Source organism: Rosa chinensis, chromosome 4, assembly GCF_002994745.2.
Source record: "Rosa chinensis cultivar Old Blush chromosome 4, RchiOBHm-V2, whole genome shotgun sequence".
NCBI lineage: Eukaryota > Viridiplantae > Streptophyta > Magnoliopsida > Rosales > Rosaceae > Rosa > Rosa chinensis.
Window position 1 is genome coordinate 39,966,168 of NC_037091.1, and position 131,502 is coordinate 40,097,669.

The following is a 131,502-nucleotide window of genomic DNA, read 5'->3' on the forward strand; positions in this document are numbered from 1 at the left end:
AAAATAAATCGGCATGCATTTGCATGCCGATTTTTTTTTTTTTTAATGAATGAAAACTATACAAAAAGGAATGAAGCTTATATAAAAGGAAATGTTACACTTTAATTTTCCTCATAAATGTTACAAAATGAATGAAGCTTCTACCAAAATTTACAAGATCGATAATTAAGCTTTACAAGTTAGTTATTTTCCTCTAGCTACTTCAAGATGAACTTTGCAGGGATCTTCCTCGATCTACTTCATGTACCAATTACTCTAATGTTGTTGCAAGCCTCCTATAACAGAAAGTCAGAAATCTTCAAGCATTCATTAAAGAAACAAAAAGCTGGAAAATTAATGGGAGATGTACACGACATAGATATTGTTCATGCCAGTACATACAATTAATATTTCACTTGAACTCTTAATTACTTTTTGGCATTTTGAGTCAGCAAGTGTGCTAAATCCAGATCTTTCTACGGTTAAAGCTAGAGTAGTTGATTTAAAGAATGTAAAATCCATAGTTCCATACTTACCACGAAATATGTCTGAATTTCCATTCATTATATATCATGAAGATCCCTTCCAATTAGTTCCTGAATAGGGGGTTACTGCGAGTAATCCTGAAGGAACACGAAAAATTATTCAATTCATATGCATAAGTCTAAGTTACAAGCATTGATAAGTGTAGAACTTCCTCCATAAACAAGATTTACTTATTACTTTGAAAACTAGAACCACCGTACACAAAAACATGCGATTAACTCAACTATAAACAACAAGACTTTAATGAACCCAAAAACATGTAATTGCAAGCTAATGAAGCCACTGATACAAATACACAATCAGCAAGAGCATCAATCCCAACAATTTGAATTCAGTACTAACTAAGAATAAACCACTAGCAGAACATGAAACTCAAGTAGGGAGAAAGACAAACAAGTCATTTGCTCATTCTTGACTAGTACGTCAGATTAATCAGAAAACTAAGGGGGGTGTATTGTATATGGAATTAGTGGAACTTTTAGAGAAATCTATGGAATTTAAAAGTCTGGGTGTATTCAATATAGACTTTTAACAGTCCATGAAAGTCTTGAGGTATTCAATTAGGATTTTTAAAGACTTCATGAATTCCACCAAAATCTAGGGGTATTCAATTAGGACTTTTAAAAATGAATAAAAATACAGAGGTATTCAAAATATCATTCATACTTATGGAATTAGAAAATCATGGATAATCATGGATTATGTAGTGTTAACTATACATACCAAACTCCAATAATTTTCCAGCCTCCAGACCAAAGATTTCAAAAAGTCTATCAAAATTTCCTCTTCAAAAAAAAAAAAGTCTATCAAAGTTCTTCTCTCTACTCACGAAGAAATTTGTCCTTCATCATCTCTCTGTCTTAATTTTTTGTCTTTTCTCTAATCTTTTATAATATCAACCTTTTTTGATACCCAACATGTTCATTGTAGTTGTTGAATGCGATTTTTGTTTTTTGTTTTTTCAATTGTGATACTTCGAACCCTAATAGCAATAAAAATGATTTATGAAACCCTAAAACTCAAATATTGTGGTCTAACCCTAAGACCTTGAACCATACTAAATTTTATCTTATTAATTAATTATTCTCATTAATTTGAATTTATATTATGGTTCAAAAAAAGGTTAAACAATTGAATTTCAATTGATTGATTATAGATCAAAACATTGACCAATATTACTATAATATATGTTAATCGGCGAAAACAAATATGATGAGAATAATTAACCATAAACATCAAGTGATCTATATTGTATATTTATGTTGTTGGGAGATTAGGAATGAGAACAAACTCACTAGACAGACTAACAATCATTTATTTGAGTCAATTTCTATTAGAAGATACTGGAGCATTGAAGAGACAACAAGTTATTATTTTGTTTTGTGTTTGGGCTGCATTTGTTTTATTTTTTTTTGTTTTTTGTTTTTGTTTTTTTTTTAATATGTTGTACATCTTAGGAAATCTGTAGAAGTCATTCATAATAAAATATATAAATTTTCATGAATCACTAAAAGTCTGTTGCTAAAATCAATGGTTTTAAGAAATCCATAACAGTCTATCAACTTTTTAAAGAGTCTGTAGACTTTTCAAAAAGTCTGTCATTTAAAAAAAGTCTGCACAAATCCAAATACAATACACCTCCCTAAAAGACACAATACTATTCCTAAAAAAATAAAATCAACATATTACCGAAATACATTTACGAGATTGTGCAAGCTAACAAATCAACAACTAATCATCTTCAGTTATAACTAGAAATAATAAATAGTAGGAGATCAACTTTTTCTCCACTGTCAAATGGAACAAAGATATCATACTAAAATATAAAGAATCCCAATATAATCCTTCAGCAATACCGCACTGTCCAATCCCAAAGTGATACCGAAAAGAATATGTCAAAGCATAGAACTCATCACTACCAGTCCTTAGCAGAACCAAAAGCAGGAACAACCAAGTCCAAGAGACTTGAAAATTTCAGAAACTTTATCATGCACCAAACCCCCAAATCTTCCTTCCAAACACAGTTTGCCTTCTAGAATATCACAGCATACCAAAACAACTAGCCCTGACCAATTTTTTGATATTTAAAAGAACACAAAATAAGGTAGCAAATAGGGAATGAAACAACTTTCTGCAAGGTAGCAAACCGGGAATGAAACAGTAAGAGAAATATAAGTGAACATCACAAGATAGCTTATCTGCAATGATATAGAAAACTGCAACAAATCAGAAACAGTCCACGATATTACATCAAGAACAGTATTCATGAATTACAAAATTTCAGATCTTTTGGTCTAAAAGGAAAAAGCAACCCAACATGAAACAGAGAAACCACTCACCAATATTGTAATAGCATCTGCAATGCTTTCACTCTTAAGTTCTTCTTCAATGGAACTCTCCGATGAGAAAGATAGTGTTAAGTTTTTAGATTGCACCATTTGCAACAGCTCATCCTATCACAAATGCAATACAAATCTTAGACTTAAAAACAATAAATTATCTATTTTCATACTGAACAACCAGGAAAAAACAATTGCACAAAGCTAAACTATAACTGAATTACAGAGGTAAACCTTTGCCAGCTCAATAAAGGCCTTCTCTCATGTTGCATCAAGAACAGTATTCATGAATTACAGAATTTCAGATCTTTTGGTCTAAAAGGAAAAAGCAACCCAACATGAAACAGAGAAACCACTCACCAATATTGTAATAGCATCTGCAGTGCTTTCACTCTTAAGTTCTTCTTCAATGGAACTCTCCGATGAGAAAGATAGTGTTAAGTTTTTAGATTGCACCATTTGCAACAGCTCATCCTATCACAAATGCAATACAAATCTTAGACTTAAAAACAATAAATTATCTATTTTCATACTAAACAACCAGGAAAAAACAATTACACAAAGCTAAACTATAACTGAATTACAGAGGTAAACCTTTGCCAGCTCAATAAAGGCCTTCTCTCATGCCACTACTCTTTCAATTTCATTCCCCTCTTTATTAATAGCATTGTTTACAGGATAAGTTATTATAAATGCTGATGCCTGTTTTGGAAATATCAAAACGTTTATCAAAGACTCCAAGACTCAATCTTGCTTTCAACTTGAAATGATTTAAAATACACTCAAGTTCAGGGAAAAAAATAGGAAAAAAGAAAGGATAAAATCATTACCTCGGAATAGTTTTTCCCAGAGAAACCACCTAACGCAGTGTTGGGATCAAGAGGAGCTTTATCTGTGCTTTCTTATTTTATGAAAATTTATGAGAAACTAGACAGTACAGGTCAAGCATACAACTGATAGCAAAAAACATATTCTAGATCAAACAGTAAGAGCAGTAACAGATGTGCAGATGAACAAAATATTTGAAATTAGACAAGCCAAGTGAAAATTAAATGAATCATGCCAAACCAGATTCATAAAGCCTTTAAATCAAATTTGAAATCCGAACAGCTGAACTCATCAAACAATTATCATACAACCCTAAATCAGAAAAAATACAAACAAAAAGAAAAAAGAAACCAAATCTGGAATATGGATTAGAAACCCTAGATTAGATAGATACCATAGATCGGCGAGATAGATTCGCAGGTAGCTGAGAGGCTAGTCAAATGCCCACTAAATTGAGTATGAGATTTTGCCCTTCAGGAGGTTCCGGTCGAAATGTTAGATATGGAATTTCAGCTGCAGGAACATGATAATGACGGCATGGCGGTGGTCGATCGTCCCGGCGATGACGCGTTGAAGTGAAGTGGACGGCGAAGACGCTAATGGTGGATTCCACGGTCATGGTGATATGGATGATGCTTCGGGTTATGGCGATGGAGGGAGAGGAAAGAAAAGAAGAGAGAGAGAGAGAGAGAGAGAGAGAGAGAGAGAGAGGAACTGAGAGGGAGTGAAGTTTTTCTCTCTTTCGTTGGTTAGAGTTTCATAGGGATAAGATAAAATTTTGCTACTCTCTAGTCTCTACTATCTCATGCCTTCACATGACGGCAGTCGGTTGCAGTAGCCGTATATTATTGTTTTGCTACCTTTATTGCCACGGCACCTCAATTATGTCGCATAGTTCTCATATTCTTGCGACGGCAGAAGTTTGCCGAAGTTAAAGCATCAGCAATGGCGACGGCAAATGCTTGCCGATGCAAACTGCCGTGGCGGTTGCAATTCTTTTTTGTAGTGAGGAAAGCACATCTTCAGCAGATACTTGTTTCTTGGTCTTAGGAGGATTCTTGTTTCGGGACCCTAATGGCCTTCCCTGTTTATTCTTGATAGTGGATTCATGGGAGACATCTCCCCTAGGCATCATGAATTTTGCAGGAACAAGCATTCCACCCAATATTTCTACTAGTTCCAATGATTTGGCAGAAAGCTTGATTGAGGCAGCATGCATCTTCATTCTCTTTGTTGGTGCAGGTGAACCACTGCTGCCAACTATGAGCTCCCTAAGTGTGAGCTTTAGTTTCTTAGGAGAGGCAAAGGGAGAGCTAGGCCTTCCTCACTTCAAGGGAGACTGTTCTGCACTAGGTACCAATGCAAGCTGCTTGTTGGCTTCCTCTGGGGCTTGCAGATTTGCATGATGGAGAACCATAGGTCTGCACAGTTTGGAGGAAGAACCATAGCTAAATAGGCTCTTTGCCACATGAGGCAAAATAAGCGTTTAGATTCCCTGAAAAAGAAATGAACCTCCACTGAAATTGCAGTGCACAAACCCTACAAAAGAACTAGGGAACTCCACCTTGTTTTCGACCCGCTTTGGATCCGAGCTCGGTTGAGCGTTCTTACCTGCATACGGGCATTCCCCGTTTTCATGAAAGATAAGAGTACAATCCCGACAACGACAAGCAGATTTTCAAAGAAAAAGGAGATTTCCTCAATACCCCCGTGCGCAAGCTTTAGGGTTTTGGTCATGAAGAAGGGTTTGGCAATATGGTGTGCCACATGAACCCTAATGTCACATGTTGCCTTGAACTGTTTCTCATCCCACTCCAGGATCCTGCTGCAATCGAAGCAACATTAACAATTGTATTCTTTACATCTAAGGCTGGTGGTAAGTTACGCAGTTCCACCGAAAAGAACAATTCATTCATCTGAATTATTGCAATGGGGGATTTCAAGCCATCATATTCATGGATGATGATTGATGCATGCTAAAAATACCAAGGCCCACCTCATAGTACCATGTTCTTGTCCTTGCGCAAATCAAAAGATATCACAAAGCGCTTCTGCTCTCTTTTCTGGACCTTGACTGTAGCGTTGAGGACACAAATACGCTTGAAATGGCACTACAAATCCAGTGCTGTAAAAGGCTTTGGCATGAGAGGTCGTGCAAGGAGGTATGCCTGAGAGCCTCACCTGGTATCTGCTTTTGGCATCTTGGAGATATCCACCACATCGTTGCCTAGGGGAGCCAGTGACAATGCAAAATTTGTTGCAACATCATCGATCGTTGCCATGGAGAGAGTGCTCGAGAAGCAAACTCATAATCCTAGAGCGTCAAAGCGGCGCCTAGGGCATTTTTGTATACTTCCTAGTTTGTGAGCCAAAACTTCTCCCCATCTAATAAGACTTCCCTTCAGCTTACTTTAGGGGAAATAATCGAATAAGACTTCCCCAATTCCATTTGATCGGCTTACTTTATGGAGATAAAATAACGTAATATAAGACTCCCCTGTCCTGTAATGTTGTTTGTTTTTTTTTATCATTTTAAGAACTACATTTTACTGCCAAAAATGACATCTTTCTTTTGTACAAGCAAGAGTTTTGACTTTGATTAACAAAAATTTGCTTATGTACTAATTAGAAATGCTCCGAGGAGCAAAACTAATCATTAGATATAGCTACATTGCATTATTTACAAGATTCTTATACAGAGTGATAAACATATATTCAATGATATGTACTTAATTAATCATACGTTGTGATCCAACACATTTTCATCATGATCATACGCAAAGTACGTACGTACAATGCCACTGTGATTTTCCAATTTTGACGACCAAGATTAATTAACCATCGATCCCTTAGCTCTATTTCGATTTTGACGTAGTCGGAAAGTAACTCTAGGTTTACAATCAATAATCCTAAAAAAAAAATTCTGGAGTCCACCAGAGATAAAAGAGAAAACTCTCAATTTTGATTGATAATATAATAAAAGATAGGTTCTACATCCATTTAAGGTTGCTTATACATGAGAAAACAAACTCTAGGGCGACTAACAATGAAACCTTAAAGCCCACAGGTAAAACCAAAACAAATCCAAAACAAACTAGAAAACTGAAAATTCTGAAAAATAGTAAATTATAGTTTTGAGGCCCTAAAAGACCCCGAAAGCCCGAAAAAGCCCACATGTCAAGCATTGAGTTTTGTTCCTGACGTGGTTCCCTTTCCGGAAAGCTATAGCAATCGTGATTCGGACACCGAATGCCAAAGTTGTAGCAAACCGAGTTTTCCTCCTTTTCCACGATCGAGTTGTTCTTCAATTCGGACCGCCATTCGTTCTACATCACATTTGATAATTGATGGATCCAGCGCATTTGTCTAGGTTAGAGCTCACCCACACGCTTGCACTTGCAAAGCCATGTCTGAAGAGCATGGTTATGGACCATTTTTCTACGCTTCATACATTCATTTTTCTGCCTACCTCAATTAGCCTTTTCACATCTAGAACGTTAAGGATAGAATAATCCAAATCTGGGTCCAAGTCTGAATCAGATTTGGTCTTGTTTAAATTCAAATATGGAGCATCTCTTTATTTGGCATGACCGCATGAGGCTTGGCCAAAACCGACATGTAGTTTGAGTGTCTTCTTCCACATAATTACACCACTTTATTTCAAATTGCCTGAGTGCATTGTATTTGGCTTAGTTTGTTTTTTACTTTCTCTATCTAACTTTATGGTAGATTAGATAATAGATAATAATGTTTGTGTCCACTAAAACAAAAAACCTCATTTGCGAGAAACAAATTCCTCGCTAAAAACAGACATTACTTCCGCGAGGAAATTCTTTTCGTCTTCAATTCGTCGGAGAATGCTCGTCAAGAAAAGGTTTAGCGACGAAAAAACAATGTCCTCGTCAAACCCTTTTCGTGATGAAATCTATTTGTCTCGCTGTTATTCTATAGCGACAATTTCTTTCCTCACTCAAACCCATACTTTTTTCTCGTTAAAAAAGTTCAACGATTAGAAAATAGTCGTTAAATATATTTCCCGACATACTAGATTTCGTCGCGAAATTAATTATTTCCTTGCCAATGATAACTAAAATTAAAAAATGTAAATAAATAAAATATTTAAACTACTTTTTCTGCGACGAATTTTCGTTGTTATAAGTTTTGGGTGAGGAAGCTTTTTCTCGCTGTAAACCTTTTTTAGCGAGGATATTTTGTTTCATTGTACCATGTATTCTTTCAACGAGAAAAAGTTTTTCGTTAAAGATACTTAACAACGAGGAATATGTTTTCCATCGGCGTTGGAACTACGGTTTTTGGAACGAAAATATTTTCGTCATTATAAATAGCTTTGGACGACCAAGTTTTTCTTCACTATAAACTGTTTTCAGCGAGGAAATTTTGTTTCTTCGTAAAATGTATCTTTTCAATGAGAAAAGGTTTTCTCGATAAAGATACTCAATAGTGAGGAATGTGTTTTTCGTCGGTGTATAGACTACAGTTTTTGGGACAAAAATATTTTCGTCGTTATAAATAACTTTGGGCGAGGAAGTTTTTCCTCTCTATAAACTGATTTCAGCGAGGAAATTTTGTTTCATCGTAATATGTATCTTTTTCAAGAAGAAAAAGTTTTCTCGATAAAGATACTCAACGAGGAATGTGTTTTCCGTCAGTGTAGGATCTACAGTCTACAGTGAGAAAATTTATTTTTGTCGTTATTGATTTTAATCTATAGCGAGGAAATTTTTTTTTGTTGCAGTTGTCTTCTTATTACGATACGACCTGTCAGCGATACATATTATTTTATTCTAAAAAGAGGATTCTTATTCAAAACTAGTTAAACAGTAAACAAAATAATAATTCATAATGTTGTCTACCATAACTACTAATTGGAATAGTCTAAAGTCAATATTGAACTAAAAATGATCCAAAAGTCAATTAACTTGTTTAACTGATACTAAATCCTAGATAAGCATAACTACCTTGATGCTTGTTGGTTCATAAAGATTGCCATGAACTGCTCAAACTTTTTGCCTTGCTCCTGCAATTCTTGGATCAGCACGTTTTGTGCATCAATCTTTTCTTGTTGAGCCTTTATAGTATCTTGGGTCTCTTCAAGTTTATCTTCTAACTCTTTATTCTTCTCAGACATTTCATCTAGTGACGATCGAGAAGTGCTAGATGGTGGAGGCCTAGGGCCAAAACCACAACCCTTGATGTAGCCTGATTTTACTGCAAGAACCTTTGCACATATTTCATCATCATTCATAGTTTGAGTCCCATCAGGAAGGGTTGTCTCAGTTCGCATCTTAACCATTTGATCCTGCAAATAAAAGAAAATACATTTAAGTGTGTATGCTTAGTTCCTAGTAAATCAAAATAATCTCTTATAATCTATAGGTATATTCATCATCTTAATCTATGTAATTGTTTTTTATATAAATACATATCTACGTATGAATATGCATATATAGTTATACATCTATAATTCAAGTTATATTATATACATCAATAGGTCACTTACCCATAATTCTTTCGCTCCCAAGTCCCAACCTTTTTTAATGCTTTTGTACTCCATTTCAAAGCGTTCAATTGCACCTAGCATCTCCCCTGATTGTGCAGCCTATTGCATTAAACAAAAAAAAATGTTGTTAAGACATGTATAATAGTTACAATATATTAATTAATAAAACTATATAGATAACTTACAATCTGTTCTTGATGCGACATAAAAGACTTCGACCCTGCTTTATGGTGATATTTCAAATGTGACCTATTAATAGAATTTTTCTCTGAAACAATCTGGAAAGTATAACATATCAAATGATTATTTTGGAATTATAATTTTATGTTCTTATCATTAAAAAGCAAACTGAAATGTAGAAATTATTAACAAAATTAGTGTAGTATTTGAAAAGCAACTATAGCAAAAATAAAAAGAATAAACAAACAATCTTGTACGTACCTGAAAATCTTCACTAGAAAAATAAGTGCACAGAAAAGCCCATTCTTCTTCAGTTTTAACATCTTTGTGTTTATTTTCTAATGCTTCCTCTTTTGTTGAGAATTGCTCAAAATGCTTCTTCAGCTTATAACGGAAGTTAGCAAACACTGTTCCAAAAGATTTATTCACATATCTCTTAACCCAAGGTAGAGACATGTCAATGTTGTACTTAGTCTGCATATAAATAATTTAATGTTAGACAAAATACTTTACTATAGTTATATAATAAAATAAGAAAATTATTTAGGAAAAAAAAAATCACTCACAGTTATTCTTTTGATCAAACTTGTCCTATCTTCTGGTTTTACTTCCTTCCATTTTTTCACATTTAGAGCTGCATGATTCCGAATGGTGAATCCAATTTCATTAGCAAACATTTCTGCATATGGACCTGTGGGTCTGCCATTTTCTTTCTTGAAAGTCACAGGTATTTTAGTACCAAGCTGCTCATGCACCTTATCAGCATTTAAACCTCTTGTCTTTCCACGCACTTTTTTTTTTCTGGACCTTCTGTTAAAAATTTAATTAGTGAAGTACATGTATAATTAATAAATTTTAAATACAACAAAGCAACACAATGAGTACCTGTAGTAGATCCTTGGATATCGACTGATGTCCTAGCATCATTCAACCCTTCAGTTGTAGCATTTATTGATGGCTGGTTAGTAGTTTGGCACTGAACATGTGCATTCATTGAGTCACCTGTTATAATCAATGTAATTTTAACTTATGATTTCTATTTTTTTTTTTTTTTTTGGAATCAAGTCATGGGTTGAAATAACTTAATATTGCAGTAGTTGTTTTAGACCCATAAAGAATATATATATAACCTAATTCAAAATGGTCAGAGTCTAACTTACCAACAGTAGGCCTTTGGATAATGGTACTAGCAATAGCCCTTTGGGTAGTTCTATTAGAGGTAGGGATATCAGGAACATCAAGTTCATCTTGCAAAGAATTTGGAAGTGAAGGTTCGTTTGCTTGTACACGTCGCCGTTTTGTCAAAGTGACACCTGTTCATTTAACATGATTTTGAGTAATCATGAGTGAAATAAATAAAATAATTCTATATTTACATACTATGTTTGTAGCAAAGAAATTGTATTGTACATACCAACATTAGCCTTTTGGGCACCGGAAACATTCGAACGAAGACGTTTCGACATTTTGTCACTGTTACTATAAGAGAAATAAAATAAGTTTAACTTGCAAGACTTACAAGAAGAGCCAAAACTACAACTACATTGGATATCCAAATCAAATTTTGAGCTAATTAAAAATTTGAACATACATGTGACTAATAATAATTATAAACTTCATACATAAATGAAAAGTCATAATATTATAGAGAATAGAAAAACAATGAAAAATTATTAAAAGAAGTTGAACATACACGTGACTAATAATAATCATAAACTTCATACATAAATGAAAAGCCATAATATTAAAGAGAATAGAAAAACAATGAAAGGTTATTAAAAGAAGTTGCAGTTACTTAGCCACCGCTTAATTCAAAACAAAAAAAAAGGTATATAGTAATGCATATGCTAATACAACCAAAAAAAAAAAAATTACATCGCAAACTAATCACTATTGTCATCACTTGAAATGATTTCTTCATTGTCATCATAATCAGTATCGTTTTCTTCAACATCATCACAGATGAAATCATTAAGCCTACCATCATCTATCCATTCGTCACTCTCGACATTTGAAGCAATGACTTCGGGCTCAATATCCTCTTGATGTAATTGAGGATTTTCAAGACCCTCTTCTTGAACTGACCATTGAATTTCATTGAATTCATCTTGCTGATAGACATCATTATTAGCCACTGGATCAAAATTTTCCTCATCTACCTCTTCATCCTCGTCATCTACCTCTGGGACATCCCATACATGTCTCATTTGCACTTTTTGGACAACTTTCCATTCAGGGCCCAACTTATAATCATCTAAATAAAACACTTGATGCGCTTCAGTAGCAAGTATAAAAGGTTCATCCTCATACTAGACAAAGCTTGAATTAATGCTCATAAGATTATAATCACGTTGTACTCTTTTTCTCGCGTCTCTCTTTGTTTCGTCTGTGTTGAACCACTTGCATTTGAATAGAAAAACGTGATGCATATCTACGTACCTTAATCTCACAATATTTAGCAAAACACCATAATAATCATGTGTTCCACCAACAAAAACTCCAGGGAGATATATACCACTATTTTGTGTGGTGCGACGATCATCTAGATCTTTTGTGTGGAACCTAACCCCATCAACAATACAACCAGTATATGTATGGGCACGCACGTCAGGTTTACAAGCCAAACAATAAAGTTGATCAGTTGCATCCACCAATCCACTTTGGACTAAATGACTCATCTAGAGATAATATAAAACGAATTAGCATACTTTAACAAAAAAATTACACAAAACATTAATCAAAATTGGGATACGGGTAACATACTCGTTTTTCAAACCAAGTAGGAAACTCTTCTTCTTGTCTTTTATATAAATTGGCATTACTTGTTTGCTTTAGTTCAGCCTCGTGTTCTCTACATGTGTTAATAGACAATTAAATAAAGTAAGCTAATGAAATCAAAAGGGTATTCTATACTACCTTCTGGAATCTAGAGTAATCAATGAACTCTCACCTGCCATAGAATTGTATTGTGAAATTTTGCCTTCTACTTCCAAATATAATCTATCCTGATAGTATTAGATAACAAATTCTACATAGCGTTCTTGCATACTAAATGTCAGTGAATTACTAGCATCATCTATATCTTGAAACGAGAAATCATAAGTAGGAGATTTGACAGTAACAAATCAAAACCATGAAGCAATTTAATTAGTTTCAATCCATAAACAAATTGCTTTTTACCAGAATAGCAATAGGCATGTGTCTTATTAAGACATTCTTCCCATAATGGATACAATAGAACAATAAAAGTGAAGATATCAATCCCCCATATTCTCTCTGCTGAAATCGGGTTGCCTATCAGACATCTAAAAGTCATTGCTTCCCTAATCGGGTCGAAAACATATAAACATTGCTTCCCTAATCGGGTCGAAAACATATAAACATTGCTTCCCTAATCAAGATCATATCATCCAGATGCCCAAACATCTGGATGATAGGCAAAGAGCCCAACAAGGAACAGAAAGCCATACGAAAAAAAAAGGGAAAAAAAAAAAACTACCAACAGATCGACCCAAACAAAACACATTAAGGCGTTGGGTGGGGGGAGCTGCAGCATCAGATAAACAGTATACGCGTTGGGTGGGGGAGCTGCAACAAATCAATCCAAGGCTCATACCAAACCAAGAATCTATATTTAGCATATGAATACAACAAATTGAGGTATGAAGCCACGGAAAAAATATAAAGGATCAATCCTCAATCTTCAAGCTATGACAAATTCCTACATAAGAAGAATTAGGCTACAAGAAAACAACAAAATCGATTAACCAAAAGGAGAACTTCAAAAACAAATACATTGACATTGAAGTTAATTAATCCAATTCTAAATAATATCAAGATTAGATTCAACAAAACAAACCATGATTAATCAAACAAAACAAAACAACAATAAGATTTTAGATACATACCCACGAGGAGAGTTTCAGAGAGAGCTGATAAGGAGAAACTAACAAGTAGGGTTTTGTCATCATAGTTCTCTTTTATATGTTTTTTTTTTTTTTTATCACGATCTTAATTACTACTACTTTTTATTGCCCCACCAAAGAAAAAATCTACCTGCTCTTTTTCTTTTTTAATCCCGCCAATTTTTTTCCCTTATTTTTTTTCCCACTAAAACCTACAGCGACGAAAACAATTAGATCCTCGCTAAATGCATCAAAGGCAAAGAGATCAATCATCGATGAAATAAGACTTTTAGCGAGGAATACTTTCATTCGTCCCTATTAAATTTGGCGGGTCTCTTATATAATTTTGCGCCAAACCAATAATGAGGAAAATATTATTTTCCTTGATAATGGCTTCTTTTGACGACAAAACAATTCCTCGTAGAACATGGACTTTCAGCTAGAAAACCATAGTTTTGTCGCCATTGAATTTGGCGGGTCTTACACAATTTTCCCCCAAACTAATAGTAAGGAAAGTGTTATTTCCTCACTAATTGCTTCTTTTCGCGAGGAAATAGTTCATCGTCAAACATGGGCTTTTAGCGAGGAATTCATAATTTTGTCGCCATTGAATTTGGCGGGTTTTACATAATTTTCCGCCAAACTAATAACGACGAAATAGTTATTTCCTCGCTAATTGCTTCTTTTCACGAGGAAATAGTTCATCGTAAAACACGGGTTTTTAGCGAGGAATCCATAATTTTGTCGCCATTGAATTGGCGGGTTTTACATAATTTTCCTCCAAACTAATAACGACGAAATCGTTATTTCCTCACTAAATGCTTCTTTTCACGAGGAAATAGTTCATCGTAAAACACGGACTTTTAGGGAGGAATTCATAATTTTGTCGTCATTGAATTTAGCGGGTTTTACATAATTTTCCGCCAAACTAATAACGACGAAATAGTTATTTCCTCGCTAATTGCTTCTTTTTACGAGGAAATAGTTCATCGTAAAACACATGATTTTAGCGAGGAATCCATAATTTTGTCGCCATTGAATTTGGCGGATTTCACATAATTTTCCGCCAAACTAATAACGACGAAATCATTATTTCCTCGATAATTGCTTCTTTTCACAAGGAAATAGTTCATTGTAAAACACAGGATTTTAGCGAGGAATCCATAATTTTGTCGCCATTGAATTTGGCGGGTTTCAGATAATTTTCTCCCAAACTAATAACGACGAAATCATTATTTCCTCGCTAATTGCTTCTTTTCACGAGGAAATAGTTCATCGTAAAACACGGGATTTTAGCGAGGAATCCATAATTTTGTCACCATTGAATTTGGCGGGTTTTACATAATTTTCTGCCAAACTAATAACGACGAAATCGTTAATTCCTCGTTGAATGTCGTTTTCGCGATGAAAAAATTCCTCACCCTAGTCTCATATTTCCTCGCTAATAACATGATGATTTAGGAGACCAAACTATGGTCACTTTTAGTGATGAACAAAAATATTCGTCGTAGAAAGTGGTGTATAGTGAGGAAAATATGTTTCTCGCAGAAAACCTAATGACATTTAGTGAGGAATCAAAATATTCCTCGTAAAAAGTGACATTTACTGAGGAAAATAAATTCCTCGCAAAAAACTTGGTCGCTAAAAAGACTTTCTGTTGTAGTGGTCCATTGCTTTTGGTTCAGGTTTTGTTTTTTTCCAAAGTTTGTTTCTAAATGTGGGAGTGTATTCCATGCACCGTTAGTGCATGGGTACTTGCAATATGAATTAATGTAATTTTTTTTATATTAAAATATATAAATGAGTGGATTAGATGAGTGACTGTTATTTTTTTAGATATTAAAATAACCTACAGTGCACTTGCACTGTCGGTGCATACAATCATCTCCACACGTGTTATTATAAATTAATTTTGATTATATTTCATTCAAATTCTTTAAGACCTCGTTTCATTAACGGAATTGAGGGCTTGTGAAAGGAAATGTATTCATTTCCTATGTTTGGTGTGCACAAGGAAATGAAGAACTTTCCTTTGAGAAGGGAAAATATGGGGGAAAGTGAATCCTCTCATCCTCCAAATGATTCATTTTCCCACTTTCCCAGCATTAAATGTGCATTAATTACACGATCAAAATACATTTATATCCTTTTTTAAAATTATTATTGACAATTTTATTTGAAAAGTTTATGATTTATGTTTTAATATATGGGAATATAAATAGAATTTTAGTATAATTTAGTTCCCTTTCCTTACACAAACCAAACATTAAAACGGAAACAAACATATTTTAACCCGTTACTTTCCCAATGTCTCCAAACAGCGAAAAGGAAAGCTAGTGGGAAATCTGTTTTCCTTTCCCATGAGATTTCCTTTCTGTAAACCAAACGAGACCTAAGGAAAAAAAAAATGAGTGCATTGATTTTGGCTCAATTTTGGTAGTTTCATAATTAGTTTGTTTCTATATCTGATATTGTAGAAATTGTTCCCACAGCAGAAACGTATCCGTAATTTTCTTCTTTTCATTTGCTTCATCATTACAGTTTTTGGAAATTGTGTGAGTAGTAGGACTTCTATTTAAATCCAAATGTGTAATCACAGTGGAAACGTATCCATAATTTGAGTGTTTTCTGCTGTTTCATAATTACAATTCTTAAAAATTGTGAGTGCACTACTTTTGTTGCTTCCTTCATCCCACCTGTGTTTGTATTCTTAACGGTTATGAAAGAACAAAACAACATTCAATGTTTGCAATTAATTTTGGGGAAAAATTCACCAACGGTGTCTGGACATTTGGGGGACTTTCAAAATGATACCTGAACTTACAAAGTTATCAATGTGATACCTGGACTCATTTTTTCATATCAACGTCGTACCTACGACTAATTTCCGTCACGGAGCCGTCAAATTTTGCACGTGCAATGCACGTGAGTCACTTAATGAAGACAAAAAGACCGATTTACCCTCGAGAAAAATTCACCAACGGTGTCTAGACACTTAGGGACATTCAGAATGATACCTGAACTTACAAAGTTATCAATGTGATACCTGGACTCATTTTTTCATATCAACGTCGTACCTACGACCAATTTCCGTCACGGAGCAGTTAAATTTTGCACGTGCGATGCACGTGAGTCACTTAATAAAGACAAAAAGACTGATTTACCCTCAAAAGTTTTTTTTTTCCTTTTCTTTTCTTTTCTTTCTTTCTTTATTCTTCTTCTTCTTCTTCTTTTTTGGTTTCTTTATTCTCTCCTTCTCTCCTTGCCAACACCACCGCTTTCGGAGAACCCACCATGGAATATGCAGGAAGGAAAATGGGGGAGAGCCACAACAACCTCCACCATCGCGCAATGACGTCGTCCTCCGCTGCTTCTCGATTGGGTTTGGGTATAAGGACTGCTTCTTCCTCCACCGCCAGCGAAATCGTGGAGGCTCGAGGCCACATTCTAAGGGCCACCGACGGGAAGGACCATCACAGCAAGGTCTACAACGCCAAAGGCCCCAGGGACCACCGCGTCAGGCTCGGATATGACCGGCCCAGCAAGGCCGTCGATTGGGTCATCAAGAAAGCCAAGGCCACAATCGATGAGCTCGACGAGCTGCCGCCGTGGAACCTGAACTCAATTTCTGTTCAGACAACATCTTCTCCGACGGTGCTGATATCCGTCGTGCAGGACACGCAGAACGCGAGCCTCCATTTCTCAATGGTGGAGGCTCCGAGTTCTTTGTCTGCTAATCGACGAGGCGCAATGGTGGGTAGCAGCGGAGTGGCCAAGCTAGTGAATTAGAACAGCTCGAAGTTGTCTGCTAGACTGATGAAGTTGCAGGTGAGGATGGTGTGGAGGTGGTGTTGCATGTCGGGAACGACAGAGAGGATGGCAGGGTGGGATTGGAGCTCTGATTTGAGAGTGGAGGGCTGGCAAGGTCTGATTTTCTGATCAATGGTGTATAAAAGGGGGTGGGAGGAGAGAACAAGAGTGGTGGTAGCTAAGTCGTCGGCGGCGGCGGCGGCGGGGATGAACTCGGAGTAAGCGGCGAAGGTTTAGTGCAATTTCAATTTGCTGTAGGATTTGAAGTGGGGGGGAACCATAAACATCTGCATGAAGGTGGATTGAGACACAGCGGCAGTGTTTGATCAGCAATCGGGGGTGGGAATCAGACGAGTAAGATGATTTGAATCTTGATGATTCAAATCAGGGGAAGAAGAAACCAAAAAAGAAGAAGAAGAAAGAAAGAAAGAAGAATAAAGAAACAAAGAAATAAAAGAAAAAAGAAAAAAAAAAACTTTTGAGGGTAAATCGGTCTTTTTGTCTTCATTAAGTTACTCACGTGCAAAATTTAACGGCTCCGTGAAGGAAATTGGTCCTAGGTACGACGTTGATACTAAAAAATGAGTCCAGGTATCACATTGATAGCTTTATAAGTTCAGGTATCATTCTGAAAGTCCCCTAAGTGTCCAGACACCGTTGGTGAATTTTTTCCTAAAACAAATTGAGGGCAGAATTGTAGACCCTGTGAAATTCCGAACGTCACTTTTTGACGGGAAAATTTTTCGCGACCTTTGTTTGGCCAAAGACTTTTGGAAATAGTTTGGGCTTGGGCCTTGGGCCCGAGAATAGCGTAAGGTTAGAGTCCAAAATTTACTCTGGACACCCAACAGACGGGTATGCTAGTGAACGTAGCCCAATAAGTTAGTCGACCTTTGACCCAAACCTCTTCCTTGATCCAATATGGTTATAGCTCATAATGACATCTTTGCATAGTTTTGAAATATACTTGTGCGTGCGTTTACGATTTTCTTATCTTACCTTTTTTAATAATTGGCGAAATTTTTGCTCGCCTTACTCGAAGCTTACTCTTTAAGCATCTCACCGACTTTCAAAAGCACAATTTATTTACTCCTTATGTTTTTCAAACTCGAGCAAAACTCCGACAAAACTTGCTTGCCATTTTTCTATCTAAAAATATGTTTTGTGAGACCCGATACTTATTTGGCATTGTCAACACTTTAATTTGAGTTTTCTTGTATTTACTTATTTTACTTTTATTTTCCCCATCATTTTGGTTTTTTCCACCTTATTTTTTTTTACTCCAAATTTATCTGTCCAAGCTGCTTCTCCTTCACACGCAAAGCTCAGCTTTTCCTCTTTAGTTGTTCACGTCAGAGTTAGGCAGAGAGAGGGAGCCTCGTTCAGCTCCTCCCCTCCACATTTCCATCATGCAAAGGGCAACTCCCCCAAGAACATCATCTCAGACCTTCAAAAGAGAGAACCCAGGCCATAAATCGTCATTCACCCTTCTCTTCTCACCTTTCCTCTCGTTCCTGGACACATCAGTCTGTTTACGAGCCCCAAAACACCTAGTTAGAGACCTCCGATCAAAAAATTTTCTTCACCAAAGTTGTTCGTCTATGTCTCCTATATCTAGCCTCAAAATTTCAGCTCCATTGGAGTCGATTTGAGTCCTGTACACCCCTCGAAGCGGAAGCCGTTCTGAAACGAGCCTGTTCCGGATTTCTGCTTGAATTTCCTCTCTTGCTCTACCCGAATCCCTCACATCTTACTTGAGACTGATACAAACACTTGGTAAGATTCTGGAACCATCAAGTTCCCCTTTCTTTCTTCAATTTTTAGGCTCAATACGTTCAAAACAACTATCCCACATATTGAGAAGTTTCTGTTGCACTTTACATGTTTGAGATTGAGCGAACTTCTTGGCCTGCGGCTGGACTCGATCCAACCAGCTCCCTCAGCTCTCTTTCCTGTTGAAATCCTCAAGAGAAACTCACCTTTTTGATTAGTCTTTGGTGAGTATCATCTTTTCCATAAAACTCTATGTATTTTTGGTTGTTATTACGAATCCTTGAAGATTATGAACTTGTCACTGCTGTTGTTGGTATCTTGCTGCCTTAATTTTGATTTGTCATCCATTCTAATGTCTAGGGATTCTGCTAGGTCATGGCTACACATTGAGTATTAGAATCGTATTTGGTTCAAAGGTTATTTGTTGTTTGTAGCTGTCCAAATATCATGTTTCAATGCATGATGTCATCGAGCTACAACACCTGCCCATGTGGTATTAGAAAGTAACCTGAGCTATAGATCATTAGAAGCATTAGACATGCCTCTTAAGTGTATTGGATTTGTGCTAGAACATGGTTATTTAGAACTTTGAAATCATGCTTGATCATAGAGTTTATTTGTGTTATTGTTGTCCAAACACCATGTCTTCAAAACATCATGTTAGTGAGCTACAAGACCTTCCCCTTATAGTATTGAAGGGTGACTGAGACTTTAAGCTTTTAGAAGCTTTAGATACTTTCTATAGGTGTCTTAGAGTCTACTTAACCAGCCATTTTGGGTACCAAAAGAGCTTTACACAAAAGAACCAGTTTCTGCAGATTTTCAGTTTTCGGTAAAATCTGACCCAGTTTCATTCATTTCAAAACTGGAGCTAAACCGTTGAGAATTTGGGGTCATTTTCTTCTAGAGAAATATATTAGATACATATATGAACATTTTAGAATTTGAATCACCCCAAAATAATTTTTCTAGAATTAGTTATGCAATTTTGAAATAGAGGGACAGAAGCTTGTATTTCTGGAAAGAATCTGCACATTGTTTTACTGCAGCCTTTAAAACCTTTACTCTTTGTTTGGTTTCACTTGAAATTCAATAACCATTTCAATCTTACTGAGTTGGTTGTCAAGCCATCCTTCTTTCAAAATTTCTCAAGAATTTACCTCAAGTATTTTGAACAATTCCGTGACCCTTGACAGCTCCTTTAAAACTCTGTTTTCGGTTTTCAGCAAGTTGTCTTTTAAAAAGTGTTCTTACCCCCTCTACCTAACAACAAACCCCTTATTGAATGGTCTGGTTATTAGTTAGTAATTAGGTTAAAGGAAATGTTTTCTTCGGAGAGTTATGTAAGTGAATAGCTAACCTAGTTTATCGTGATTAATGTCACTTATTTGGTCTAGGCTTGATATCTTGGTAGGATCTTGTGAAGTGGTGGTTGCTACAAGGTTGCATTGAGGCCAAGTGCTGCAAGAGAAAGCTCGAGTTCCAGGTAGGGGATGCCTTTAACTCTATCTATGCTTTTCTTGCATATACTATGTTTTATATGAGGCCTCTTGCATGTTTTGGAAATTATCTGTTTTTACAACTTGAAATGGTTTGTGTGGATTGGATTGATGTGTTGGCAATTGATGGGGATGTAAGGAGAGGTCAGTTCCTCCTTGAGCCACCGGTGGTGGGCAGTGTGCACCATGCCCTTGTTTTCTCCCCTTTGTCTCTAGCCTTGTGATTATTGAATTCCGAAAAGTGATTGGCTAGATGGACTGTTGTGATGGAAGTGTGAAAGATGATCAATTGCCGTGGGATTGTAGTTACGTGGTAACGATCACGTGGAAGCGCAAACCGGTTTTTATCTACTTCTTTTATTCAAAACGATAACTCATATTTTTAAACTTAGATATGGGGGCGGGCATGGGCAATGACTAGATGTAGGAGCCTAACCCCTACTTTAGTTTGTTTTGCAGGCTGTTGTTGTCGAAGCTTGGGTACGGAGGATAATCCTTGGAGGCCAAATTTTGTTCTATTTAAAGTTTATTTCTTTTCGGCTTGCTTGATTTCACTAAATTTTTTGTAACATTATGTATGGTTGATGATGTGTGTGATTGCTTACCACCAAAGTGGAACCCTAGGGTTAGAACCTCCATTTGAGTTTAGGTCCTAGTGGGGTAGACCTAGAAGACTCACGTAACTTACCATTCAATAAACTTAATGCAAAGTTGGGCTAAGAACTAAAAATTGACATAGGTTCTAAAACTCAACACAACACCACCTTCCTTTCCTCTTCCTCGCCTAGTTCGTAATCTTGTGATTATGAGCCAACCCCACTATACAAGCCCAAAAAATTTCGGGCTTATAGATTTCTTGTTCTCCAACCCAAAGGCCTTGTCTCTTTGAGGAATTCTAGGCCCAAAACACTTGCTCTCTAAGTGTCGCGGGCGTAGGGTTCCTTGGGGAGGCGACGCTGTGGTAATCGGGCCTCCGGGTCGCCACAAGAATGTCTTTTTTGCCCTCATTTTTAGGCTCACGTGAGTCACACGTGCTCACAGTTGACGGAGACGTGACGGAAGTTCACCAGAGGTACGACGATAATACGAAAAGTAAAGTCTAGGTATCACATTGATAACATTCAGAGTTCAGGTATCATTCTGAAAGTCACCAAAGTGTCCAGACACCGTTGGTGAATTTTTCCCTTAATTTTGCAGCTGTGCTTACTACTGATATACAACTCATAGTTAGGCCTCATCATTTGACCCGCAGATTAAGTGGGCAGATGGAGGCTCGCAAGTCTGATGGGTAAAAGTCTGGCCCGACCTGCATAAATGTCCGCAAAAGCCCGTCTCGATGGGTAGAGAGAGGGCCAAGCTTGGTTTAGGGGTTTAAAACTCAGCTCAACCTCCGCCAACGGCCCTTAAATACCGGGTCCGTAAGCCCACAAATTAAATATTATATTATGTGTAGTCAATTATATATATTATATATTCTTAAAACTTGTGTTGGAACCGGGCGTGAGGCTGAGGGGTTCCAACTTCCAAGCCCCTTTTAAAAAAAAAAAACTGTGTGAGCTAGCTAGTGCACTACTTTTGTTGCTTCCTGAGTTTGTATTCTTAACGGTTATGAAAGACCAAAACAACATTCAAGCTTTGCAATTAATTTTGCATCTGTGCTTACTACTGATATACAGCTCATATATAGTAGTTCAAGAGCACTAATAAATGAATATATTTTTTTGGTCTGAGGACCTCTGATGTACCACCAAAGACATAAAAAATCTGGTTAATGAACTTACGATAATTGCCTTTCATTCTCTACATGAAAACTCTTGTATAAGAATTTTATGTCAGGCCCAGAGACATTCATCACTATGCCAGAAAAGAAAAGAAAAATAATGAATATTAGTCAAGACTACCGTATATCTGCAAATGGTTCCAGTTCAGTCTAAAAGTAAATGCGCTAATGTATATGTGTACCCTAGTTCATACAATATTGTGGTGCGAACAAGGAATAATTAAGAAATCGACAAGATTGTTATACAACATGCATATGTCACAACTGAGTAGATTAATCTGAATTCCGACAAATTCTTACCTTAAAATTTGATTTATGACCAATGAACCATCAGGGAGGTTTTCAGGCTGTTTTGACGAAGGTGGTGCATAATGCAGTTTCTGCTTTTCAAGTCGAGCTCTTGGCCTTACAAGCTGCAGTCCAGTTTGCCATATCGCTGCACCATGAACAGGTACAGTTCGAAACTGACTGCCTACAGCTCGTCCAAATTATCACAGGTGATGATGAAGATGCTTCGATCAGTTTGTGGTCATATTGTGGATGAAGTGAGGGTGATGTTTAGAAATTATTCTATATATTCTTTAACTCATGTTAATCGTCGAGCAAACAATGTGGCTCATACTCTTGCTCATACGGCTCTTCAGTCAGAGCTTTCTCATTCTTGGTTGTTGTATGCTCCCAAATTTATAAGGGATGCCATCTTAAGCGATACTCATCGCTAACTCAATGAAAGTTCCTTTAATTAAAAATAATAATAAAAATGAAGTTCATAATTGGTGTGTTATTTTAGTGCTAATTAAGAAAATAAGGAAATAGAAGGATGGGACCGATGGCTCCTGCAGCTGTTCTCTCCTTTCGATCAAGTTTATTACAGAATGTGTGGCATCGTTTTCTATTTTCATGTTTAATAGAGAACATGGATATGGATTACATTTAACAGCAAAAGGCATCATTTGAACAATCACAAACTTTGCTTATATGTATTCATGTTACATATTACAGGAATATTTGAAACTGATCACAAACTTTCATTACTCTTATTGAACCTCCAAGTCACAAAATATCACTACATAATTTACATTTAGGGGAACATATCGATTATTCTCAAAAACAAAAGGGGGGGGGGGGAACATATCGATTGAGTTGAAATATCGTAATTGCTTGCTTCTTTATTCCTCAGATAATCACTGAAATTTCATATTGCACTTGCATAATAGTAAATAGCTCTCAACTTTATTCCACTCACGAGTCTCACAGATTACATTTGCCTACCAGAGAAGAAACCAATAACCACTGATGAAGCAGCGTAGCCGTCTCCTATTCATTACAAGAAGACAATGGTATCATCATACATATCCACCAAGCGCAACCTCTTATTCCGCTGCCTTCCAATCTCTAACTTTGCATATCGTAAAAAAACACCCTCTCCACTCATCTGAAGAACACAAACTTTTCTCCTGTGAGGATCCTATACAAAGCACGTCGACGGAGTCCCATCACCGGGAAAGGAACAAAAATCGTCTGCTTCATCCACCGGAGATCAGATAGTCCTTCAAAATCCGTACTCGATCTTCTGGTGTTCCTGCATGACAGATCGATCAACAACAGAGATAAAATATTAGTTCATGAAAAACATTATAAATTTTTGAAATGAAATGCTTATTTACACCATCTAACCTCAGATTAATACAATCAGGAAGTACTTTGGGAGAAGGTGAATGATGAGGAGCCTCCATTGGGACAATGGACGCCCCAGGAAGACAGAAATTTTTTCCATTTGGCCAATGGACTCCCCAGGAATCTTCTTAGGCATATAAGAAGAAGAACGATTGATCTCCTCCGAATTCGATTCAGTTGCCACGGAGATAGAACGCTCCATTATATTCAACACCTCCCAGAAACAACAAATATATGTTAGCGAAGAACAACAAATCAAGAATGAGCTGAAAGCTAGCAAGAGAGGGGAAATTACACACCGAAAGAGAAAGAGGTCTTCGATCTCAATCTCTAATATTCTCAAATTCTCTCTCGCAATCGCTACATATAAGTAGATGGAATACTGATGGAGTTTGCATGAACTCGTTGAGCTGATCCTGCTCGTATTTATAGCGTTAGTCGGCCGGTGGTAGGCTCAGGCTCGGAGAGACCGGAGAGGAATCCGAGGCTGATTTGGCTTGGAGAAACGCTCAATTTGGTATATGGCAGCGCGCTATGCGTGGTTTCTGCTGCAGTTCATATGCGTTTCTGGTGCTATTCATATGTAACGGGCATTCGTAAGGGTGATTTATGCGGGATTTGAGTTTTCCGTTTTTGTTTTCATATGCGGTAATGTGGCTGTCAATCGGATCCAATAAAGTAATTTTCTTCCCTTTTGTTTTGCAGATATCCTTCTTCTGCTCCTTGATCTGAACCTGATGAAAGAAGAAATGGGAAGATGGATGAAAACTTATACGGTTGTATTACCATAAAAGCGTCCAAATTGATACTAATAGCTAAGGAAATACTTGGTATGATTGAATCCTCAATTTGACATATCCGGCACTCGGAACTTAAGTACAAGGAGGGTCGACGCTCATCCTCTAATATGTGTCCCATTTTTGGGGTCTACTTCATTAGTTATCTCATCTGTCGTTTCCTCCAAATTTGATTCGGTAAAGACGGAGGTAGAGACCTCCATGTTCTCAATGATAGCAAACATCAACAGAATCAGCAGTGAACTGCTCGAAAAAGGTTGTAAGAGAAACAAAGCTAAGAAGTGTAGAGAAAAAAAATTCACACCGACAAACAAAAATAATCTACAATCTAGATCTCTAGCTTCCCAGATCCTCTCTCAATATCACTGAATCCATAACTAAGCAAGAGCTTCTATGGTTTGCAGGTACTGGTTTAGCAGCTCCTGCTCACATTTATAGTGGTACGTAGTTGGCCAGTGGTAGGCTTAGGCCCTAAGAGCTCAGAGTTGAACCTGAGCTTGATGAAGCTTCGAAAAATGTGCAATTTGATGAAGGGTAATGCGGTTAGCGTGATTTTGAGCCCAGTTTCATATGAAAACAAAAACAGAAGTAAGTGAGACGGTGAATTACAGCATACTTACTATTTCACATGTTTCCGTTTTGTTTCATATGAAGGGTAATGTGCAATTTGATGAAGGTGTTTGGCTCCAAAACCAGCTGGTGTGCAAACAGTCTCTTTTGGGCGAGTGGTTGCGCAGGCGTGCCAGCACCGCGGGGTGCAGTCGTTGGGGTAGTCCCGTGACCTGACTTCTTCTTCAAGCGCTGTGGACGAGGAGAGCACCAACCTCGTCACAGGGTTCTTTTCTTGCCTTCCGGAAAAGCACTTCTTGCCTTACACGGGTAAGGGCTTTGGTTGTGGTCTCTTTGCGTTCACTGAATCGATACTCAACTTGAAAGCTGGGCAGAGCAATCACTGGGAAGTTGGAGAGGAACACGGATTCGCTAAAGCGTGACTCTAGCTTCGCTGGGTTGCGAGGGCGTTACCCTTTCTTCGCTGGAAGTAACAGTGGCGGTTGTGCTCGCAGTCGGCTCCTGGGGAGACTGGGACTGGAAGTACGGTCGCCGGGTTGATCTGGTAAGGCTGACAGTCGGCTCGCGAGGAGACTAGGACTGGCGGGCGGTCACCGGGTTTCAACGAGGTTGAGGGTTCGCTCCGGGGAGGCTTTGTAATCGCTGGGATTGATTGATTCGAGAGAGAGGTCCTTTTCTGTATCGTTTTTAGCCTCTATATATAGGCTACTGCAGATTCACTTTCCAAATATGAATGAAATACTATATTTTAGGCCACAGTTATTGGCCTTGAATCAAATCAAAACTCTTAATAGTTTTGATATTATCGTAAGCGATAATTAATAATTATCCTCCTCTGTCGCCGCTAGAATATAGGCAAGGGTTACTTGCCTCTGAGAACAGCTTCTGGGCATGCACATCTCCTTGTGAAATACAATTAAGGATAATTGCCATCTGTTCACGTCCAACGTGCCTTACCTCAGTAATCATTGATTACTTGTTTGTATGCATATGTATATATAGCCCACGTGCATGAGCTCGCATAATTGACTTATATATATATATATAAATATATATATCCTTTGTTGACCTTCGCGAGCAAGCCTTAATTGCAATATATGTGTAGGCTTGATTCTTGTGCCATGCATGCATCACGTCCTCCTCTTTCCTTAATTGATTAAAGCCATGATCTTGTTGATCCTTCCTAACCAACTACAACCACGATGCCACCTTTAATGCAAAGATCTTCCCATATGACCCGTCTTCGCAATCAAGTAAACCACTATTAATTATCAAATATCTTGATTATTAATAGTAAACCGATAAGATTACGATTTGCCTTAATATTACTTGGTCTTCAAGTAGGCTTTATTTAGCCTCTAAATAATATATTCCGAGCTTATCGCAAATATATGGCTTGGGCCACAGATATTGGCCCGGTTCTCTTCGAGTTCCCTTCGTCGGGAAAAAAATGTTATTTTGGGCTCAAACATTGCCCCCCAGACCTTGAAGTCAAAGTTCCCCGTCTTGACTGAAGAGGTCTTGAGTCAGCATTCGTCTTGCGATAACGTCGCTTTAAAGCCACTTGCATTGGCTTAACTGATGAGTACAGAATGAAAATCACTTGATTGATTAAGTATAGGCCTCTTAAATAGGCCATGCAGTACGAATGTCATCTTATGTTAAGATAACAGAGATGCTTTCACCAATAAAAGGCCACAGTTATTGGCCTTGTTGGGATTAAGACACTTAAACAAGTCTTAATTGTAAAGTTTGGCATTAAACTCATGCCACAAACATGCGCTATGTGCCCCCCAACTCTAATGAAGCGAGGTGAGCTAAGGGTTGGCAAACTCTGTAAAGTATGGGATCTCAGGACATCAACGTGCCCCCCAAGTGAATAAGGCTAGCTGTTTTTGACTGCGAACTGTTCGCTGAAGAGCATGGTGGTGATTATGAAGCAAAAAGTGAATATATATACCAAATATATGGCCTGATGATCATGCCTGAATCATGGCTATCAACTTCTTGATACGTGGCCAAGTTAGTCAGGCCCTCTAACATCTTCTTATCACCAGGAGATTGATATACATCAATTGTACTTTCTGACGAAATGAATCGTGGCCACATATTTAGGAATCACAATACATGCACACCATTACTGCTGATATGCATATTGCATCGCCTCCTCTCTTCTTGGTAACATATGTAAATGTGCATGTATTAATCACCAATCTTCCTTCGTAAACCATTCATTCACAAGGCCACACCACTTCTCTGCAACTTTTTCACCACAAGTATTGGCAAAAATGTTAACTTGGCCTCATCCATGATAGCTTGACCACAGATGCTATGAACTACCTCTGATGAATTTCCTTTGGCGAAATATGTTATGTCGAAAAAATAGAGGCCACAGATATTGGCCTTGTTGGATAGCTACATATCTTCTATGCTTATGTTCTGACCACCATATTAGTCTTAGAAGGACATGATCGAGCATTGGTGTAGGCCAAATAGTCGCATGAGACGAGTTACGTGTAGGAGCTTCCCTTAGTTTATTCTCAAGGCTCTGAAGAAAATAATAAATGCTTGCTCAGGCAACCGTCATGGGCATGAACCATTTGCATCATTGAAAACAGAGGGCCACATGTACTGGCCTTGAATATTGGAGACCACTTTCATGTCATGTGGATAAATCACAATCTCATACAGATGGAGGCAACCAGCTACATATATTTTAATCACGCAATGCTAAGGCCATCAACCATGAATAGTCAAAACCAGCATCTGCAGAGACTAAATCAAGCTAATATCCGGTCTGGCCATACTTGTTCTTAGATTCACCAACAGTGCTTCACTGAAGTAGAGTTTCAACCCCCTGTAATTTATTTTTGACGAACTATGCGTCTGAATTGACCATTGTCGCTTCCTGCCGCTAAACTTTTCTTGTTGTAAAATAACCTTCTGTTAGGCTACTGGTATGTATATCTTTCCAAAACAGGCTTTATCTTGGATTTAGATATACTGAGCCATATAACTCCGGCCTCTTCCCGAAGAAAATGGAGAGATCACTTTCCTATGCATCCGATAACGGTAGAACGCTGAACAAGAATCCCTCAATGAGCAAATAAATTTCGAAAGCCACATGGGTTGGCCTATGGCAACTAACTATTGCTCCATGCCAATCACCGCTGCAATTCAGAATTCTGCCTATGTGAGAAGAAACAATTACCTGCTGCCCTGTGTAACTGCATTGAAAACAAGTGCTGCATCCAAGATTTTCATCAATCAGACCTCTCCACTACGTTTCCAGCCAAGCATAGCCCGCAATCATAAAGCCCATGAAACTGAATTTCTTTCAGGCATTCCATCAAACACCTTGTGTGCATATCTCAAATTCCCAAATTTATGATGAAAATCCAACAGAAACAGCCCACAGAGGAATAATCTATCGACAAAAAGCACAAACAATCACTGGGTCATGGGGATTGAACTTGATTCTTCGTAGAAACAGTGGGAGATTACTCCGGATTGGACATGTAGCTCCCCGCGGTTCTGCTCGCTGCCAGAAGAAACTCTCTCTGAAGGTGCTTTAGCGTCGAAAGTCCTCCACTTTGTTCCGCCTTGACATCTGCCACAGTGGCTGGCATGTTGTCCATTAAAGCTCACTCGCTGGCCTAAGATCGACTTCGCCCCTGCGCGCGCACATCTTGTTGGAGGAAGTTCTGCAAAGCGCTTTGCCGGATCAAACCTCGCTGGCGAAGCTCAGGCCACCTGTATTCAGCGAGCTCTGCCTCTTGTTCCTTGCTAGCGTTCGCCTCACTTGATCAGTGCTCGCTAGAAAAGCGTTCGCGAAGTGTTCCTCGCTAGAACTCGCTTCGCGGCCACTCGCTGATGTCCTCGCGACCATCTCGCTTAGCGGCCATATCTTCGCGATCGTCTGCTTTCGCTCGCGGCCACGCGCTCTTCGGGGTCGCTTGCTTCTGTGATCGCTCGCTTTTACTCGCGGGGAATTGGCTTCGCGACCGCTCGCTGCCTGGTCGCTTGCTTATGCGGTCAATCGCTCGCGGCCAGTCACTGATGCGCCGCATAACTTTGTTTTTTGTATTTTCTTTTTTTATTAATTTAACTAAAAGAAAGATGCAAACTAAAAATTAGAAGCAAATAAAGAAGCTAGCATCAGTGCGTTTGGCTAACCTCTAGAAGGCCACGGAGGAGGCCATCTATGCTTCACTCCAAGCTCCGATGCATCAAAATTTATGGCATGAAAATCCCTCTCGCGGGAGCTTGGAAGAAAATAACAAAGATACTTCACGTCGAAAACTTGGAAGAAATTTGGCTCGTAGAAGGAGTAGTATTGCCCCCCATGCATCTTTGTTGGTTGACGAAGCATGATCTTCAATTGCAATTTTGGAGATGACGTTGTCCCAAGATCGGTTTTGTCGCCAACTACCATGTCATAGAACATGGTGTCTTCAGTATAGGCCACTGCAGGTTGGCTTTTGTAATTGACCACTTGTTGGTCTAAATTCTCCAGACCAAGAGCTTCAAAGGACTTGAACTCCTGCATATGGCTTTTGGAACCAATAATTAAATTATAATTATCATCATATTCATCATAGATTGGCTCTGTGTCAAGACTGGACTTGGGGTCACCGAATCCTTCTTTACAAATTTCAAAGCCACTGACTGGCCTTGAAACATATATGAAGATCTTCAAATTGAATTGATTAATAAAGCCACATATTGGCTTCTCAAGACCAAAACATAATTGATAATCAAGTGGCCCATGCCTTAATTGGTAATTAAGTGGACCACACTCTTGACCTTCTGCATGATGAGGACGTCCAACAACCATATAACAACTTGATTCATAATTAAGTTGATTGTGGCTTTGATTACCTTGGTCATGATGACGTCCAGTAGCATATCCATAATTAAATTGATCATACAGCTGCTCCTGGTTATTAGGGGGGTGAACCTGGACAATATCATGCCCCCCATGCATCTGATTAATAGCCACATATTTGGCTTGATCAGTGGAGAAATCATATATTTGTTCTGAAACAATTATATTGTCAGAGGAACAATCTTGTTGACCATCTTCTCCATGCAAAGCCTCTATGTAAGGCCGTGACTCATCAATGAGGCATTTAGGTTTATTGCCATATGTAGGCAATTCAACCTCAGAAACAACCTCTTCGCGCGAAGATTTTTGGCTTTCCAATTCACCTTGCTGTGAACCGACTTGAGTAGTCAAGCTGGGACCTTCCTTGCGCAAGGTCGCGAACTCCGATGAGGTATGGTTGTTTTGGTTCGCGATGGCCTCCATGACTTGCTTTTGTCGCTTATTCTGTTCGGCAGCGATGGTTATAGCTTGCGCCTTCAAGGCACTCTCTGTTTGTGTAACCTGCTGCCTGGTACTCTCCGCGTATAGAGTCATACGCTGCTCAAACTCGCGGCGGAGCCTTTCTGATTTTGCAGTTTCTCTGGCAAGATCCGCGTCCATCTTCTTGCGATGGTTCTCGACATTCTCCATAAGGATCGCGAGTGTCTCCTCGAAGGTCGCTCCTTCCGGAATAGGCTTTGAAACGAAAGCCTCTTCTGTCGTAGTGTCGTCATTGGTGGCAACATTGGCCATCTTTTCACTTTAGGAATCTCCTTTGGTAAAGATTTTCCTCTGGCATCCCAATGATGGTGAACACAAAAGACTCTAGCTTGGTCCCACTGGGCGTGCCAAAATGTTTGGCTCCAAAACCAGCTGGTGTGCAAACAGTCTCTTTTGGGCGAGTGGTTGCGCAGGCGTGCCAGCACCGCGGGGTGCAGTCGTTGGGGTAGTCCCGTGACCTGACTTCTTCTTCAAGCGCTGTGGACGAGGAGAGCACCAACCTCGTCACAGGGTTCTTTTCTTGCCTTCCGGAAAAGCACTTCTTGCCTTACACGGGTAAGGGCTTTGGTTGTGGTCTCTTTGCGTTCACTGAATCGATACTCAACTTGAAAGCTGGGCAGAGCAATCACTGGGAAGTTGGAGAGGAACACGGATTCGCTAAAGCGTGACTCTAGCTTCGCTGGGTTGCGAGGGCGTTACCCTTTCTTCGCTGGAAGTAACAGTGGCGGTTGTGCTCGCAGTCGGCTCCTGGGGAGACTGGGACTGGAAGTACGGTCGCCGGGTTGATCTGGTGAGGCTGACAGTCGGCTCGCGAGGAGACTAGGACTGGCGGGCGGTCACCGGGTTTCAACGAGGTTGAGGGTTCGCTCCGGGGAGGCTTTGTAATCGCTGGGATTGATTGATTCGAGAGAGAGGTCCTTTTCTGTATCGTTTTTAGCCTCTATATATAGGCTACTGCAGATTCACTTTCCAAATATGAATGAAATACTATATTTTAGGCCACAGTTATTGGCCTTGAATCAAATCAAAACTCTTAATAGTTTTGATATTATTGTAAGCGATAATTAATAATTATCCTCCTCTGTCGCCGCTAGAATATAGGCAAGGGTTACTTGCCTCTGAGAACAGCTTCTGGGCATGCACATCTCCTTGTGAAATACAATTAAGGATAATTGCCATCTGTTCACGTCCAACGTGCCTTACCTCAGTAATCATTGATTACTTGTTTGTATGCATATGTATATATAGCCCACGTGCATGAGCTCGCATAATTGACTTATATATATATATATATATATATATATATATATATATATATATATATATATCCTTTGTTGACCTTTGCGAGCAAGCCTTAATTGCAATATATGTGTAGGCTTGATTCTTGTGCCATGCATGCATCACGTCCTCCTCTTTCCTTAATTGATTAAAGCCATGATCTTGTTGATCCTTCCTAACCAACTACAACCACGATGCCACCTTTAATGCAAAGATCTTCCCATATGACCCGTCTTCGCAATCAAGTAAACCACTATTAATTATCAAATATCTTGATTATTAATAGTAAACCGATAAGATTACGATTTGCCTTAATATTACTTGGTCTTCAAGTAGGCTTTATTTAGCCTCTAAATAATATATTCCGAGCTTATCGCAAATATATGGCTTGGGCCACAGATATTGGCCCGGTTCTCTTCGAGTTCCCTTCGTCGGGAAAAAAATGTTATTTTGGGCTCAAACAGAAGGGCACTGTGCTTAGTGTGGTTTTGAGTGCAGTTTCATATGAAAACAAAAACGGGAGAAAGTGAAATGGTGAATTACAGCATACTTACTATTTCACATTTTTCCATTTTGTTTCATATGAAAGGTAATGCGCAATTCGATGAAAGGTAATGCGCAATTCGATGAAGGGTAATGCGCTTAATTAGCGTGGTTTTGAGTGCAGTTTCATATGAAAACAAAAACGGAAGAAAGTGAAATGGAGAATTCTAGCATTTTTACTATTTTGCATTTTTCCGTTTTGTTTCATATGCAACATTTAATTAAGGAGAGTTTAACTATATATCTTGGAAAACTTAGGGCATGTTCGGTATCATTTTGCGATACTGTTTTTTATTTTACAAATTCAAAAACTTATGTAATTTGCGTTCGGTGCATTAAATTTGAAAAACAGAGAAAACAAATTTTAAGAAACAATTCAGAAACTATGAATAAATATGGGAAATGACTTTTTGACATTTTCATTGTTTCCTGAAAACAACCCGCCTTGCAATTAGAGAAAGTGATTTATTTATTTATTTTACTTTTAAGCACATAGATCCACAAACTCTTCTCCTCTCTTTCGATCTTTCTCTCCCACAATTTTCATTGAGACTTATCCTCTATTCTCATGATCTCATCTACTTTATCTGCCATTTTAACTTTCTCCTTCCCCGTGTTTTTCAATCAATTGAAACTTGCAGAATCATGCAATAGAGAAGAATGAAGGATTTAGACTTTTCATGTGTTAGATCTAATTCATATGGATGATTTAGGGTGAAAGCTTCGGCATTTTATGTTTTGATATAATTGGATTATCTCATGGGCTAGAGGAATTAACAACTAAGGTTGAGACATTTGATTGAATTATCTTTTTGAACTAAAGATTCAAGAGCTTGCAATTTCATATGATATATTTTATAAACAAAATTGAGGGATTTGGTTATTCTTGTTCAATCTCTTTCACAATACTCTGTTTCTTTGCTCATAACAACCAATAAAGGATTCATGATCAATACAAACAAAATAGTCAATCTTTCATGATTATTGAGGAAAAACTAAAAATGATTTTTTTCTCTTTGAAGAAAAAAAAGAGTTTCAGATTGTATAAACCGAGTGCTACAGATTTTTTTTTGAAATGATAGATATGTTTTTAATATTTCAAATTTTGAAATACTTGTGCTGAGCATGTATTTACATCTTAAAAACTTGTAGTTTAATTCTCTGTTTTCATTCTACAATCCAGTATTACAAAAATGGTTTCATAAAACATTATAGGACACACCCTAACTTTCTTGCCGTTCTCTTTTGCGGAAATGCTTCTTCTATTTAAGAACTTCCTCCACCTAATTAGAACTTTCTTTCATCACATCTTCCCATGTTTGAAGACTTATAAGGTTGAATTACCATGAACAAGTGTCCGAATTTTTTTAATTTTGATAGTAGATATACAATCTGAAAAACAATTAAACAAAGTTATGGTTGACATTGCTCACATAGCTAGGGAAGTCTTTCGTTTTTGAAAAAATGATAATTTCATTGATAATAGCGCATGCCAAGAAAATCATTACATACCCACCCGCTAATACATAATAATGGCCAGAACAAGGATTCGTGGAGGAGCCACAGTGGTACATAGGATAGACCAACTATATTTGAACTTATCGCTCACTTAAAAACAAGCCTATAAGCTATGAAAAAAAACATAGTGAATAGACAAGTCAAACCACACTCGTTAGGTTCCTAATACAAGAAACTTATTGTAATTAGACAAAAAGCTAAAAATATAGGGTTGGGCCAAGAGCCTAAAACCTAGCCCAAATTAGAAGCTATTAGACTAGGGTAGAACCCCAGCCCAGAAACTCAAAGCCCACCAAAGCAGAGGTTAACCCAAGGCCCATCAGTCTGGTCCGATCCAATCCACCTATGCCCACTTCTCCATCATACGTAACAGCCAAGCCGCTCCATTCACCCTGCGGCGCCACGACCTGCGCCCTCCTCAATCGTGCCGCCATGACCTGCGCCGCCACTAGCACTCACCACCTACGACCCAAACTGCACGAGCCACGCCCCCCAACCCATGCCACCACGGAGAAGACCAACCCCAAAACAAGCCCTCTCACCTCACACCGCTATCAAGTCAGACCGGTGGCGCTGTCATCAGGTTTCGATCGCTGGACTTGTTAGCACGACCGCTGCTTCTCACCATCCCAGCCAGAACCACCGACAAGCCCCGAGCAAACCACATTCGATGGAACAAGAGCAATAGTCATCAATACTTGTCTGGCAGCAAACCCCATGACGACTACTAGGCCAGAGGCCAGCCCATGCATCCGAGCGCCGTCGGACGAGGATAATTTCTCAGATCTGAACATCGACCTTTAGGGTTTTCTCACAGAGAAAGAAATACAGCTGATCCTAAGGAAATCTTTCATTATTCTAAAGGAATATTAAGAAATAAAGGGTTTTATTTTCTTTTTATCAAGATTTGAGCAGACGCGTTACACACACTCTAAATACAGAGGTTTTTGTTTTCTGTTCGATCGTGCTCGTCCTGTAGCGCAAAGTGGCTGGAATGGCCTCTGGCCTTCCCACCGTCTATGGTCTGCTACCGGACCAGTGATGAAGGTTAAGGCTCAAGGCAGCTTTCTAGGGATTATGGCTACTCGAAACTTTGGCAGATGTTTCGAAGGTTTTTCTGTGCCATTCTCTTTCAAACATAGTGCCCAGTGTTCGATTTCAGTGATGTGGGAGATGGATTGGGATGTGAGGCGGTTGGATCCCTATCTGCTTTCCTTCCAAGCGGTGTCGCCGACTTCTCTTGGTGGCTTCGATCTGGTTTTTTAAGTGAACCTGCAGGGTTTTGCTTGGTTTCCAATTTGCAACTCTTGCTAGTTGGAGACGCTCTGTTGACAGCTTTTGAGATCGACAGCGACGTGGTTCTGGCGGTGCTGGTTCGGCGACAGCGGTGCTGGTTCTGCACATATGGCTGCTGTATGAAGGAATTGGGCCAAGCCTGCTGAGCCGGTCTGCTAGGATTTGAGTCCACTGTTTCTTTGGGCTGCTTCTTGGACTTGGGGATTTGGGATGGGGTTTTGTGCCCTAGGCCCATAATAATTTTCATTTTTTTGGGATCCTATGTTAGTAGCTTAGTTTAGTTTCAATAATTCCCTAAGTTTTTAGGGATCTAAGCACTTTGATGTGTCTCTAGCACCTTTGGAGTAGTACCAAAGGAGGAATCCCGATATGTCTACATATTTAACTGTCTAAGGAGTGGGTCTATTGATATGTATCACTGTGGGTACTACCACTATCTTCTTGTCTACTGCGGAAGGGAATGTAACGGTCTATTCTGGCTTGTGATGTAATATATTGGCACCTACTTAGGGTGTGATTCAAATAAAAAAAGAATAAATGAATAAAGGGGTTTTGTCCATTTACACTAATTCTAGTGATTTTTGCCCCCTTACACTACTTACTTATTTTTTTTCCCACTATCCTATAATATCTCTTATAAGTTGTTCTCTAATACCCAATTAGTTTTTTTTTAAGACTATTTTTCTCTCACTCCTTTATCAAATAGAGAGAGAGAGAGAGAGAGAGAGAGAGAGAGAGAGAAGCCATGGAAGCCATGGGAGTCTTAGCCTTATTCAAGTTTTGCCTCGGATACAAAATTTGGCGATGTAGGTTTAAGTTCAAATATGGAGCATCCCCTTAATTAGCATGAGGATTGTTTGAAACAGTCCCGTAATTTGAGTATTTCTTTTCTTATGGCTAGTTTGGGATTGCTGTGATTTTTTTTTAAAAAAATTACTGCTGCTGTGTTGTAAGAATCATCAGCTATGAATTAAAACAATTTCGTGTTTAGTAAATAATATTTTTAAAAGTGCTGTCAGTACATAAAATAACTGCAGAGTGTGTTTTGATCCACAGCAGCTTCTAAAAGCAACCAAGAGGTTGGTTCTAAAATCTGCTGCCAGTGACCTATAACTTTCAATTAAAACTGCTTTTTATTTATTTACCAAACACAATAAAATCTAAAATTTTGAACAAAAACTGATTTTTTTTTAAAGCAAAGCAATCCCAAACGGGGCCTTATTTAGGTTTGGCCTCGGATTCAAGTTTGGTCATATTTGTTTTAATTTGAGCGTCCCCTTATTGGTGTGGGCCGGGGAATCTTGGAAACAAACCCTTGATTAATTGAGTGTTTCTTTCTGATTTATTGGCCTTGGGTTTAAGTTTTGGTCATGTATGTTTAAATTCAAATGTTGAGTATCCCCTTAATTGGCATTAGGACTATTGGAAATGAACCCATAAATTGAGTGTTTCTTTTCTGCTTCATAATTACCATTTCATGCATACGCTGTGAATGCATAGCATTTGCCTCTATTTTTTTGCTTTTTGAATTTGTTTGTATGTGTGGCCGTTATGGAAGATTGTATTTAGCTAGCTAGCTTCTCATTTTGTAAAGATCCTTCTCCTGTTTTACTGTTTTAGAAGAAAAAAAAAATAGAAAACCAAATAAAATTTTGCCTGTTGGATTTTCTAGAAAGGGAGAATTCCACAAATGGTCACTTAACTATGACTTACTCGACACTTAGGTCACTGAAGTTTCAAATATATCACTTTGGTCACTCAACTATTACAATGTCAATCACTGAAGTCACCTAAAGAGTATTTTTTATAATTTTTTTAAATGAAAAAAAATTAACAAAGTGACTTAAGTGATTGACAGTGTAATAGTTGAGTGACCAAAGTGATATATTTGAAACTTCAGTGACCAAAGTGTCGAATGACTCATAGTTGAGTAACCATTTGTGAAATTTTCCCTTTCTAGAAATCAGTGAATTGGTTTTGTTGCTGATGCAATTGGTCATAGAGTTTCTGAAGCTTGGCCTCTGCTTGTACCAATTAACTATATATTTGCTTTTTTATTTTTAGGAGAAGTAAGAAAATAAGGATATAAAATGTGGGGAGTACTGTGTTGTTCTTTCTTTTCAGTCAAGTTTAGTATAGAATGTGGGAAATAAGGCAAACAAGTTAAATTGTATCATAAATTATTTGTCATCAAATTAAACGACTTAGTGGCAACCTAGCTCTCTGCTAGGGTAGAGAGCGGCTGCCTTCGCTATGGTGGTATTTGAAACTTTCCTCCATTTTCATGGAGGATATGGGATTCCAATGAGGCGAGGAGGTGTTGGGCAGATCGGGTCCGCCAGCAGGCCAATTTGCATTCTCATGGTGGGGTCAATGTTGTGAGTTTCAGCGCTAGAAATGTTTCGAGTGGTGGAAGCTATTCAGATCCAACGACAAAAGGAGGAGGAATAGTGGATGTGTCCGTGCGGTGTAGGAGTCGGAACTGATCTGATCTGGTGGTCCATTATGAGGTTGCGGAGAACGACTGGTGGTTTCGATCCATGGTATTCGTCAAGTGCGACAACGGTGGGTGGTGGAGAAAGTATTCAGGATGAGTGTCTTGGTTCCTAGTCGCTGTCTTCTACAGCAATGGTGGATGGTGGCGATAGTTAAGAGTGGGGCTCTTGGGCTAGGTTTCAAGTCCGCTGCGTGGCCTAGATTCTAGGCTAGGTTGGAGAATGGCAGCCCAGATTTGGAAGCTGGGTCCAAATTCGGATCTGGGACTTGGGTGGGAACCGGATCTAAATCCGAGTTCAAGTTGGGATCCGGGTCAGATCTAGAATTAGGCTAGGGTTCCCATTTTGGTTGTTTGAGATGGGCTTGTGAGTTGTGATATAGGTATTTAGGTGGAAAATTGCCCACTATTTGGCTCATTTTTACATTGGAAATGCTTGGATGGTAACATCACCCCAGTTACATTGTTAAAAGATTGTCCTTTCATGGGCAATCATACTATCAGTAATATTATAGGTGAAAGATTGTTCCCTCTTCGGCTTATAATCTACGAGGAGCATGTTTAGTCAGTCTTATCACCAGTTAATTTGATGGAAGATTGCCCTATTATGGTCGGTCATACCATTAGTAATTATCTAATTAAATTGCTCTATTTACATCCGATGCATCTTCAGATGCGTTATTGCATCTAGTCATAGTTCTGCTAGGATTTATTTCCGATGTTTTATTTTCTTTTGCTTTCTTATTATAATAATGGAGTTGTCATTTTACCTCAAAAAAAAAAAAAGTATCTAGGGTGGCATGAATAGTTTCTCCTTTTTTTATATATTCTTTTCGTTAGGTTTTTCTTTAAAGTTTTTAATTTCTAGAGTTCTTATTTTACTATTTTTTTTAGTAATGCCACGGGGACAAAATTTTATATTCTTCACAAGTTAGAATAGGCCGTTACATATATACCCTTCCACTGCCATTTATAAACAGACAAGAAGATAGTGATAGTACACACAGTGGTACATAGAAATAGACCTACTCATTATACATTCAAATATATAGAGGTAGCAGGGACGCTCCTTTGGTACTATGCCTGAGGCGCTAGAAAACTAGATTCTTAATACAAGGAAATTTATTATAGTTAGACAAAAGCTAAAAACATAGAGTTCGACTAAGGCCCGAAGCCCTAGTCTAAGTTAAAGGCCCAGTAGCTCAAAAAGAGAAGCCCAAAACTCTAGGCCATGCAAGACAGCTGGGCAAGCCCATACTCCAACCCACCGTACGTGATTCGAGTAGCACCCTCCTCCATTGTATCCAGCCACGCCAGCCAATCCTGTCGATCTACGCCCCAAACCTCGCCGGCTGGAACCCAGCAGACACCGCCACCGCGCGAACACTCTTGCCAACAAGCCTTCGCCGCCACATAGCCCCTCAAAACCATACCCACTCGGACCATCAGACCATCGCCGCCTCCAAATCAGTGGAATCCAGCCGACACCGGCCATCCCTGCACAACGCACACCGCTACGCATAGGGTCATCGTACGAAGCTTAAAACCCAGCCATCCAACCGCACCTTGAGCGAAGAACCACTCTCTAGAACTACCCAAGCAACATGGCATTCAAACCCCGTCCGGTAGCGAACCATAGCGGCAAGACAAACCCAGACTGATCATCAAGCCGTCGTCGTACGAGCAAAAGTTTTTCAAACCCTAGACCAAGAGGTTCCAGCTGATTTTTTGAAGCTTCCTTTTTGCCCCTTGTATAGATTGTCCCTTCACTATTTAATCATTTTAAGAACTACATTTTATTAAACATAAATGGAGTCCTTGGTTTTTTTTTTGGAAGGAGGCTGGTGCAGCTACCTTTTAAGTCTTTATTAATGAAAATGTAGAATACGGGGGGGGGGGGATAACATCTCGGAATAAAACCTTGAGTCACTAAAACTATAACCTTGAGTCACTAAAACTATGTATTCTAACAAGCATCAATTAGCAATTAGCAAATAGTGCACACTGGCGCCTTTATTTAATAAAACTAAGACTTTTAACCTTGATTAACAAAATTTGCTTATGTACTGATAAGAAATGTTCCGAGGATAGAATTACAAATTGCAAGAGCAAAATTGATCACTAGCCATAGCTATATTGCACTTTTTACATGGTTCTTTTAACCATCTTTACTCATGATCATCCAAGAAACAAACTATCAATGCAACACATGTTCATCATAATCGTAAACAGAGTGATAAACACAGAGATTTAACTATATATAATCGACTGCAATGCCACCGTGATTTTGTCATTCTAACGGCCAATATCATCCATCGATGCAATTAATGCCTTAGCCCTGTTTCCTTTTGATGATTGATGGAGGCGTGGAGCCTATCTGTCTAGGGTAGAGCTAACCCACGCATGCGCGCACTTGCAAACCCATGCCAGAAGAGCATGGTTATGGACCATTTTTCACCGCAGCAGAATTGCCAAGCACTATACAAATCAATAGACATATGAAGAAAGATGAGAAATTAAGTTCATGAAACACATGCATTAGGAAAATGAGATTAATTTTGAAATCAATTTCTTAATTCCACCATTATCAGCAGCACCAGGGGCTTGGGTGAGGGAGACGGTGAAGGTGAAGGTGATCCAATTCGAAAGTGATGAGAAATCAATTTCTTAATTCCACCATTATCAGCAGCACCAGGGGCTTGGGTGAGGGAGACGGTGAAGGTGAAGGTGATCCAATTCGAAAGTGATGAGAAATCAATTTCTTAATTCCACCATTATCAGCAGCACCAGGGGCTTGGGTGAGGGAGACGGTGAAGGTGAAGGTGATCCAATTCGAAAGTGATGGGCGCCGCCTATGTTACCCGCTGCCTATGTTACTCATTATGACGATGATGTATAAACAGATAACCTATAAGAACACAAAAGAAAATAGCTAGCTATCATGTGTACAGATATATCATTTTGCTTTGTGCATATAACTGAGTGTATAATTATTAAACAATTAAGATGACTCACAATGACAGGAGCAATGCGGCACACAAAACTTCGACCTAAAATGGCACTATTTGCCGCATTAAGTCGAGCGCGATATACCTCTGCGTCTACTGCCACATGCGCTCTTCTAGCCCTTATAGTGTCCAGGGCCTCCCTCCTGGTAGGCTGCCGTGGCGGTGGCGCTGGGGGCGGTACCGGTAGTGTATAACCACCCTCATACGGCTGAAATTAATTCAGACAAAACCTCAATTAATGGCGTGTACTATCTCAGATGACAAATATTACTGTCTACATATCTTTTCTATGTAGGTTACCTGGTTACAAATTTCGCAAGTGGTCTTGTAACTCAAGTTGATCCATTGCTGGATACAATCTCGGTGAGCAAACTGCAGCAGTAAAGAAAGTAAAAACGCAATGAATTCGTAATCAAGTGATTAAGTAAATACGTCGTGTGATATATATCAAGTTATTCAAGTACCTTGAGGGTGCCGCTGCACCGGCAAGGAGACTCCATTTCATCAATGGAGTCCTCGACCTGGCATATCCGGCATTCAATGCACGAGTTGGAGAAGGATGGTTCATGCTCCAACATGTGCTTGGTTTCCATGTCCTCTGTCATTTCTTCTGAATCTACTTCGGCAGCGTCGACGCAGATCTCCGATTTATCAGTGCCGGAATCTTCCATTTTAATTCAACAGTACTATACACCTGTACCACAAATAACACAGATATATTAACAAAGAAGGAACTCAAAAATGAACCGAAAGCTAGTAAGAGAAAGCAGAGATAGAGAAAGCACACACCTTCATACGGCTTCTGATCAGAATCTCTCTGGCTCACAAGAGACGGTATTTTTAGCGTGAAGTGGTTGAGCTAGCAGCTCCTCTGTCACATTTATAAGGCTCTTCGTGACAGTGGTAGGCAGGCATAGGCTTAGCCTCGGAGAGACCGGAGCTGGGTCCGAGCCTGATTGGCTTCGAGCAATATGCAAACTGATGATCTGGAGGCCATTCGGCAAAGGGCAGAGGGGAAGAACGACGCGTAGTAATGGAGGTTTGTGCAACATACGTCACCATTGCTTGCCAATTGCGTGGGCTTTTGCCTCCGTTTTGTTGTTTTACGATTTTCGTTTTAGCCGAGGCGGTTATGCAACGTTGGATTATCTAGGTCGAGTGCCCTTATGGCAGAAATCCTCCTTTTACTTCTGCCTTTGGAAGAAAAAAGAAAACATTTCTGCAAAAGGAGAAGGGTATGGGCAAAGAATTTCTTTCTTTCATGAAAAATAATAATAATAATAAATAAATAAATAAAATCCGAGTTTTTAAACCAAGAAAAAGCGTCTAATCATAAAATTATGCCACAAAGTGATGATATTAGGCTTTTAGCTGTTGTGAGCTGTGGGATGTGGTTACCTCGAATAATCAAAACTGTGGGAGGTCCATGACTCATGAGTTTAAATCTCACTAACACTATGGGATGAATGCAATGGATGAGAATAAAAAGAAGAAGAAAAAAGTCTTTGAATTTCCCAAAATCTGATATTGAATAAAAATTCAAAATCAAGATAAATTCTCCTAAAAAACAAAATCAAGATAAATAAATTGTACTACACGAATAGTTAAGGAAACCCAACACATATTTCTCTAACGAAAATGTTGCTAAATTAAGCAGTTGGTGTTAACAGTATAACCGTCCACTGATCAAATTTTGGCTTTGGGCTTCGGCCAGTGCTCAGATTGAAATCGACAGTTAGCTAATTAAGGACGCGAAGTATCATTGAAAAACCAAGATCGATCTAAGAAGAAGGTTAAAATTACTAATGGACCGTGAAGATGCAACTAGATAGCATCGCCTGATAGATCTAACTAGATCACAAGCTCTAAAAAAGGGAAAAAAAGAAAAGAAGGCAAGGGTAAAAGAGAGAGAACGTACTTTGATAAGTGATGAAGATCGAAGTTTGGGATTTCTGGGCTCCTTTTAGCAGCTTCTCAAATTTATAGTGGTGTGCAAACCGGTTATAAGTTTAGGGTTGAACCGACTGAAGCTGAGTCCGAACCTGATTTTGGTATGGAAAGCTAAGTGTGAAATGTCTGACATGTAACCGACTGCTGATGCAAAATACTATTTCATTAGTTATGTGTATTGCCGGTGATGAAAAATTCTGATTGGAGTTTGACTCACCAATATGTATCCATTGTATTCACCAATAAATGACTAGTTTCAAGAGAAACATCAAACACATCACACATGAATAAATTGTATTATAGTTTGGAATAACATATCTAAAATAGTGGTCAGATATAACACTTACAACAAAAATAAGAACGAAAGGCATCTAGGTTTCTTCTTTTTTTCTTTTCTTTTTAGTTTAATAATATGTTAACTCTTTTATAGATTAGCAGAATCACACATAATTGCTCACTCTAGTTGGATTGTCAGAAAGAGTCATTACCTAAGCAATTCAACATTTATAAAAAGCAATGAACCTCAACCAAAATTATTGTACACTATCCATGTAAAAGAAACAGACATCGGTACTGTGGATAATCTTGACGACATTTCTCAAACCTGAGGACCTACAAACTTCTCCTCCTAAAAATGAGATATTCTGACAAAATGAATAAAAATTTGTGCCCAAACCCAATCGAATGGATCCAAGCCCAAATACACTGCCGCACCAAACTGGCATCCTTGGCCACCAGTGAAACAAACCACCCATCACAGCGTTGTCGGCTACCAACACACTCCTACCCAATGACAAAACAGACTTCATCCACAACCGAGCCAAGCAACAAGCGCCTTCAGTAAGCCGACGCTACCAGTCCTCAAACTAAGTAGCCTGACAACCTGACGCACCACCTACCAAAGAACTTGGGCAAGCCACCACCCACCTACCACTGACTTTGTCATCACCTATCCACGCACAACTCCACCCAATGCTAGGGGCCAAAGTCCAACCTCCGACCCCGAGCATTATCAGATCTGGATCTCCTGACCCACAACTCAAATGGCCCAAACACCATTCATCTCAACTGCAAACGTGACGCAGAGCGCCGCCACCAAAACCACGCCTCTGAACCAAACCCAATATCCAGAACCCAAAAGATCTCTCTCGCATAGATCCACCACCTCGTTAAAAACCAAGGCTAGAATGCCTCTGCCACTAAGTCTGGCAAGGCCAATAAACAGTATGATGAAGCCTAAGAATACCTCCCTTAACATGAAGAAGGTACGGGAGGCGACCCCGAGAGGGACATTGCTCCCAAACCCTAGCAAAGTGATAGGTTTTCCCTTTTATTTTATGACAAATGACACACATGTTCTAACATGATCAATTTCACTCTCCCCAACCAAAAGGAATCTAGTTAAACATGTAAAAATAAGAAAGGGAGAGCTTCTAATGAGGACCATTAAAATGAGGAGTAGTTAAGGACTTTTTTGTCAGACTCACTTTTCGATCACATTTCCGCAAATCAACTGTCAGATATTTAGATATTCATATGTAGATCATTTTTGCAATTTTTTAACTAATTTAAAAATCATTAAGACATTCATAACCGTGATTTATCAATTATGAACATGAACGGTGCATGTTTGACATATTTGGTTCACCCATTGATTTGATCTAGTTCGGTACCTTAATGATTAGCAATTTGGAAGAAAATTTTGAGAAGTGATCTACTCATGCATACATAAATATCTAAAGGTTGATTTGCCGCAATGTAATCAAAAAGTGGATCTCTGAAACCTTTGATTAGAAAGTCTTCAACTAGTTCTCATTAAAGTGATCTTCATTAGAAGGCCTTCCAAGAAAGCAAATCATATTTAGAAATTTTTCGTTCTTTTTAAAGCATTCACCACATATAGTTTGTGCCTACTATTATTAATTAAAACTCAATTTTGTTATTAGGTCTTATTAGGATATAAAATGCGTACACATTGCCAATCCATGATTGTCTTTGAGACAATAATAAATGATCTGAATATTTGTTTAGCTTAATAGGCCCAACTGTTTAAAGAATAAAAAGAAGGGGTCGTGACCACTTACCCATTTTCAGATAAAAATTATCCACTTACTCCACTAAGAGTTTTTTAACCCCATTTACCCAATCTAACATCCATTCACAGTTTTGCCCCTATTTTAATTAATAAATTACATCTCTTCTCAGACTCTCTTCGATCTGGTTTCTCTCTCCTCCCCCTCACCGATTTCTCTCTCTCTCTCTCTCAACTCATCTCAGACTCTCTCTCTCTCTCTCTCTCTCTCTCTCTCTCTCTCTCTCTCTCTCTCTCTCTCTCTCTCTCTCTCTCTCTCTCTCTCTCTCCATGTCTACGGATCTGGACTTCTGGATCGGATTCACACCTCTCTCTCTCCCCCCACCCCCGAGACGGATTTCAAACCCGACGTCTCCGACCCCAGCCCACTCCACGACGAAGGCTCCGGTGAGTTCTCGACGGCGCTGCAGGTCGTCATTCTTCTAGGTGAGCGAGGCGGAGCTTCGAAGCACCGGCGATCTGATCTCGAAAGACGAACCAACGTTCAAACCCGACGTCTCCGACCGCAGCTCACTCTACAAAGGAGGTTCCGGTGAGCTCCACCTAGGCGATCTGATATCTTTCAATGAACCAATGTTGACAGGAGGTTTGAAGGAGGAGATGGATCTTCTCCGACCGGTGCCCAGGACTTCTTCTTTTTTGGGTAAACTATGGGCAGAAGAAGGAAAGAAAAAAAAGAAAAAAATGGAAAGTCGTGACTGGGCTTGGAGTCGAGTCGCCGAAAGAATGGGTGCATGTTTATTGCCCTAATAATATGTTTATTGGGGGCAGTTATATTATTATTAAGGAACAGTAATATGATTATTGGGGTCAAAAATATGTTTACTGGGGGGCAATAATATGATTGTTAGGTATTATTGGGGGGGGGGGGGGAATTAATTGATTATTGGGGGGCAATAATATGATTATTGGGTATTATTGAGGGGCAATAATATGATTACAAGGTGTTATTAGAGGGCAATAAAATCAGACGCTGGAATCCAGTCACCAGTCCGGTAGCCGAATTCTGGATTCCATTGACCGGTTGCCAGATTCCGATGATCGGTAGCCGGATTCCAGCAAGATCTCCGATGACTTCTCTCACTAAGTGACAAAGAAGGAGAGGGCAAAATTGTCCCAAAAATAAATAAAAAAGAATTAAAAAAAAATAGGAAAATTTTCAGTTTAGTATCCTGAGGTTTGGGGGTAACATCATGTCAGTCCCTGCCCTTTCAATTTGATCAGCAACACCCCTGTACTTTCAATTTTAATCAGCCGTGTCCAATTTCATTTGTTCCATCCAATTTTAAAGTTAACTTTGACTGAGGAGCCCACTTTGGGGGCTAAAAATGTCATTTCAAAAACATTTTCTTCTTTTCTCCTCCTCTCTCTCATCTCCGATGGTCTCTCTCTCTCTCTCTCTCTCTCTCTCTCTCTCTCTCTCTCTCTCTCTCTCTCTCTCTCTCTCTCTCTCTCTCTCTCTCTCTCTCACCCATGCACTACCACTACCGGAAATCATGGCGTCCAACCACCGATTCTTAACACCTCCACCACTACTCAAACCACAACACAAACCCGACCTAAACCCAAAGAGAATCGATGATTGGCAAGAGCTCAGCCACCGTACACAGCCACCAATCCTTGCCATCTTTCTTCCTCCAATTCTGGCAATTCCTTCAGCACACCGCCATAACAGTTCGACTCAAACTTCGCCGAAGATGAAAACAGAGAAGCCTCGCTGCCAACCTGAAGTCGGACTATGTCAATTGCACCTTCGCTGGACTGATTCGTCGTCTCCGGCCACATCGAAGTTGCACGACCACCATGGATGCAACTAGAGCTTCGTTCTCCACCAAAACCCTCCGATCTCAACCTCCGATTTTGACCTGAGACGCCGCACGTGCAGCCACTAGCAAGTGGACCACAACAACTACGCCGTGAATAGCTGTCGGATTTCCAGATTATCTTAGGTAAATTATCATCCCATGTTCTCTGTTGGAGCTGCTGCTTGATGTAGAGTGAAAATGATAATTTGATATTTTATTTTGGATTGTGTGAGGTTTGTTAAATTTGGCATTTTGGAGATTTGGAGTAGTTGTTGGTCAGTCAATGTCGGAGTTTGAATTGTTGAGTTCTGTAAAAATTGGAGTTTAGAGGAGAGGGAGTTATATGATCATTTTCGATATGTAATCGGCTAAGGTATGAATGATGTACAAATTTGGTATTGGATACAAACTTGTTGAGGATTGATGGTCAGTTGTGTTATGATTCTAGAGTTACAAATGGTGGTTGGTAGCAGAATACAATTAGGATAGATTGGTTGCTTGCATTATATGCTGATTGTAAAGTGCAGTAGAAAGTGGTAATTTGAGTTTGTTTCAGATTTGGGGTTTTTGGTTAATTTGTAGGCGAATTGGGTTTCTTGTATGGAAACTCGAAGCCAGAAGCTGGCGAAGGCCACCTCAACATTCCCTTCATCTTCATCTGGATTTGCTGGGGGCCAGAGATAGTTGCGCGGAGAGGAGGATCAGAGGAAGAGAAGAACAAGAGTGAGTTTTTTTTTTTTAATGTGGAAATTAAGTGAAATGTCAAATTTATCCCTTTCTCTGCACCCACTAGCTGAGCTTGTCGCTGCCAGGTCAGCATTTAACGTTCAATTTGGATGTCTCAGAAAAAATTGGGCACGGCTGATTGAAATTGAAAGCACAGGGGTATTGCTGATCAAATTAAAAGGGCAGGGACTGACATGATGTTACCCCCAAACCTCAGGGTACTAAACTGAAATTTTTCCAAAAAATACTTAATTGGGTATTAGGGAAATAATCTCTTAGAGTGTTTGGGTAAGTGGGCAATATGTTAGAGTGTTTGGGTAAATGGGCAATTTTTAAGCTAAAATTGGGTAAATGATCATTTCCCCTAAAAAGAAAAACTATTTTGGTCTTCAGGCCAGGCCTGAACAATACCATCATTATTTGTCTTTTTTTTTTTTCTAATCAAGCCCCTGTGGCGATATAATATATTCATCACAAGTCAAAATACATACCCTTCCGCTGCCATTTATAGATAGACAAAAAGATAGTAATAGTACCCATAATGGTACTCATTATACATTTAAATATGTATAGGTAGCTGGAATCCTACATTGGTATTACGTCGGAGCCGCTAGAAAACTAGGTTAATACAAGGAAACTTATTGTAGACAACAAAACTAGAAACATAGGGTTGGACACCTTAGTCCAAGTTCAAGGCCTAGCAGCTCAAAGAAAAGAAGCCCAAACTCAAGGCCCAGCAAGATAGCTGAAGCAAGCCCACACTCTAACTCCACCATACACGATCCATATAGCACCCACCTCCACTGCATCCAGCCGCGCCAACCAAGCCTGTCGACCTACGCCCCACCAAAAACCTCACCGGCCAGAACCCAACTGTTACGAAAATAGCTTAAATGGATTTCTTAGGTCATCTGGGAGAAGCCAGCAACGTGCTCATGCTTGGCATGTGATCAATTAGCTGATTTAGTTAATTATCCACAGGATGCTACTCACCCCACACACGGGCCTGATCCCTTTATGATGACCTATTCTGGTCCTTATTCCACTTTCATGATCAACTTCACACCTCCCACAATCCAAGCCACAGAACCATCAATTATACATCACTATCCACTTCCAAAGAGCCACTCATCCAATTTCAATGTCACATCTACCATGGCCACCACTACCACTACCCATGCTTCACCTCCTCATTATCAACAAGCTGTTCCAATACCTACATTCACACACATTGTACCTCCACCTTATCATCAGAACCCAGTTAACTATTTCCAACCTGGACCACATATGCAGCCAAACTATTTGGGCTGTTCCGCCATCGATCCCAACTTACCTATAATGAAACAAATGAGGCTGGAATTCAATGTGTTGAGTGGAGGTGACCCTGTGGAATGGCTTAAAAAGGCGGATCAATACTTTGAGTTTTACCAAATACAAGAGGATAGGAAGTTATCAATTGCCACTATGCATTTGTCTGATAAAGCCTCCGACAGATGGTATATGTTTCGACATGAATTTTCGCATACTTGGCAAGGGTTAGCTGATTTACTAATGAGGGAATTTAGTGGTTATAATAGGTCTGAATACCAGGCTGCTTTAGCAAGAATGAACCAAACTGGCACTGTGGAGAGCTATAAGGAACAGTTCACAAAACTCTCCAGGAGGGCCCCTGGCTTCCCCCCTGAGGTATTGTTATCTTGTTTCATTGGAGGTTTGAAAGAGGAGATAAGGGTGGATGTGCAAGCTCAGAAACCTCGAACCTTATATGAAGCATGTGAGCTTGCAAGAGTCTATGAAACAAGAAGTGAAGGCCATCGAAACTTCTCAAGAACTGCTTACAATACCAAAACAGCCTCAGGGATCAGTCACAAAGTTGCAGCTGATGGCAGGGCTAATGCTAAGCCAAGTGGAATTTCTTTCACTCCTCGGATCACTCATAGCAATTCAGGATCCTCACATGGAAACAATAGTGTCAGAGTTAAACTTTCTGATCCTGAGTTTAAAGTAAGAAGAGCTAGGAATCAGTGCTACTTCTGCAATGAGCCTTACAAACCGGGGCACAACTGTAGAAAAAAAAGGCCAATTAATGAGTGTGGAAATTATTCCCAATGAAGGTGAAATGGCAGAAGAATCTGATGAGACACAGCTAATGGAGGTACCTCCAATTATTGATATTGACGAACCATTGATAAGATTACAGGTTATGGGATGAGGCAATGCACAACCAGCCACCACGCAGTTGAAGGGAATTTTTAACAAGAAAGTAGTACACATCCTCATTGATTCGGGTGCTAGACATAATTTCATTCATCCCCAACTACTCAAGGGTTCCAAGGCTCAAATACACCAGTTCTCTCCTTTAAATGTGCATTTGGCCAGTGGAGCAACAATGCAAACTAGAGGAGAAGTACGCGCACAACTTAAGCTACAACAATTTGAATTCATGGATGATTTTTATATACTGCCAGTGATTGGATGTGAGGTGGTATTAGGAGCTTGTTGGCTTAAGTCATTAGGAGACATTGTGTGGAACTTTGAAACCATGAAAATGAAGTTTACAGTTGAGGGCAGCACTTATCAACTACAAGGAGAGACTTCTGCTGAGGCTTCAGTCATTAGCTGCAAGGCAATGGCTAGACTACTCAAGAAAGAAAAAGAGGCTATGTTGATTCAGGTTCAGGCCGCCTTGCCTAATATGGCAAACAAGAATGTGGATTCACCTCATCCATGGATACAAGCTCTCATCACCAAATATGCAGAGATTTTTACCACTCCAACATCACTACCTCCAACCAGGACACATGATCGTAAGATTGAACTACTGCCAAATACACCTCCTATGAGTGTTAGGCCATACAGATATCCATATTTTCAGAAGACTGAGATATAAAAGATTGTGTAGGAACTACTTGACAATGGAGTCATCAAGCCAAGTGTGAGTCCCTTCTCCTCACCAGTATTGCTAGTCAAAAAGAAAGATGGAACATGGAGAATGTGTGTGGATTACAGATCATTAAATGCATCCATAGTCAAAGATAAGTATCCGATCCCTGTGGTGGTTGAGTTGCTAGATGAAATCCATGGCTCTTCCATCTTCACTAAATTAGACTTGCGGTCTGGTTATCATCAAATAAGAATGAGTCATGCAGATGTGAGTAAAACTGCATTCAGAACACATAATGGCCACTATGAGTTCCTAGTTATGCCATTTGGCTTAACAAATGCACCTTCTACATTCCAATTTGTCATGAATGATGTGTTGCGAGATCATTTAAGGAAGTTTGCTTTAGTCTTCTTTGATAATATTTTGGTCTACAGTTCATCCTTGGAAGCACATGTGGAACATTTAGAAAAAATCTCCATAACTCTGTAACAACACTCACTCAAGGTCAAACAAAGTAAATGTAGCTTTGGAGTGGCGACAGTTGAGTATTTGGGGCATGTCATCACTGCTCAAGGAGTTGCAGTGGATCCTGCAAAGATTGAGTGCATAAAAAATTGGGGTCGACCACACACACTCAAAGGGTTGAGAGGTTTTTTAGGACTGGCAGGTTACTATAGGAAGTATGTAAAATTTTTTAGTACTATAGCTAGGCCTCTCACTGATATGCTCAAAATTGGAGGATTTCAGTGGACACCAGAATCTATTGCAGCATTTGATAATTTGAAACAGGCCCTCATGACCACCCCAGTTTTGGCATTACCTGACTTTTCTAAAGAGTTTGTGATTGAGTGTGATGCTTCAGGAGTTGGCATTGGAGCAATACTCTCTCAGGAAGGGCACCCCATTGCATTCTTAAGCAAGGCTTTAGCCCCAAGGCACATTGCTTTGTCAGTTTATGACAAGGAAATGTTAGCTGTAGTCTTTGCAGTTCAGCATTGGAGGCCTTATTTGTTGGGAAACCACTTTAAGATATATACTAATCATAGAACGATTCAGTACTTCTTGGAACAGAAGATCTACTCCAACTCAACAGAAATGGCTGTTGAAGCTCGTTGGATATGATTACTCGATTCACTATAAGTCTGGTAAGAATAATGCTGCTCCAGATGCTTTGTCAAGAAGGGAGGAATTAAGCAACATCAATACTGAGGTCATCACCAAATATGGGACACTAAATGCAATAACTGGGATCTCTTCACCTGTGCATAATTACTTGCAAGACATTCAAGCAGCCACTGCACTTGACCCTGAAGCAAAGGATATTATCCAACAGCTAGAGCAAGGATCATTCCCTACTCCACAATATTCTTTAGTCAACTCTCAACTGCTATACAGAAGAAAAATATATGTACCCTTGATAGGAGATTGGAGGAAGAAGATCATTCAGGAGTTTCATAATGGTTATAATTGGGGGCATGCTGGAGTCCACAGAACACAAAAAAGAATTACTAGATCTTTTTCTTGGCCTAGATTGCATAAAGATGTGAAGACTTATGTAGCTGCTTGCCACAACTGCCAACAGAACCACTATTAGACTATTCATCCACCAGGTCTCTTGCAACCTAATGTGATCCCAGAGAGGGCTTGGACTATGATCTCCATGGATTTCATTGAGGGTCTTCCAACTTCTTTAGGTAAAACTGTTATAATGGTAGTTGTGGATAGACTGACCAAATATGGTCACTTCATACCCCTAGCTCACCCATATACTGCTGCAACCATTGACCAACATTTCATCAACCATATTTTTAAACTTCATGGTATGCCTGAGTCCATCATATCGGATAGAGATCCTGTGTTTTTAAGCAACTTTTGGGAAGCTTTCTTCAAGGCTCAAGGGACATCTCTGAACAAGAGCTCGGCCTACCATCCTCAAACAGATGGTCAAACTGAGAATCTCAACAGGACCCTTGGGCAGTATCTTAGATGTGTTGTGGGAGAGAAGCCCCATTCATGGGTCGAAGCCTTACCTTGGGCTGAGTATTGGTATAACTCGGCTTACCATTCTGCAATTGGCATGACACCATTTCAAGCTTTATATGGATATGAGCCACCCACTATTCAAGTCTACACACTAGGTTCAACTTCTGTGGAAGCTGTTGACCATCAGCTGCAAACTAGAGATGCACTCTTGGCAATTATCAAAAGAAACTTGCAGATAGATCAAGCAAGAATGAAGCAGTTCTATGACAGAAATCATTCTGAGAGGACTTTTGTTGAAGGGGATTGGGTGTACTTGAAACTTCAGCCTTACAGACAACAGTCAGTAAAGAAAAGACTCATCCACAAGCTTGCTCCGTGATTTTATGGTCCATACCAGATTGAGAAACAAATCGGTAAGGTTGCCTACAAACTGAAGCTTCCCAGTTCAGCAAGAGTACATCCAATCTTCCATGTGCCTTTATTAAAGAAGAAAATTGGGGATGCAGCTGTAGTCTCTGCTCACTTACCTCCAAACATTGATCCTTACAATCCCAGATGGTACCCTGCTAAGATTTTGAGCAGGCAGCTTGTTAAAAAGGGAAATGAACCAGTAACCTAATGGTTGGCTTGGAACAGTTGATGAGGAGGCTACCTGGGAGGAAGCTGAAGAAATAATGCAGCGTTTTCCTGACTTCCAACTTGAGGACAAGCTTATCTTAAGGGGGTTGGATTGTTACGAAAATAGCTTAAATGGATTTCTTAGGTCATCTAGGAGAAGCCAGCAGCGTGCTCATGCTTGGCACGTGATCAATTAGCTGATTTAGTTAATTATTGCATTAGTCTAATTAAGTCCAATTAAGCATGTTAGGGTTTAGTTCAGGGTGCTCACTCCATGTGCGACACGTGTCCACATGATAAGGGCTATATAAGCCTCACTCTATAAACTCGGCAGCTATGAATGAAAACCTATTAATTTCCTTCTATCTTTTCTATTTTCTCTTCTACATTTTCTCCAGTTAGGGTTCTTACCCTAACACCAACAGACATCGCCGCCGTGCAACTCTCCTACCAACAAGCCGCTGCCAAATCATCCATAGACCTCGCCGCCGCACAGCCCCTCAGAACCATACCCGCTCAGTCCATTAGAACCTCGCCGTTGCCCGATCTGCATAATCCACTCCCACACCAGTCATCCCTGCACAACACAGACCGCCACGTATAGGGCCGTTGTATGAAGCTTAAACCCCCCAGCCAAAGATGAACAATATACCATAAATTTCTATTCTTTTTAGAAGTGTTATGAAACATGAAGGGTTGTGCTCGAGCTAAACCAAGATAGTTGTTGAAGGAATGGATGGATTTCAAAACTTTTTAATTAGTGCGGAATTAGTTTAACCATTAAACTACTAACTAAACATAAAATCCATTCCTTTAACCCATGATCTTGGCTTATTGTGATATGTATATAAACATAGCATGCATAGTAAGGAAGAACAAAGTAGTTTATGTTCTACTCACCCTTGAAGCGTGATTTTAATCCGATCCAAGTGAACCACCAAAGTTCCTCTCCTTGATCTCTCCTTGTGTGTGTTTCCTCCACCTTGAAGCACCTTGAATTAAGAACTCCTTCTTGTGCTTGTAATCTTCTCCTTGATGTAATAAGTAAAGCCACAAAAGGATATGGCCTCTAAGGATCTTCACCAAGCGAATCAAGAGATGAAGAAATATGAAAGAAAAGAAGAAATTATGCAAGTGTTCTTCTTTTCCTTTAATTTTGTAATGGACCAAGGGAGAACTATCTCTCTCTCTCTCAAATCTGAAAATAATAGTGTGGAGACACACACATTATTATGTCCATGCTTTTCACTTTTATATAATAGGAAATAACTCCAATTACTAAAAGAAAAATATTGACTTTCATAAAGCCAATATGTTGGCTGGTCCATACATGTTATTGGGCACTAAAAATGTGTTTTGGGCTTTCATTTAAATCTCACTTAGTGAAGCCCAAGTCCACACCAAAAACCCGACAATCGTTTAGGCCCAATAGATTCGGTTTTACCCGAAAATCCTAATTATGTCCAAATAATAAATCTAATTAATTATTTGGTCATAACCAACTCTTGTTTAATCTTCTTCATATACAATCTCAACGATCCACTTATATGGTGTGCGATCTCTTAGGTTCTAATTAACAAGACCGTGAAGTTTATAGAAACCATTCTATTTTGTTTACGAATCAAAAACTCCATTTTTGATTCTCCCTTGTTATTAGGATTATAAATGTTTATTAATCCTCGGGACTTCACAAGTCATGAGTGACGTCTTGCAACATATCATGACTACCCTAGTTAATGTAGAATGATAAAGAACCTATTCAATTGGAATTACAATACAATACAGTCCTTCTCTAACACTATGTTCTAAATCACATCATCGGGGTATGGAATTGATATGTCAATCCCCTAATGTGATTTTCATTCTTATGTGATTCTTAGAATGTGATTAGAAACTCCTTTTTAATCTCATTCAATGCTTTGGCCAAAGACTCATTGAATCACATCTTTGACCATACACCTTATTTACTTAAGGATAGAGATTCCTTATTGTACACTCACATGTCTCCATGACCGAATTGATTATACCAATGAATGCATCTATTATATCCATTAAGGGACACAATATTATTGCATCATCAAGAGATAATCCATTCACTCATAAGACAACTATGGTGTCTCAGGTCAAAGGACTAATTTGTATTATTGCAATTTAAAGTTTAAGTTTGACATGTAAGTAAGACTCCATACAAGAACTCTAATGATCGCGTTCAGTGTACTCTTTAAGTTAAGAGCACCCACATACTTGTATTAGTATCTCTACACAAATGATAAGAGACATATCATCCTCCATATTGAGCATACATAGTATGTGCTAATCTTTCAGGATTATCAATGTCCAATTGATAATCCTATGACTAGGAACTTTTTAGGATAAGAGTGTGAAAGAGTAAAGGTCTCACACATCTAACTCTTTAGATTACTTTCTCTTTAACTCATATTCCTTGGACCTTGTTCAATCAAATATTAAATATAAGCAATGAACAATAAACTTGCCCTTTTGATTAATAATCATTACAATAATAATTACATCAAAATGATTGTTTTAGGACACAATTCCTTCAGTTGCGAGTTTAGACCCCTTGCCCAAACGGGTTGTATACTTTGGTCCATTCTTTAAGCGGGCCGGCTCATGCTATCCTGGGTCTACTTGGCCCAATTCACATTTGGTGCGGGTCTCCCAAAACGAAAAAGAAAAAGTTCAAAACACCATTTGTAGACAACGTTAAAGATGTTGAAGGATATCGACATAATGTGTGCCTCTACAAACTAGGTTTTAGAGTTGTAATAGGAATGTGTTCTAGGTATTCAATTGTAATCTAATTCTATTACCTTTTTGGGTACCTTGTAACTCCCTATTTAAAGGGCTCCTAGTGTCAATAATATACACAATTACATTCTCCTACAACACGTTATCAATACGAGCCCTAACCCTAGCCGAAAAGAAAGGAAAAAAAAACCAAAACCCTAAAACTGCCGCAGCCTCCTACAGCAAGCCCTAGCACGAGCTAGCTTCACTTGCGCACCTGCCCCTGCAGCACCTACGCGCCCCTGCGCACGCATCCCTGCTGCCCCTGTAGCACCAACACACACCGACTACATCCTTCTCCTTTCCTGTGCACGTCTGTCTTCTTGCAGGCTCCGAAACCTCTTGATCGGGACCTCAGATCAAAATATTTCCTTCATAAAAGTTGTTCGTCTCTGCCTCTTATATCTGACCTCCAAATTTCAGCCCCATTGGAGTAGTTTTGAGACCTGTACACCATTCGAAGTGGGAGCTGTTCAGAAGCGAACCTGCTGCAGAAACTGCTGCTTGCTGCTGTCCAAAACTGCTGCAGAAACTGCTGCTGAACCTGCTGCTTGCTGCTACCGCCGTTTGCTGACACTTGTTTCTGCTACTACCCCAACACGTGCGTGTTCTCAAGCCCAGAACCATCACGTAAGTTTTTGTAATTAAAGTTGCTGCTTTCATGTATTTTAAATTCCTTTTATTTTCTGCAGAATTTTGAAATATATGAACATGTGTGGTTTTGAGTATTTAAATAAGCGGAATTGTGGGGATTCACGCTTTACGAACTAAGAGCATTCGTAAACCACGAACTAAGAGCGTTCGTGAGCATAAAAATATTACGGACTAAGAGCGTTCGTAAGCTACGGACTAAGAGCGTCCGTGAGCATGAGAATTTGATTGTTTCGGTCTAATCCAAATATTCTTGGAAATCGGTTTCTTAGTAGCATTAAGGCTCGGAAACCTTATATTAGTTGTCGTGGAAGTTTTTACTCCGAAACTAATCTATTCTCCTTCATGTTTGAATGTCGAATGCAAACGTGCAAAAACCCGACTTCACTAAACCAGATTCAAATGACATTTGTTATCACCGATGGGTGAATAACGTCAAGAATCACCTCACTACTAATGAGATTCTGTGGAGTAGAGCTCACAGAATATGAATTAATTGAGAAATCCTCTCAACCTTCCCCGTCTCAGCACTATTGGTTGCAAAGCAATACAGGCTTGCGTGAAATGCTAGATGGATTACGAGGTTTCATCAACTTATGTCAGCTACTGAGTAAGTTGACAACATACTCATGAAAAACCATAATTCAAAGGCCCGTTGGAACTAAGAGCGTTCACGAGGCGAATTATAACAGCGCACCGAAAGAAAGGCGCAAGGAGCGGAACCCTAAAAGTTAAGGGACAACAAAATGGACGTATGGGTCCATACAACCGCCCTACAAAGGAAGGAAAACCGCGAGATACATAGACATGTGGCAACATTGGCCAACGTGGGATCCATGGAGGATGTCCAAATGCACAAGGTGCATCTCAATTAATGGGTGAGGTAATGCTATAGATGTGGATCTTCAGAGCATTGGTTTAAGTGCTAGAATGCAAGTGGAAAAACAAAGCTGCACAATACAAGGTATATAAAAGATATGAGAGAGCATGAGGCTCATCTCGCAGCCGAAGGAGATGATGGAGATGACAATGACGTCAATCTCATCATTATGGACTTCAAATCTGGCAAGGAAAACAACAATGTTGATGCCGCAGATTTTGATTAAATAGTCTTTCATTTTCCAAGAATTATGTAATGGCAATTGTGCCTTAATGAATAAATGACATTTGGTTTTAACTCTTTCTCACTAGGCGTACTCAATTAAATATGATATCTAGGAAAGTAATTGAGATTAGTGGTACTTAAGAGAGCCTCGCTCCACCGACATCTGTCTCTACTTCCATGGTCATATTTGATTGCAATTACCAAAGGGATTGAGTGACTACAATTTGTCTACATTTCATTTTATTTTGATTAGATTTGATCAAGAAACTTTGATGTAATCGTTGGCTATTATTAATAAAGTGTCGATTCTTTTAATTTCGAGCTTTATTCACTTAGGTATGTTTCCCAGAGAGTTAGAATGCCTCGTGGATAGTGCTGCTACACACATCATACCTTGACATAGGCAATTATTCCTTGGGATCATGCCTACTCAATCTTCTATGACTACGATGGTAGGGCCATCACGATTGATTCATGGTCAAGGACCAGCTCATTGCCAAATGGCACACTGACTTATGTCACTGAAGCTCTCTATGCTCCTTGGGCTGGAGGTCCCCCTTTTGAGCTTTCAAGATATTAGAGCCAACGGTTTTCATGTGGAAACACATAGCGAGAATAGACATAAGTTCCTTTGCATTATCTCTAATGACTACGAGTATTAGAGAAGCTCATGTGTCGCTCTAGTGAGTTATATGTAACCACTATTCGAGTAATTGAGTCCAATAACGTCATAAGAGATGATTTTTGGGACATCGACACATATAGGCTTTGGCATGACCAATTAGGACATCCAGGTCATGATATGATAATCCGTTTATTAAAGACTTCACACGGACATCCATTCTTTCGAGTGGAAAGAAGTGTGAATCAAAAGTTGATTCAAGGAGAAGGGTCATGCCGTCACCCCCTACGGCAAGAGCTTGGCATTGACGCCAAGAGTGGTAATGTGCCACCTCTCTCCACTTCTCAAGTCAATTGTGATTTCGTGGCTCAACCAAAATCCTCATTGGTTGCTTCTAAGGCCCATCACTCGTTTCCCAAAGCCTGCTCTTTAAGGATCGAGACCATCCTATGCAAAGGACACATGTGTTCTCAGAGAACCTAAAGGGATTCTGTGGATCGACTCAACCAAATTGCGGACTGCTTAGATGTTTTATGCTATTGGTTGATATGCGGACATGCTGGTCACGTGTCGCACTATCGTCCACTCGTAATGCTGCTTAAGATGAACTCCTAGCCCAAATCATATGGCTACGGGCTCACTACCCGGATCATCCCGTTCAGTCAAATCATATGGCTAGAGAGTTTACATCGAAAATTTTCAATGACTATTGCATATCATTGGGTATTGATATCAAGTATCATATTCCCATGTACACACCCAATTGGTCTCACGGAAAAGCCACCTTTAAATGACTACAATGGTAGCCCGGACATTGGTAATGCGCACCAATATTTCCACTTAGGTTATGCAATATCGCATGCAGCTATACTAATTCGTCTACGACTCATAGCAGCCACTCAACTTTTATTTGCGTTACAGCTAGTGACTGGGTTCGAGTCTAATCTCGTACTTATGCATATTTGAGTGTGCGGTTCATGTGCCAATTGCCCCGCCACAGCGCATCAACATGAGTCATTGCAACGAATGCATATATATATTTGTGTTGGACATAAGTCTCCAACCATAAGTCTGCTATGTAGAACCCTTGACAGGCGATCTCTTTTTCGCTGGATTTGCGAATTGACACTTTGATGAGACAGTCTTCCCGTCGTTAGGGGGAGATTAGAACGTCAATGTTCAATAGGAACGACAGGAATTGTCGTGGTCTGTCCCCACTATGTCTCATCTTGATCCCCTAAAAGTGACGAGATCACATATACCTGCTGCAAACATGCCTGCAAGGATTGATGTCCCCATAAAAGGACATGGTGCCACCCAGAAGATGGGTACGGCAACACCACCATGGATGGTGGTATGGTGACGCCACAAAGGTGGCATAATGGCGTCATAGGCCATGGGTTCCGCTTGAGAGAGTAGGAGACCTATAGGTTCGATGGATTCTCGCCCTAAGACGAGAGCGAGTTTGGCACAACTTGATCCATTGATCATTGATACTCAAAATCCGTCTCATGAGAATATTTTGGATTGTGGTTATGTCCAAGAGACATCGTTGGGGGACGCCTCAATGTTAGAACCAATTCCTGAGAATATAGAGATCTCTACGAACTACACTAGTGTACATGAGGACGTGGAATTGTTGAGACCAATGACATCGAACCTTACTCCGTTGAAGAATGTCAACGTAGAGAAAATTGGCCTAAATGGAAAGATGCGATCCAGGTTAAATCGGATTCACTAACGAAGATGAAGGATTTCAGGCATGAGATGCCAACACCTCTTAATAGGTCTTCGTTAGATAGCGTGATGAGAAAAAGAGATGGTAATCTCGCCTTATGGCGCAAGGTTTCTCACAACGACCTGGAATCGACTACGAGAAGACATATTCTCTCGTAATGGATGTCATTGCACTCCACTAGCTTATCAGTTTGGTAGTTTCCAAATAACTGAACATGCAGCTTACGAATGTGGTCACTACGTATCTTTATAGGGATCTAGATACGGAATATAATGAAAGTTCTTGTGGACTTCATTTACCAAAGTCAAGTGGCTCTAGACCACGGAGCGTATTTACAACGAGGTTGAAATGCTCACTAAAATGACTACTTGATTGGGAAGAGATATGATGAACTATGCCCACGCGTTTCCATGACAAGTTCCGGATTTGCAATTGTCGCGGTTTATGTTAATAAACATAATTGGAACCCTTGAGAGTTAAGGGAAACCGCTGAACACCTGAAATCCGAGTTTGAGAGGAAGGACCTTGGGAGAACACGGTTTTGTTTAGATTCAAAACTTGTATACCGTGTCAATAGATGCTCAGGCATTTTTGATAAAGTCAAAGATGCACCATGGTCGTCCGTAGTCTTGACCCAAAAAGGGATCCGTTTCGTCCCAGGGATGATGACAAAAACGTGTTAATAGCAGAAGTGCTTACTTATGTACAATAGGCGCATTATTGTACTTAGCACAATACAAGACCGGACACCTCAATTATTATGAACTTGTTGGCTAGACATAGCCCCGCGCCAATGCAACACCATTAGATTGGTATAAAGACAATCTTTCGATATTTGAGAGGTACGATTGATATGGGTTTGTTCTATCCCTACAGAGAAAAGAGATGACAGAAGTGTGGGATCGGACCCCACAAGGCAAAATGCCACCTTCCGTGCTCCTCCTCCCCTCCATCAAAATGACAACAAGCACTTCTAAATATTGAAGTGAACCAAATCCGATCAGAGGATAATGTAGCTGACTTATTTACTAAGTCGTTACCAAAATCCACCTTCGAGAAACATGTGAAAAGCATCGGATTGAGAAAGTTATCCAAACCCCCATGATTGTAGTAATCAGGGGGAGATATTGACATCAGGGGGAGGCATGATGTCTACATGTTCGATCTCGAAGAGTGAAGGACGTGTTGTGCTCTTTTTGTCCTTCGACCAGCGTTATTTTTGTTCCACAGGGTTTTTGTAACCTGGCAAGGTTTTTAACGAGGTAACGATCAAAGCGTCATCACCAAGTTTGAGCGGCACAAGGGAGAGTTTTGAAGGATATCGACATAATGTGTGCCTCTACAAACTAGGGTTTAGAGTAGTAATAGGAATGTGTTCTAGGTATTCAATTGTAATCTGATTCTATTACCTTTTTGGATACCTTGTAACTCCCTATTTAAAGGGCTTCTATTATCAATAATATACACAATTCCATTCTCCTACAACAAAAGAAATGATATTTCGTCCTACTTTCAACTTGAAAGTTTCAAGCATCTAAACACTAGCTGACTACGGCTTCAAAAGTCTAGTTTTCTAACTTCTGTTATTCTGTACGAGGGTTATGCAGTCTAGAAATGTATCATGTTCGATATTGGTTTCAATCTTGAAACATGTATGCCAAATGTTTCTGAATAGATCTCAAGGGCATGTGCGTGTCTGGGTCAGTAGACTTCATCAACTATGAAACATATAACTCTCAACAATCTGCAAATTTTATGTTCAACAACAACTTCAAGTTCAAGATTATATGTAGTAAGTATATGTGGTCTTACAGTTTGCTACAGAACACGTGAAAAATATATGTAAGAAGTAGACTATGTACTGCATGTGTCTGTGTTTGTTGAACTCTTCCGCCTTCATTGAAAGTTGAAACTTCAAAACTTACAAACCCAAACTATAATGGAAATTTACTTCTCATGTGAAAACACTGTTCTTCAATATACGAAAATTCATTTCTGAAGTGGAATCACATGGTCATACGGAACCCTGTAAAAAGTAACTAATATGTACCTCTTATTCACTACTAATGATAATCCAACCATCTCCTGCATCTGATTTAACAGGCAGCTTTCGTCCAGTTTGATGACAGAATTTCCATCCCACATGCTATGCTTCTAAAGGGTTCGTTATAGGCTTTCCATGAGATGGATCCTGCATCGCTTATTTATGCATAAAGGGAAAACTAGGTAACTGCAAAGGATGAGACCCATAATCGACCAGAACAAACATTTAGAAATGTAGCTCAGGTGAAAACAGCTTCCATGTAGTGTCTGAAAATGAGCATAACAGCTTTCCAGCTGTCACCTGTATGAGAAACACTCCTACCCTATTAGGTACTTCTATGCACTCCTAGAGACAAAGTTCGCCATCGTCTTTTCTTTGACATAACCTGAAAATGTAAGTTTCAGCCGTCAGCCCACCACTGTTCATCAACTACAGCCACTAAAAATAATCAGAAAAGGTCAAGGTAATGACAGAAGAATGGACTTGGCATAATCAGCATGATAATATTAAAAACAGCACACAAAGTCATACTGATCTGAGAAAAAAAAAAAAAAAAACTTTTCAAACATAGAAACATGAAGGTCTATAAAAATATGTAACTAAAAAAGAAAAGAAAATGTCCACAAAAAGTCTTCATAGCCCATTCTTTCTCCAGCATCTCATCATTTACCTAAGCTACTAAGAAAATAACTGCCCTCCCTCAATCCTTTTTTTTTTAGTGTCATGCTGCATGCTTCATCTAATTTGCAACAGAAAGAAACTATTGAGCATAACCTACAGACCTACACACCTAGGAAAACCCACCAAGAAAAATGCATCCCACAGGCCAAGTATACTGCAAACAAAGGGCAACTAAGACATTACTAGATTTAAGTACCATGCCATCAAAATGCACTGCAGACGAAACGCAAGTAGCAGATTAATACATATGATAAGATATGCCATTTAGTTATTGAATGGATATATGAAAACTCTAGCAATATACCTTAGATGATGGAGGCGGCAATGCAGCCTGGCACTTGACCTTTCCAGGTTCCGTCAATTGCCGAATCTCTTGGAGTTGGCCTGCTATATCTTCCAAAAGTTTCAGCTGAACTTTTTCCGTTTCTCTGTGGCCCACTGAGAGGTTGAGCTTCTCTCTTCCCTCTTGCACAATCCTTAACCTTTCTCTAAGCCACTCAACTTCATTGTCAAGTTTGCATCTTTCATTATCAACTGCAGACATGGAATTTCTTCGCATGACAGAAGGTGATGGTGACGTGTCTGAACTACCTCTGTATGATTTATTGGCCATTTTCCATCTTTCATAATCAACTGCAGTCATGGAATTCCTCCGCACATCTTTAGGTTCCGTGTCTGAGCTACCTCTGTCCACTTTGTTGTCAATTTTCCATCTGTCATAATCAATTGCAGACATGGAATTCCTCCGCATGCAATTAGGTGCCATGTCTGTACCACCTCGGTGCAGTTTACTGTCTATTTTCGATCTTTCATAATCAACCTCAGACATGGAATTCCTCCACATATTGTAAGGTAAAGCTTTGCCTTGAGAGCCATCCACTATTGGCAATCCACTGTCTGAACCAACTTTGTGCACTTTAAGCTCGGTTCCCAACCCTGTCATACTCTTGTGTTTTTCAGAAATATCTAAGGTAGCATTTGCTACTAGCTGTTCACTTTTCTCTGCACTCTTTTCATTATACAAATCAGACTTATCGTCAATAACATGAATATCATGAACACGAGGCTCTGTATTAGACGTTAAGTTAGGTAGATCTTTGCTTCCATGATTCACATTGCTACCAGCTAAAGCAAGTTCCTGTTCGTTCGGAGGAATAGTTTTTTCAACCAATTCAAGTCCCTCAGCATTCACTACCTGGACCTCTTTTCCCCGAGAAACTGGTCTCTCATCCACAGACACCATTCCCTTCTCTTGAAACTCGTGACTGATCTCATACCTACTATTTAAGATATGTGAATGGCTGTCAGTGCTTGGAAGCAAGTGCATGTCCACATGCTTCGAAGTGTCATCTTCTTCGAAATCCGGAACTGGTAGTTCTTTCCCCAAGGCCAGAGTGCGATTTTGTGAGTCACTTGATAGGGCCCCGTAATCTGGAGAACTATTTGCCACTTTCAACTTTGACTTCTCACTAATTGAATAGCTTGTCCGCTCCTGCATCGACACCAGCTCTTCACTTGAATGCAGAGAAATACTTTGTGCTTGTGTGGCAGCAACATCATGCATGTCATCATCAACTTGATCATTTCCAAAAAGTATTTGCCTGTAGTATTCAACTTCCTTCTCCAAGAAATGCTTTTCCCTTTCTCTCCTAAGTAAGATCTCTTTGAGAATGTTCATTTCCTCATCATCATAAGCTGATTTTTCCTGTATCATCCTCTGGTATTGCCTTGCCTCCATTTCAATTGATGCCTTCTCTTCTTGCAGACGCAATATCATTGCCATGGCCTCATCTGCCGCAGTAGCAGCAGCACTTCTCTCCTTCTCCAATTCATAATAAAGAGCAGTACGAGCAGTATGCTCTTCGTCTAGTGCTTGTTCCAATACCCGAACCATAGTTTTATCATTACCGTCATAAACTGGCTTCTCTTGCTCATTGCAGCCTAAATTTTCAACAGAAGAAGCATCATTCTGAATTGATTTAGTTTTACCAACATGTTCATTCAACTCAAGATGCGAAACTCTTTCTGGCCCACCAGTGTCTGTTGGAGCTTCCATGCCATCTAATAATACATAAGCATCCACATATAAAGAAATATCAGCAATAATATGTCCAGACATCGTATAATGATGCGAGTTTGCAAGAACTAACAGATTATTTACAAAACAAATTTCTTAAGTACTTGGGACTTTTGCCTGAGCCATGAAGTACCTTAAAACTCATGCTTTATTATTCGCTTGGAAGAAACTGCAAACTATTTGTTATTTACTTATTTGCAAGAATATGTAACAAATATCTCTGCATTAAATGTTTAAAGACTTGACAATGAGATTCAATTACTACACAGGTCCTCATCTGAATATCAAGAAAGGCCAGGAACCACAAATATTTCCCAATCTACATGCACATCCGCTTATTTTCTTGAAAATTTAAGTCAAGTCATAAAAGTGCTAGCTTATTTTTTCCCACTTCTTCATCTCTAAAAGGTTATTCTTGTGAAGTCTAAACAAGCAATTACATAAAATTAATAAACTGGCTTAGTCAGTGAAAGAGTGCAGTAAAGAAGAAATTTATTAACTAACATCCGAAAACCTAGAATAGCACTAACTGGACTAAATAGTCAGCTTTAAAAAACACTTGCATTAATTCTCTTAAGAAAGATTACACTACAAAATAATAGAAACTCACCTGAACTGGAAGGAACTTCACTACCGTCATTCCCCACTTTACTTATGCTGGAAGGAGGTGTAGGAATGTCTCTTCTATCTGAAATATCATATGGTAAAACCGAAAATATCTTTCCATAATCAACAGAATGCCTCTTGCGGCGGCGGTGAATACCATGACTTGGCCTTCCTGAATTGACGGGAACTTCAGTCACCTCGTCCCCCATTTTACTATTTCTGTAAGGAGGTCCAGCCATGTCTTGGGAATCTGACTGTACCATATCACTTGAGGAAACTGAAAACAGCTTTCCATAATCCAAAGAGGCCCCCTTGCGCCGGCGGCGCAGACTATGACTTTGCCTTCGACCACCAACCTTCTTTCCCTTATGATCAAAGCATTTTTCCAAACTCACCGCACCAGACTCAAAACTCATTTCATTCCCCGAAACAGAGCAACCCCTCCCAGCCACATCTAGCAACTTCCCATCCGAATAAGAGCTACACGATGCTTCACCTTCAAACTCAAAGTGCCCATTCTCATGATCCGACTTCGACTTTGCATGAAAATGTGGGTCTTCACTCCACATTACATCGAAAGGGTACTTGCTCTTCAGCTGCAACTGAACTCCACCGATTTTCTCAGATGGGCCATCCACTAACTGCTTCTGGAAGCAGTAATTATTCTTTGGGTTCCCAAACAGCCCATCACAAGGGCATGGAAGACTTAATCCAAAGACATCCAAAAACTTCGAGGTAAAAAACGCAAGAGCTGAGGCACAGAGTAAGAGATAGGCTATTGCAAGATCAAGAAATGCACCCACAAGCCCACTGAATGTCCATGAATGTATCATTTGGCATGCCATTTTCATCAAAAATCATTTACCACTCTGAAAAGTCAATTCCAATGAAAGAAATTTACCATCTTTGAACATATACCAGAACAATTAGCACACAAGGAACAATAAATGAACCAAAGCTTGAATCTTTAACACTTTCCATATTGACCCAATAAAACTTGTACTAGTTTTGAATCATGAATCTAAAACCCAGTAAAATCCACTCAACTGAAAACAATTGGACTAATCAGAAGCGATTGAAAGCTAGAGAGGTTGTGACTCACCGAGTTTATGCTTCGTGAAATATTTGATCTTTCTGTTTTTGGTGAGTGGAGGGGAAGGGAAGGTTTCTTGTTTTATGGGTTTAGAGATTAAGGTGGGGAGGAAGTGGACAGGGTCGGCCGCTTGGGGCAGTTCCCGAGGATGATACGACGTCGTGCTCTGCCGTTGACGCGTCGCATTTGTTGGTTGGTCGGGTTAGGCTTTGGGAGGGTCGTGGAATTCAAACACTGCGTGGGAGTTTCCCATTTACTGCTGGATGTAACAGTAGATCTCCTTCTTAGGTGGTTTTTTTTTTTTTTTTTTTTTTTTTTTTACAAGTGAAAAAACAAAAAAAAGATAGAAATCATAAATTACTTCAACTTTAATACCAAAAAGAAAAACTTTAATATGGTTGTCTTATATATTCAAATCAAAATTTGTCTTTCCGGATCGCTATTTTGTCCTCTAAGTAGGGGAGGTTTGGGCAATTCATAGCAGCAGATTGTGGCAGCGAAGGTTACACGGTAAGTCTTGAAGGTGGTGTGAAGCCCAGTTTGGTATTGATATCCTGTGAGCAAAAGTGTTTTTTATTTTTTATTTTTTTTATTTTTTATTTTTGAATCAAACTCAAATCAGGTGCCAATTTCATTCATCACATGCCAAAATAGCCATTACATACTCTTCTGCTGCCTTCGAGTCTTCGACTAGACAGATCAAGAAGGTGTGGTAGTACCCACGATGGTACATAGAAGTAGGTCCACTCATTATACATCAAATTCGTAGAGACTAGCATAAATCCTCCTTCAGTACTACTCCAGAGACACTAAGGACACATAAAGTGCATAGATCCCTAAAAACTAAGGGCATTATTAAAAGTAAAACTACTAACATAGGATCTCTAAAATAAAGAGAAGTTGTATTGGCATAGGGGAAAAACCCTACTAGCCCAAAAGGCAACCCAATGGAGAGGTCACTCAAGATTCAAACAAGCTTGGAATGGCCTAGGCCCAGCTTTCATCCGTTACCATCGCCGCATGTAGCTCCGGACAACACTGCCTTGACCTGCACTTCCACGCACCACACCGCCACGACACCACTGCCACAGAAACGCACCCCATCTACCTGCATCCCATGATCGGTGCCATCGTCGAAACAGGAAACCACGATGCTACACCACCGGTCCGAGACGCTGTCAACAAGGCTCAGCACAACAACTGCATTCAGAGACCACCGCCAGACTAGCCGCCGAAACCAAACTTGCAAAAACCTTAAGCAAACATCCAAGCAAAAGTTTCCTCAGGCAATAGCATCAATACTCGTCAGGCAGCAAATCGTTACATCGGCGAGGCCGGAGGCCATCCTAGATGCCAGGCCGCCACCGAACAAGAGAGATCTCGCAGTCAGAAGGCCCGCCGCTGCTGGCTTTAGGGTTTTCCTCTAAATCCAAAGCTGAAGAAAGTTGCAAGCAGAAGTGTTTTAGTTCTGCTATGACCAATTTATAAAGTAGTTCCAACTGTTATACATTTAATCTATTTCTCTTGATTTATTTATTTATTATTATTATTTTTTTTACAACAAGGCATCAAAAAAAAACTTTCCAAGTATATAAAGAAAATATATTGGACGATATTTTCTTTTGGGTCCTTGACCCAAAGCACCAAAATAAGGAAAAATTAACCCACTTACCCCAGCAACAAATTTTTGTTCTCACTTACCTTTTCTGAGCAAAATGACAGTTTTGCCCTTCACTTAATTAATTAATTACATCTGGCTATATGTCTCTCTCCTCTCTCCACGATCTGAACTCTCTTTCTCTCATCCCTCTCTGTCTGCTCTCTCTCTCCAATCTCCGGCGAGCATCAAAGCCTGAAGTTCCGGTCAGAGCTACCGGAGTCCAAGTGCCGCCTAGCCTCGGACTCTCGATCAGAACCTCAAAACAACGCCGCTTAGCCTCGGACTCCGGATCCGATCGCCTCAAAACAGCCACCTAGCCTCGAAGCTACCTCGACGAAGTCTCTGAGATCGTTGACGGAGAGACCGAACGTCGTCTCTCTCTCTCTCTCTCTCTCCCCTCCTCCTCCGCGCCGTCGTCTAGGCTCAGTTTCCAGATTTGTCATGGCCTTGGGGATGAAAGAACTGCAAGAGCGAAGGATCGGAGAAGTCCTCGTCGGAGGAGAGATTCTCAGGACATTCGTGTTGCTCTTCTTCTTAATTCTTAATTCTCTGTTGGTTTGTCAGCAATGGCCTAACGTTGATTCCAAGGTCATGACCTTTTTGCTGGTGTGTTGTCTTGCTTTTCTTCTTCAATCTCTAATAATATATAATATATACATAGCCTAGTGTTTTGATGGTGCCCATATCATTCACTAGAGGCCAAAAGATCTGTCAGTGTGGGGATGCTTCTTTCTATCTACTTTGGCTTAAATAGATGTATGTATATTTTAGTTAAACATCATGTGTTCAAGAAAGTCAAGTTTGGTGATATTTATATTTGACCATCAAGATATATTTTCATTATTTTGGGGTTTTGATCATTCATCCTAAAAAATATTTGGGGCAATAAAGGGCTATTGGGGGCAATAAGCATTTTGAATTGATGTAATCTCCTTTTTTTTTTTTTTCTTTTTTTTTTTTTCTATAATCAAATTTTTATTTGTCTAAATTTAGGGAGATTAATTCCCATTCTGGCGATTGAAAGTCCTATTGGAGGGCAATAGACGTCTATTGGGGGGTAATACATGGTTGATAGTCATCTATTGGAAGGCAATACATAGCTGATAGTCGTCTATTGGAGGGCAATAGAGGTCTATTGTCCCTCTATTGGGGGGCAATACATGGCTGATAATCATCTATTGGGGGGCAATACATGGCTGATAGTCGTCTATTGGGGGCAATAGAGGTCTATTGCCCCTCTATTAGGGGGCAAAAAAAAACTTTCCGGTGAGATTTTCACCAAGTTTCGGTGAGCGGCAGCCGGTGACCAGATTCCGGCGAAAGTTGGCCGGAATCCGGGGGCCGGTGACCGGATTCCGGCAAAAGTTGGCCGGATTCCGGCGGCCGGTGACGAGCTCTGGCGAAGTCTCCTATGGTTTCTCTCTCTTCCATTTTCTCTTTCTTTCTCTAAGTAACAAAGGGGTGAGGGTAAAATGGTATTAAAAAAAATTAAAAAACAAAAAAAAAATCTTAATGGGGTATTAGGGAAGACTCCCTTAGAGTGTATTGGATAAAAGAGAATTAAAAAAACTTAATGGGGTAAGTGGGAAAAAAAATCCCTGAAAATGGGGTAAATGGACAAAACCCCTTTTCTTTTATATATGTAGAATATATATCATGAAGAAAACCTGAAGGTTGTGCTTGTGCACAGCCACCGAACCCAAGCCAAACAAACGACTTCCGTTGTTCTTCCTTCTTCCAAAGTCCTTCACCATGTCAACCATCAATGAGGTTACCTCATCCTTCGCTGCTTCCCTGGCACTGGCTTGCAGTGATGTTCTTGATCTCTCAAGAACCTCTGGAGGAGCCCAAAGGCGTGCAACACAATCCTATATGCTTGCACGCCCTTTGGTCAAGAAACCGGTCATGCTCAATGATCTAAAGCATTTCTTCAGGTGAGTTTGGGTCCTAGATAAGGGTTTCAAGATTCAAGAGAAAGCACCGAACATATTTGTCCTTGCTTTTGATCTGCACAGGGATCGAAACAAGATTTTGAAGGGTAGACCATGGAGATTTAATCAAGCACCTATGGTTCTTCAAGAATATGATGGTGCCACTCCTATCAATAAGATCGGTCTGAACTCACTCTTCTTCTGAGTTCAAATCAGCAACATACCACCCTTGTTCGAAGAACTGATATGATCAAAAACATAACTTCAATGGCTGGTAAGTTTCTTGAAATGGATGACAAAATTTTTGTACATGTGGGCAAAGTTAGGGTTCATGTTGTGCATGAAATTTCAGAACTTTTTTTTCTCAAGAAAACCCTAAAGCTAGCGCCTAGGGTTAAAGCTGAAATCTCCTATTTTTTTTGAGAATCTTGTTGGCAAATGTGATCATTACAATTTGATATATTATGAAGGTGACCATTGTCCTCTACTCGGCAGCCATGCTCCACCGAGTGTAGCACGTGGTCTTGGCGAACAAAGAATGGATATTGCAGGTCCTCCCTTAGGGTTTGTCACTAACAGATTTATGGATGGAGCTTTCAAATTTCAAGTGTGCAAACGCCTATATTATCATTTGTATGCAGGTCTCTATTTCAATCCAAAGAAGGCAATAAGGGCCGTAGACCTATTATATTGCATGAAAAAGTCCTCCATTCCAAAGAGGGAGATGATGCTTATGATCAAACTTTGGCGCTAGCAGTGATTAAAGCGTTGGTAACTGAAGTACCTGAGCATACAGACTTTGCTCCAAATTCTTGAATGAGCTTGAGAAAGAAAATTTGGTTGAACCAGATAGCAACATCAAGAGCAAAGATACTTATGAGGACCAAAAAGGTGACACTAGTCTAACTGCAGAAAAAGAAAAGGAACACAAGGGTGACAACCGTAATCAACCTCCCTCTCCTGCCAAATCTCCACAGAAGCTCAAAATACTATTGCCTGAACTATTCAAACCACTCCTAAATGATGTATCTGCAAAGAAGCAAAAAATGTCAATGTTCACAAGCAAATTCTCTGCCAGGTCCTTGGGTATGATTGAGGCTCCTGGTAATATTCTGGTGCCTAAAGAAGTGTTACAGCCAAGCTCTAAACCAAAGAAAAAAGGGGGAAGGCCTCTGGGATCTAAGAATAAAAATCGCCCAAAGTCACAGAAGATTGCTTAAGCACAACAGCTCTATTTGGTTTTTCTCTCTAAACTTCGTAGCCCAACTGTTAAGGGCAAGGAGAAAATTTAGTTTTGTTTATTTTCTTTTTCTAAACTTGCCTAATTGCTATGTATTTCGTTCATAGTTCTTAGGCTCACTTGAATAAGTGAGCACTGGTTGTCTAATGGGTGGTGCTAGTATACCTCGTCCTAAACTTGCCCTAGAGTTGGTAAGGGAAGGTATGTATCAGTGTCATTTTGGCTTGAGATGAATAAATGATTAATATAATTCAAAAAAAAAAATTCTATATTAATTTTAAAAGACAATAAATATAATTAATCATTCTTTTTCCTCTTATCTCCCTTTTGTCGAGATCCATGCCTAGGACCAATTCATTCTCTAATCACTCCTATTTCAATTTCAATTCATGAGTTATCTATTGGAATTGCATGGTGCAAAAGGCAGAACTTTACCCATTAAAGGATTTGGTTTTATGCTCAAATGATAAAAGTATGGAAAGAAGGTAAGAGACTAGAATTTCCTAGAAATTTATACGAGTATTACTTTAGCTAGATCGATTGAGAAATATTTGTGACGAAAAATTTCGTCTAGGATTTTGACTTACCAATAAATACGGACTGGAGCAGGAGCTTACCAGAAACAAACAAGAAGCTTCCTTTGCTCGTCGACTAATGTTTGACTGTCAGCTCGAAGAGGAGAGGGGGTACCTGCAGAAAACCCTCTGATGCCTAACTCAGTAACTCTCTTAGTCGAGTGTAGTAGAATTAATTAGAATGAGATGCATTACCTGGCCATGAAGCCCTCTATTTATAAGTGAGCATCACTCAGTAACCACTATCGTTTTTACAGCTTTGATTATTATCTCAATTATGGATGCAATCATTACCTCATTTACGGCGATCATCATTACTGTACTAATGGCTACAATCAGTAATGCATTTACGGCTATATTCATGACTGCACTTATGGCTGCAATCATTGCCCGTAATTATGGTCGACATTATTGTTGTACTTATGAGCGAGTTATTTGTCTTAATTGTGGATCTAAAAATAGTTGATCAACCCCACAATGCCCCCAAATTTTCTTTTTGGATACCCATCTTAAGAGAAAATTTCCAAAAGCCCAACATTGGCCTAAGCTCGGCTCAAAGTTTGATGTCGTACAGTCTCCTTCTCCCTCTAACCTTGATGCGGTTGTCACCTTGAGTCTCAATAAGGTCCTCACCTCGAGTCCTTGAGGTGGTTGTCATCTTAACGGCTTTCGTTGCGGACACTTCTTTGAGTATTAGCTATAGCCTCCTTAAGCACGAGCTCTAGTCTCCATGAGCGCGAGCGCTAACCCTTATGACTGTGATACTGGTCCCGATGACCATGATGCTAGTCTCCAGAACCATGATTCTGGTCTCGATGCCCGTGACGTTTTACTCAGTGATGGTGATGATGATCTCTATGACCATGACACTAGTCTCCGTGACTGTGACACCAGTCCCCATGATTGTGACACTCTTTTCAGTGACAGCAACATTGATCTCTGTGATGTCGGTCCCCATGACCGTAATGTTGGTCTCGATGACTGTGACACTTTTCTCAGTGACCGTGATGCTAGTCTCCATGACCATACCTTCTAATCTTTGTGACCATGACACTTAAGCACAGCTCTTTAGACGCTTCTTTCACCTCCTTATCATGCCCCCTTGTTTTTCTTTCTGTATATGATGATCCTTATTCCACAGATTGTCCCTTTCATCTTTGAGGGTGGAATTACACGAGATGAGGTTGCCCCAATGTCCTGCAGGTCCATTATCTACTAAGCAGCCTGTGAGGGTGAAGTCAGTCATCTTACCTACATGTCCTGCGAGAGTATAGTAACGGTAAGGTCCATCATCTTACCCCCACGCCCAGCGATGGTGAGGCCCGTCATCTCACCCCCATGTTTGGCGAGGCTGAATTCTGTCATCTCACCCCCATGTCTAGCGAAGTTGAGGTCCTTCAACCCACTCCCACGTCCAATAAGGGTGGGGCTTTTCATCTTACCCCCATGTCCAGCGAGGATGAGGTTCGTCATCCCACCCCCGTCTCCAGCGAGGGTGAGGTCCAAGAGGTTGCTCAAGCTAAGCAAAAAATATTTTATTTATTTTGGCGACTGACCACAAATACATTTCAAATAGAAAAGGACGCGAAAATCAGAAAAATAATTATTAAAAGAAAGAACATTAGTCTAAGTTATTTGGGTGTTGCCCCCTCGACCCGGATTTCACCCTCGACCCTTGTAACAATATCATCCATGTCTCTTGGTAGGTCATGTAATAGGTTCTCATGTAGGTGCGTACCTAGGAGGACTCATTCTCATAACCCGATTGTCGAGCCCTGAGGGTCATGGTTGACGTGCATCATCTTTACCTTGAATCTCTTGAAGAAATACCTTATTTTCTCTCCTACTTTTTTCTTGGTGTTGAATAGGGTCACCATATCTTTCTTTTGTTTACGACGACGTCCTTTGCAATTTTAGCTGCAAGCTCTTGAGGACCGGCCCGCTTGCATTCATCGATCATTTTCTCCATCTTCTTGCACCATCACTTTTTGGATTGCCGCAGCTCCTGCTATCACTTTTTAGGGAAAAATGTTTTCCCACATACGGCGGCACTTGTTGGTGATGAAAAATTCCGTTTGGGATTTTGACTCACCAATAAAAATGGACTGGAGCGGGAGCTGACTAGGAACAATCAAGAAACTTCCTTTGCTCGTTTGATCATCGACAACCAGAAATTGAGAGAGGGTATCTGCAGAAAAATCTCTGGTGCTAAGTCAGTAACTCTCTTATGGCACGTTTACTTACTTATAATAGAAAAAAATCATGAATCGGAGACAACTGGAATGGGAGAAGAAAGGAATAGGTCTTGATTCCGGAGGTTTTGATTCATAAACCCATCTCCCCCTTTCGTAATCAAATTCTTGAATAATCAAGAATCGATTCCTGACAAGGAGCTGGGACTTACACTCATTCTAATTCATTTATGTGTTAGTAAATACATGAATACTTTTATATCCTTGTTATAATGAGTCGGAGAACATGGGCGATTTTTTCTCGGCCCTTGCTCCACCTTTGGCAATGAAACCAATCCCAAAAAGGCCACCTAGTCTCATCTAGCTGCTGCTCGAGCTCCACCACTCTCTATAACCACATACGGTGGTGTATCGAAGAGGAGAACCAATACAAGTTGCAATTGGGTTCTTTCTCCTCCGGCCACCTCAAGTTTCACCACCACTTGGGTTGTGTTCCTCTCTTCCTTGCAGTTACAACACCACCAACCATGTACATTGTGACGTCCCGAACCCGAATTCACTGGTTTACTAGTCACTTGGACGGTGAACGATCTTTACTTTCACTTTTACTATCGTTTTAGTGCTTTTAGTGGCCCTAAAAGTTGACTTTTTGGTCAAGTCAAAATTTGAGAAAATGTTCTTCATGAAAGTTGTAGAGAACGTTAAACCGAGCACGTGCATATGTGGTACGTAAAAATCGAAGTTAGTATGCGAGAGTTATAAGGGAAATACGAAAGTTACTGTAGCAAGTAGATGGTATATATTTGAATTTCTACTGTGGCCGGGTAAATTTTCTTTTTCCCCCCTCCCCTGCGTATTTTTCTCTCTCTCTCTTCCCCGAGCTCTCTCGGTTTCTCTCTTCTCTGCAACTCTTCTGTTCTCTCAACTCAAGCCACCAAATGACGTGAAACGAAGCTTCACCGACGCGTCTCCTCCTCCTCATCACGCTGGTGGTCGTCGGTCGTCACGCCGTGGCCGGAAAAGGAAGAACCGAGGCCGTGAAGTTCTCGAGTTTTCTGGAAAAATTTCCATATTCCAACCAACCCAAGCGGAGTTTCTTGGCCTATTTTGCAAGCCTTGAGCCGTAGACCACATCCCTCCAAGCATTCTTCCAGAAAACGCAAAGAAAACGACGTATCGAAGGTTAGATCTTTGAAACTCAAACCGGGTTACTGTTTCCATAATTGTTGACCTAGTTCTAGTTGTTTTCTCAGTTTGTGGTAGTGGAGAAAAGTGTTTGGAATGATGAGATGATTGTGCTACCAAAATTTTGTGGCCATCGGAGCTGGTGACGGTGGCGCGTCAATCCCACGCGCTGTCACTGTAGCAGGCGCGTGGCGGTGCCTCCGGCTGCTATTTGACTTCAGCTTTTAGCCCATTAAATTCTACAAATATTGTAGAGCTTATATATGAAGTTTGGTGAAGATTGGTGAGGTTTTGAATTTATTAGGAATTTTCAAAGAGTATGAGTTTCGATTATCGATTTATGAAAATCCGACCGTCGGATATCTCTCGGTTCTGCCTTGGAACCTTTAAATTAATGAATTGGTATTAGTGGTAGAATTTGGGTTGAATCCGAGAAGAAGTGAAGATATGATTATGAGGATTTGATTTTAGGAATCATATTTAATTGCCGAATCGATATTCACGAATTTTAATTGTGTACATGGTGATATACCGAGCTATTGCTCGATGAAGGAACTCGTATGCGTGATCGCCTAAATAGTATTGTGAGTGGACATTTATTTTAAATTAAATGTGCATGCAGTATATTATTTTCCGATTGAGGTTTAATTTATTATTTGAATTATTGAGTATTATGATTTTATGAGCTTGATTTCTTGGGATTTATTATGCTCTATGAGTTAAGGGATTTTTAGTGGATTTCCTTTCCGAGGGCTTTCAATAGATTTTTCAAGCTATTTATTTATGAGTTATTGAGTTGGGAAATGATTTTCGGGAAGTGACTGATTCAGAAAATATTATCAGAATGATTGATTTCAAATATCAGTTTATATGATTATATACGAGTACGAAGGATTTAGCAAATATTTGAGCATAATTGAATTATCGAGATTTATTGAGCTTTGAGCTCCGCACTTATCAGTCTTGAAGTTAGATTGAGATTTCTTTCTGAAGGCATTTATTGATTTATAAAGTATTTGATTTATGCTTTCGAGGATTTATTGAGATATTGAGATTTGAGTTATGCTTTCGGTGAAGTATTAATGATTTATTGTAGTAATATCGAGTTTCTTTCCGAAAGCAAGTAATTGAAAGAGGTTGTTTCCAGTATATTGAGGAGGCTATCAGTCAGCGAATGCATGCATTACCTAGTTGGCAGTCCCTTCTAGGTAATAGTCTGGTTGGCAGTCCCTTCCAGACTACATTCCGGTTGGCAGTCCCTTCCGATACGTCACCGGGTTGGCAGTCCCTCCCAGGTGACATGAGGTCGTAGTTGGCACTCCCTTCTCACTACTTGTGGTTGATTGGTAGTCCCTTCTATCCACCGCCTCCTATTCAGGTTGGCAGTCCCTTCCGATGCGTCATCTGGGTGGCAGTCCCTCCCAGAAGGCACGAGATGACTAGACAGCAGTCCTTTCTAGTCATCAAACGAACCTCTTGAAAAAGGATGTTTTAAAAAGGATTGAGGATGAGTTCTTAAGAGATTGCAGTAAAGGTGATGATTTAAAGTATTTCTAAGATTGTTACTGCATGCGAGGTTTTAGAGAACTTGGGAAAGCATTAAGTTTTACTTATTCAGTCGAAATTACTTATTTTTCGTCCACTCACTCTAACAATTTTTAAATGTTTTCCCCTGGGCCCTTCGGTTTCAAATGCCCAGTTTGCAGGCCAGTTTAGCTTGAGGTCGAGCGTACTTGGGGTTGAGGCATAGCTGTCATAGCTTCCGCATTATAAAGTATCGGTCCTTTATCTTGTATTCTACCTTCTTGTACGCCTAAGAAATAGATTGCTCTGATAACTCTTGAGATTAATATTCTTAAGTTCAGAATTATTTGTGAAATTGGGAGGTGATGTGATTTAGGGAGCTTGGTGGCTCCAGAAGATTAAGGGTGGATTATTTTAGAAGTGTAAATGTCTTTCTACAGGTTTTTGGGTAGTCCACTTTTAGAGAGAGTTCCGCCAAATTTTTGGTAGAATTTCTTCTAAGGTGGGCCCCTCATGGTCACTTCGGATTTCAAGGTGAAATCTGGGGCGGGTCTTGTCATACATCGAATCAATCTCATGATGGCGTATTGAAGGGGAGAAACCAAAACACATTGCAATCGAGTTTTTCCTCCTCCGGCAACCTCGAGCTCTGCCATCACTTAGGTTGTGTTCATCTCTTCCTTGAGGTTCCAGCTCCACCAATGATGCATAACAAATCGATCTATGGAGGGAGAAAGTAAAATTAGAAAATTTTGGCTGAAAACTTTTTGAGGTAAATTCCTTATTTCTCATTGATATTTGGACTACGCTCCAATTATGAAAGTTAGACGAATTAGAGACGAAGCCAACGCCACCGATTTCACTAAAAGAAGGTGATTGACCAGCTATAAAAGCAACTCCAACAGTTTCTCCATATTTTGATTTTTCTCTATTTTAGGGAAAAATGAGTCTCTTTTGCTCTAACAGATTCCCTTAAAATATCCCCATTTTAGAGATAGTGAGGAAAGAAAAAACAAAATTTCCTAAATTTACAGCAATCTCTAAAATTTTAAGGAATTAATATTATAGATATTTTAGAGATTGCTGTAAAATAGGAAATCTGTTGGAGTTAGAGAAGTAAAATTACTTAAAGGCTAAAGTTTTGACTTTTGTTTCCTTATGATACAGAAATTATAGGGAAACTGTTGGAATTATTCTAAATGTACTAAATAATTTTAGTCGGGAGATGGTCAAGTGTCAATTTCAAGATGTCAATTTCATAGGATTATGGCCAAGTGGATTTGGTCAATGTTCTTATCCTTGATTCTACAACCTGCAGATCTCCCAATGTGTTTCATAATAATTTTGTTTCCTCATTTAATGAACAAATAACACCTAGCAATTTTTGCCAACATTTCAAAATAGACACACAACACGTGCTCCAACATATTGGGTATTGCCCTTCACCCTAATTTTAGTAGAATCTGAAATTTTATTCTGGGATACCTCGCGGACATACCTTGAAAAATAAACACAAGACACACAACTCGTTGAATTTGATACATGGACAACAAAAACAAAACAAAAAAGAAGTCCAAAAAGATAAAAGGAATTAGGCAACCAAACTCCCAACGTTTTTTCATCAAACTCCAACCACTGCCATTCATCTCATTCACATATCTTAAGAAACCACAACAATCCAAAACCCAGTGACCACAAATTCAAATTTTGGGCACCATGCAGATACCAGCCCACCCAATCCAAGAAAATGGTCCCAGATACCTTGACTTCTCTCTGTACCCATCCTTTTCTTGAGTTCATTTATACCATTTTATTTTCACATAATCCCTTCAAGATTACATAAAATAACTTGATTTGACCCCAAATTAATCGACCATTCAATAGGAATTACTACGTGTCATTAAGTACGAATATTTCTAATACTTTCCGACAAATGCAGAAAATCTAAAAGGTATAGAATTTTAATCTGCTTAAGTTCTTTTTATTGGCTGGCCTAATTGACATTCTTTTCTATTCAATTTGAGAGTTGTTATGCACTAAATTAACAAGTTGTTTAAGCATATTGTAAATTGTCTGCCATCTAGATGAAGCACTAAACTCGGTGGTGGGTTTTGGTAGACAAAATATGTCAATCATATGTCTCTGTTGGGTTTGAAGTTTGAAATTTGAAATACCTACTAATTTATTGTGATTGGATTTAATGGCTACCCCGCCTACGGGCGCGGCAAATAAATGACACAGTATGGGATAAAAAGCTACAGTACCTACTATCATGCTGAGTTGGGATAGGACCCTAATCAATTTATTCTATCTGGTCCATCATCATAGACTCATAGTCAAACATTGATCATGAAATCCATCGTAGTACACTAGTTCATTGTCGTTCAAATTGAATAAGGTTTTGCTATTAATACAGGAAGAAAAATTCAGAACACTAACGTACACTTGTACTAACGTGAATGGACAGCTGGATAACATTAAATACACTTTTTAGTTATTAAAAAAAAGTTAATTATAAATATTAAAGGTTGAGATCACTTAATTAGGTCACTTACACTATTGGTGCATAGAAGAGTTTTCAACAATACAAAAATGAAATATATTCAAGAAATAAAGGTTGATTCTTTTGTTTACAGCCGTGTGGACTTTCCACAACTGAAAGTGTCATTTCTAATAACTGAAAGAAATAATAGAAAAATTGGTGATAGATAAACTATGATTTAGTTAAGAGCAATTCATACTCGAGACCTCAAATGACCGATGTTTATTTTTTTAATCAAAGTAAAATTTATTCAATAAACTGCAATCACAATATCTAGTAAGCGATTACAACAATGACAAACAACAGTGATTAAAAGTTTAAACTAAGCATCCTTACTTGAAAAAGGAAAAACTGACATCATAATTAGTCTAATGGTCAGGGCAGAAGTTGGCGAATGACAAAGCCAGATGGACGAAATATAGCAATAATAAACTGGGACATGTGGTCCTTTAAAAAAAAAAAACTAGGACATGTGACCACAATAGTAAATTAATGGGGGAGCCATCCTAAAATTTCTTCTTCTTCTTCTTCTTTTTTATCAAATGGAGACCTTGTTGGTTCCAGAATGGAAAGGTTGGGAAGGGAAACTTTATCATTTCTTGTGTTTGGCACACCCAAGGAAATGAACAACTTTTCTGCGTTAAGGGGAAAAAATGGGGAAAATGGATCCTCCCACACTCCATGGGATTCATTTTCCCTCCTACTTTTTTTGCATAAATTGCACATTAATTGAATATTATTTTTAATAGTTATTATGACCAAATTATCCAAGAAACTTTTGAATCTTGAATTGTTTATGTTTTGATATAAGCATATTATTAAAAAATTGATGTTACCTACTTTTTTATTCATGTACAAACCAAACATCGGAAAAGAAAATAAAATAAATTTTCCGATTACTTTCCCGGCGTTTCCAAACATTGGTAGGGAAACTAGTGAAAAATTTATTTTCCTATGCTCATGGGAAAGACCAAGGAACCAATTTCCTTTTCGGCACCAAACACCCGGACTAGGACACTGTTGAGCCATAAATGTAAAGTAGGGAATATTACAAAATGACTCACCCGAATAGCCGGGCTAGCCATGAATGAAAAAACAAAATAATTATAATAAATTTTTGATAGCTGAAAACAACGGTCAATTTGACACATCCAATTTTTTTCTAAAAATAAATGTGAAGATGCAAGCCTATTGAATCCCCACGGTCAACAAATCTGAAGAATCGTCCCACGCGCTTTCCTAATTAAGCCCCCAATATGAAGATTCCCTTTTCACTCTCTTGGTTCTCACGTGAAGCTTTTTCCCAAGGAACTTTTGAATCTGTCTAGAACAAGAAGAGAATTGTGTTAAAAAGACTATTAAAGAAACTTCTATTACTTTTGACATCATAACTCAAAATTAACCAAGATTATGGCTATAGCCGGGTAGGCTCCATTTTGGCCGGTTCATACGGCATACAATTCAACCATGCAACCTACCATTGTTGATATATTAAGCATGACGCTTGCATCTAATCACTGTTTACAAATCCAAAATCTCCACACCTGACCTTGAACCTTCTTTCATGTCCACCACTGGCACCACCACCATGCAGCTGAACCACCTCTGCTTCATTTTGCCACCAGACTGCGACGAAGTCGAGCCACCAGACCACGAAAACCAGCAAAAACCCACCAAGGAGGTGTTAGAGGTCAGAAAGAATCACACCCGTCGCGAATGCCTGAGTCATGTTCGTGCTTTCGTCAAAGAGTCACTCTGCAGGCTCTACGACCTGAAATGGATCAGTCTCTGTCACCATGGCACGAGAAAAAACCGAGACCAGCACCATTCTGGGGTGTTTCAGGACATGGATGGGATACAACTCAAGGACAAGGTCGGAGGAGACAACCCGAGGATCTTCAGCTTCTCGGAGCTTTATATTGGTTCGAATGGTTTCAGTGAGGATCAAGTTTTAGGGAGTGGAGGTTTTGGGAAAGTGTACAGAGCGGTTCTGCCTAGTGACGGAACTGTTGTTGCTGTGAAGTCCTTGGTGGAGAGAGGAGAGCGGTTCGAGAAGACTTTTGTGGCGGAGTTGGTTGCGGTGGCTCACCTTCGTCACCGGAATCTTGTCCGGTTAAGGGGGTGGTGTGTTCATGAAAAAGAGCTGTTTTTGGTTTATGACTACATGCCGAACCTCAGCCTTGACCGCATACTTTTCAGGAAACCTGAGAATATAGGGTCTCCGACATCAGTGCCTCTCAATTGGGAGCGTAGAAGGAACATAATCGGTGGCTTGGCAGCGGCGCTTTACTATCTTCACGAACAGTTGGAAACTCAAATCATTCACCGGGATGTCAAGACGAGTAATGTGATGCTTGATTCCCATTTCAATGCTCGGCTAGGTGACTTTGGCTTGGCACGGTGGCTGGAACATGAAATTGAGTACGAGATAAAGACACCATCGATGCAAAACCACCAGTTTCGGGTAGCAGAAACGACCAAAATTGGTGGAACAATAGGGTATTTGCCACCTGAAAGCTTCCAGAAACGAAGCGTGGCTACTGCAAAATCCGACGTTTTCAGCTTTGGGATTGTTGTTCTGGAGGTGGTGTCGGGTAGAAGGGCAGTAGATCTCACTTGTCCAGATGATCAGATCATATTGCTCGACTGGATCCGGAAGCTGTCTGACGAAGGGAAGCTTTTAAAAGCAAGGGACAAGAGGATTCCAGACGGGTCTTATCAGCTTCTTGACATGGAGTATCAGTTGCATCTTGCACTTCTTTGTACACTTCAAAATCCACAATCGCGACCAAACATGAAATGGGTTGTGGAAGCACTTTCTGGCAACATCCATGGCAAATTGCCAAGCCTCCCATCGTTTCAGTGCCACCCTCTCTACATCTCTCTATCCTCTGCCAGCAATACTAGCACAAACACCAGGTACACCATAGCCACCAGCACTGAAACTCTTGCATCATCTATTCTATCAACCTATGTCACAGCCACTGGAGAAACAATATATGCAACTGCTGACAATGGAAGCAGTGACGTCAGCACGTGTGAAAGCTTCCGACATAAGAAACCAACATTTCCCCTGGTTGAAACTCCACGAGAAATATCCTACATGGAAATTGTATCTGCCACAAATAATTTCGCAGATTCTCAGAGGGTAGCAGAGCTGGACTTTGGGACAGCCTACCAGGGTTTTCTCAACAACCGCCATCATGTCCTGGTAAAGCGGCTTGGAATGAAGACTTGCCCTGCATTGCGGGCACGATTCTCAAATGAACTTAAAAACTTGGGAAGGCTCCGCCACCGAAACTTGGTTCAGCTCCGTGGATGGTGCACTGAGCAAGGAGAAATGCTAGTTGTCTATGATTACTTAGCTGATCGCCTTCTAAGCCACCTACTTTTTCGTGAAGACTACAGATTTGGCCACTCAATCCTGCAATGGCGTCATAGATACAACATTATCAAATCGCTTGCTTCTGCGATTCTTTATCTCCACGAGGAATGGGACGAACAAGTTATTCACAGAAACATTACCTCTTCTGCTGTAATTCTTGATCCAGACATGAACCCAAGGCTCAGTTCTTTCGCCCTTGCTGAATTCTTGACACGGAACGACCATGGGCACCATGCAGTTACTGACACAAGCAAATCTGCTCGAGGGATTTTTGGTTACATGTCACCTGAATGTATGGAATCTGGAGAAGCAACCACAGTGACTGACATATACAGCTTTGGTGTAGTCATACTTGAGGTTATAACTGGACAGATGGCGGTTGACTTTCGGCGGCCTGAGGTGCTACTGGTCAAGAGGGTCCGTGAATTTGGGGCACGGAAAAAGACTTTAGAGGATATGGCAGATTTTAGGTTGAATGGAGTGTACAATCAGAAGGAACTGTTGAGACTGTTTAAACTAGGAATTGCTTGTACACGCTCCAATCCTCAACTGAGACCGAGCATGAGGCAGCTTGTAAGGATACTTGATGGGAATGACAAATGCTTGACGGAAATATGCAAAAAGGACGAAAGTGGGGAAGAATGGAGACAAGTGAATGATTCTGCTTTGTCGCTAATTAAGAGGATCCAAGCTCTAGGAATACAATGATACTCACCCAAGCAGCAGCATAACAGCGTGAGCATGTGTAGAATATTTACAGGATGTTCTGTAATGAAAAAATAATTTGTCTTTTAACCTTTTAGATTTAGAAAGTCAGATATTGTGTGGCAGAGTGAGTAAAAGGGTTCATGTCCCCTCCGTATGTAATTATGTATATTTCTGAGAAAGTAGTAGATCAAATAGGTACATATTCTGGCCTTATCTGATGCCATGATCCACATAGACAAAAGGAAAATATCCATGTTTGCTAATATATTAATAATGATAATGAAAATAATAATAATAAAGTACATGAAATGCAATCATAGATTCCATATATTAGAAATCATAACGATTCATAAGAGGTCCAACCTTTATAGAAATCATAGATGATCCAAAGATGACACAAGAGCTAAACTGTTCCATACAAATCTTACCAGACTTTGGAAATATACATAAATGTATCATCTGACCTCATTTGCAACAGCTATTCAACCAAATTCAATGCTCTATACTGTTAGCCTTAACTTTGTTCTAGAGATATTTCTTCATCTGTTTCAATTCCAACCCAATCGATGAAAGCAAAGAGGAACTGCCTGAAACTCACCTTCCCACTTTTGTCCCAATCCATTTCCTCTGCAACAACCCACAAAGCAAAAAAAAAAAAAAACTGATGATGAGAACTGTGTATCCATGTAAAAGAAAGGAGAAATGACAATTTTACTGTAGAAGCAAAGAATCATACTGAATCGATTCCTGCTGACATGAGCAGGAGATTTCTCCCGCGGAGAAGCTTCATTCAGTGCCTTCACCACTTCTGTCTTGTTCAGTTTTCCATCACCATTTTTATCCAGAAACAAAAATACTTCAATGACAGTATCAAAAGTTGCTTCTAGCTGTGGAGAGTCTATCTTCGATGTCTGATTTAATCCCCAATACATTAACTATGATGACCAACATAAATTTACTTCCAAGGAGAAGAGAATTAATAGAGTTTAGTGTCTATACCGTTTGAGGGTCCTTTAATAGATAGATGAGACATAGAAGAACAATGAATTCATTGAATTGTATCCCTTCACTCCCATCCATGTCACATGAATGAAAAAGATCCTCAATCTCTTCTGCTGTCAGATGGAGTTGCAGTTTCTGTAAGCATTTCTTCAGTTCCTCGCGGTCTATAGCTCCATTTGAGTCCTCATCTATGAGAGAGAACATAGAGACAGAAAGAGAATCAATAAACCTTCATGATAACATATGAAACCTCAGTAAAGAGTAAGTAACCATGTCAAAACTTACCATACAGGTCAAACACATTTCTTATGTTCTTCAGTTCTTCCCTAAACTGAGGGAACCTCATAATTATGCTGTCAATTGACTTAAAATTGCTTTGGCCTGAAGAACCTCTTTTAAATTCAGCCATTCTCTTTTCAAGCTTTGCATCCAGCCTGCTATACTTGTTTGCCGAACCACGACAACAAAGCATGCCTCCTAATTTGTCTGACAAAGACTTCAAGGAAGAGAAAAGATGAGATGTGCCTTTACATAAGACAAAAGGGAAAATCAATTTAAGCTGAAAAAGAAAAGATGAAACCTAGATCCTACCAAAATATCTCAAGTTTGATTGTTTCAACAGTTACTCAAAGCCTACAAAGTTTCTGTCAAAACAATATGCTACTCTCTTGAACAGAACATAATAGGTTTCCAATATCTCTCATTCATGGTCAAGAGTCAAAATCGCATACATATTTTTTATATTTACTTATGACTGAAACCAGCGTTTATCAGATTGTCAACTATTAATCCGCAAATGATTTGTTTTCTCAAATATTTCCATCACTATCACCATTTACCTCTCTTGAATAAGTTAATGGTTAGGGGAGAGCATCTTTTCACGGTGCTGTGCTATACACATCCCCTCAACTCAGATTCTCTTCAGACGCTCTGAAATTCTCACTGAAATTTATTCTAGATAATAAAGCTATCCCCTTCTGGGAATCTAGCAACTCTGGATGATTAGCGATGTGTGCTACATCGCCCTCCCACTTTACACTTAGAAAAGTAAAAAGAAAATATTTAGGAAGAAAAAAGGCAATAGCAGTGCAACTGGTAGAAAGGAGTGGTAGTACCCTGTCTACTTCGGTTAGTGATGGACATAGTTCTAATATTAATAATGATCCAGGTAATAATCAATGGCAGAATAGGTGCACTAATATAGTTATAGTGTTCAGATATTGCATAGTTATAGGCATCTGGATATGAGATAGGGAAAAGGTTGCATAGATGCTTCTTAATAATAGGTAAAATGGCAGTTCCAGTGCTAAAGTTAATGCTTCCACACATAAGTTTGGACGTTGATGATCATGGTGGTTCTCTTAGCATTTCCACCACTACTGAGGATGTCAATGGACATTAATATGTACGTGAAATCATCTTCACCAACCCTACTACAATTACTGGTGCTGGCACCAGAAGCACTAGATACAGTGTCATAAACATCCTTCAATGTTCTTACCAATAATCTTAAAGGCACAGTGGCACTGCATCATCACCACCGGCTCCCTCTTTCACAACCATCAGTTAGATTTTGTACTTTGCTATCTCCCACCACTGATATGCTCTGTTATATTAGTATTATGGTAACAATTGAGTTCGCGTCTAACTGAAAAGGAAACTTCCTTTTCTGAATAAAACTTAACTCGAACTGAATTAACAGTTCAAGCCTTAGTTGAAGTACAGTAAGGTACCATCACCTCACTCACATGTAAACAGCCAACATTTTTCAAACTGACAAAAAATGTCTTTGATTCCGCTTAAACTCACAAACGTTATCACCCTAAAAGATCTTACCAAGACAACAAAGGAAAATAGTAGTCGAACAGACTTCTCTTCTTAATCAAGCTATATACTCGGAGCATATGAAAGTAATACAATCTTGAACTTCATGACTAAATATTCTCCCTTTCCTCATTTTGGTCAAAAGTGGGGAGCAACAAAAGATCTGTTTTCAAGAACTAGTTTGGATTGTTACCATAGATGTAAAATCCTAGTTTGGATTACACACCATAAAACCAAAATCAAAGATGCGAAAAGAAAAAGAACAAGCTCCATATGATAAATTCCAAACAGTAACAGAAATTCGAATTCAACCACACAGAACTGAACCCAGAAACTTTCTGGCAATACCCAATTTCAATATTTGAAGAAACAAAAAAAAAACAACTGATGGGTTTCTCACATAAAATTATTAGCAGTGAACAGCGCAAAAGAAAGAGGGAATACTCACTCAAAGCCTTCATGCGAAATGGGGTGTGAAGGGTAGAGGAAGCTCAGCAAGACAAGGAAGGACTATTCGAAAAGGCAGAGACAGAATGATGCGAAAAAAGCAGCGAAAGATATAAATAGGAGGAGGATGCTAAAGTAGAGATGCCACTGTGGCTTTGGGAAACAGAGAGGTATTGCTTAAACCTGTCTCCCTGTGTTTAAATATCCTTAACGGCACCAGAATATTTAGCATCATGATTCTTGGATTCATAACGCAAGGAATGTTGTGCTTGATTGGTGCGAGTCACCTTTGCTTGTTCCTATCCCTACGTACACATCTCTAGCCTCGATTCGGCTTCTTTGGGATAATCCAAATTCCTAGTTCTATATGCCATTTTTCTTTTTTTCTTCTGTGAATTCCTTGTACTGTAATTATTTTTGGTGAACAGATAATCTAGTTTAGTAGGTCAGGAGTCAAATTAAGGATCTTTTGCTCATAAACGGGAGACTTATTAGAATATCTTTAGTCAATTATCTATTTCGGCTCTTTAGTAATTTTGGAGAGTTTTGAATTTCACTAGACTCTTAAGTGATTTTAGTAATCTTGCTCCTAAAATCTAAATATCTCGCTTTCTATGAGATTATTATTTTTTTTGTTAATTTAAAATATTCATTTCTTGAAAATGGGCTGTTGCAGCTGTCTTCAAGTCTTGATGAATAAAACTGCTATTATACAAGGGGGAGACATAAGCCTAAACCTCATATTACAATTAGCATAAAAAGAACATGCATTCCGAAATAATACCAGGAATCTTTACAAAATATATATTTTAACATGCACCGATTAGCAAAAAGTGCACGAAATGCTATTCAATTTGCTTTGAAATAACAGTGACATACCCAAAAATATAACTCTATCACGAATAAGTATTATTACAAATAGCACAACTTTCCCACTATGTTGTTACACGGAAACTAATCTGGTGACACTCCATTTCTTCCTGCCACTTGGAGGTTGTGTCCATTTAATCAAGTAAATAGCTCACCGCCTCGCAAAGCCAGACAAAGTACACTGAGTGTGCGCACCAGGACAACGCCCACGTTATCCTACCCTAAAATGGCAGAGACTTATTACCGACACAAAGCCACATCTAACTATAATTAAAAAATAATGAAACATAAAGAGTAAAATAGTAGGCCCAATTACCATTAAGGAAATGGGTAGCCCAGCATCCGGTCCAAATAACAATGAGAAATCTCCAGCCCGCATCCTAGGCCCAACTTTGCATCAAAACCACCATCCCTTGCCTAACGCCGCAGTCGCAGTCACTGTCACCACTGCCATAGTTGCACCACGTACGTAGGTACATCACCATCATGGAAGGGAACCAACCTAACATCCAAAGCAGAACTGGGTTGAAACTTGCAACCTGCACCATGCTGAGATTGTAGAAGAAGCGCCCTTCAACCCCATCGCTCCACTTAGATCTCTCATCACCAACCACCCTTACGACCCGATCTAGGCCCGCCACAATCTACGGCACACCAATTCTTCCACATACCGTCGTCGCCTAGGGAAGTTTCCTTACCGTATCTACTGCTGGAATAGCGGCTGAATCAAAACCATTTAGAGGCCATTAAACACAGCAAAGTACAACCCATCCAGCTGCACTCACCACACTTTGACAAGGCCAAAGGCCTGCCTCAGCGCGATGAGCAGCCGAACAAGAAACAGTGAGGCAAAACGAAACCCTAGGTTTTTGGAAAGCGTTCAACTCTTATGTTTTAGCGCAGTGAATAACTTCTTCTTTAAAGAAAATTTAAAACATTCGTTTTAAGTTGTTATGCACAATTTATAAATACTCTTAAACTATTATTTATTCAAAAAATAATATAAATTCAAGATTAGCTAATATAGAAATAATTGATACAGACGTACTTTAAAATTAACTAACCAAAATGACTTTTTAGCTAATTTGGCTAAAATCTGACTAAAAAAATTGCTAGCATTGCTAAAGATGCAATTATGTATTAAAAGATATATGAATTTTTATGTAAATTATCTACCACTAAAGAAAAAAAGTTAATCCCCTTCAACGATATGATATGATTTTACATTTTTTATGTTGATGAGTAGGAGTGAGAGTGGCCACAAAAGTGAGAGCAGCCCTAAGTCTTGATTCTTCAAGTTTTTTCGTCATCTTAGTGCTGCAACAGCCCCTTGATGGTAGTGGTACCTTCCCTTGTTGGTGTGCAGTCGAACAACCAGAAAATTACTTACGGAGAACGGAACAGATACTACCCCCATCCAAATACTACAAATCTATTTTCAGACCAAACTTGACTAAGCTGGATATCCATCGTACGACCACCTTTTGACTGTAGACTAGGGTAGATATATTCTTTTCGCGACACAAGTTTATCCATTCTCACGGATCATCTATATCTTTGATTTCATATTCAATTTACATGTGGAGGAACCTCTCTCTCTCTCTCTCTCTCTCTCTCTCTCTCTCTCTCTCTCTCCCCGTCATACGACCACCTTTTGACAACAGACTAGGGTAGATATGTTGGCGACACAAGTTTATCCATTCCCATGGATCATCTATATCTTTGATTTCATCTTCAATTTACATGTGGAGGAACATCTCTCTCCCTCTCTCTCTCTCTCTCTCTCTCTCTCTACAATAGGAGAAATTCTACTAAAAATTTTATAGAATTACCCCTAAAATAAACTACCCAAACATGTAGGGAAAAAAAAAAAAAAAAAACTCCCAATAGCCACAAAGATAATTCAAACTCCAAGACTTTAATAATTCAACTTCCAGGAGATATGCAAGCAAATTTAAACTCATATCTCGAATCTCAAATTATTATTAATACAAGTAAAAAGTTATGAAAGTTGGTCATCAAAGCAAACTAGACAATAAACTGAAATAAGAAACAAGTAGGTTAAACATATAACCTACATCAATCATGGGAGTGGTGAACACTATGCCTCGACTCCTATGCAAGCCTAACCTCAACAAATCTACAGATTTGGCACAAAAAAACACAAAAGCTCAAGGAAAAGCATTTAGGAAAACCATTAGAGTGAGTGGACGAAAAATAAATAATTGCAAGTAAAGTAAAACAAGAAATTTAATTCTTTCCCAAATTTTACTCTTAAATAAAAAATAAAGCATGTAGTTTGGTTTCCTGGAAATATTTTTAATCATTCTTTGTTACTGCAATCTTAAAATATACTGTAAATCAACTCAAAATAAGAATATCTCATAATCATTTCAGAAATCTCAAAATCTCAGCATCTCAGCATCTCCTTTAAAATACTCACATGATAAAATAGGTGATAACTAAAGGGTACTACCGACTAGTCATCTCATGTCATCTTGAGGGTATTGCCGATCAGATGACGCATAAGAGGGTATTGCCGACTAACCGTCTCATGCCATGTGGAGGGTACTGTTGACTATGCATTGGAGACCACTACCGACCGGAATACTATGAAGCGATGGTTAGAGGTATTGCCGACTAACCATCTCATGTCATCTGGAGAATATTGCCAACCAGATGACGCATCAAAGGGTATTACTGACCGGATATATATATTATGGAGGATACTGCCAACCAGAATATTGTCTGCAGGGTATTGTTGACCAGACTATTACCTAGTGGGTACTATCGACCAAGTAATGCATGCATGCTCTAATAACATAATTATCTCCTAAAATTCATAACTCCAAAGTCCAACATATTTCCTAGAGAAAATCTCTGTGACTCGAAATTCAACAACTCGATAAATAATAAATGATTTTGGAAAGGAAACTCAATATCAACTTCATAAATCATCAATGAATTGTCGAAAGCATAATTTATGAAATCTGAATAAATTATCCATACTCAAATATTTAAATCTCCACTTTCCGAAAAGGAATTCTCAATAATCGAAATAGTGGCATCAACTCCATAATGACACAAATTTCAAATAAACTCAATGAGTAAACAAAAACATTCAGAAAGGAAAATCAATATCATAGTTTAACCAACGTTGAAAATTATCACCATGTCATCGTAAACATAACTTAAACTAATTCTAATAAATTAGCATTGCTCAAATATCATAATATAAATCAATACGATAAATTAATATTCGAAATATAGTACAGCATGCAAATTTAATTTAAAAAGTAGATTTCCACTCACAGAAATTTGGTAATGACAGTCGTCCAACTAATTTCCTCCTCGAGCTCGATTTACACGTCGTCCTTGAATGTTTCAAAAATCCAAAGTCTTCTACTCTTCGATTCCTCCTCCAAACGATTTGAGCTAAGTGGTGGGTATAAGAATAATCAACAAAATAAGAGCTTCAAAATCCAAGTGGTGGTGTAGCAGGAGGTAGCCGAACAAGGAAGCTTCAGTCGGGTTGAAGACGCGGCCTGCCGAACCAAGTTTTGCTTTGAATCGCTTCCATCGATGGTGATCGAAGGAAACGAAGGCTGGGAAGCTGACCGATGTAAGAAGGCGCTCCAGATGGGACCAATCCAGTGGTCTGGGGTGGCCAAATGGCGGAGAACCCGTCGGGTAGAAGATTCAGATCGGTAGTTGGGTTTGTGTCGAGTCAGATCGTAACTTCTTCATAGGAACTATGATTTTTGCATGCCACATATCCACAAACTCGATTTAACGTCATCTACAACTTTCTAGAAAGAAGTTTACTCAAAAAGTGAACCGGAGAAAAGTCAACATTTGAAGCCCTTAAAAGTTTGAAACGAATGTAAAACGTAAAGATAATTGTCGTTTACCGTCTTACTAACCCGTAAAAGGGTAAATCAAGATACAAGGTGTAACGTTTATGATGCCTTATCTAATAATATAAGCCTCAAATCAACCAATTGCATTAGATAAACATCAATAGTACATCAAAGACTCAGCAAATGCTACTAGCAAAGATGCTAGCTTCAACAACACAGCAACAAAAACGACTCCAATAAAAATTAAATAAGACAAAAGCTGCATTGATAACTATTAACCTCACATCCCCAAAATCACCTTTAAACTATAACCATTCCCGTGCAACCTAAAACAACAAGAGCACTAAAAGAACTCATAAACCTAATTTATGATTATTATCATGAATTGAAACAACACCGCCATAGAGACAACTACATCTAACCGAGAAGTGACTACAAAACAGAGGCAGGATCTGAAATTGACTTTGTCTTCAATGATCCAACTATGCACAATAGCAAATTGCCAAGAAACTCCTTCCAAACCTATAAGAATCTAGATCTGAAAAGATGACCAAAAGCACCCAACAAATGTGAAGATCCAAAGTTTGAAAATTTGGAAACGTATTCTATTTTAAATTATGCTTCTTAAATAAAGTGTTTAATCATTATTCGTTGTTATTAGTTTTTGTTTTGAACCAAATCACAAATCACAAATGACCTTACCATTTTGATGTAAATCTATTTGGATTTCTCTAGCTACAATTATCAATTGATTATTGTAATTATAAGAGTTTGAAGTACAAGAGGTGCCCGCCTCTTATTTAACCAATTTCTTTCCATTCCAATTTTTCTCCTGGTATCATACAATAGCTCATACTCTACTCTAGTTGTCGACTTCCCTAATGTTTATCACAATTTTGTGATCTTTCCATCTTGTTTGATAAAACAAACTAAGGTAAAACTATTCTTGGTTTTATCCTTATCATCCTCTCTCAAATTTCAATCTCCAGTCTTTGGTGTTCTCTATCTCCCTATCATCCATATACTCCTCATGTTTATTCAAAGACCATTTCTGTTCAGATTGTATAGATTTATTGATCATCTCATCTCCTCGAAAATTCTACTGGAAGAAAAGTTGCAGCTCTTCATATATAAAATACATATTGTTGGGGAACAATCATATATATGATCTCTAAACATAACAAAAATCTCAATAAGAATTGTAAGATACGGATTAATTCTCAATAAATAAAAGTTATTCATAAACTGTGAGATCCTGAATTTTTGAAGTTTGTCAAATTGTGTTTTTAAGTTTCGAAGTGGAAAGTAGAGGTCGCCACGAGTTTTCAGCATTTTTCGGTGAATTTTTCGGGTTCCCGAGCTATTTTTAAGAAATTTTTGAAGTTTGGATGAAAGTGAATTGTTTGGTGACATGGCGCCTTCCCATTGGTCAAATGGTTTACTTAGTGACCAAGGAGTAGCAGCCATACGTGCCACTTACAATTACAACAGTCATGGGACACTTGTCACTCCATTAGAAAAAGTTTTGTATTTAGTTGACAAATGGTGCAAGCACCTTGGTGGGAACTTTACTTGTTGACACATGTCACCTTTTGATTTGTCATCTTTCCCTATGACTCAGCCCACTTGTTCGTCTATACCCATTCTTTTCCGAGAGAGCTTCTCTCACTCTAATCTCTCTCTACTTTCTTTCTCTCTTTAGCTTCTCTTTCTAACCTTCGATGGATCATATCTTTTGAACCGTAAGTCCGATTTATTAGGATCCATTTTCACCTACAGATTCGTCTTGACGTGATCTTTCTGTTGGTGGAAAGAAAGGTTAGATTTGGTAAAATTATTTTTGACGACTAGGAGGCTTAGTTTTGTTTTGTATTATCTACAATTATCAGAAATTAGGTAGGGGGATCTCGGGAAAACTTTTTATGATTGGATGTTGATTTTATGTGCTTCATGTATATTTTATTCTTGTTAATATTATTTTTGAATAATTTCTTTGATGATATTTGAATTACATGTACTAAATGTACGTTGATCGATGTAAGTGCATGTTTTCATAAAGGTTGTTATGTATCAAGTGTAAAGGAGTTCGGGAGAAATTATGTTTATTTGGTGATTGTGGGAATTATCTTTTGTGTAGTTGAGTCTGACATTACAGGGATGAAGCTCAGGTGAGCCTTTGTGCACAATTAGGTTTAGAATATCGGCGATATAATTGTCGATATATTTGAGTGATTTGGGCTTGGAGATCAATGTTTCAGACAAGATGACTAGATTTTGGTTTGGGGAATTTGATTGAGTCAAGGGGTTAATTTATATGTTTGGATATTCAAGTCACAGTTGCAAAACTGTAAAGTACACGGTATGAGACGTGTAGACTTGCGTATTCTAATATATGGATTAACGAGTATATAAATGGAGTTTGATTGCATCATTGTTTGATATGCATATTATAATTGAAATACATGATGGTATTATCTTTGATCAATTTTCCATGAGGAAGTTTTATGTCCTTACTGAGCCGTTGGTTAAGCTCACCCCTTAACAAATTTTACAGGTATGGAATCAAGATAGTAGAGCAAGAAGTTCCAATAAGTATATAATGTCAAATGGGTTGTGAAACTAGTGCTTTCTTTATGTTTGTTTGGAATAAAAAAATTAGTAGTAGTGTACTATGTGATAAAGACTATGTAATATATGCTTCCGCTGAAATTTTGAGATCTTGTTATCTAGTTGTTAGTTCACGATTTATTTATTTATTATCACATTTTAATTATAGAAATTTTAGTTCTATAATTAAGGTGTACGTGATTCACACTTTAACTCGAGATTATAATATTAATCCGAGTCAGGGCGTGACATAAACAACTATATATATGGACTATGTAATATATGCTTCCGCTAAAATTTTGAGATCTTGTTATCTATTTATTAGTTCACAATTTATTTATTTATTTATTGTCACATTTTAATTATAGAAATTTTAGTTCTATAATTAAGATGTACGTGATTCACACCTTAACTCGAGATTATAATATTAATCTGAGTCGGGGCGTGACATAAACAACTATATATATGGACTAGGATTGCAAGTAATGGTTCAATCCTAATATACGAGTGCAGTAATATTGAATCCTACTATACAAGTGCATTTTGTAGACAAATGAATGTCACAACAAGGATTGCATGTAAGAGTGTGATTCTGGAAAAATAAAAGCAGTATAAGAAAAGGAGATTACTGACTTGATTTTCCGATTGAGGCATGCAAAATGCAGTGGACTAAAGACAGATTTCACACCTGCCCTTGTGCTTGCAGTTCGGTGGGCGTCCATCTTGAAGAATACAACAATCGATGATCCAAAATTAAAGCACTGTATTTTTGGACTCTGGCGAACTATAAATTATATTTTGTACTCTCTTGACACGAAGAAGACTTGTAGAAGAAATGAGAAAGAAATTTGAGATTCGTGATCTCTTTGACTTATGATCTTGATGATATATTTGAAGAAGATATGGCGATGGGTTTATATAGAAACCCAAGTGAACTAATATGTATGTTCACTTATCTCCTAACCTTTCATAGTGAAGACCCATCGGATTTACTTGGTGATGCAGTAGATATATAATCTTTGAACTATTCACAGTTGGTGTGATCCAAGACAATAGGCCTCACAAATCTCTTATTTTAATACACTATGGTTTATACGGTTGTGTTCATTTTGGTCCTGAACAATTCTACCTTCATGAGAGCTTTAGAGAACTTGAGATATGTGATTCAAAAGTTAGGTTTCTGCCGGGTTGATTCATTGTATATTGGCTTTAGCCTACTCCCCTTGATCATCAACTATCTCTCTAGTCAAACTTTTAAATAATTGGATCCATACGGTTGACTATGGAATCAAATTCCACTTGGGAGTAGTTGTTTGTTTCAAGTTTGACATTTATTCCAAGACTTACTACTAGTGTCGTCTAATATTGAAAAAACTAAATTTAGAACCCCCACATTTGGGAAGTAAATCTTCTTTACATTTTGCAATGTAATTTAGATAGTAAGGACAATTGTCCTCAATTAGCTAGGAATGACTATTTGTGGAATATATTCTCTATCTTTCTTCATGCACTCACCAATTGATCGATAGTGACTTGCACTTTTATTTGCCTATGAAGAAAAATCCTTCTTCTTTTTTTGTCATTGCTCCATGAGAAATCTTTTCCATTTCTCGATCTTCTTGGATTGTCACCATGTATTTATGGTTGAAACCAAAAAATGGTTTCATTGCGCAACACCCACTTGGTTAGTTGGTTGCCACCATATGTCCATATTATAGTTCCCTCACAAGTAGCCATGGACAACTGTAGATCACTCATAGTTTTATCTTAAACATTTCACAGATTTGCAATGCCACAATTGATTTGCCAATTGCTATCCCAACTTTCAGATAGCAAGCACATATCTCAACAGTGACAACTTTCCAAGAATTTTGGATAAGGATGCAGTCTATATACATGCATAACTTTCTAAAAAAGAATTAAACATGCATTAACTGCAGGTCTGCAACATACTAAGTTTGATGTACAATCTCAAAAAATTGTGGTATGCATCTGGAATGCGTCAAATTCGTACAACCTCATATTCAGGCTTTTCCAAATGACATTCATATTACTTTCAGTTGTACAAACCCAGTCATTTAAGGGGCTTCTCCTGTTTAATCCCTCTCAAAGAGATCCAATTAAGATAATACAACATGTGTGATATGCATAAATAAAATATGACACGGGTAAAACAATGCATATGTTGGCAATGCTTTAAATATGAAGTACGCATGTCGTTTCAAATTTACAAATCAATTGTAAATTGAAAGGCGTGGAGACAAGTTTCTGAATAGCAATATATACCGACAAATGCATTTATAGAAGCATTAATTCCAAAAGATTGCACCAGCTAATGATACGAAAAGGAAATGGATGCAATTCTCTGATGCAAACAATCATCTTTGTGGAGACAGCACAAACAATGATCAATAAAAATATCAGCCCATTCAAATAATCCTCAACGGTTGCACATATGCACTTACATATAATTGCTTTTAAGAATCATGCATAGATTTTCATCAGAAATATATATAACTGAACAAACTTCTTCTTTCTGATCATTATATCTCAGTTGAATAGTTTTATATCACACATACATATCAATATATATCTTAAACATATATCTCCTTTTTAGTCATTTCCTTTGTTGTCTTCATGTCTTGGTTGTCATGTATACCAAATATACATCAGACTGCTCACCATCGATCATCTAACCCAAAATACTCCTGTATATTAGATTCTAGGAATCAGTCGTATTTAGAATTGGTTAGAGCATCTTTCTCTGCCAAATGTTTCTTTATTGGGATAGGATTCATGTTGTTCTTCATACAACATCATCGGTGAAGATCATCAAATAGGATTGTTCCATTGAAATTCTGTCTTTAGATTGTTGGGGAACAATCATGTATATGATCTCTAAACATAACAGGAATCTCAATAAGAATTGTAAGATACAGATGATTAATTCTCAATAAATAAAAGTTATTTATAAACAACTATATATATGGACTAGGATTGCAAGTAATGGTTCAATCCTAATATATGAGTGTAGTAATATTGAATCCTATTATACAAGTGCAGTTTGTAGACAAATGAATGTCACAACAAGGATTGCATATAATGTGATTCTGGAAAAATAAAAGCAGTATAAGAAAAGGAGATTACTGACTTGATTTTCCAATTGAGGCATGCAAAATACAATGGACTAAAGACAGATTTTGCACCTGCCCTTGTGCTTATAGTTTGGTGGGCGTCCATCTTATAGAATACAACAATCGATGATCCAAAATTAAAGCACTGTAACTTTGAACTTTGGCGAACCATAAATTATATTTTGTACTCTCTTGACACAAAGAAGACTTGTAGAAGAAATAAGAAAGAAATTTGATACTCTTGATCTCTTTGATCTATGATCTTGATGATATATCTGAAGAAGATATGGCAATGGGTTTATATAGAAACTCAAGTGAACTAATATGTCTGTTTACTTATCTCCTTAAGAGACACACTAATTTCTAAAGACACATATTAGAATAAAGACGTACATATACCCTTTCAATTTTGAAAGGTCATGATGAATTATATTTTTAGTCATATTTAATTGAAATTTAAGATATAATTTCCAACACATGTTTGATATATTTTTGTCTCTCTTTTATTAAGGTCTGTTTCCATTGAAATTTAAGATATAATTTCCAACACATGTTTGATATATTTTTGTCTCTCTTTTATTAAGGTCTGTTTCCATATAAACCAATTGGAATAAGCTTTTATTGTGGGTCTCTTATCCTTCTATGATGTTATTAACTAAATACTCTGTTTCAATTTTATATTTTCAAATAGCTTGAGTCACATCCCGGGTACTTTTCATTCTAGATGTGTCTGTGCATCTTGTTATCCTTTATTGTTTTCCTACACTTTAGATGCGTCTGTGCATCTTACTATATTTTATTTTTTTTTCTTTCGATGTTTTTACATCCCTACATGTACTCCTCAGTTTTCACTTAATATAGTTTGTCGTCATTCCCTTCAAAAAAAAAAATAGCTTGAGTCTTGACAAGTTGAACTGATATATGATCTTTGATAGTTTATAGTTTGTTTCTCACTTTTCTTCAAAACTGTAGTTACTTGGGTGTACTTATCAATTTGGTCTATATATCACCTATGCATATTATTTCGTAAACAACAGTTTCCAGACCTAGCCACATGTTTCTGTAAAAATTTACTTTTCTGTTGATAATATGAAGTTATTTGCTTCTGAGAATTTGTAGTAGACTTGTCATAAAAATTTGAGAGTTGGAATCTTATTAAAACGATTTTTCTACAATTAGTTACGATTTTTCAAATGTACACGTCAGTTGTAGGAAATTCTGGAACTGCAGCACACTGTCGGGTTTTTATCTATTTGTTTAGTGGACTTCTTTGTTAAAACGTACTTTGGGCCCCCCAGTACTTGAAAATTAGAGATTCCACTTTTCAACTGAAACCAGCCTTACTTCTTTTAAAGTTCGTACGAAGGATTTACACCACCACGAATTTAGCTCTATGCACTTGCATTTCTGCTGCATAGGAAACTTTGTTATTTTCTTTGGCATTCAAATCAACTCCAATTGGCCTATGATTTCACATATATTCTTCTTGAAGATGTAATGCATGATGGAGTTTGTGTCATAAAGTCTTAGGTTCTGAAATTAAGTCCTAGAGTCTAGCTTTGCAATTAGAAATAGGATTACGTTTTGATTAGTTTGTATTGTTCATAGGAACCTCCAAGTTGGACGAGGGTGTTCTTCGATAAGTGCAGCTGTGAAGTGGAGCTACCGTAGAGCTCCTTAGGCCATCTCCAATGGGGGGCTAAGGGCTTGATATAGCCCAAAAAATAGGGTTTTCCATCTCTAATTGGGGCCAATGTCATTACAAAAAAGTGTTTGAAGGGGCTAAAAAGGTCATGGGCTGGGGAATATATAGCCCTTAGGCTTGCTTTGTGTGGGGACCACGTGAAAACTAAAAACCCAATCTGATGTATTTTCATGGCTGAGATTAATGGTTGATGCCAGCTATGCACTAACCGTTGGAATTTTTGTTTTTTGTTTTTTTTGGACGGCTAAAAACTAGCCGTTGGGAAATTTTGACAAGATGACATCGAGATAAACACACAAACAAATCAAATCAAGAATCTGAATAATTACTTACAACGTGACACATGGCACGATAAAATCATATCTAAAAAATTAATAACATTTGACCAAAAAAATAATTATATGAGTGGAAATAGTAGCATAGTACTATATATTAAAAATACATAATGAAAAATAATAAAATAACATAGCATTTAAAATTATAGCCCTAAGAGTTGGAGATGGTAGAAATTATAGCCCTCACTATTCATATGAATAGTGATTATGGGGGGCTAAAATTTAGCCCGGGGGCTACTATAGCCCCCCACAGCTGGAGATGGCCTAGCATTGGTAGGGATGACAAAAATCCCCAGCGGGGCAGAGCTCCATTGGATACCCGCCCCTAATGGGGGGAGAATTCGGGGACAAATGGGGAATGGGGATGGGGATCCCCAATCTCCGCTATATAAGATTGGGGATGGGGCGGGGATGGTATTGTGATCCCCATCCCCAAACCCGCCATACATATATTTAACTTATATATATTTTAATTTATTTTTTATAATATAAATCACAAATATATACATTTATTACTTTACTTTAATAGCTACAGTTTTACTTTAATGGTGTTTAGACTTTTGCACTCACTGAATTATAATTTATGAATTTAATCATATTTTAAATTTATTTGTTCTAGATTTTGATTTTAAAAAAGACAATATGAGAAAAAATTATTTTATTCATTAAATTCTTATTGGGGATTTGGGGCGGGTTTGGAGGCTTAGTTCCCAATGGGGATGGGGACGGGGAATCCCCAACATATTTTTATTGGGGATTGGGGCGGGGATGGGGGTAGAAAATAACCCCGGGGATGGGGATGGTATTGTGATCCCCATCCCCAACCCGCCCCATTGTGTAGGTACAAGTTTTGATCAACTTGGTGTGTTGGCATTCCCATACAAAACGGGAAAATATCCTTGAGGTTTAACTTTCTTTATTTAAAGATATTTTTCTGTTTATGAAATTGTGTAATTGATTTCCTTTAAGATTTATTGTATTTCTTATATGGAAAGTCTCTTTCTCAATTAAAGAGGAATTAGGTCAGAATCTTGGTATAGAGGTTTTGCCGTTGGTGCTTGATATATATTCAGGAAATATGCACGGCAAAAATGGGTTTTAGAAACGCAAGGATTGGTGATAGGGTCTTGCATATTTGTTTGAGTTTGTGTCTTCACAAAGATCAAAACACTTGGTCCATGTATAAGTGTTTGTGATCATAGTTTCATATGCATAATACTCTCTCAAGATCAGTAGGGAGACTGTGAAGAAAGAAGAACAAGATTTGAAGATCGTTCAAGTGAAGGAGTTCTAGAAGGAAGACAAACTTTGTATTAGATTTTGTGTGAATCTTATAGCCGAGCTAGTGCTATTCAAAGTTTATAAAAGAACATATCCTTTTCAATATGATGATCTTTATTTTGGGTTCTCAAGAGTAAGAGCCCCGCAATGTTTTTAATCTCATACTTGTGGTTTTCACTGCGTAACCAAAATCTGGTGTTTAGTTTGTTATTTTGGTTTCTGCTGCCCAGTAAGGATTGATCAGTGCACTGCAATCTCCGTTTTCCAGAAAATCATATTCTGTCCTTGTATTTTCACATTGCCATCCCTAAGCATTGGAATCAAGGTAGGGGGTCTTGGGGAAACCTTCTAAAATGATTGGTGAATGATTTTATTAAACTTTGTGAATTATGGTTTATTTGCGATGTTTGAAATAATATTCTTGTTTGATATTTTGTTTCTTAAATGTGAGCATAAATTAAATGTCTAAATAACTATTCTATGTATGTTTTGTGAATTATGGTTTGTTTGCAATGTCTGAAATAATATTTTTATTTGATATTTTGGGTCTTAAATGTGACCAAGGATTAAATGTCTAAATACCTAGCTATATATCTATGTTTTTCATTACATTGTCATTCATCATGACATGTTGAAGGATTGATGTATGGGGATTGAACTGGATTTTGATTGTGTTGTGCAAAAGATGAATGGATATGGAAACAATGAAAATTGTGGGAAATAGCTTTTGTGTAGTAAAGTTTACATCATGGGGCATTCAAGATCTATGATCAGCTTGTGTTTTAAAACGACGATTCCAGCGTATGTCCAAGTTTCGGGTTTGAAGACCATGAGTAAACAAGATGACTAACAAATGGGTATGTGGGGTTGAATTGTTACGGGTGTTAGATCATATATTCAAAACATCTAGAGTCACCCCCGATTGGTAAAATACACAATATTGGACGTGTAGACTCTCCTGTTTTAATATATGGACTAACGGGTAATTAAGTGGAGTTCATTTGACATGCATTAATTTCATAATTATTTATAAAACATTGTTTGCTAACATAATTGTATTTCACTTAATTTGATTTAGTCAATTAACCATGATTAGATGTTTTTATCCCTACTGAGCTACTGGGTTAAGCTCACCCCACCATATGTTGTTTTGCAGGTACCAAACCGATTACTTAGAAGGTTGAGATTTGAGTGTTTAGTTAGAGCTTTGTGTTTTAAGTTAAGGTTTTGTTACATAGAAGGGAAAGAGACTCTGTGTATAGTTGTAATATGTATATTCGTTTGTAAATTAAGCTTTATCTTGTACTGGCTACTGAGCTACTAGGTTAAGCTCACCCCACCATATGTTGTTTTGCAGGTACCAAACCGATTACTTAGAAGGTTGAGATTTGAGTGTTTAGTTAGAGCTTTGTGTTTTAAGTTAAGGTTTTGTTACATAGAAGGCAAAGAGACTGTGTATAGTTGTAATATGTATATTCATTTGTAAATTAAGCTTTATCTTGTACTGGCTAAAATTGAAAGTTCATTGACTTTGAAAGATAATAATAATTGAAATAGTGTTTCTTGATTCTCTCAATCAATGTTGGCCTTCAATATCATATAATTTAACGTGTACCTCTAAAATCTATCAAGTCTTTAGCCTTCCACTTTCTTCTGGTTCCTCATCCTAAGTTGAATTTTTAGGAATTTTCAAGTCATCCCAACTCAGCAAGTTGCCAACGAAAATAATTTTGATTTCGCTTGATATAATAGCGTAATTGCAATTGCAAGATATGAGTTAAAAGCATAACATTACACTCAATATGATATAATAGCGTAAAGTATGATTTTGCCTATTAGTTTTGCCTAATAAAATAGTGTAATTATACTCAACAATGTAAATTGTAATCGTAAACTAAAAATTGAGTGTAATTACACTGAATAGCTAGACCCACGAAAAAGTCGACATTCATGTATCCACATTTTTTTGTGTGAAATTCATCAAACATAACAATACCTTTTTCTTGTTGATTCTCTCCTCATATTTGGTCTTGATGTTGTCAAAAATAGTATCTTCATCTTTCAGAAGCTAATCTTTTTTGGTCATTAAGTATCTTGTATTTTTTTCATAAAAAATATAAAGGTCAGTATATTCATCAATCCATAAAAGGAAAACCCTAACCACCGTCACAAAGGGAGGACAACTTGAGAGAGATTTTAAATGTGTTTTGGGAGTTGATTCGCTAGAATCTAACATCTTGTATAAGAATTACTAAATGGTGTTAGTCAAGGGCGGAACCAGGATTTAACATCCGGGGGGGGGTCCGGACTATATTAGTATATAATATTAAAATTTCGTAAAAAATTAATGTTTTGTATATTTCCCTTATAGAAGATGTTCATCTTCAAATCAAGCAAGATTCTATTTTATACATCTCCTAAACTCATATAAAAATTATAGATGTTCATGTGAAGAAAGTAATAGCTTATTCATCAATCACTTTACGTTTTCTTGGTAGATTAATTACTTACTATTTTTCAAATAAAACAAACCAATTACTTTACTTATTCAGACATAACGACCAATCAATTTAATAATTATGTTTCTTAATATAATTAATTTATTATTCAAATTGATTGGTTATAGAAGTTTTTGGGGGATCTAATACTTAAATTAAGCCTATTTTTAATATTAATAAGGCAAATAAGTAACTAAAATTGAAGTATACCAAAAAATCTGGGGGGAGGTCCGGACCCCTTCGGGCCTATTAATAGGTCCGCCACTGGTGTTAGTAATAATTAAAAAATAATTAGACTTTAAGCTTTGGAGCTTTCGGGTGGCAACCCAAAAGTAATGGAAGTTTTTAATTGATAAATAGTGTTATTTTTGGAATCTAAATCTAAATTTTAATTTAGACTTTATATCTTTATGGGTGCATATGCTCTTAGGCCATCTCCAGTAATGGAGTGTTATATTGGGTTCGGGGCTAAATTTTAGCCCTCAAAATATAATTGTTTAATAAATAGTCTCCATATAAGACCCCGGAAATTTGTTATTAATTCCTAAATGTTTATTGGGATTAATAAAGTGTTCGTTTGTACGAATCGGTATTGACATTGTGAGCTTAGTTTGTTTAGTTGCTTAATTTAAATGAAAAAATTTCTATGTGTTTTTCTTGTGCTTGTTAAGTTATCGCGTTTCGGATTTGAATTCTTTTATTCAAAATTCGGGGCGTGACACTCCAGTAAAGCAAAGCCAAAGTTTAACCATTTTTAATATTTTATTATTATTTGATTAATTTTATAAAAAATTATGATCTTATTAGTTGTTATTATTCTAAACTAGATTATTTTTGTAGATATATATATATATATATATATATATATATATATATTCTAACGTGGAGAGGAAAATAAGATTTTGAAAATTTTACTGTTTTGTTAAAAGAAAAATTTTAAAAGACAGTAAAAACCAACTAGCTGTTGCCAAGCAACGGTTACATAATCCTAGCCATTCTTTTGGAATATAATTGGTCTTGTATAAATTAAACATCATTGATTTTCAATTGACCAGTAAAGATGAGTTTGAATTGTCAATTAACCAGTGACAAGCTGCCACTTGTCCATCTGTGGTCCCTTTAAATTTGGACTGGGCTGGCCAAAGAGCTACATTTGGCCCTCTTCAAAGCCATTTGGCCCTTAAATCCCCCTTTAGCCCTCTTCATGGTTGTTGTTGGAGATCAAAAAAGTGCTACAATTTAGGATATGGCCCTTTGAACCCATCTATTGGAAATGGACTTAGTTATCACAAAATCAAAACTTCAATGATATGAGCCTCATCTCACACATTGAACTAACGAAACAATTCATATCTCTCGAATTTTAATACTCTGGAGCACGAAAGAACTTTCCCACCTTATGACACAATAAAACAGTTTACTTAAGCATGCATCCTCCTAAGTGCAATGGCATCAATTCTGCTACATGTTGTTAAGTTGCATAGAAACTGTATCTCTATAACATTCATGTTGGGAAAAGTAATAGAATGGAAGTAACAACTCCAACCACAAAAGGATAAATATGCAAAGAAGTAAGAGAGTAAAGAAAATGGAACATCGGATATAACGTGGTTCGGTAAGGTGCCTACGTCCATACGGCAGCAACAACAAGAACTTCCACTATAAACTAATGGGTGGGTACAAGAGATACACAACTTCAAGAACACTACTTGAAGGAAACTCTCTCGCACTTGTTTTGCTACCTAACAACTAAAAACACTCTCAACTTGAAGTGGAAACTCTTCACTCTTTTCTTGGATGAAGATGTTTCTCTTAGATGAGATTATTAAAATGAGCTAATGACCTCTCCTTATATTGACCAAGGAGGAAACTTCTAGATGACTTCATTAATGCTTCATTCAACCACCTTCAATAACTGCTCCTTTATGATAATCTTCCACATTCATCTTGGTCTATGCACTTCAAATTCTAGAACCAAGAGATGTTCTCTCATAAATTCATTGTGGGAAACTATAATGCATTATTCTAGAACCAATGTATTCCAACATTATTCTAGAACCAATGGACCATTCATGAATATACTTTGTATTTGGTCTGGATATGTTAAATTTCCGACTACTTAGGAGTTTCAGTTTCTACATAGATTACCAGGTTGAAATCGAAATAGTTTTATGCATATCATGTCATCATGATTCCATATATCTCGGCTTTGAGACTCATAAAAGTAACAGATAATGGCAATGGGATGACGACAACAACAACAAAAATTTGAGCATGTTCTGCGGTTTCAAATCCCATGACAATGGTATGAAAGTAAAAGGATCCCCACACTACAAGCTGCTTACCAATATACAGAACACTGATGGGTGTTACAAAGGATGTGTTTAGATTAACTAGAGAAAAAGTCATATGAAAAGGGGGTTTCAAATTCTAAACGATTGAGGTCTTGCTTCATGCAATATTAGTCATCATCCATTCTACTTCTTGCCTCATGTTGCCCTCTAGGGGAAATGAGTCTCCATTGCTGAAGAAGGGCCTTTGCCTTTTCTTCATAGCAGCAGCCAGTGAACTCATACCCATTGGAGAACCAGGGCTTCCAGTTGATGTCAAGCAGCTATCAACAGAGCAATTGCCGATGCGAGCCAGTACATTTGGGGCACTTTTGTTCTCTATTGCTGCAGCAATTTCAGACAAGGACTGCATTTTTATGGTATCAAGTGGGGCCATCCCTTGACAGTCACTGGAAACCTTAATAGCAAGTTCAGAGAGTTCTTCCTTAGCAGCTTCAAGCCCAGCAGCAGTTGCAGCCTGGTCATTCAGAGCCTTACAAGCTTTCTCAAGTATAGACTGTAGGTACTTTCCCTGTGCTTCAATACGAAGTTGAAGGCGACGCTGCACCTGTTTACAAGTTAAAAATGTAGCCATAAGAATTTGCTGCTTAAAAATATAATTGCATCAAAAACCTCTTTAGGGGTGGGGTGGTGTGTATGGGGGGTACTAGAATAAACAGGAGAGCAAACATCATTTTAGATGAAGGTTTCAGAAATGGATCAGCTTAAAAGCATATAGGTCAAACGACCAAGACAACATTTTCATGCTGGGACGACCTTAATAGGAACTTCTGACTGTTGTAAGTGGAAGTGGTCAGTGAATAATTGGTTGTTAACTTGTTATACAATTTCTCAAGCTGTTTGTGGTAATGCAAAAAACTTATGAGCTGAAAATTACTAGCTAAACAGGACACACAAAAGAAACTAACCTCCAGCTGCTCATGCAGTCTTCTTTGCACTTCCATTTGTACACGCAAAGCCTCAGTAACCTGGTAGCCACTGTTTAAAGAACCACAATTAAATGAAAATAAAAAACTGATGAGCATTAGGAGTGATATGGGATATTGGGAAAGATCACATACTCATTCAAATCTTGGGCGATCACTCTTGATGAGGTTGCCGAAGACCCAGTGTCCTGACTTTCAGCAATGCAAGAAGCTGCAATCCCAACTACACATTATTTATATAACTAATAAGTATTTCTAAAGCTACAATTTCCCACAAGGATCACCTGCAACACCAAGTACACATTACTACTTAACCAATAAGATTCAAAATTCAATTGCTTCTATCTATCCCCAGAAACATGTCATTATTACCACAAGATGCCACAGATATGAATTTGCTTCATTGATTCCCCAACAAAAGCTCCTAGTACAAACATAGTATCTAATGATTAAACAACAATCCTCAAGCCAATTAATTAGAATTGGTCTATCTTCCATTTACAGTAATTGATTTGGAAGTTTCTAGCCTTACCAAAACATAAACCAGAATACCCAGTAGGAAGATGCAAGATGCCAAGAGACAGTAGAAAAAGGAAACAAAAAGAAGGCAGCCAGCTGAACACAGTACATTCTTTTAGATAAATGTCCTAATACAGCTCAGTGTAAATAGAAAATGAAAATGGGATCTTTATGTTGGTTCGTTTCAAGTAGTATTTGTGATTTTCCTCTCTTTTAGTTTAGATCTTCAGTCACATGGAAAATGTACAGGGTAATTAATAATACAGTGTTCCAGCATTTCACTATTTTGAAGTGCTCAAGGTTAATACCATCCTTCGAGTTTTCAGTTGATTCTTTAAACGATTGCTTCCCTAGTCGATATTTCTGCAAGCATAGATCAAGCATAGATCGTTAGTTAAACAATACAAAATTTAACACGTAAAATCAGGCAAGAAACTATTAAATGTAACTAAGAAGAGAAAAATAAATAGATTGCTTTGTAGATGCATGCTATACTAATAAGAAAGACTCTAGCTTAAAGTTTCTCGAATCCTTTATATCTCAAAGACCAGTTCCCTACCTCCCTACTCACTTGAAAATCTGAAATCTAATTTATGACGATATAAACTATCAGAAAGAAAAACAAACCTGAAGGTGTGATTTCAAGTGATATAGGGTAAGGCCTTTTACTCCCATTGTTCTCATAATGGTCTTAGGTGTCGCTTCTGCAGTGCATGCGTAGTTAGATGGAACCAGAAAAGATGATCACCAGTCAAAAATTCAAAGGCACTAGAATTAGAAAGCAAGCTATCCTAGCATAGTCATACAACTACTGACTAACCACTAATATAAATAAATGGGATAGATGTGGACTCCACTGAGAAACAAGAACGTAAGCCTGAATATAAGATGAACTCTGACATCACAATTACCACTGAAGTTGCGGGTCCACCCCCTTACCTAGGTCAAATGAGATATTGATGACTAGGCTTCTAGTCAGGGAGGGCCTCACTGAATGTGTACACTTGATTCATATAATGTTCAATGCTTCCTAGTTCGAGTCTTCAGAAAGAAAATTTCTAGCTCCCTCCTACTCTTAATGAACTGGTTCAATGGTTTTTCCTCGATCCCATGTTAAGTCTTAGTGTGTGCTTAGTTAGTGCAAGATAATAAGGGGAACAAGATCACAAGAGAAAAGCAATCACGATGAAGGCTTGGAGCATCCTGGGTTGAGTAATATATATCTATAAATGTGGTTAAAAGTCCTGAATATCCTTTTACTTTTATTATTGAGAGTAAAGATTTAGTTTTCCTCCCCCATTGATGCAGGCAAGTTTGTCTAACCCGGTAAGTCTGTGTGTTAAATCTCTCTCTCTCTCTCTCTCTCTGCTCCTTCGTTGGATATCATCAAAACCCCAAATTTTCTCAAGGCATGGTGACTTTTATAATCATGACTACAATGATAATGATAGATGTATATAATTCAGCAATGATCTACCCCCAAACAACGAAAAGAAGGATAAAGACCACGCCATAAATCACTCGAATCCAGCACTGACACTAACTTGGTTATAGTGAGGAAGTAATTTTCAAAAAAAAAAAAAAAAAATACAAGACAAAAAGAACGAGATTTACAACACAACAACAACAAAACAAACCACAAAAACAGTGAGACACATTAATAGCACGAGCACCTTCTTTTGTCAGAATTAATAGCACCAAATCTACTTTAAAAAGGACAAAACCCCAATAATCCAACACAATTTATAACAACAACAAAAACCCCATAAAAGCTGCGCATTCAATTCAATAGCAACACACCTTGAGAAGTTGAGAGTCACCAACAACATAAAAAACCAAGGCTTTTTAAGCAAGCAAGTAGAGAAGAACAGAATACTCACTGTCAGGGCCACCAAGCTGAGTCACAGCGTCCACAAACCTCTCATGGAGCTCCGCCGTCCACCTCAGCCGGGGCTTCGGATCCGTAGTCAGAACCAAGCAAGCATCACCCGGCAGGTTTGTACCATCCAACGATCCACTGAACTCTCCGTGCCCACAAACACCCCCATCCAACGGCAGAGAATGCAAAGCAGAGTACATTCTCAAGCTTCCCTGAAACAAAACCCACAAATAATTAAGTTGTTCAAAAAGTGATGGAAAACTTGGGTCAGGAAGGTTGGAGGAGTAGCCTTGAGGCAAAATGGGTACCTGGGATTCGGGGCTCGGAGCCCCGAGAGTTGCAGAGGGAGAGGAGGAGGAGGAGGAGGAGGAGGAGGAAGCAAGTACAGGATTGGAGGAAATGGGGGTGTGAGCTTTGAAGTGTGTAAGAGAGAGAGAGAGAGAATATTGATTATGAGTAAAACAAAGGGCATGCGAGGTGAGCGGAGATGAGCTCAGCTTTTGGCATAGACAGCGATGTCTTGTTGCGTCTCTGTCTCTCTGCTTTCTTTTGTGTATATTTTAGCTTCTTTTCCCCTTTTCTTTTCTCTTTTCTCTCCTTCTCCTGTGAAAAACGGCTAATCAGAGACGGAACGTGTGACAGGCATGTGAAAGTCCTGTACCTTTCTAGTTTTATTTCTAGATTAGAGAAGAAAAACTTGGTTAAAAGCTTGATGGATTGATATTACTTGTTCTGAAGCAACCTGGATCGAATCTCCGGTGGTGGAGATTGTTCAATACATTGAACTTGTTTTTTTTCGTCAACTAATCGATTTAATATATGAAGTTAGTAACTCACACACCTATGCAGTGGTATTCCAGCACCAAGACACCTGCACTGACATTGACTTTCGCCACAGACTAATCCACTGCATCGCAGACGCACGAATCCAAATGGTCCCTCAAATCTGCTGGCCACAGAATTGAGCTGGGATTCGAACGCTAGACCTATGAATTCCAAACTAGGCCGTTCAACCAACACACCACACCACACCACGTGATTTCATCCCTCCACGTATATTTGGTATATAGACATGTCTTAATTTTTGTAAAAAATTATTTTCTATGATATTATTTTAGAAATTCACCAAATTCAATCGATAGACCATCACACATGGCCTCAAAGAATTCATAACACTGAAATAAAAATTAAAAATTGATTATGGCATATAAAAGAAGTGACCTCGGCAGCTCGCATCATGAATTGAAGCGTCATTAATGGAGTGCCTATCATAGACTGAACTAAAGAACCCAAAGAACATGAAAGGAAAAGATAGAATAGAAGAAGATATGGAAGTCAAGCTGTAAACACCAATTACACGAGTACTTCTAGAATAGGCAAGACAAAAAGAGGAGAAATAGAGAGAATGAGAAAAAAGAGGGAGGAGAAGAACATATGAAAGCCGCAGAGTTGGGAAATTGCATTTTTGTTTTTGTTTAATCTTTCTGTTTTTCTAATCCTTTTACTGGGGGGTAAATTAGAATTATAAAATCAGATATGGATGTATGAATAAAAGCACTCTTTACATTAAAAAGTTAGATTAAGAGGAAAAAAAACCTAAAAAAATATGTGGAGATATTTACACAACAGTCAACGCCCAGCCACCCGCTCCCATAATCCCATCACACCAAACGTGTAACTTGTTTTTTCTCTGATACGTTTTCTTTGTTTGCCTAAACTAAGTTTTTTCTTTAGTAGTTAAGGGTCAGTTGGAGACTTGGATCACTTTTAATTAAGCATGGGATTAGAATTATCACAAGGACAGGAAAATAAGGACGGTCGGGACCCCTGGCCTTCTCTCCATGCAATGCACTTTAGCAGCTAACAATTATTGATTGCAAAATTAGGGAGAGCCAAACACATATGTCTTGGTCAACATGCACCAACCTAGGAATGAGCTTTCAGACAAAAATGTGTTCCAAAATTTCCAATTATGGTGGGGTTTTTCACTTTTTTTCCCACTTTGCATATCCACGGCAGCAACTGGAATGGACATTGATACAACAATCTAATAGGGGACCTAACAATAAAAGCTTTTTGTAATTTCATTGTTGAGAGAAAAAGGGGACAGAGACTATTCTCTTCCTATTGCAAAGCCAAAAAAAAAAATGGATTTGAAATTGTAAATGCTTTATAAATTGGCATTTAGTGCACCCAAAATGGAGGTGCAGGTGGTACTTTATTTAATTTTAATGTAGATAACAATAATCATATTTATTTATTTATGGAGATGCAAGTTATTCCTTTGCTAGTTAGGAGGGACAAGCCAGATAATAAATCAAATACAATGTGATATAATTCATCACCAACTTAATTATCAATTGACTTGAGGCATGAATGTGATGGATGCAAGCCACCCGTATTTGTAACTATTAGTAATTAATGTATTTATAGCTCAATAATGGAAAACATCTTGATCTTTTGAACAAGGTATGATCACTTATTTATATATGCACATTCCCTTTATATATTTACTGTCTTCGATTGATTCTGGTTGGGAGACAAACACACTAATCATGCAGCCCCAAATCGCATGTGGTGTTATGGGATATTTTTAAACTGCACATTTTTGTTTCTTGAGTTTTTTTTAATTTACTTAATTTTTAAGTAGAATGATAGTTTATATATAGTTTAGCGAGATTATACATAATGATTTGCTTCATAAAGGCTATCAAATAGAGTCCTTACTAAGTAAAGCCACATTCTAAAAGCCATGAAGCCGAACCAGAAAAGCTCCTACAAATCTCATGACAAACCAAAAAAGCTCTTACAAATCTCATGAAAAAATGCAAATAGACAAAAGTAACGCCATTTTACTTTAGGACAACGTACCCTTCACAGCAGCAATTTTTTTCTTCTTGTCCTTGATAGCCAATATCTCAGGTTCACTATTCACTGTTGAGATAGTAAGCACACCATCCTCATTAGGCAGCTTCTATCACAAATGTAATGGGGACAAATGTGTTAATCTTATTCATCCCTCAAGAAGACCTTTGTAGTATACATCGATGTACAAGTCGAGTGAGTAATTATATAAAAAAAGTCAACTGTCCTAATTGATACAAAAAATGAATGTAAATTGATACAATGAACCTAGACTAATAATAACTCATGTCAACACTCCCCCCTCAAGTTGGTGCATAGATATCTCGAATGCCCAACTTATCAAGTGAGCTGTGGAATACCTTACTAGAAACAGTTTTGTCAGGATATCTGCAAGTTGATCTCTAGTCTTCACATGAGGTACATTAATGATATTTGCCTCCAAATTTCTTTGATGAAGTGTCTATCCACTTCAACATGTTTTGTTCTATCATGTTGAACTGGATTATGTGATATGTCTATGGCTACCTTGTTGTCACAAAATAGGGTCATAGTCTGTTTGGGCTTGAACACTAAGTCTTTCAGTAAGTTACGTAGCCATAACATTTCACATACACCTTGGGCCATTACGTGGTACTCTGCTTCTGCACTAGATTTGGCAATCACTTTTTGTTTCTTTCACCTCCATGTAACAAGGTTACCTCCCACAAAAGTGAAGTATCTTGCACATCAAAAAAAAAAGTGAAGTATCCTGAGGTTGATCTTCTATCAATGATACACCCAGCCCAATCTGCAGTAGTTAGGGCTGCACACGGATTGGGTTGGATCGGTTTTGACTCTAAACCGTCTCTATACTAAAGTGAACGGTTTAAGCATTTTAGACAACCGATCATTAAAAAAAATAAGCTTAACCTGATCCAATCCGATCCAGTTAAAGATGGTTTGGTTCGGTCGGTTAGGCGGTTTTAACCTATATTATGCTAACATACTATTTATGAAAAAAAAAAATTCTAGTAAAATTCAATCTAAATAATAAAAATTATATTAAATAAGCATAATCTAAATTTAAAATACAATAATCAAATCCAAAAACCAAAATCTAGAATAGATTCAAAGTGATTGACTTATTTGATGGCTTAGCTATAAATACAAATATGGTAGTATTAAAGGTTAGAGAATGAGAGATTGAGATACGTGATATGAGAGAATCAAATTAATCGTAACGATTATATATTAGACTTCTAGGCCTTTGGGCACTGGATTCGATATGGTAGTATATCATTTGAGAATAAAGCTATAATTGGATATTTAGAACTTACTTAGAAAAACTGAACAAATGAATATATATATATATATATATATATAATTTAAACTTTAAACTTTTTCTTATTATATTTCAAACATACCGGACTACTGGTCGGTTCGGGTTCCGCGGTTTAAGCAAAACAGAAACCAAACCAACCCAATTCAAGAATGGTTTGGTTTGGTATTGAACCGGCTTTCAATTTTTAAAGTTAAAAAACTTTAACCAAATCATATTTACCGGTTGGTATTGACTGGTTTGGCCGGTTTGTACCATGTTTTGCACACCCCTAGCAGTAGTATATCCAGCCACCTCCAAATGATTATTTTTAGAAAACATGATCCCCTTGCCTGGAGCTAACTTCAAATGGCTGAGTATACGATATACTGCATTTATGTGGTCTTCACTTGGAGCATGCATGAACTGGCTCACCACACTCATTGCATATGCAATGTCAGGATGAGTTTGGGAGAGCTAAATGAGTATGCCAACTAGTCTTTGATACCTAGACTCTCTCAATTAGTAGGCACTTGATCATGATATTCTGCTAATTTATGATTTTGCTCCATCGGTGTATCGACAAACTTGCAAGCTAGCATGCGTATTTCAGTGAGTAAGTCTAAAAGATATTTCCTTTGAGATAGGAAAATGTCTTCTTATGATCTTGCCACAATACTTAGTCCACAAAGATCTTTCATCTCAAATTCAAATGATAGGTAAGCTTCAAGTTTCTTCACTTCTACCTGATCATTTCCTGTCACGATCATATCATCCACATAGATAATTAGGGCAGTTATCTTATCTTTTCTACGCTTCAAGAATAGAGTGTGATCTGAGTTACTCTGCTTATAGCCAAATGCCTTCATGGACTGTCTGAACCTCCTAAACCATGCTCTAAGAGATTGCTTGAGTCCATATAGATATGTCTTCAATCTGCACTCCATTCCTTCATGTGAAGATGCAATGAAGTCTGGGGGTAGATCCATGTATACTTCCTATTTCAGATCTCCATGCAAGAATGCATTCTTCACATCAAACTGCTTCAGGGGCCAATATAAGTTCATAGCTAGAGACAGTAGTACATAGATAGTACTAATCTTGGTTATGGGTGAAAATGTTTCCTGATAATCAATATCATATGTCTTTGTGTAGCTTTTAGCAACTAACCTTGCTTTGAACCTGTCCAGTGTCCTATCAACAGCATACTTCAAGGTACAGATCCACTTGCACCCTACTGTTTTCTTTCCTTGAGGTTTTGGTACTACCTTCCATGTATCATTCTTCTCCAAAGCTTCCATTTCAACCTTCATTGCCTCAGTCCATTTGGGATCTGCTAAAGCTTCATGCACTTTATTTGGAATGAAAACAGTAGATAATTGAAACACAAATTATGCATATGACTTAGACAACCTATGAGTCGACACATAATTACTTATGGGGTATTTAGTTTTGGCTTTGAGATTTGGCTCATACTGGGCTTTAGGCTTCCTTCTTGTTGTACGATCTAGCAATTGATATTGGGTCCTGTTTTTTGGTTAGCCTCATTTTCTATGATATCAGTAGGCTCAGGATCAAGGAGCTCATCATTTATAACAATATCTGACTCAAGTTCAGGATTGAGACTTATCTTAGGAGCATCATCATGAGAAATAGGGATTGATGTGGTAGGAGTATGGGGTCTTCAGTTGATATGGCAAGATTGACTGATGTTAATCATCAATTTCTGATCCTGGTGCTTTAGGTTGATCATCATTTCCTGTTATTAGTTCTTCTTGATCCATTTGATTTCTTTCTTGTATAACAATTCTTTCTTCCATAACAATTTCTGGTGCTTCCAATATCGAAGAAGATTGCTCTTCTCTAGATGTGCTCTCTCCCTCTAAAGAGAAGTCTTTGGGGCAAAGAAAAGTTATTGCTCATAGAATGTTACATCCATCGTAACATACAACTTCCTAGTAGAGGGATTGTAGCACTTATATTCTTTCTGGGTAGAACCAAATCCCACAAAAACACACTTCTCAACATTAGCATCCAACTTTGTTCTTTGATTACAAGGAATGTGTCTATAAGCCACACAACTAAAGATCTTGGGTGGACGGGTATAGAGTGGTGACCGGTAGGGTAAAGAACTGACTAAGAGCTTCAAGTGATGTTTTTGGACGTATGTGTGTATCCTCGTTTGGTGCTTAAAGAGGTTGTGTGGGCAAGCAATTTAGGAGATAAACAGTGGTAATGATGGCGTCACCCCATAAGTATTTAGGCATGTGGGCTCCTATTAGCATGAAGCGGGCAACTTGAAGGATAAGTTGGTTTTTTCTTTCTGCCACACCATATTTTTGAGGAGTTTAGGGACATGTGGTCTGGTGGATAATGCCATGGTTATTGAGGTATTGATGGAGGGCATGGTTCATATATTCACCACTATTGTTGGAGTGAAAGACTTTGATGGGAGTTTGGAATTGGGTTAGGATCATGGCATGAAAGATTTTAAACACAAAACAAACTTCGCTTTTATGCCTCAACAAGTAAACCCAACACATTCTTGTACAATCATCCACAAATAACAGAAAATACTGCATACTAGAAAGAGTAGCTAGACAAGGGCCCCATATATCTGAGTGGATCAAATCAAATTGCATAACACTGCGAGAATTGTTAGCACAATGACTCTTTCCCTTGATGCATGTCTCACAGTGAAAATCAGACTCCTTACTTTTTTTGAACAAGGTAGGAAGTAAACTCCTCAAGTAGGTAAATGATGGATGCCCCAATCTCTGGTGCCACAACCATATGTTTTCTCTTTCTTTCCCTGTTGAAGTACTCTTTTGAACCGGTGTACTTCACTAGCACGAATGCACCAGCATGTGTCATTTACATGTAGTACAACCCCCTTTCTCAATACCACATCCAATAAGTTCTCCTATGAGGATGTCCTAAAATACACAACACCAAGGATAAAGAATTACACAACAATATACTTATTTAATAATTTGACGCAAAGACAACAAGCTATTCAACAAGAATGGGACAATTAAAACTGTATCTAGGATTAAAGAGGGTGTTAAAGCTATAAATCCAGCACCAGTGATAGGATATTTGTCACCATTGGCATTAGTGATAGCTGACATACGGGAAGGGGATCGTTTTTGGATGACACTTGGATCATGAGTTATATGATCAATTGCACTTGAGTCAATTATCCACATATCTTTCCATTTAAAGTTTGAATTTTTCAAAGCATGGCCATGTGTACCTGAGTTAGCTTGAAAGGCTGAAGTGAAAGCATGATCATGGCAGAAGTATTGATTTACCTCATTCATCACCGATGATATCTTGGAGGAGATGTGACGCGAAGCCCTTCTTTATTGGGCGAAGGCAGGTGGAGGTACAGGAATGATTGGAGGTCGCTGAAGCCTTTGGTCTGGGGTTTTCATCATCAACAGCCTATCTTGGTAGCTTTGTTGTACCGGCTTCAAAGGTGTTCTAGGTTGAGGAAGTGACAGCAAAGCAATCTGGATCGAAGTCTGGCGCTCTAGTCTTGATCGACGGAGAATGTCGGCGGTCTCGTCTTAATTGTCGTTACTGGGTTGAGGTAGTGGTCTAGACAACTAAAATGGTATGGGTCAGCATAGGTGGCCTGGGTCCGATCTGGTATGGTGGATGGGATTCTCCTCCGGTGTCTGGATCAAGGTTGGTTGCAGGAGGCCTTGTTCAACCTTGACGACGAGAACAACAAGCTGTTTGCGTATTGGTATTAGTAAGATTACGGTTTGGGTATTTTGCATGGAGTATGAGTTTTGGGTATTTGGTATTTAGTATGGGTATAATCTGTGTATTGGTATGGGTAGAGTCTAGGTACTTGGTATGGATAAGGTCAGTAACTAGTTACAGCAATGTTTAAGATATTTGTTCTTACTTTAAGAATTGGTTTGGGTGTGGGTACTTTTTCTGGGATGCAGAATTTAGGTATGGTAATTAACAATCTCAAGAGCGTATTGCTCTATACCACATCACAAATGTAATGGGGAATAATGTGTTAAACTTATTCATCTCTCAAGGAGACTTTTATAATATGAGAAATTCTTAGGTAGAGCAAACGTACTAGCCACATGGTACGCCCAGTCAATCATACTTCCCTATTTTTTAATTGTATTCCGAAACTACCCATGTTTAATTAAAATGAAATACCCACAACACCCCCTGTATAAGCACTGATTGGCTGCATGTACCGCCACGTGGCCCCCATGACCTACCTAAGAATCTCTCTTATTTGTTTTTTTTTTTTTTTGAAAGGAAGAATCTCTCTTATAGTATACATAGATATACAAGTTGAGTAAGTAATAATACAAAATAAGTCAACTATCCTAATTGATATAGAAAATGAATGTAAATAAATATAAATTGATATAATGAACCTAGACTAATAACAGCTCATGTCAACAGCTTTGTTCATAACCACCACAGGTGGTCGAGTTGGTAAGAGCCTCCAGGTGTGGAACCCCCATACTCGGGTTCGAATCTCGCCAATACTTATTGGAGTTAAATCCCAATATATTCTTGGTGGCCAGGGGGGAGGAAGCGTTTTGACAAGATCCCCCGAGTACGGATTAATCTCTGAGCCTAGGAAGACTTTAAGGACACCGTGTGATTGAACAATAAAAAATAAAAAATAAAAAAACAGCTTTGTTCATGGTTTGAAGATCTTGAGGAACAAAAGAAGAAAAAAGTTCGAGAATCACCATGAGAACATATATGAGAGTATATCTTAGAAATTCATATCTAAGATAAAAAGAAAAACATATGTGATCTACGAGAACCAAAATCAGATGCAAATAAAGAAAAAAAAATCAAAGTAAAATTAAATCACGTACCACTTGGATTGAGGAATCCCCATTGGGGATGAAGAGTCACCACAAGGATGAAAGATCACCACATGGGTGAGGGAAATCAAAGAAGAAGAGGTTGATGTTGAAATAAGAAAGCTTGGTTTAGAGAACGCAGAAGCTCCTGCTTCTCTCTTTAAACGGGAACAGTAACTTCTTAAATTTTTCTTTCAGTTACTAGGGAGTGTGCATTTCACTTTTCACTTCTTATATTTTTTGTTCAATAACTTCTTACTATGATTCGCTTGTAACTAGATTTTTTTTTTATGACAAAAATACAAACAACAACTAAAAGACAAAACCTCTACTAACACCCCCTCCCAGCTAATCCAAGTGGAACGCTGGGGACACATATATGGGCAAACAGTATAACCAAATAGAAGGATTATGGGAACTCTGGGCTACCAATGCTAAACGATCTACTACAAAGTTGGCTTCTCAATATATATGGCGGAAAATAACCGATTGTAGTTGACGAGTGAGAGCCTTGATGACGTGAATTAGTGTTTGGATCCACCAAGGTATTTGGCAAGTACCATGGACACAGTCTATAACAATCTTGGAGTCCCCCTCAACAATAACATTAGGAAAGTGATGTAAGACCGCTGTGTGTAAGCCCTCCCATAGTGTTGTAGTGTGATGACATGGATTTTCGTTATTTAATCATTGTAATTAATAATGGATTAGTTGTACGAATTATGAGTATTATGCTTGATTCGTATGTTGTTCGTGATGTGGAATTATTTTCGGTTGAACAATTATTCGAAAAGTGTGGATTTAGGGGGGATACAAAGTTTGACTTTTTATACGTTGAGATTCTCTGAAAACTTCCTTCACGAAAGTTGTAGAGTGTGTCAATACAAGTTTGTGGACATGCGGAACGCAAAAAAATCGGAGTTCGTATGAGAAAGTTAAGAGCGATTGAAAATTTAGAAAATTCTATAAATAGGGGTTTCCATTTTCGGAAACTTACTATTTTCATTTTGGAAACTTCCATTTCCGGAAATTTCTCAAAACATCCTTTCTCTCTCTTCAGCCACGCGACCCGACCCGTACCTGGCCTATCCGACCCGAATTTTCTGGCAACCTCCAGCCTTGAAACTTGGATAGACCTCTTCGCCTCCACTGTGCGCTCCTCCCTGTGACATCCTCTAGCGACGATTTTCACCGTGTGCGGCACTGGAAGGCAGTGACTTTAGGTGCAGTCGAGCTTGGTCTGAAATCCTAGCTTCGGCTACTTCGTGGCTTCAAACTTTTTGTTTTAAGTTTGTAGGAGCCTCTTCAATAGATCCATGGTGGTAGTTTTGATCAATTCACGTTGGAATCGGATCAACTCCCAGTGAACAGTGCAAGATAGCTTATGAAGGTGATAGGCGGCAATCTAGGCCGAGTCGGCGTGAACCCCAGGTATTAGAGCTATTCTATTTGGTGTTCTTGACATTTTGGATGGTTGGATTAAGATGGTTTTGAGTTTTGGCTGGTGGTGGTTGTGCCACCGCCTGTGGCGGCATTTTGGCAGCATTCCAGCCATGTAAGGGACAGTTTCTGGTTTTATATATCATCTACTCATCGATTCGAGCGTTTTGATATATGATACGTAATTTTTGGAGATCGTATGAATATGTTATGATTTTTACGGTTTCGGATTGTTCGATTATTTGATCCATGAGGATTCGAGCATTCGATCGACTTGTGGTTTTGACATATCGATCGTAGAAGTATTTCGGAGACATTGGGTGGTCTCGGATGTGGTTTCACCTCGATTGGAGTCACTTTTGGGGATTTTAGTTCAAAACAGGGGTTTCGGACTTAAATCGCTTGTGATTCGTTACTAAATTGAGACCTTATGTGATTAGGTACTTGACGAAGTATTCTTGGACGGATATTTTGTGGTTATGCTGCTTTATTCTGTATTGAAGTCACAGCGGGAATTTCGAGGTGAGTAATCTCACAATGTTCATTTACGAACCGAGTTACCTTTATCTTTTTTAAAGTTATTTATTTAACTGCAAACTATAGTTGATATCAGTAGGCATTCCTGAGTGAATGACTACGTGTATATATATATTTACGTGAATATATATGTGTTGGTGGATTTTGTTGATTGATGGAAACAATATGCATGAATGGTGCTTTTTATTGTTTTGTGTTGTGGCTTTTCGGAAAACAAATGATTGTGAAATGATAATTTCTATTGTTTTGAAAAGCATTGAGATTTGTGTAACATTTGAGTCATGTGCGACTTCTTTAATGTTTTATTCTGAGGCACTGAGAGGTCTGAGGAATTAAGGTCAGATTGTGACCTTAGGCAGTATATCGAGTAATCACGTCTTTGGTCGGACGAGTGGTTATGATTTCAGTTAGAGCTCTAGTCTGTCTGCCAGTGTAATTCATGGGGTAACAAAGCGAGGTTATATCTAACTCATGAGTTTGTGTTTTAAGGAATCAAGGAGTGGATTGCTTTCCTTATTGACGATTTAGAAGAAATCAAGGTGTGAGTTGCTTTCTTTATTTCGTGTTGATAGAAATCAAGGAGTGAGTTGCTTTATCTTATTACGTTTTGAAAGGAATCAAAGAGTGAGTTTCTTTCCTTTATTACGTGTTCATAAGGAGATCAAAGTGTGAGTTGTTTCCTTAGTTTTGGGGTGAGTTGTTTAGTGGTTGTTTTGAGTTACTCATACAAGCTTTCATAAGCTTACCGGGTTTGTTGTGTGGCAACCCGGTGCACTATTCAATGGCGTAGGGGTTAATCCTGCAAGTCAGGATAATTGTGGCTGAAGTTGAGGTAACGTCTTTGCAGCTTTATAGTAGGAAGCCATTTTTGTGACTTTACCGTTGATAAAGACTTCCGTTGTGTAGTAAGCTCCGATGAGCATTTACATTTTATTTTGTTGTGACAATTTAATTCGTAAACTTATGTAATATATGACTCTGTGGAGCGGGTCTGTATTGACATAGTGGGTTCAGGGCATTAGTATGTTCTTGATTTAAAAAGGAAAAAGTTTTCTAGGTATTTTGTATTGATGGCTGAACCATCACGCATGTATAATTATGAAATTATATGTCGATTTTTATTTGTGTTAAAAATCAGGGGCGTGATAGTAGCCTCCTTAACAAGAACATTAGCAAAACCAATATGTCTATTAACTGTGACTAGAGGTTGTCCGTCTTCATTACGGATAACAAATCCAATAGAAGCAACATTATTCCGGACAGAAGCATCAAAGTTTAACTTGACTTGGTTCGTATTAGGAGGTTGCCACTTAATGTGAAAATATTTCGAGATCTTTGGCTGGGAGCATTTGGGATTGGCTTTGGAATAACTAGACCTGAGTGTGAAAGCTTGAAAAAAAAAAAACAGTTAACTGGTAAAAGTTGCAAATTTTGAAAATAATTTTATTTCTACAATTCTAAATAGCCCAAGTAGTGTAAAATATGGTAGGGAGAGCATCAGCTAAGGATGAATAATTCTAATCTTATGAATCCAGTCTAGAAATGTATTATTTCAATACAAGCGGTTTGGGTAGGGGATAGATGATCAAACTTGACGAGCAAAAGGACAATGCATAAAAAGATGATCAATAGTCTCCATTGAATTCAAACAAAGAGGGCAACAAGAAGGAATATTATGATTAAATTGAGAGAGCAGATCCCGAGTTTTAAGTGCATTTCTAATTAAAGACCAAGCAAAAATCTTAACTTTAGGAGCAATATTTATCTACCATAACGTGGATGAAATGGATATTCTAGAGTATGGAACAATCGACTGTGATAGAAGCATAGAAGTAGACTTAATGGAAAACTCACCTGAAGGAGAAGGTCCCCAAAACAAAAGTATCTAGGATAGAATGAATAGGAATAGGTATAGCTATAATATGTTGAGCTATATCATGAGGAAGAAGATTTTGAAGAGCCGAAATATCCTAAGTGTTATTAGTGATGAAATGTGCTACCGTAAGTTGCCAGTCCAATTGAGATCTCTGATCTTGTGGTAAAATAGTAAATAAAGAAAATGGAAAAACCCAATTGAAAGACCAAAACAAAATAGAATGACCATCTCCCACAATCCATCTAATGCCCTGAGAGAGTAAACCTCTGGCATCTAAGATACCTTTCCAAGCCAATGAATTAGAATATTATTTTTATGTACAGTAAGAAAATAATTATGGCAGATATTTCCTATGAACTTACTGAACCCACCAATTATGAGGCTGAGTTAAAATCTTCCAATCCAATTTAGCTAAAGCCACTTTATTGAAGTGACTAGGTAGTCTAATTCCTAAACCACCCTTAGCTTTAGGGAGACACGCTTGATTCCAATTAACCAGACCCTGAGACTTACCCCCAAAAAAAAAACTACCTAAATTCCCTATCAATTATGTCTGAAAGTGTCTTACGACATTTACAGCAAGAAAGAATGTGGTTAGGCATCCTAGATAGGTTAGACTTTAATAAAGTTAACTTATTAGCTCGTGAGAAAGTATTCTTTTTCCAACCTACAAGCTTTTTCTGAATTTTAACAGTAAGATCATTAAGATTAAGTGGTTCCTTCTAACAAATGATGTTCTGAATTCCTAAATATCGACCAATAGCAGTCTTATGCTGAATACCCAAACAGCAAGCAATATCTCTTTTAACAGATGTAGCAATGTTATTTGAGAAATAAATTGTGGATTTATGATAATTGATTTGCTGGCCAGAAGCTTCAGAAAAGAGAGTTCAGGTGTTCAAAATATTTTTCGTCACAGTGTGTGAAGCTTTAGAAAAAAATAAGACAATCATATGTGAACATAAGATTAGAAATTTTAAATCCAAGTGGAGAAGATAGAATACCAACCTGAATTCTAGATTTAAGAGTCAAATCATTTAGTTTCCTAAGGAGAGGTTCCATGGCCAAAACAAATAAATAAAGTGAAAGTGGGTCACCTTGTCTAATACCATGGTTAAGCTTAACAGAACCATGGGGTGAGCCATTGAGAAGAATAGAAAAAAAGATAGTGCTTAAACATTTCTGAATTAGACGAATCCAAGAATGAGAAAATCCAAAAGTTTTTAAACAAGCTAGTAAATAATCCCAATTGAGGAAAACGTAAGCCTTCTCCAAATCAATCTTAATAGCCATCGCACGAACTCTGCCTTTCTTCTTGTTAAAAGATGAAAATAACTCATGGGCAATAAGGATATTATCATGAATAGACTTATCTGGTGCGAAAGCTCCCTGATTATTAGAAAATAGAAATACATTTAGACAACAAAGGGCGAAGTCTAGTAATTATTATATTTGTAATAACTTTATAGGCCATTAGGCCACATTGCAAAGGCTGATAGGTCTATAGTGATGTACAGTTTCTGGATTGTCTAGGGCTGGCAGTTTCAGCCGAGACAAACCAACCAACCGAGTTCAAGTCAAACCAAAGAAGTTGGTAACCGACATTTCCGGTACCAAGCTATTGGTACGGCAGTACTGAACCTAGAGAGAGATAACGGTATGGTATTGATTCTGATTTTTAGATAAATACGGTATACCGTACGGAATCGTATGTTTTATATATTATTTATTTATTTAAATATTTCTTATATCTATTGATCTGAACCTTTTTTATTAATAGTTTTATTTCATATTAAATTATCACCGTTTGATTAAACTTAAACTTTCCAAACCCTAAAAGGGGTAGAATTCAAAAACATTTTCCCTCAGCCCCTCGAACCGAGCCTTCTCTCTGAGACTCAAACCCTCTCCGCCTCTCAATGACTCGACCTCTCCTTTGAAGTTAGAACTATCCAAGAATCAAACCCAAAAAGTGGTAATTTGTTCATTCGAATCATGTCCTACGGTCGGTGAGCTTTCCGTTTGGTTAATTTTTGTTTCAATTTTAGTTAGAAGCTCTTGGATTCATTCGATTCATGTTCTGAATTGAGTAATTTGTAATGCTTTTGTTGTTTTGCATCTTGCTGTTGTTATTCTCAAGTGGAATCGGTCTCTTTCAAGTGGAATCGCTATCTATGAGTTCTGACTTGTGAGTTGGGTCTCTCAATTTATGTGATCTTCTAGGTTTTCAGGTTTTGGTGATTAACTAATTTTGGGCTTTGTTATTTGTTTCAGTCTTTGCTTTTGGAGATTAGGTCCACCATTGCTTTTAGATATTTGGAAAGCTTATCATTATTATAGAGGTGAGGTCCAGTTTGTTACTTTGTTTGATTGTTTCTGTCATTCTGTGGTTGTTGATATAGAGCTCTTATTTTTGGTTGTAATGTTTCTGTGGTCCAGTTTGAATGTTTGATTAGTTGTAATGTAATGTTTCTATTGTCCAGTTTTAATGTAATGTTTGATTAGGTTGTAATGTAATGTTTCTGTGGTCCAATTTTAATCTGTAATGTTTGATAATAGGGCTAAATACTGTTTAGTATCCTGTGGTTTGAGCCCAACATCGATTCAATCCCTCGACTTTCAATTTCATCAAAAACACCTCTGTATTATCAAATCTCATCTAATAGGACCTTCCGTCAATAATCCGTCAATTGGAACTGTTAACTCGCTGACAAGGCATGTCATGTCAGATCACCTGGGCCCCACCTATCAGGCAAAATTCCAGAATTGCCCTTGCCTATCTCCTAGCTCCAGAAGAACTCGGCTTGGAGCTCATATCTTCCTATTCTCTCTGTTTCAACAGTATTGGGCTCTAAACTCTTCGAAAATGCAATGCTCTCATTGTTTCAATTATTTCTTCATAGATTCTCTGTTCTGAGTTAACTCATTCTCTATTTTTTGTATTCAAGGATGGCCGCCGCCATGCATGCCAAGATGAACCGCAAGAATCTCAACCAGATTGACCTCATCAGAATCTGGTTTAACTCTCTCTCTCTCTCTCTCTTCTTTTGCATTTTACTTTTCACTTTCATTTTTCAATTCCGTCCAACATATTTGGTGTTGATCCGATTTTGTTCGTGGTGTTGATGATTTGACAGCCGATGCAGTCCTGAACAAAAAGCTCATTGCTCTAGGAAGGGACCAGCCGAATTCTGGTGAAGACCTAGTCGGTTTCGGGGTCGGCCATGTATTTGAATTCGGCGATGTGGCAGAGAATGAGAGGTGGGATTCTGACGGAGGAGGAGAGGAAATCGGCGTGGGTTTGGGCGTGCTCGGCGTGGCCTTGAGGAAAGTGATAGGAGCATTTTAATGCGACGTTTTACTTGCTTTTCCCTGCATTTTCTGCGTTATTTCCTTAATAAAACTCTGTTTAGGAAAGTTTCCATTCTTTGATTGGGAAAGTTCCTATTTGTAGAAAGTTTCTATTTTTGTAGTTTCTATTTATCATTTTTAGTAAGTTTCCATTTTCAGTAATTTCTATTTTTCATTTTTAGAAAGTTTCCCATTTTCAGTTTAGGAAAGTTGCCATTTTTCATTTTAGGAAAGTTTCTATTTTTCTTATTAGTTTCTATTTTCAGGACCTCCGAGCTAAAAAGTGGAAATGAACTCACAAATGGAAAGAGGAGCTTGCGAAAGTCAAGGGGAGCAAAGATGAAGAACAATGAGCCACAGAAATGAGCAGAAATGAAGAAAAGAAGTTTTCCTGGTCCAACCAGGAAACCCTGCGACAAGGAGGAAAGCTTACCTATGAAGTTTCCAACGTTATCATGAACTTTAAATGGAAAAATGAAGTGTTATGACGTTGGAAGGTGACAAGGCTTGAAGTTGAAGCAACAAGGCCCAAGAACTCTCAAGAATGAAGTGGATTTTCGGCAAATGGATCAAAGGCCCATTAAGCCCATGCAAGTAGGGTTTATGACGCATGAATAAACCCTAGGGGAGAATTTGCCGTCCAAAGCAAGAGAGAAACAAGGAAGTTGGCGTTAAAAATCAGAAAATAAGAAGAGATTTTCTAGGGAGATTTTCTAGGGCTATTTTTATGGAAAGAAAATACTTGGAGATAAACCCTAGAGATATTATTGCCGTGGAATTCCAAGAGGAAAAGAAGGAATTGCCGTGAATTAAAGAAGAAACCCTAGAGAATTCGGCAAGGAGAGATTCAAGGGAGAAATAAAAGGAAAGAGAATATGTGTTTAACACAAAAAGCTCTAAAAGGAGTCTAGATTCATCCCCCTTTAATCCCTAAATATATTGTTGCCGAAATTGGTGTATAAAATCAGAAATTATCTCTTTATTTCGGCAAGAATTATTTAGGGAATTAATATTGGAATTTTGTGATTGGTTGCACCACCTCATTGGGCTTATGTGGCAAGAATTCATTGGAGGAAATTATGTGGAGGAAGCAAGCACATGCCGTGAACTTCTCTAGGGTTTTGGACGGCTTGGACACCTAGGGGCCGTCCCCTATATATTCTCACACATTCTCAACGTCAAGGGTTCCACACTTTGACGTTTACACTTTGAAAAAAAATCAGAAAAACTCTCTCTAGCTAGCCGTGCTCTTCTCCATCCTCTAGGGCAACCACGAAGTTCAAGCAAGGCCAAGGAAGAAGAGGTCAAGCCGTGCACATCCTCCATCACCATCCTTGAAGATTGCTTTCGAAATTCAAGAGACCATTCATCACTTCATTCATCTCATCTTCATCACGGTGTAATCCGATTCTCCTTGTAACCTTTGCTTTGTAATTTTCGTTGGTTATGCCTTAGTTGACACAATTGTTTGAACAAGTATTTATTTCTGGAATTTTATGATTAATTGTTAATTTTCAGATTCATATATTGCGATTTATGGTTGCTTTTGTGTGAGTGTTTGATTAAATTTGCATGATAGAAATCTTTTGTATGATAATCTTGAATGGTTCGAAACATTTAGGGTTTTTATGTGAATGTTGCTACGAATTTGAGAACATGGATCAACTTTTTGGTTTTGTGTTCTTGAATCGATAAGTAGTAAAGGTTTTGTACAAAAACCGAATTTAATCAAAGAAGATTGCAATTAGGTGGACTTTTCCATACTAAGTTGCACATTTGGGTTGATAGCCTTTCTAGGTGCTTAATGCATTAAACATGACATGATTGACTAGCTTTCTAGGGTTTGATTGCATGTTTGATAGAATTAATCTAGGTGCTTTCGCTTAGGTTAATTAGCATTGAAAGTAAAATATGGGAAATTGTTTGCTTTTGAACGTTTCACATGATCAACTCCTCTTGCATGACTATGATGAACAATGATGAACTTGAATTGATTTTAATTATATATTTCGGTTTGATCTTTGTTCTTGCATTTCATTTGTATTTTTATGTTTTTGCATTTTAATTATTTTGTTAGCTTAGCTTTTATTTTCGAAAAAGAAAACCAAAATCAAAAATATCCCCCCTTTTCGTAAATATGTATATATTTTGTCATATATTTGTAAATATTATACTTTGTTTTAATTTTAATTGTTTGTTTGTCCTACAATGACAGGTGTACCCTCAATCCCCGGAATAGAACGATCCCTATTTACTTTATACTACTAATGACATTTCAGGGTTAAATTGGTCGCTTCCCAAAAGCGACATCAATTTTTGGCGCCGTTGCCGGGGATTGAAAAATCATTTGTCACTTTGTGAATAATATGTGTTTTGTTTATATTGTGACCGAAAAAAAAAAAAAAAAAATTTTGTTAATTATTTTGTAATTGTCGAAAATTAGTTAATTAATTACTTAGGTTGTTATTTATATTGTTGAATACAAATTTTTATTGTAAGTTGTAAATTAAAGAAGGAATAGGTGAAGTCGTGTTTATTAATATTGGCCTAAACCCCTTATTGGTACCTAGTCCAGGTCCCTTAAGGTTGAGGGCGGCCTTTATTAACATTCATTGAACTGTCTTCACACTTAGGACCTTTTTCATCCAAGTAAGTATAGCCTATGTGAAATAGTGTCTAGGAAGGGGACAACGTTCATGACAGGTTCTTGAATCCAGAAGTGCGTGCAAATGAGCCTAAACCACAATGTGGGAGTAGCTCATGCCAAAATGGATTCTACCTCTCGTGGTCGCCCTCCCCTACCTGGCCATTTCAGTAAGGTTGCCCAAAGGATGTAGGAGGGACTTTGTGTCTAGACGACTATACTTGGGCCGCACGTCCTCTTGATTTACCGCTTGGAATTTAATTTGAAATCAATGATATATATAACAAAGTGAAAATGTTGTGATTCACTAAGGTATATTGGATTAAACATAGTCTTGAAAAGGGTAGCTGTTTCAGTCCCATTGCACATCGAGACTCCCTGTTCCCGTACCTAAGTGTTGAAAATAATTGTAAAGAAAAGGATAGAAAAACAATTATTTGTAAGTATTTTCGTGTAAAAAAAAAAAAAAAACTTGTGTGACGTTTGTTGTTGTCTTGTTTGAAAAATTTTGTACAAAGAGTGTCTAATCTTGTTATACAAAAGAAAAGAATTAATTGTAAATATTGTTAAGTTCTTAATTGTGATAAGTGTGTAAAATCGTATGAGTAGATAAGGGCCCTTTTGTTAATATTGACCTTAACCCTTCATTAGTGCCTTTCTAAGGTCTTATGAGGTTGTGGGCGGCTTTTATTAGCATTTGGAGAACTGTCTAACACATGAGTCCTTTCCAAGCTGAGTAAGGGGCATATAGATGGTGTCTTAGGTTGAGACCCTGGGTGATGGGTTCAAATTGGATCTCAGAGACACTATAGACCGTGCGTAAACCACAATGTGGGAGTAGCCAATAGGGGCCTAAACCTCAATGAGGAAGTAGCCTCCGTAGTGTCACCAAAATGAGTCCTCCCTCTCACTTACCTCTTAATCTGGCCATCTAGCCTTCTGAAACAAAGGAAAGCAACTTATGTCTAGGCGACTATCCCTAGATCGTATCTCACCAATAGTAGTGGTTTCTATTGGGCTCGACTTACAACTTATAATCAATTGAGATATTAACTTTATTTTGTAAAGATAATAAGATACTTGAACATAACCTCCACATGTAAATTGTGTGTTTTGTACTTTCTATACTTGTATAAACTTCTTACGTGGTTTATTTGTGAAAAGATTGTGGATAGTTTGTAATTTATACTTCTCTTTATACTTGTATAAATCATAAATAGTAAAGTCGTGAATAGTAACTTGTGAATAGTGACTCGTGAATAGTGAATAGTGAAGTTGATGTATAAACCACTAATTTGTAATTAGTTTACTTTATACTTTGCTAACTTCTTTGAATTTTGATGATGTTCAGGATTCCTATGAATGACCGAGCCTTTTAGACCATCTACAATAAAGGAAATTGAAGCAAGGCTCGCTCGTTTGAAGGGTCCTTCACTCCTTGAGTTCACAAGCCCTTCTCCTTCAACATACAAAGAGTACACATTTAACGAGCAAGGGAAGCGGATTTACTTTTCTGAGGAGTCTACATCACCTACACCAAGTCCATCTCCTCCTTCACGTTCACCTTCACCTGTGGTTTCGTCCAACTCTACACCACCTTCACCACCACCTGAAGAAGTCGAAGAAGAGAGAATGGCATCTATTAGGGAACTCTCCACCGCAACTGTTGAAGGAGGACCCCCTACAGGCATAGTATACCCTGCCCCTGCAGCTGGAAGACAGGCAGAGTTCGAGCTTAAGAGTGGATTGTTGCACAAGCTCCCTATCTTCCATGGCCTTAATATGGAGGATGCTAACAAGCACATACGAGAATTCCAATCTGTTTGTGCAAACATGCAACCACAAGGAGCAGATGAGAACCTTCTTAAGATGAGAGCATTTCCATTCTCTCTAGCTGATAGAGCCAAGGATTGGCTATATGAACTTCCTGCAGGACGTATCACGTCATGGGAGACAATGAGAAAGGCCTTCTTGGAAAAATACTTCCCAGCTTCAAAGGTCATCACACTTAGGAAGAAGCTTAGTGGAATAGAGCAAGCTCATGATGAGTCCTATGCTGCCTACTATGAGAGGTTTAACTCCTTACTTGCACAATGTCCTCAACATCAGATGAAGGATGAGACCCTACTTACATGTTTCTACGAGGGACTCTTACCCTTGGAAAGGCAAATGCTTGATGCTGCAGCTGGAGGAGCTTTTGTGGATAAGTCACCTGCGGTTGGGAAGGAACTTATAGCTAATCGTGCCCTAAACTCCCAACAATATGAGGGGGTAGGACACTCTACTCGTAGGGTGCATGAGATGAGCAAGAATACTGCCATTGAAGATCAACTGAATAAGCTGACCCTCCTCATGAACCAAGTGGTGAGTTCCAAGGGACCAAGTGCAACAATAGCTTGTGGGGTATGCTCTATGCAAGGGCATGTTACAGATCAGTGCCCCCAACTTAATGAAAATGGAGGATGGGAATCTGCAAATGCTATTGGAGGATACCAAGGAGGATATCAAGGAGGACCTCAACGTCCAAGACATGACCCTTACTCCAATACTTACAACCCAGGATGGAGGGACCATCCCAACTTCAAGTGGACCAACAATGATAACGTTCAGAATCCTCTTGGAGGGAATTTCCAACGTCCACAAGGGCCTTCATTCTAAGGGTCATCTTTTCAAAGGCCTTACATGCCTCCTCCACAGAATTCAGGACCCTCAATGGCTCACTATGACAAAACGTTGGAGGCCTTGACTAGTTCTACCCAAGCCTTGACAAACTCTACACAGGCTTTGATTCAAGGACAACAGACCCACACCAAGGACATTGTAGAGCTCAAGAAGCAAATGGGTCAAGTTGTGGATTTCATGAGCAAGATCCACGAAACTGGCAAGCTCCCTAGTAATACAATACCTAACCCTAATGTGGAGAATGCATCAGTTGTGACTACAAGGAGTGGAAGACCATTTGTGGATCAACCAAAGCAACCCAAGAAGGCCCAAATGAGCATAGAAATTGAGAAAGACCAAGATCCCACCAAGTTGGGTCTTGAGAAGGACCCTGCAACGTCCAAGGAAGAGACCAAGGCGTCCTCACCATCAAAGGCAAAACCGGAAATTCAAGGTAGTAACTCTAACTTATCAAATTCGGTTATTGCTAACCCTTCTTCTTCTTGCATGCCCTTCCCACGCAGGTTTGCCCAATCTAAGAAGGATGAGAGTGACCAAGCTATCTTGGAAACTTTCAAGAAGGTGCAAGTGAACTTACCCCTCCTAGAGGCCATCAAGCAAGTCCCTAAGTATGCCAAGTTCCTCAAAGAGCTTTGCACTACTAGGAGAGTAAATCGTGAAAAGGAGGTGGTAAAGGTAAGTGAGAACGTCTCTGCCTTGATTCAGAGGAAGATTCCTCCAAAGTGTAAGGATCCTGGAAGCTTTACTATTCTTTGTACTATTGGTAACTCTAGATTTAAGAATGCCATGCTAGACCTAGGTGCATCTGTTAATGTTATGCCCTACTCTGTTTATGAAACCCTAGGTCTAGGGGAACTTAAATCTGACAATGTTATCATTCAATTAGCTGACAGATCCAATGCATACCCTAGAGGTTTGTTGGAGGATGTGCTTGTACAGGTTAACCATCTTATCTTCCCAGCTGATTTCTATGTGTTGGAAATGGAGGACTCCCCTGTAAGTTCAACTCCATTGCTTTTGGGACGTCCTTTCTTAAGGACAGCTAGGACGAAGATTGATGTGTATGAAGGTTCTCTTACAATGGAGTTCGATGGTGACATTATTGGCTTTAACATTTTTGAAGCCATGAGGTATCCCCTAGAGGTTCATGATTGTTTTTCTACTGATATTTTGGATGAACTTGCGCAGAAAATGTTTGACATTATGCATGAGGATACCTTAGTCACTACCCTTGAGAGTGGGGTAGGCTATACAAAGGAAGGAATCACCATTCCAGAGGACAAGTTGAAAGACACTTGTGAGGAGAAAATCATTGAAAACGTCTCCTTCCTTGAGGCATCTCCCTATCTAGGTAAGTCTGTTTCTCCCTTGTCCATTCAGTTATCCACTAACAAGACTTTACCTTCAGTGGTCCAGGCCCCAGAACTTGAGCTAAAACCTCTTCCAGACCATTTGAAGTATGTCTACTTAGGGGACAAGGAGACCTTACCAGTGATTGTGTCCTCTGCACTGACGACTCCACAAGAAGAGAAGTTGGTGGAAATGTTGAAGCAACACAAGACCGCCATAGGATGGA

The 131,502-nt window shown here is 38.4% G+C and overlaps 7 protein-coding genes and 2 long non-coding RNA genes across 14 annotated transcripts; 2 read left to right on the forward strand and 7 right to left on the reverse strand.

Moving 5' to 3' along the window:
* Positions 1-2,440: 2,440 nt before the first annotated feature.
* LOC112200919 lies at positions 2,441-10,859 on the reverse strand. The gene is made up of 13 exons (XM_024341930.2): positions 10,808-10,859; positions 10,554-10,706; positions 10,257-10,395; positions 9,960-10,203; positions 9,655-9,867; positions 9,399-9,491; positions 9,214-9,312; positions 8,672-9,012; positions 5,304-5,514; positions 3,225-3,338; positions 2,865-2,978; positions 2,673-2,723; positions 2,441-2,557 (listed from the first exon to the last, which is right to left on the reverse strand). The coding sequence occupies exons 1-13, from the start codon at positions 10,857-10,859 to the stop codon at positions 2,441-2,443; spliced, it is 1,941 nt and encodes a 646-aa protein (XP_024197698.2).
* A 7,581-nt stretch (positions 10,860-18,440) lies between these two features.
* On the forward strand, positions 18,441-22,476 carry LOC112200681. 2 transcript variants are annotated; one of them, XR_005809604.1, is made up of 4 exons: positions 18,441-18,884; positions 18,973-19,105; positions 20,279-20,367; positions 20,520-22,476. It is a non-coding gene; the product is annotated as an uncharacterized LOC112200681 (long non-coding RNA). The 2 variants fall into 2 exon arrangements; XR_005809605.1 differs by having other exon boundaries at positions 18,999-19,105.
* An 858-nt stretch (positions 22,477-23,334) lies between these two features.
* On the reverse strand, positions 23,335-24,466 carry LOC121052598. Its single transcript, XR_005809574.1, has 3 exons — positions 24,137-24,466; positions 23,838-24,051; positions 23,335-23,742 (listed from the first exon to the last, which is right to left on the reverse strand). It is a non-coding gene; the product is annotated as an uncharacterized LOC121052598 (long non-coding RNA).
* A 2,272-nt stretch (positions 24,467-26,738) lies between these two features.
* LOC121052556 lies at positions 26,739-29,833 on the reverse strand. Its single transcript, XM_040517834.1, has 2 exons — positions 29,381-29,833; positions 26,739-29,312 (listed from the first exon to the last, which is right to left on the reverse strand). The coding sequence occupies exons 1-2, from the start codon at positions 29,751-29,753 to the stop codon at positions 29,050-29,052; spliced, it is 636 nt and encodes a 211-aa protein (XP_040373768.1). The 5' UTR covers positions 29,754-29,833; the 3' UTR covers positions 26,739-29,049.
* A 10,499-nt stretch (positions 29,834-40,332) lies between these two features.
* Positions 40,333-41,790, reverse strand: LOC112199294 (E3 ubiquitin-protein ligase MARCHF7-like). Of its 2 annotated transcripts, XM_024340330.2 has the most exons (5): positions 41,499-41,790; positions 41,174-41,403; positions 41,010-41,081; positions 40,717-40,917; positions 40,333-40,609 (listed from the first exon to the last, which is right to left on the reverse strand). In XM_024340330.2, the coding sequence occupies exons 2-5, from the start codon at positions 41,378-41,380 to the stop codon at positions 40,559-40,561; spliced, it is 531 nt and encodes a 176-aa protein (XP_024196098.1). In that variant the 5' UTR covers positions 41,381-41,403; positions 41,499-41,790; the 3' UTR covers positions 40,333-40,558. The 2 variants fall into 2 exon arrangements, with proteins under 2 accessions (XP_024196098.1, XP_040373862.1); XM_040517928.1 differs by having other exon boundaries at positions 40,333-40,917.
* Positions 41,791-61,421: 19,631 nt separating this feature from the next.
* On the reverse strand, positions 61,422-66,431 carry LOC112197157 (myosin-binding protein 3). Its single transcript, XM_024337735.2, has 4 exons — positions 66,202-66,431; positions 65,104-65,968; positions 62,721-64,477; positions 61,422-62,120 (listed from the first exon to the last, which is right to left on the reverse strand). Exons 2-4 carry the CDS (start codon positions 65,948-65,950, stop codon positions 62,061-62,063), a joined length of 2,664 nt encoding a protein of 887 aa, XP_024193503.1. The 5' UTR covers positions 65,951-65,968; positions 66,202-66,431; the 3' UTR covers positions 61,422-62,060.
* Positions 66,432-80,561: 14,130 nt separating this feature from the next.
* On the forward strand, positions 80,562-83,315 carry LOC112197652 (receptor like protein kinase S.2). Its single transcript, XM_024338405.2, has one exon. It carries the CDS (start codon positions 80,606-80,608, stop codon positions 83,132-83,134), a length of 2,529 nt encoding a protein of 842 aa, XP_024194173.1. The 5' UTR covers positions 80,562-80,605; the 3' UTR covers positions 83,135-83,315.
* Positions 83,316-83,440: 125 nt separating this feature from the next.
* LOC112197653 (probable calcium-binding protein CML22) lies at positions 83,441-86,795 on the reverse strand. 3 transcript variants are annotated; one of them, XM_024338408.2, is made up of 5 exons: positions 86,409-86,795; positions 84,422-84,622; positions 84,134-84,324; positions 83,871-84,045; positions 83,441-83,761 (listed from the first exon to the last, which is right to left on the reverse strand). In XM_024338408.2, exons 1-5 carry the CDS (start codon positions 86,419-86,421, stop codon positions 83,649-83,651), a joined length of 693 nt encoding a protein of 230 aa, XP_024194176.1. In that variant the 5' UTR covers positions 86,422-86,795; the 3' UTR covers positions 83,441-83,648. The 3 variants fall into 3 exon arrangements, with proteins under 3 accessions (XP_024194176.1, XP_024194174.1, XP_024194177.1); XM_024338406.2 differs by having other exon boundaries at positions 84,422-84,661; XM_024338409.2 differs by having other exon boundaries at positions 84,422-84,632; positions 86,409-86,793.
* An 18,148-nt stretch (positions 86,796-104,943) lies between these two features.
* Positions 104,944-108,906, reverse strand: LOC112200672 (protein PHR1-LIKE 2). Of its 2 annotated transcripts, none has more exons than XM_024341685.2 (7): positions 108,681-108,905; positions 108,374-108,584; positions 107,121-107,197; positions 106,802-106,856; positions 106,110-106,197; positions 105,957-106,026; positions 104,944-105,595 (listed from the first exon to the last, which is right to left on the reverse strand). In XM_024341685.2, the coding sequence occupies exons 2-7, from the start codon at positions 108,570-108,572 to the stop codon at positions 105,149-105,151; spliced, it is 936 nt and encodes a 311-aa protein (XP_024197453.1). In that variant the 5' UTR covers positions 108,573-108,584; positions 108,681-108,905; the 3' UTR covers positions 104,944-105,148. The 2 variants fall into 2 exon arrangements, with proteins under 2 accessions (XP_024197453.1, XP_024197454.1); XM_024341686.2 differs by having other exon boundaries at positions 105,149-105,595; positions 106,110-106,185; positions 108,681-108,906.
* Positions 108,907-131,502: the final 22,596 nt, after the last annotated feature.

Bases quoted from the DNA above. Each gene is read 5' to 3' on its own strand.
- LOC112200919 (XM_024341930.2), bottom strand. From the start codon at position 10,859: ATGTCGAAACGTCTTCGTTCGAATGTTTCCGGTGCCCAAAAGGCTAAT. The intron at 9,313-9,398 runs GTAAGTTATCTA...TTAATGCAATAG, and splicing joins TGTCGCATCAAGAACAGATT to GCTGCACAATCAGGGGAGAT. The intron at 5,515-8,671 runs GTAGTTATGCTT...CGATTGCAGCAG, and splicing joins ATGAACCAACAAGCATCAAG to GATCCTGGAGTGGGATGAGA.
- LOC121052556 (XM_040517834.1), bottom strand. From the start codon at position 29,753: ATGCAGGAGTTCAAGTCCTTTGAAGCTCTTGGTCTGGAGAATTTAGAC. The intron at 29,313-29,380 runs GTTAGCCAAACG...TCTTTCTTTTAG, and splicing joins TCCTCCGTGGCCTTCTAGAG to TTAAATTAATAAAAAAAGAA.
- LOC112199294 (XM_040517928.1), bottom strand. From the start codon at position 41,380: ATGGAAGATTCCGGCACTGATAAATCGGAGATCTGCGTCGACGCTGCC. The intron at 41,082-41,173 runs GTACTTGAATAA...TTACTGCTGCAG, and splicing joins GGTGCAGCGGCACCCTCAAG to TTTGCTCACCGAGATTGTAT. The intron at 40,918-41,009 runs GTAACCTACATA...AATTAATTTCAG, and splicing joins CTTGCGAAATTTGTAACCAG to CCGTATGAGGGTGGTTATAC.
- LOC112197157 (XM_024337735.2), bottom strand. From the start codon at position 65,950: ATGAAAATGGCATGCCAAATGATACATTCATGGACATTCAGTGGGCTT. The intron at 64,478-65,103 runs GTGAGTTTCTAT...ATGTATTATTAG, and splicing joins TGAAGTTCCTTCCAGTTCAG to ATGGCATGGAAGCTCCAACA. The intron at 62,121-62,720 runs GTATATTGCTAG...TTACATTTTCAG, and splicing joins TGCCGCCTCCATCATCTAAG to GTTATGTCAAAGAAAAGACG.
- LOC112197652 (XM_024338405.2), top strand. From the start codon at position 80,606: ATGTCCACCACTGGCACCACCACCATGCAGCTGAACCACCTCTGCTTC.
- LOC112197653 (XM_024338406.2), bottom strand. The intron at 84,325-84,421 runs GTAAGTTTTGAC...TCTCTCTCATAG, and splicing joins AAATGTGTTTGACCTGTATG to ATGAGGACTCAAATGGAGCT. The intron at 84,046-84,133 runs GTATAGACACTA...GGATTAAATCAG, and splicing joins TATTAAAGGACCCTCAAACG to ACATCGAAGATAGACTCTCC.
- LOC112200672 (XM_024341685.2), bottom strand. From the start codon at position 108,572: ATGTACTCTGCTTTGCATTCTCTGCCGTTGGATGGGGGTGTTTGTGGG. The intron at 107,198-108,373 runs GTGAGTATTCTG...CATGCACTGCAG, and splicing joins TCAGCTTGGTGGCCCTGACA to AAGCGACACCTAAGACCATT. The intron at 106,198-106,801 runs GTATTAACCTTG...AATAATGTGTAG, and splicing joins AACTGAAAACTCGAAGGATG to TTGGGATTGCAGCTTCTTGC.